The 144,179-nt window shown below is 40.5% G+C and overlaps 1 protein-coding gene across 1 annotated transcript; it reads left to right on the forward strand.

Moving 5' to 3' along the window:
- The first annotated feature begins 1,598 nt into the window (after nt 1-1,598).
- LOC126412423 (probable isocitrate dehydrogenase [NAD] subunit alpha, mitochondrial) lies at nt 1,599-62,547 on the forward strand. Its single transcript, XM_050082018.1, has 6 exons — nt 1,599-1,750; nt 2,028-2,159; nt 21,257-21,429; nt 31,269-31,532; nt 38,759-39,008; nt 62,023-62,547. Exons 1-6 carry the CDS (start codon nt 1,724-1,726, stop codon nt 62,257-62,259), a joined length of 1,083 nt encoding a protein of 360 aa, XP_049937975.1. The 5' UTR covers nt 1,599-1,723; the 3' UTR covers nt 62,260-62,547.
- The last annotated feature ends 81,632 nt before the right edge of the window (nt 62,548-144,179 follow it).

Below are 144,179 nucleotides of genomic sequence, written 5' to 3' on the forward strand. Positions count from 1 at the left end.
ATGCGATACATGGTAAAAAATAGTCAAGATTCGCAATTTATTACAGGAGAATTAAACTCAGAGATTGGCAAGATGATGTAGAGGTAGAGTACATTGTATTATTTTATTGATCCCCTGCATCATTTGTGTATATAGAAACAGATTAATTTGGGATAACTATTAAAGGCATTTCCCATTTACAGTCGCCCCCATCAGCCACAGCGCCGAGTGTCAACTTTGCGCGAGTAATATGCTTGAATTATTTTACTGGCATATAACCAACTTACGAAATCTGCTGAGAAGAATGATTCCTCGCAGAAGTGTGTTTCAATTCATTTTGAAAGAATCCATTCACTTACCGCAACTGAGGTTCAAATAATGGCTAAGAAACCTAAAGAGACTTCGCGGATCGTAAGATTATATGAGAAAAAATGTACATAGACAAAATATATACAGTACTTAGCCAGTGTGATATTGGACTTCAGGCACAATTTTTCTATTATAGTGTCGCTATGTCAAGCCCTCACTTCACTCAACGGAGACAACTATCGCCAGTCTTACAACAATGTGAGTGGATGTACCTTCAGTTTCACCATTTGCTTTACAGCAGACAGGGCTACTGACTATTTGAGAATTTAGTGTCAAGTGCTTTCACACGCCGAAGAAAGGAGTTCAGTGATTGTTACTTGGATGTAATTGTTACGTGAAGTGATTGTAAGTTGGTTCGTTCGGTTTGTCGTATAACTTCTGTTATTTTTATAATCTGTGTGTCTATCTGGTTTGCAAGTAAGAAATAGCACTACGTTCCACTCATCTTTACTAATGAGCCACGAGACAAGGTTCCTGTCGGCTGCTATTGTAGTGTATCGAGCATCTCTTTAAAGTCAACTTCCGTATTATTTAATAAGCGAACAAGGTATCAATCATGTAGACGGAAGTACTATTACTGATATATACATTGACCAATATGTATATAGGCGCGCTCCAAGTCTGTGTGTGCCCATTAATTGGTTTAAATGCAGCATATAAAGTACCAGGCTTGGTTCAGCTTATCGTTCCGACTAATTTGACTTTGGTTTCCCCAATTTACGGAAATCAGTTAAGGTGAATGAAAGGGTCATGCCATTGATAAGGCCAAATACATTTGTTTTCCGTCATTACCCAACTAAACTAGTTTTTGTAGAAGCATATATATTTCTCCTCTCTTCTGTCAATAGCATCTTGAAAATAGGAGCAAATCTTTTCCTCCAAGCAGTAACTGTTAAAACGAATAAAAATGTCAACGTCTCATAATGGCGCCGATGCTACAGTCCCTCTGCTTACCTTATCACTTCGTGCAAAAATTGTATTAGGTGTCTCTATTCAAACACTGACCTTCACGCGAGAGTTATTATGTATGTGAAATACCTTCTTCCAGACGTATCTCTTGCAGTAATTTCAATTAATCTGTTTACTGCGCGTCCGTTGTTTCCCTTTCTCCTTAGTCTTAGCAACAAACGATGGAGACATATTTTTGGTTCATCCAAATTCGAGCACAGCAATGGAAAATTTTAGTTGCTATGAATCCTCGCCCTGCTTTGTTTACAGTTGATAATGGTGTACACCGGACTTTCAAGTTGGCGCCTATTGCTTGCAGACGACGTCGCGCGGCCTCTTCCAAAGAACTTGGCATCTTGCGAGACCTATTAGATGTTGCAATCTATTTTCACCGAGGTTTCGGTGAAGATCTGCCTCCACAAGGAAAATGGCTGGCAGAGTACTAAGGCACTTGGTAAGGTCGTGAAGTTTTATGAATTACATTGTTTTTCAACGTTATTGCAATTTGTTTCGTTCATTCTATAGCATAAGAATTCGAGTTTACCTGTAAAATTCAGTTTTGGTACATATCTTGTGGCGTGTTAATTCACATCCTTAATAGGTATAGGGATTTGTGTTGGTAAAACGAGTTATCTTCATTATGACGTATGAAAACGCAGATACACTGTAGTTAGCAAGTACCGGCGAATCGGTGTCAATGTGCAAGTACTATGTAGCAATTTGATTTTCAGGTTAACGGAGTGGTGGCGGCTCCTTTGCGACGATACAGTAGCTCAGGGCCGAAAAAAGTGACCCTCATTCCTGGTGACGGTATTGGACCAGAAATTTCAGCGTCGGTACAGAAGATATTTGCTGCTGCTCAAGTAAGTTCAAGTACGGGAAAAAATTTCGCATAGTATGTGTAACGGCTCGACGAAAACTTAATCACTCTCTCCAAGTGGCCTTATGGTATAGTTTCGTTTTAATTAATTTACTAGCCGCTGGAAGCTAGGAGTTCTTTTTTTCCGGGAAGTACGTGAGAGTAAAGTTGTCGGACATATCATTTTTCTCCCACCCATAGTAGGTAGTGAGATAGCACAGTCACAATGTCAATTTAAAAAATACTGAATGGATATAGATTATGTGTATATAACAACCATAATAGAATTTTTCACAAGTGACTGCTTTGTGCAATTTACCACACATGATTGCTGTAATGTGTTTGGTAATTTTACTTTATAAGATTCCATGTTAATTGGTAAATAATTCATTTACAGAGTAGAAACTTTGGCCAGTGAGAAATGACTTAACCTGTTTTTTGAGCTAGCTTTCTTCCTTTAATAATTCGATGTTACGGATGTGATTGTGTAACTGTGTATGTTATGAACACTTTTCTGGTAGGTTGAGGTTCTCACATAGGAGACATGGATGTTATTGCCATTTCTTGTTCTGTGCTGTGCACTGAGATGTTTTTATGGTATACACAGGAGGTTCCTAAATATTCTCTTGTAAAGACTATTGTTTCAAATATTTACAGGCATGGAAAGTCCTTATCTTTAGTGTCAGGAAAAGGAGGGCAGCACAAATCTTGTCTGCTTATGTTGCTTACAATTCTGATAGTTTAACTTGTGGTATTGCATTCATTTGGGTTTTGGTTGTCATTGTGCTAAGGTGGTTTTAAGTTTAGGTAGTTGGTGCAGATGTGGGTTGTTTGTGTTTTCAGTGAGTTATTAAGGTTCTTTTTTGTTTGTATCTTTGGTATTTTTGCTAGGTCTGATGAGGCTGTCCTGTGGAAATAGTCAATTTTTTTTATTGCTATTTCATTAGCTGTGGATTTGACAGTGAAGTTCACAAGTGTATCATTACGTTCTGAGATGGGTGATGATTACAGTTTCTGCAGATGTTCGGTCTTATTGCTGAGTATGTTAGGTGTCACATTTGTGGCGTGGCATTGTTGGTGCACGTGTGTGTGTGTGTGTGTGTGTGTGTGTGTGTGTGTGTGTGTGTGTGTGTGTGTTTGTTGGTTTTATTGTATAATTATTGTGATGTTTTGTGTTGTATATTTGTGGTAGGTTGATTGTGTTTTAATTGATGTAGTGAATATGAGGTATTTGGGTTCTTGAGTTGTGATAGGAAGGGGGGGGGGGATTGGTTCCACTTTATGGAGTTGTAGGTGGTGTTTTTTTGGTATCAGTAGCTGTGGTTGAGCTCTGTAGGTCAAGGGAAATGTCCAGTTCTTGTGGTTTTGTTGGTGTAGCAGAATGCTGTAATTTAATTTTTTAACTGTTTGTTTTGGGTTGGTTTTTTTATTGTTGTAAGTCTAGCTTGTCCCCCATCTTAAACCTCCAGTTTTCTGCAATTATCCCGTTAGTTTCATTTTGTTTTTGAAGTGAGACGTGTCATTTTTAATGTAATGCACATTAGGAGTCTGAAAGTTGCTTTGGATAAGATCATTTGCTATTCTGTTAAAAATACTTCTTAATTGTGTTAGTTACTGAGATTATATAAGATACGTCTCCATTTTCCAGGTTTAGGCTTATGCTTTTTGCCACTGGCTTGGTGCCTGTTTCAGATCTGGTGTTACCTGTGCATCTTTTACTAATTTTGTGGTAGATTCTGCTGTAGGGCCTACTCCTTAAAATTTTGGATTTCTAATCACACGCTATTCTGTCTGTATTCTGGGCTCACTGGCCACTTTCTTCGCACAAATCGTCGCCCAGATGAGCTGCATTTATTTTATTCCCCCCCCCCCCCCCCCCCAGATCAAATTTCTTTTAATTGAATCTGCTATGTACTAAATTTTGGTTAATTTAATGCCATTTGATTTACAGTGCAGGATTCTAAAAAAGAGGTTTTTTGGAACAGTGTGAATTTTTCTTGCTTGAACTCTTGAAGCAAGAACTGTTGGTCATTTTAACAACCCAACCTTATTGGTGCTTAATGTGTTAATTTGAATTCATGCTATTTCATTACATTCGTTTAAGAAAAACTATCATGCACATGAAAGCCAAAAAAACCAGTTTTTCATTGTATGTTGATATAGTTAAATGGTGGGTTTGAGTAGACATTTCTGTGCTTTAAAAATTCGTATGTGTATGTTGTCTGTGGATTACCCATGTAGTAGTAATGTTGATCTTACCAGCAGACCTTCCATTATGTTATTTAAATACCTTGGTCCAGAACTTTGTTTTAGGGGATCAGCGGTTTGGTAGTTATGAACAGTTGAAGTATAGACTCAGTATTCTTTCTCATCAAAATCACTACTAGTAATAATAGTTGAGAAGGTGTGTCATTACCTTTATTGGTCGCAAATGTCATGGTAATAATCGTGAAGGATACATGCTAACACAAAAGAAATTAGCAAAGCTGGACTATGTATTCATTTAGGCATGGTTATAAAATGTAGTGGAAAAACAGGAAGGTTTAAATCATGGTAGGGAGAATAGAACATTAGGTCAGTGTATACATAAGATATCTGTAGCCCCTACTTTGCAAACAATTGTGAGGTGCATTTTTATAGTCCAGGATATTGCATAAACATCTCCATAATTCCTACGGGGGCCATACATAGGTGGTGTAGTTTATTCCTTGTTTACCACTGGTTCTTGAAACATAGTAAGTAGGCTTTCATGGGATGGTTTGCGTATGTATATCTTAGCGTCTGTCAGTTCTCTGTAAGACACACACACACACACACACACACACACACACACACACACAGTATGACACTATTCACTTTTGGATGTGCTTATCAGTGAAACACTATACCATATGCAACGTGATCAGTTATTGTTCACAATTTATTATTGTATGGTGTTAATATGCTAGAATTTGTCATGCAAATGTTGGAAAGATATATGAACTTGGGCAGAGTTTGTTCTGAACTTTGCATTACCTACAGTTCATAGACTTGGGGAATCTGTTGCCAAGCCACCTGTATCACTTTTAAAGAATATTGTTTTAACAAGAGAAAGTTCTCAACAGTTTGTATGGCTTAAGGTTCTCTGTCTATAGTAACTCAAATTAATATATGTGAAATTGGTGACACCATGAAAGAGCCCTGTTTGCATCAACAGTTGCTTAGTTGTCTACCTAATATTCACAAAAATATTCATTGGAGATTGTGTGTATTGTATAATGCAGGTTTCTTGAATTTACCTTGTGACTTGTTTTTATTGAAAACTCATATAAAGATTGAACATAGATCTTGGGCTATGCTCATATTAGTCTGTTACTACAACATTTATTTTGTACTCACATTCATTGGCTTCATGAACTTATAACCGAATTGTCACTTTGAACCTGTCCTATACTTCAGGTCATGCTAGAAATAAGTCTGACACCACAATCAGTATCTTGCTCGATAACACTATCTCGCTCTAACCCTATGTTTGCAGTTTCATACTCGTGTACTGAAAGTGCTTTAAAAACCTGACACATTTTCAGTCACCAAGACGGAAGCACATGTAATGCATGACACACAAATATCATATATAAAAATGATTCTGGATAAGATAATTATCTGTACTTAATAGGTATTGAGTATTTTAATGTTCTGAAAAGTGTACACTAGTATTAAAGTTGGATTTGTGTACACATACTTGAACCAGAAATATGTATGGCAAACTCTGCAGTTGCAATGCCATGTACATATCAGTTGGGGCCACTTACAAACTTTTGTCTGATAGTTATCCTGTATGTGCTCACAGGAACACGCACAGTGCTCAGTTTCACTGAGACTGCATGATGGTATTATTGGCGTAAGTATATAATTAACAATATACCATGGAAGCTTTCACAATAGAATTAATATCTGTCTTTTACTAATTTGAATAAGCTGTCAGTGCCCAAACTGGAGTTTTGAAACTTCACCACAGTGCTTAACATTTGAAGCGTATTTGCTTTACCTCAAGTGTTGGTGCACAAGATATTTGCGAAAATTAAAATCTAGGAACTAAGAAGAAAATTGAATGTAGGTATACAAGAGTGCTTATGCCGATAATAAATTGAGTAAATAAGTTTTCTCCTTATCCATCCATAAAACTTTTAATGTTTTTTGACAAAAGTTGCAGTTGGGGCACAATTTTTTTATGGAAATATTTAGTGCTAGATGGTTTGTTGATATTGTATTTGAGTACCTTAATGGCAATGCTTTGTTCTGGCCATGGTAACACTGGCCTTCATAAACCAGTCTGAGAATGCAAAATTAATTCTTCATGTGGAATACTTGCTTGGAAAGGCTCTGTGAGAAGCACCTATGTTAGATGGTTAATAGGTTTCTTTACTTCATTTTATACAGAGTCGATTAGTGCATGGGAAGAGGGACAAGCCATACTGGGACTGAAGCAATTTTCTCAGTTCATGGTTTGTACTAGAACAAATGGAGCTATGTTTGTGGTGACAAAACAGTTATTTTTTGAGGAACACACAGAAGACAAATATGGAGAAGTTGACTCATTGGGAAAAATTTTATGTGGTTCACTATTGATTAAAACCTCATGTGCTGCACATTCTCAAGCTATTCAGGCATTTGAATGACTGGGTTACATACCAGTGACTATTCTGTCAAGTAAAACTTTGAATATAGTGTAAAGAGTTATCTTTGACAGAGATGTTTAACTCCAGACAGAAAAGACGATATGAGCTGATCTTGAATGACAAGGCTTATGCAAGAAGACCCCAACAATAACTGAACAGGTACTTTAATCTTTTCCATTGAAGGACATTTTCTCCCAGAAAAAGTTGGAGTTATGGTATAGAAGTGTGATACGAAATGTGATCTCTGATGTGTACACTTTGGTCATGTCTCCAATGTGTAAATTGTGGTAATGTCACCCCACTGCACAGCAGAATCTGTGGACGATCGACTCCATGAAGGTCATCCTTATGGACAACCACCTTTTGTGTATCAGTTGTACTGAACAGCATTCACCACTTTCTCTGGTTTGCACAGTATTTGAAAAAAAAAAAAAGAAATACAAGAGGGTCGACAGAAGCGTCCGAAGCTTTGACCCGTGACGTAAGGGTGTTGTCGTGTGTGACGTCATGACGGCGCGGAGTTTGGTTTGAGTGTGGCTGTCTCCAGTTCTGTTTTATCTTATTTTATTTACTTTTCTGATCTATCTCGTGAGATTTTTTTTTTTTAATTTAAAAACACTTATTATTTATTTTAGTTATCTGTTTCCTCGAATTTCTGTTTTAGTTTATTATATTTATCTTTCTGATCTGTTCGTTCTATCCCGTGAGATTTTTTTTTTAAATACAAAAAACACTAATCAGCTACTGAAGCATCTTTATCTTCTATGGGTTGCAGGGGTTATGACCCCTGGGGAGGTGGGTGGGTATTCATGCATGGTTGTCTTCACTTACACGTTGTAGCTACGCAAGGTGTCTAAATTTGTTTATATTTATTTTGCCCCCCCGCGCAAAACATCCCATTTCCCACGCTTGTCCCGTTAGTGTCATTAGGCTTCTTGTGGAAAGTGTGTGTGTTTGTTTTTGTTTCCGCCATATTTGTGACGTCATGGGTCAAAGCAGACGGGTGGGATCAGACGGTTCCGTATTTCCATACCAGAATATAAATCATTTGATTGCCTTCTATATCTGCCATGTACTGAGGCAACAAAAAATATAAACACCTCCATCATGTTGGTGTGAGTTACCCAAGTCATTGCTGTCACACCCATATTTCAGTTTTTTCCAAACCATATCTACCACTGCTCTCCACACTCGTGGTTCCTGTAACTACATTTTTGGGAAACACTTCGCCCACCCAACTGGAGTAGTGGCTTCCTCTTCCAGCATCAATTGATATCAGGGCTCCCTTCTGGGACCCATCTTCCTGGAAACCCACATATCAAAGTCCTGACACCAGCCATGGCTGAAGGAGCTGTGGCCTGTGGGTCCCAGCACTACCCACCCTTCAGCCATCTGCTGGCCTACAGCAGATAAGTAGATATGAGAAAAAGTAGTTTATTTCATGGTTAAAATTGGTGTTAGTTTTGGCCAAAGTCTGTGCTTTTTTTCCAATTTCAGTGTTACTTTGCTAGTTTTGGTGTTATTTATTGCCAATGTTGGTACTATTTTTGCCAAATTCAGTTCTATTTTGTTGTCAAATTAGTTTGTTGTGAACTTCCCTGTTACTGTTTTTTGCCGATTTTGATGTTGTTTGTTTCCTTTTACATGTTTTAATCAATATTAGTGTAATGATTTTTTGCGATTGTGGCGTCTTTTTCTGCCAAGCTTGCAACTGTTTTTTAAAGATTCGGTGTTACCTTTTGTTCCATATGTGGTGCAATTTTTGCAACATTTGGTGTTTTTTGCCACTTTTGCTGGTAGTGTTTTTTTTTCTTATATCAGTATGTCTATTGCCAAATTTGCTATTATTTTGCAATTTTAGTGATTCATGGTTTTTGGTAATATTTTGGATGGCACCTACCACTGCTCTCCTCATTCATGGTTCCTCCAACACCGTCTTTGTGAAGCAGTTCCCCCACTCAGCTGGAGAAGCAGCTTCCTCTTCCAGCATCAGCTGGTGGTAGGGAACCTTTTCAGGACAAGTCTTCCTAGAAACTCACAAAAGGAAACAAACTTTCATTTTAAGATTATACACGAACCTCAGCCTTGTGGAAAAAGAAGGCAAAACGCAACTTCAGTTCCGAATATTTACAAAAATTGTCCTCAGATTTATAACATTTTCAATACAAAAAGATGATAAATTTTCATTGTATTTTGTGAAATTCGTAAAGTTCATGTTATTTTGTTAAAATCTACCAATTTTTCATTATTCATGTTGTTGCTTTTACAAAATTTACCTGTCCCTATATATATGCCCTTCCAAGAATCTTGGGCACTAAAAGATGTGAAAGAGGAGAATACTACTCTGGTGACCCTGGAAGCACTCGATACCCCCCACGCCGTCGGATTCCAAGCCATTGTTAATTGATGTTATCCCACCCGCACCCATGCCAGTGGTACTGGGACATGACTGGACCTCAGAATAGCTTGTGACTCACTTTGCAACAGCAATGGTGTCCGCATCTTACCTGGCTACCATTCTAATGTGAAAAGAAGTTGAAGGCATGCGTCTATGTTGCACCCCCACTCCTCCTACAAAGGATGATAGAATGAACCTTTCACTTACAGGGAACTGCTTTAGCATCTTGCCTTGTTGTAAGGTACGGCCCCAATCCATAGTCAGATAATGCAATATCAAAGTGTTATTCAGAAGTCTACATCTGCTCAGAATATTGAACTGTATTTGCCTCGAAGGTGTTTTCCCTTTGTAATGGCGAGATAGTGTCATTGACACAATCCTTAAGCCAGTCAAAACATCGTCTTTTGACATGTGCTGACTGATGAACCTCACCAACATGCTTTGCAACTGAATATGTTGTGACCCACTCCGCAACAGCGATTGTATCCTCATCTTACCTGCTTACTTTTCTGATGCAGAAACGAGGATGGTTGCTGGCAAATTATACTGGATTCTCGAATCTTGCGGCCTTTTGTCTCTCTATTAATGTGATTTCCAAGGAATAATACAAACTGACCATCTGATTAAGTTCGAAGTGGCAATCCAGTAGGCATTTTTCTAAATGTCAGCGCCTCATTTCTGCCTTTTTTTTTACCTACATAAGGCATAAAACTTCACTTGGTCTCGTCACATTTTATGTACCCTCCATGGCTGGTGTCTTCCGCATCTGCATCTATGTTCTGCAAACCATTGTGAGGTGCATAGCATAGGATACATCCCATTGTACCAGTTATTAGAGTTTCTTTCCATTCCGTTCACATATGGAGCTTGGGAAGAGTGATTTGTGTGTGTGTGTGTGTGTGTGTGTGTGTGTGTGTGTGTTAGTTAGTGGGGAGAGGGGTAGTGATCATTCTAATCTTATCCTCGTGATCCATATGTGAGTGAGTGATATGTAGAAGGTTGTAGTATATTCCTAGAGTCGTCATTTAAAACCAATCCTTGAACCTTTAACAGACTTCACATGATCGTTTGTTTGTCTTAAAGAGGTTACCAGTTCAGTTCCGTCAGTGTCTTTGTGACACTTTCTCATGGATCAAACGAACCTGTGACCAATTGTGCTGCCCTTCTCTGTATATATTCAGTATCCCTGTTAGTCCTGTTTGGTACGTGTCGCACACATTTGAGTTATCTTCTAGAAACATTCGCACGAGTGATTTGCAAGCAATCTCCTTTGTTGACTGATTACACTTCTCCAGTATTCTACCAGTAAACCGAAGTTTACCATGTGCTTTACCCACAACTGAGCCTAAGTGATCATTTCATATCCCTACAAAGTGTTACACCTAGATATTTGTATGAGTTTGCTGAGTCAGATAGTGACTCATTGATATTGTAGTAATAGGATACAACAGTTTTCGTTTTCTGAGGTTTACTATTTTACATTTCTGAACAGCTAAAGCAGGTTGCGAATCTTTGCAACAGCTATCAAGTCACACTAGTCAGGAACAACATTTGTTGCCAGGAACATGTAGCTAATGGCCATTAACATAGCTGTACATTTTATTAGAGCTTCCCTTGACTGCGTTTTAATTTGCAGTGAGTCAAAGAGCAGTCTCCCAGCCCTCTGATCGCTGTTACTCTTCTCGTCCTGTGATATATGCTATTCGTGACAACTTGCACAATTTCCTCTAGGTCCCAGGGCTTGTGGGTATCCCAGGAAATGAACTGGCCAACCGTTTGGCTAGAGGAGCAATTACTTATCCCACATTTGCTTTGACAATCCCAGGGTGTGGATTTGCTGGTGCAAATAATGCCTCTCCTCACTTTCAGATGGAACAACGTATGGTAAGCTCCTGCCCCTCTAAGAAAATCTGAACTATGGAGGAGATTACTGCTGCATGGCACTCCTCCTCCCGTTTAACCCAGAAGCAATCACCTGTCCATGTCATCTCTGTATCAGTGGTACCAGACTTACCCTAGTTTAATTCATTTTGTATACTGAGTCTCTTCCACATTGCGGTTACGGAGCCTTACAGACAGAAGCTCAGATCCTGGTGGTACGTCCCCTCTTCCGGTCCTCCATGTTAAGCATTTTCTTCCAAATCATTGCCTCTGGTGTTGATTGATGATTCATGAACAGTTGACGTGGTTCTTCACTTTCTCCGTGAAATTGGTTTTTATTCTCGGTTACAAGGCTTTAAAGTACATTCATGGTGGGGTGAATGGGTTTGGGACATCTACTTCATGCTGGGTTTGGGGATCCGCAGCCCTATATGCTTTTCCAGTTGCCTCTTTCCTACCAGTTTTGTATCTCTTTTACTCTGTTTTAAATTTTAATAGCTTTCAGAAGCATTTGCCTCTTTTTCTGCCACACCATATTTTCCATGGTAGGGATTGCTTAGTGGGTGCTCTTTAATGCCTTGACTATAATGGGTCAGGAGGATGGCTCTCATCGTATGCGGAGCCCCAAGATCACCCACCTGCTACCTCACGTATTTCTCTCATCTTGTTTTTATTGCTGACGGTCCAACTGATGGCCATTATGTTTTTAGACTTTTAACTTTGATTGTTCTGAATCTCCCAACTAGAAGGCTTATTTTGCTCCAAAATTGTCTTTGCACACAAGGCATTGTTGAGAGTCTGATGTCAGTCATGTTTTTCTCACCATGAATGAGCCATGGGAAACCCCTCAATGAGCCATGGGAAACCCCTCATCTGCTCTGACCTACCTATTTGGCTTGATCCAGTTACTTCTGCGTAAATTGTTTCTCAGCTCCGACATCTGGATTGCCTTAAATGCCTCGATTTTACTGCTGCTATGTACTTTCATCATCAGAACACGTTCCTGGTGACATTGTAAACTCCGGATAAGCTATCCCTGGACTGAGAGACTAATGATCTTCCTGTTAAGTCCCTTAACCACAAGCAACCAACCATCTTCAGATACTCAGTTTCAAGTAATTATGACTGTGGTGTCACCGCCAGACACCACACTTGCTAGGTGGTAGCTTTAAATCGGCCGCGGTCCATTAGTACATGTCGGACCCGCGTGTCGCCACTGTCAGGGATCGCAGACCGAGCGCCACCACAAGGCAGGTCTCGAGATACGGACTAGCACTCGCCCCAGTTGTACGGACGACGTAGCTAGCGATGCACACTGACGAAGCCTCGCTCATTTGCAGAGCAGATAGTTAGAATAGCCTTCAGCTAAGTCAATGGCTACGACCTAGCAAGGCGCCATTAGTAACATTGCATGTATCTAAAGAGTCTCACTTGTGTCACCACAATCTCCAGATGTACCAACAGGATGGATTAAAGTTAAGTATTCCAGAAGCTACGTACTTTTCTTTATAGCATTCATTACGTATCCTGTTTCAGACATCATGCCCATCTACGTGAGCGTAGCGCGTGCCTTTCGGCTTCCTCTCATTGTGTCTAGGCTGTCTTGTCTAGACACAACAGTCACCATTGAGGTTAAAGATTTGAAATGTCAAACACAATGAATTATTCAAAAGTTGTTCATAAATTTTTATTATTAGAGATGAAGATACACTTTTTCGAAGGGATATTGTTGTTGACCAATAGGTTTATGGGACTTACCTTTGCGATGTACAACATATGTTGAAACTGCCCTTTACAGATCTGAATTTTTATGTGGGACATCTATGCAGGCAAGATATTAGCGAGATATTCTTTTAGTTCTTCATTTACGTAATGAGTATTTCAAACAGCTTCAAAATATACTTTTTCAGCTGTATCATTGGTGTGGCACTGAGCGAGGTGGTGCAGTGGTTAGCACACTGGACTCGCATTCGGAAGCACGGCGGTTCAAACCCGCATCTGGCCATCCTGATTTAAGTTATCTTAATTTCCCTAAATCACACAAGGCGAGTGCTGGGATGGTCCCTTTGAAAGGGCCCCTCTGACTTCCTTCCCTAATCTGATGGGGCAGATGACCTCACCATTTGGTCCCCTCTAATGAATCAACCAAGTGGTGTGGCACCATTGCTGCCAGCACATTTTTATCACTATTGGTTGGTTTTATGTCCATGAGAAACAGATTGAAGAAGTCGAGGTATACTTGACACAGTGACCCTCTCTATAGCTTCTGGTATAGACCAGATGTTACCGCTTGTGGGCAGTGAAAAGTGCATTACATATTGAAACTTTTGATGGAAGTGTAAGCAACTTACAGTGCTGTTGTGTGTCGACAAAGTTTCTGTGTATGGGTGACAATTTCCAAGTAAAGAATGCAAAGGGCTGCCACTGACGAATTGCACATTGCTGGGAAGCCGTTCCAGTCAAAATAAATAGATCATTTGCCATAAGCTCTGTAGGTGTCAGCAGTGTGGAGTCAGATAAGTGTCATTTCCGCAACAGGCCCTTTTCATTAAGGCAATATCTTTCTGTGATCCACTTTAATGTCCTCCTTAGTGGGTACGCGCGCGCACACACACACACACACACACACACACACACACACACACACACACACACACACACACACTTGTACTAAGAGAGCATGATTTAATGAAGGTGTCATCAAAATTTCTAAGCCTAAATATTACCACAGTTTGTATGCTGGGATTTCAGTAGTGCAAAGGTCACTTCTGTGTTGTCTTATTGTGATAAATTTAACATATATGCGTAAATGCACATCTGTTGCTCCAAAGATTTAGTTGCAGGGATTGATCACCGATCCATGTTCTCGTAATTGTGTAAATATACTTCACAGGTGGTTAGAGTGCTTTGCTTCAATGCACTACATGCTGAAGTCATCAATACATGTTTTAATCAATAGGTTTGACTAACCCATAGTGTTGAAATTCTGTATTACATTGTGTAGGCTAAGTGGCTAGGGACTGAATTCAGAAAGGTCAAATGGGTCATCAGTAGTGTGTGTCAAAGACTCATCATCTGGGTCTTCTAATTCATAAGATGTATTTGGTGGAGGCCTGCAAAAGGCTATTTGACAAAGCCCGATCTGATGACTGGATGAACAACTGGGTCAAGACTATCTGTGCACGCCAAGAATCTTCCATGTGTCAACTGGTTTGCTTGACAGACCTAAGTTTTCCAGTATGTCATCAGTTACTGCAGCATTTGCAAGAGCATTAGGGCATTGTAGCAGTAAAACATTGTCAAACTCTTCCTTATGCATTATTTCTCAGTTATTTCATTCAGACTGTGACACTGCACAGCTATTTGTGATAAAATTCTATCAGTTATTCATTGTCTTGTGTTAATTTTGTGTGTGGCTTGCTGTGAGATAATATAATTATCGCATAGATGATCAGCAGTATTGTCAATTAATTTTACTGAAAACGCAACTCGTACATACCAACAGAAATTACATGTCAGTTTTGGATTCTTTGTTGCAAAATAACATCATTGTAAAATTGTTGAAAAAGAAAATTTTATGACAATGGAATGCAGGTCAACAGCTTTATTTGATTTTATGTCAACCTATATTCTTCTCAATTGGTACAATGTCCATGGTTTTCAGTGAAACTGGAACTGTCAGTAGAGAGATACTTGAAGGAGAGTTGTTTCTCAGACAAAACTGATGTTAAATAAATGTCCAATTTCTTTTGGACACACACATTTCAGCTTGAATCTAAGTTAACAGATTTTCAATTTCTTTACCTGTTTAAATGCACAGAATTTCCTACAAATAGTGGAAAATTAGAATTATTTGCCATTTGAACCTCTTTGCTCTATACATTTATTGAATGAACTGCAACATTTGCCTAAATAGTTCCAATCTGTTGATGCCGTTGTCAGTTTTTACACTATTGAGCAGCTACAGTTGTGCAGCAAAATATTCTATATTGATGCAAATACAGCAAGCACTTCCGTCCTCTTGTGTTTTCTGTGCTTTCAATAGATTGGGAAAATAAAATACAGGAAATATTGCTGGAAAAAACAAAACAGTTTTAAAGCATTGAACAAAGTTTTCCAAGGCTTGTTCCGTGTTTTAAAGCATGTTCTTTATTTACTATTGGTTTTCTTGGCCTATCATAGCTAGATTTAGCAGAATTTTCCCTCTGGACTTTTAGTCCACAGGGGGTATTTTATTTCACTCCTACCCTTAAACAGCCAGGAGCTGCTGGCGAGCATTTGCAAGTCCGGCACCTGGGGATGCACTCTATAGGGGTAAGGCTCCTCTGAGTAGGAATATTTTGAAAGAGTTATTAAAACTATGTTGGAGATAAGAAAGAGGATAATGAGAAGCCAGGGAATGTAGAGGATGTCGCATGAACGTAACCTGGACAGTAGAGGAAGGGATAATGACCATGAAATTGGGAAAAGCCGCTCACGTTGCTAGAATGCAGTGGCTCTATCAAGTCATGTGAATAGTACGGAAAGGAATGACACCTGAAGACTGGAAAAAGGGCATCATAGTACCAATTTTCAAGCAAGGTTGCAGGAAACTGTCATAATTATAAAGGAGTTACTTTGATGTGTCATGCTGCCAAGGTATTTGAGAAGATCGTGGAAAATAGCACAGAAGATAGTTGGAGGGGGACAAAGATGGGAGCAATATGGGTTTACACCAGAAAGGTAAACCATGGATCTAATTCTCTGTGTAAGATAGGTCCAAGAGACGTACTACATATATGGTAAAGATTTAGTAATGGTGTACCTGGACATTGAAAATGTATGTAGTAGTGAGAAAAAAAGCAAGATGTAGTAACCCTGCAGAAAAGGGGGATTGGAAGGTTGATTACTAGAAGAGTAAAGAAAATGTATCAAGGAAGTATGAGTTGTGTAAAAGTTGGAGGAGAAAACTGATTGAAGCAAGGGACTACATTATTTCCTCTACCTTTCATTGCCTTTAAGGATGAGATAATGACAGGCTGGCAGTGCAGATTAGGAGGTTAAAATATGAAAGCAATGGTGTTTGCAATGATTCAGTGGTGTGGAGAAAAGGAGGAGGAGGAGAGGGACAAGAAAGTCTAAATGTATGGGAGGAAATGATGGAACAGTATGGATAGAAAAAAGGTTAAAGTGATGGTTACAACAAGGAATAAAATAAAAGTTTAGAGGCAAAGTGCTAAAGAAAGTGAAAAGTTTCAAATGCCTGGGAAGCATAATGGAATACAAAGAGAGGAACAATGTGCCGATTAATGAAAGGGGAAAGCAAGCATATGGTTTCCTGCAGAGTGTAAGCAGCCGGGTGTGGAGCAAAGGTGTGCCACCAAAATGAAAGTAGTTTTATTCTGAGCATATTATGCTCCAGTGCTTGCTCCATGTTTCGAGGCATCTTTTTTTTTTTTATCTAGTAATGGCTTTCTCACAGATAATGAAGAAAAGGCAGGTGAACAGGATACAGACTGGTGAGATGAAATTTCAAAAAAGCAGAATAGGACTTCCTGCCGTGATAGAGCAGGGAATGAGACAGTGTAAGATGTAGTGAGAGAAGCTGATACTAGAGGCCATAGGAAAGGGGCAAGATTAAAATGGTATGAGCATTTCAAAGAAATGAGGGTTGGCAGGATACTGAGTCTGGGAGATGGGCTGACAATAGGAGTCAAGTGACCTAGAGGAAGATTGAGATAGTTGGATCATTGGAGTGAAAGAATGTGTGGTGAAAGAAGACTAGGATAGAATGGAGAGAGAAATATGATGGGAGTATAGGAAAACATGGAGAAGCCAGGGGCTGGATGTAGACGACAAAGATGATGAACTTGTTAACTTTACATACAGATGGTACAACTACTGAAATAAAATAAATTTAGGGCATTCATTTTACAGTGGAGAAAGTAACAGTTTCCATTAATTTCAGATAAAATATCTTTTATATGATACTGTAAAACATTGCTGTAGAACACTTTGGTGAAGACTTTAAAGGCCAGCAAATCTGCTGTTCCAGTATGGAAGTGTGCAGTTGTGACAGTAGGATTTGAAAAGGTCTCTCCCATTATTTCCTTCCCCCCCAAATTGTCTTCATTGTTCTGCTTATGTTGTCCATTTATCTCTCAAGGTAAGAAAACAGTGGTTTCAAAGCTTAAGTACACTATTTTTGATTGCTGCCACAAGCAGTTGGAACTTTTGATGTGGGCAATAACACACAAAAGACTACTATCTTCAGTAGAACAATTCCTGATTCCAAACATTTATCCATGTAGGAGCTTGGCAGTATCACCCCTGTATCTGATATAGTTAATGGAAGAGTCTGTTATTGGTGAATAGTAAAATGGTTGTTTATATTTTTATGGCTTTTAGCTATATGTGCAAAATGTTTTATAGATCTGATTTTTTTCTTTTTTATTGGGGGGTGTTGGTCTGGGACACCAGTTTGTAACCTAATTGGCCCTAATTGATACTGAGCTTCAAATAATCACCAAAATGTACTCCAGTTGACTATGATTGTTCTTCATGCTGTGTTTCTAGCATCAAGTTTAGTAAATTGAGTCACTCTCATGAATGATATTCTTGGGGCACTGGAAGCTAGATGGATACTTTAATGATAGCCTCCAGGTCTGTTTTTACTAAGTTTCGAATTCTGTCAGTCAGCTTATAGCCCAAAGATAAGTGTTTCCAGAGTGTTTTAGATGGACTACAACAGTAATGTTTACGTTGATAGACACATGTGCTAATGGTTGTTCAGTATCATGTCAGTACCCAGGATGAAACGAATTTCAAGAAAAAATAATTGAAAAGCAGTCACTCCAGTGTAGTGTTAACTTTTTGACAAACATACGCTGTGGCGTGCTGTAGCTGTGAGGTTACGATGGACATGTGCTGTGTCATGCCTTATTTTCATATTTACAATGAACAGATTTGAATGTGTTCAATTGGAAACATTATAAAACATATTATTTTAGGTAACTGATATAGTTGCCAAAATTATCACTTCGAACTTTAGTGGATCAATCTGCTATGCTGATTTAACAACAATAATTTTGTTTAACTGTTTATTCTTATAAGGACCAAAGTAACATGCAATGTGCAGATGTTTTACCACATTTTATTATTGCTCTTAGAAATTTATCTAACAGCAGAGCTATATGCTGTGTGCTTTATATACGGATGGCACGGGAGGAAAGGAGTATGACAGGAATGCTGACATGAATCAAAAACTTCATGTGGACATATGCCCTATTCCGAATGATTTCAGAGATGGAATACATTTAATGTACATTCTCTTCCATTAATACTAATTACTGATGAAGCCATGTTTATACAGAATGTAAAGAGCAACAAGTGTAACAAAGGTAACATGTTGATAGATCCGGTCATTTTAGAAGAGTAGTGATTTACAGAATTACTTATATTTTTTGCAAAATTCTGTTGTTGGGCACCTTGAGAATGTTCATTTGAACATGGAGTGCAGTGTACTTGTAGCATGCAGGAGCTGCTCCACATTTAGCCAGACATGTGAGGGAACATCTCTGCTGCCCTTATTTGTTGGATTGGTCTTGATAATACAATTAACTGACCATTAAGATTGGCAGACCTTACACCATTCGAATTCTGTTGGTGGGGTTGGATGATGTCTGAAGGGTACAAATGAAAAGTGAACAGATAGATGAATTGCTTTGGCCACATCGTGGACACTGCTGCACTCATTAGGAGAATGTTCAGAGGCAGACAAGCATTGAAACAGGTTGTCCTAAGAGTGCACAAATGCATTGAAGTTGATGATGGGATATTCGAACATTTACTGTGAACTATATAACATCCGTAATGTGACATGTATGACAATGACAATGCTTAGAGGTGAATGTGTTAAAAATATTTTTCAATTAATGCTTTGTAAAATGCATATTGTAATAGTTACCAACTGTTGTACCTGTGTAAACCTGACAATGCATATAATATAGAAAATAAATAACAATGTTCTATGTGGGACCTATAACTTGGCACATGGGCTCCCAGTTCCTGATTAGTGGTTCTAAGCAGCAGTTGGAAGATTTCATTCTGTAGCGATTTGCAGATTTATGTTGCCAACTGTGCAGCTTACTATTAGTTGGTGTTGACTCCATTGTTTTCTACCTTGTCACTTAGCAGAGCTGTTGCAGTCTGTGTTTTTTGTGTTGTTTTCATAGTGAATTTTTCAAAAATTATTGTAGATGGCCCATGCGGGAGTTACATTCTACTCCAGTTCGGAAAAGTCAGTTATCAGGAGTGAGTGGAATAAAGTGATCTTAGATGTGATGAAGTGCTGCAATGCGGACAAAACTAAAAAAAACTGTTGCATCCGAGTATGCAGTTTCCCCTCAGGATTGTGACATACACCGGAAAGAGATGGCATAGCATTGCTAGAATTAGTGTTTGCCAGGAATTACCCAGACGTCCCTCCAGGGGCAAGGGTTAAGCTTCAGGTCTAATTCTATTAGAGAGTAATTCAGAATACCTCTGCATTTGGCCCTATTTACTTTAAATTGTATGCTCTATTACTGGCGGAGCACTTCGTTTCTGCACATGCGTCATCAGGAACACAATAGTACAAAGTGAAAAGGTAGTGCCTGGTGTGTGACAACTTTTGCCAGTTCTTGAACAGGAGATTGGCTAGACACAGAGAAGTATCTTCCTGAGAAAAGTGTTAAAGTCCATTGGTTTGTGTGGAGAAAGTTTGGAAATGAGAAGGTATGTGGCAGGATTGTGGATTGGTACTGGTTTCTTACCGAGATGAAAAATATTGGGTAGGCTGTCACAGAAATATTTTATTTTGACAAATCTTGAAGGAACAGTAATTTAACATGCAGCAAATGCTGTAAGAAAAAGATGTGGGTGTTACTGTGTGTAAAAGTATCTTGAGAATACTAATAGTTGGAAGTTTGGATTCCAAAAATGGATTTGTTATGCAAGAACTGAAGTTCTGGGCCATATCAACCCAGGAAGCCTATCATTGGCAGATGAATTTCACTAATTTGAAAAATGGTTGAAAGTACTCCCAGATCATCCTCTTCACTCTGTAATAATCATGGACAATGCACCTTATCACAACAGGCAAGCCAAGAAACTGCCCCCGAAATGTGATAGGAAAGTATCTATGACTCACTGACTTGGGAGAACAGATCTGCGAAGTCATTTGTAGTTGACAGATTGGTGACAAGCAAGGGCCACAGAGTAATTTGTTTGCTGCTACAAAATTGTAATTAAAATAGACAAAAATAAAGACTTATTGGGGGATCACAACATTGCGGGTGATGTATCATCTGAAAATTTGTTGAATCTTGCAAGCACTTGTTTCTAGGCTGTTACTGAGGAAGACTGGAAAAGCTGTTGCAGAAAGGGGCTACTGCTTGAGCAGAAGTACTGGAGGCATGACAGTGTCATGGAAATAGCCATCGAAAATCTCACTGTCGACATCAGCATTTCAGATACCAGTGACAATTCTGAAAACACTTTGGTACAATAGTGAAACTGCTAGTGCAGCAGAAGCTTCAGAAAACTGGACTGTTTCATTCTTTTTTTATTTCTTCATCCATATTTAATATTATTGTATTTTTGTTAAATTGTGGGGCATCCAGTAAATTAGAAAAGCAGTAAGTAGTCTTTCATTGCTTGTGTCATAAGTTGTACTTTCTTCTACTTCTAATTTTGTATTTTGTAACTGACATGTAATTTTCAGAAGTTAATGCCTTTATTTAACTTGTCAGTACAGTGATCTCAATTTCTATACTGCAAAGTACGTAACTTATTAGTTCCATCGTACATACAGCTGCTTTTGTGGAAGCTCAAAACACAGGTTTGTGTTGCCTGCACTGTTTGTTGACAGTGTAGGGTTGCAGAGCCCATTCCTCTTCATACCCTGCTTCTCCCCTCAGCTAACTGCCCCCCCTTCCCCCTTCTGTATCCCCTCTCGAGATACCAAGTTATGGTTTGCAAGTAATACTTTAAATTTTTTTATCTTGAAAACCATTTGGATTAGGGCACATGTCCATATGAAGGGTGTTTGACCATCCCACCCAGGTCCCCATGTGTAGTGTAATAAGTAGGAAATAAGATTATGGTAATACAGTTTCTTACCTAATTTATATTGTTTTTGTGCAGGTTCCTATTGAATGGGAGTCAGTTGATGTGACACCTGTTAGAGGTCCTGATGGGAAATTTGGCATTCCACAAGCAGCTATTGATTCTGTCAATAGAAACAAAGTGGGCCTCAAAGGCCCACTCATGACACCTGTTGGCAAGGGCCATAGGTCTCTCAATCTAGCTCTTAGGAAGTAAGTATTAGTTTACTAACCTAATTGGTGATTTAAATTGAGACAGTGGGTGTATGATGATTAGTTGGAGTTGCAACTGTGTGTACTCGTGTGTTCGTGTGATGTGTGGGGGTGATAAGGTAATTCCTCCCTTATTTTCCTGCTCTGGCCCATTTGACTGTGACATAATCTGTCAAGCTGAGATGGCAGTGTTTTATCAGAGCAAGACTCAACCAGACTGTCTGATAAACCAGTAATGATTGTTCTTTAGTGTCACTCCAAATACTCATGCCATTTGACCCCAGAGCAGCAATGCAGAACTGTCTAATGGTAATCAGCACTGTTGTTTGCTGTCCTAGTGCTATCATTCCTGGAGTCAAACCTTGTAGGCACAGACTTTTTCATGACTACATGGCTTGAGGCTTTGGAAGTGCCTCAGAGCTATGTAAACTGAATTGAAATGTATAGCAACCATCCACTGCAGTGTTAATCTATATTGTGTCAACAAATGAATGTATCTAGGCCCAAAAGAAATTGGAACCAATCAAGACAAGCAAAATAGCATTCAGCAATTCAACTCTGTTCACCACTTCTGTATTTGTCTGTTAACCATATACATTCATCCTGTTACAGGATAGTGTGTGGTAGATATGTTTACTGCTTGGTATTTTTAAAGAAGAAAACTTGAAGATTGTGTGTCAGTTTCTGCCCACAGGCAATTTTCTTAATGCGGCTCTGTAGGCGGTCTGAGTTATCATCAACAGTGAAAACAGAATGTAGTTACATTTTACTGTCTAGCCTTTTGAAATGAATCCACATTATGATCATGCTGAAACAAGAAAAAATTGCTCATCTGTTGAAATGACGATAGCAAGTAATTGCTATAACAAACAATGTAGTGAGTGCCTGTTTGAAATACTATTCTATTGGTGTAGATGTGCCATTTCTCACAAATTTGGTTCAACCCTTCTTCACTGGTTATGATCTCCCTTTCTAATTTTCAATATTTTTCTGTAATGCCATTTTTCTAAAACTTTGTTCTCTGGTCTGTACAGTTTGTCCATGTGAGATGCTACAGTGATGTCCTCTCACTCACCCACTCATTTTAAAGCTTCTATGTTTTGGAATTACAGCAGTTAATTAAGATAAACAGTTTACAAATGTAAGCTGTTTGGGTACAGGTTTTTATTTAAGAGAGAGTTGTGCAAACTGCATTGTGATCTGAACTTGGGATCACAAGATTTTGAATTTTGATTGCGTCTTATCGGAATGGATAGTAGTGGGCAGTGCCCCCATGCAGTCATTGCCACATTGTGGGATGACAGAGTGTGTGAAAATAGTGTGTGAATATGGTGGTGTTGGAACATGATGTTGCAAGACTGACGTAAGAATACAAAAGAAACAAGAACTAAAATTTCGACACAGTTTGCAGGGGCAGACACCTCTTCACAATGAACAGGTGGACCCCTCCCAGGCTGTGCAGGTCAGGAAAGGAAAAAATAGTCCTCAGAAAATTAGTAATATAAATGGTAACTTGGATGAAATATTATTCCAAATATTATTGTCTCCACTGGAGGAACCAATACAGGTTCTATATTCACCAAAAGGGAAAATATCTGTAATCAGGGTGTATACGACCCAGGAGATCCGGGAAAAACCTGGGAATTTTTTCATCCGGGAGAAAACCGGGAAAAACATGGGATATTTTTAGAATTCCGGAAATTTTTCATTGTTTTAGTTTTCAGTTAAATTTTCGTAATTTTGACTGGTAAGAAACGATATGCTAAGAAAGGATATTACTGTATCCCGCTACTGCAGAGTAATACTTCAACTATAAAACATAAATGAGAGAAAAAACGAAAATAACTTAATTTGCAAAGGAAATACGCCATATACGACGACGACACACAGTGCTCATGCAAGCGTCTGCCAATTGAAAATGTGTCAAAGGCTTTAGGAAGACTGTGCAGTGCTTCATAATGACAAATTGTCTCCAATGAGCATGAAGTCGCAACTGTTCACATTAGATTTGTTTTAGCTGTTATGCGCGGGCTCATGTACATGCGCAGTTGAGTCACGTTTGAGGAGTAGATTCTCCCGTGTCTGGCTACAGGAATGTGGCTGTTGGCTGTGCAAGCAGTGGCAGCAAGCAGCTAGATGCTACCGACAAAAGGGGAGGGGGGGGGCCCTAATTCATATTCTTGAAGAAAAAAAACTTGTTTCGCAAAGCGCCTAGCATCCAGCGCACTTTTGTCTATCGATTATTCACATGATTTTTAAACGCTTCCCTGTTGGTTTTTGAACATTTTTGAACACATTTTAAGTTGATTTCTGAATGAATCATAAGTAACTTTCCGCAGACAAAAGGGGACGGGGCTATACGAGCTGAGGGAGTAAAGCCACAGAGGAACGCCAATTGCTGTCTATGTGGTTGATCGGGTTTATGAATGATCAGCATTGTTATAATTACTTGCGAAATCCATAGATTCAGACTACCCGAATTGGAAATAAACGACGACAGGAATAACAGGTGAGAAAGATTACGTATTATCTTCTCGGCGGGGGTTCGAGTCCTCCCTCGGGCATGGGTGTGTGTTTTTGTCCTTAGGATAATTTAGGTTAAAGTAGTGTGTAAGCTTAGGGACTGATGGCCTTAGCAGTTAAGTCTCATAAGATTTCACACACATATCTTCTCGGTGTATACAAGAAAATGAGATTTTGACAGAAAATTTTTGGCCAGATTGTTACACTAGTAAGGACCAAGCAGTACAGTCCCCGGCTAGCAGCCGCAGAATTTCTATTCTGGAAGTAACGCGGAAAACTTGTTGTTCGAACACATAATAACGCCTAACCGGAAAATAATTGCAGGATAACTAAACCTGTGATTCTGGCTGGGTTAGTGAAGTTAATCAGCGAGCAAATTTTGACAATGGCAGCAATAGCTACAGAATTGGTGATGGCAAGATTGTTTGTTAGAACGAGGAAGGAGAAGAAACGGGGACATCGCACAAATTATGGAAGAATAAGACAATTCCAAATTTATATAAAAATTTCGTAACACTACTTTTGGATCTCATGCTTGAGAAGCTGGTGTGTATGAATGAAATGTGAAACTATTTCCTAACATAATGCTTTTTGCTTGTAGTAGGCCTAATTGGCATTTGATACTGGTACTTCATGGATAATATTCTGTCGTGTTATAAAATGGCCATTTGTGCCAAAACAGTCTCGTTTATTTGGTGTGTAAGAAAATTGCTGCCATATTAGAAAGGCCTATTTTGTTTTGTCTAGCAGACAATGACAAAATAGACGTAATCAGATCGAGAAACCACACCAGTATTGGGTATTTATTTGTATTAACAGCTTTTTCAGTATTAGATAACGTCATTTAGATTTTTCATGTAGCAAAATGTTTGACGAACTTTGATGAGGTAATAGATTCTTTTGCAGAAAGGAAAGCACGCCATAAAGCTGTGGCAAGATTAGAGAGGAGAAATGCTAGGAGCTAATGTTTGAAGAAATGGTTAATTTCTTGCTTATCTCTTGTCAGTATTGTTTTTATATATCCTATATTTAATTTTATGTCACCCAAAACAGCAAGTTATTAACTAATAGGCAATAAAGAGCTCAGATTTTCTGAAGAGTTCGTGTTCTATCGGTTACAAATAATCCCATCCACTATTAATTGTGAGATTCTTTTAGAGAGAGAGAGAGAGAGAGAGAGAGAGAGAGAGAGAGAGAGAGAGAGGCAGGCAGGCAGGCTGTCAAACCGGCCGATTGGGAGCAGGAGAGGCTCTACAGGACATTTCAATTTCCACTCTCCTGAATATAGTTTGGACATGCGGTAGAAAAATGCTTTGTGAAGAGGCGTGGCACTGCACTTTGGCATACTTAAGACCAAATAATATGTCTTACATTTCCTCGAATACATATGTTTTATGTTTCACACTTTTCAGAAAGATGTGCCCTACAAGATGAACATATTTTGAAAATTTGATTTTTTTTAGTATTGACCCGGTTCGCAAATGTCATAGATCCGGGGCTGATGCGCAGAGCAGTTTGAGTTATAGAGGGTAGTCTCCACGTGACCCGTGTTTACATTTAGTGATTTTGCTGTTTCCCCTTCATTTACTCTCACATAAAATAAAATCAAAATTGATATCTGTGGTCGGGAGCTATCAAGTGAATTAAAACACATTCACATAATTACGGAAGGCTAAAATATGTCATTATTTTCAGATTTTATTTTATTTCCATGTTTCAAATTTGACTTCTGTTAACCTTTTCCGCAGAGGCAGTCAATGTATTTGAAACGAAATGTTTAATTCCACAGTACTGGCTAGTTTCAACTGTTCGCTGCATTTCAAGGGCACGTTTTCATTTTCTAGCACGTATGGCATTATGTCATAATAAAGAAACGAACATGATATAATGCAGTACTGGTGCTCCAAGAAAATTTACATCCCGGAACCCACACTGAAAAGCTTAATATCAGGTCAAGGTCTACTTCATTGGGAATCTGGACATGCGAGTGTGCACATTTTAATATGGTTCATGAAATTCCAATGCTCTTGCAGTATCCTCTGATGTCTTGTTTCTTTTATGACATAATGTATGATCTTTCAATGTTTAAAACGTACGTACAAACGGGCTTCCTACATCATGATAGCTACCCAAGCCTGGTGTCACCTGTTATCTGCGCTCGCTGGCAACTGCTGAAACGAACCTATTTCTAACAGGTCGCGGAAAAATATTGCGAATAGTAGTTTGAAAAGCGTTACTTTCAAAGTAAATATCCTTTTACTTAAGTTGAACTATGTGCAAGAATGTACCACGAATTTATTAAATCACAGAGTGTTAGACTCTCATTTAAAAATCACCTCTTTGATGAAGACCCATTTAGAATTTCGAACCCTGAAGATCAGACATTTATGTCATAATTAAAAATTTTACTTGCACATTTGTGAGATATATCTTAAAGTGTAACACGCGCAAAAAAGATCAACAGTATATGTGAAAGCTTATCTTCTCTTGCAGCTTGAGACCAATATTACATGTGAAAGCTTTGCTTTTCTTGTAGCAACACTATGAATATTAATTTAAACTATTAACTTCCCTGTTTGTGTGTTCGTGCAACTTAACAGTGATGTTGCTGTTGGCTGACTAAATCACGTGTCCTATGCTATGAATATCCGCTGTCATCGGCTGGCGAGATCACGTGATATGAGCTACGAACGGCTTACAAAAGCGCATCGAAATCTCGATTTCAATGACTCGGAAATTAGCATGCGGTGTTTGGTGGAATTCCAATGTATACTTTCGTAATACGAAAATATGCAGTGTACATGTTGCTGCACATCAAAGATATTTCCAATCCGTATCTTTTTCCCTGATTTTCGTTTTCTAAAGTGCCGGGAAATTGTACGCGTGTGGATTGAATACTGTCACCCCGGAGAAAGTGTATTTTTAACCGGGAAATCTGGGAAAAATCCGGGAATTTTTTTTTTCCTTGTCCATGTATACACCCTGGTAATGCATGTTGGCTGACATCTGGCAGTTCCACCTCACTTGCGTAACAAGCATTTTCTTTGCTCATTATAAATTGTCTGATAAAATGTATATAAGTAAGAAGTGCTTTTAATTGTTGTTGATGGAATTGTGTTTTGATAGTGAGAATATTTGGCAGACTTGAACAAAGATAGTGTGGTATACAAAGCTCATGTTGCATAATATGCCATTGCTCAGGCTACTGTCAGTAAGTTGCGCGAAGTTGCTTATTTAGTTCTAGACTACCTAAGTGTTGTCAATAATGTCACTGATGGCTTTCTGGTAGCGAATGTGGATTCAGATTATTTTGGTCGGAGAACGTGACTTATTGTGAGCAGATCCAAAACTATCCTGATGTCTCATTTCTAAGTCCAGTGTGCCACAGAGTAGAGCTTGTGAGGCAGGTAGCAGAAACTGTACGGCACACACTTGTGCAGCCATATTTTCTGTGTGTTTAACTACTACGTTGGAAGTGGAAGGGCTGACGCAATTGGGAGTAGTTTCTGGGTGCATAATCTTCAGAAATTCTGATTAATGCAGTGTTAACTTCCCGTAATGGCTTTAACCCATGTACACTAGTCAAATTGGAGGACACTAGGGCTCAACAAGATATCACTATTTTACCAGATTAGTTAGTCTCATATTTGATGGTGTACCGTCCTCTCCTGGAGTGTTGTTGTGTTAAAGTGGAATCAGATCTCACATATGGGAGCACAGTGCATGAACATCTGCATAACAGGTAACTACAGGTGAAGCTAACAGGCTGTGAATGTGCGATTGGACTTGAAGTACACAGCACCAGAACATACGTTTGTTTTGTAGCTGTATGATGCACCTCTTTTAATCCTCTGATTACTGTGTCTGTTAGTTTGTATAATATTACGTTGCAGGTTATGGATTCAGCTTTTATTTTCCATTGATGTCAACTGATGTATAAATAAGGTAGTTTTCATTATGATTGGCATAAAATATCATTGGAGGGAATTTAAAAATGTTCCATGGGTTTGGTTTCTATATAATGCAACATTTCAAATACTTTGAGAAAAGCTCCATGTTTATTGCATCTACAATTTATTTTCTCTGGATTTTGGCCACCTTCAGTTATTTTGCTGCCCAAAGCACAGGACTCACCTAGTTTTAGTGTGCCATTTTGTAATCTGCTGCCCCCACCACCTCATTTACTTAACTGCATTTCATTATCATTGTTTAACTTTTATGTTCATCTTACTACCTGTTATGAACACCTTAGTGTAGAAGTTATAGGTAACCTTTCACTCAGTTGTTTTGTATTTGATAACTTCAGAATGTTTCTCAGCATTATCAAAAGTTGTAATTTTATAAATGATATAAATAGCATGTTGCCGTGTGGGATACTGTTTCGTTGTATTTCACACACAGTCCCACAGATGCCAACAGTGTTATTGCATTAAATATGTGGAATTAGTTCAATCTGTGCAAATGTAAGAGTGTAAGTGTACTAATTCATTGAAATGAAAGATATAGACATTCTAACCAATGTAATGTATTGTATTTTTTGTGATTTTTAAGTATAAATGTAAACCACTAAACTGTTGATTTTTACATTACACAGTTTTTAATCTGTCATCATAAAGGTGAAAAACTATTATCACACATTTTTCTGAAAATTGTGTTACATTCCTTACATGGAAGCATTCCTGTTTAAATCATTACATAATCTGTAACAAAAATATCACATTTAGTAAGCTGTATAATTAGCAGTCAGTGCATATTTGCTGCACATGATGTAAACAGAGAAATTTCTTACAGTTGCAGAATGTTGACTTAATGTATTGGTTTTTTGAAGCACCACCATTTCTCTTTGACCACGGTGCTCTTATCTGGAATGCACTTGCGTCATCATTTGGAAGAAGACTGTATACCTTGTGTGAGATTTCTTGTCAATGATGAACACTGGGAACATTGATGCAAATAATCGTCTGTTAGATTACTTGCTAGGAGTTTCAGAAATTCGCTACACTTGTTGTTAGCATCAGTATTATGTGCATGATATATTATTTGTGCATTTATTGCTGCAGTGTTTATCATGCTATAAAAATCGCTGTAGGCCATCTGTAGGTCTTTCTGGATACATTATACATAGTGCACAGCTGATAGAATCTGCTCCTAATTTGGTTGCATTATAAAAGATTGTAATTTTTGTTTTCTTCTTACCACCAGACGTAGCATCATTTGCATTATCATGATGCGTTATGGAGGCTATAAAAACTGCCTTGGTTCTCTTAGTGACATTGGTATTAGAGTTGTTTTTCTGAAATCCACATGGTGTTGATGCCAAGTTCCTGAGGAAGTGAGGTATTTTACAACATTTGTTGGTTTGTTGATAATGACAAATGACCCTGCAGGCTATTTACCAGCATATATTTCCAGGTTGGCGATGAATATATCCTACCATCCACCAAAGCAAATATTTTTAGCCCATATTTATTTGGTTTGTTAGGGACGTACTGCCTGAAGAAAGACTTGCCTCTGAAAGCTCCTAGCTTTTCATCAATAGTGCAGTACTGAATAAGCATTTTTACCATTTTCCACAAAGTAAACAAACAGTTCATGCATAGGTGCTAAATTATCAACCTTCTTTCCTTCCTCTTGCGTATCCCTTTTGTTGAACCTCAATCAGAATGAGAGGTACCTAAATTGTCTTTGAGTCTTTTATCAGATGGTGTAACCCAGTTCGCATTTTATTGGTGACCCATATATCATGGGTGTGTGTACGGTTGTCTTTTATTGTCGCACACAAATACAGTATTTCTAATAAAGCCTTTATTTGAGTTACATCTGTCAGATGAGCATTCCTTTCTCTCAAATAATGACCCTGTATGCCAGATCTCTCATTATTTGTGTACTCAACAATGCTAGGAAGCAGCTAATTGTCGAAAAAGTGTTCCCAACATTCCATTGTTGTTCTGCAATTCTTCGTGGCAAGTTTCACTCCCAGTAAATGATAACGTTTTTTTGTTAAGTTTGAACATCTTTTGGTGGACACGTTTTGACCATATCGTATCAGTTTTCACCTGTAGCAAACATTCACCAACATAATTATCACTATCACTGGAGTACCCTTCTTGCTCAGTATCAGTATTTTCTTCTCTTGTTTACACGCTGCCTGTTTCCATATCACTGTAAATACAAAAGTCATTACCCGATTCGTCGTCATTGCCCTGCAGCCAGAGTACAGTTTGCTGTAAAGTGCATTTACTAGATTGCAGAACCCTTGTAAGGTCAAATAGGATCTGATAATGATTATTTGTCTTTTAGCAACACTGTTACTAACAGATATTTAAAACTGCTAGAGTAAATAAAAAATAAAATATTTATCTTCAGTAATGGCAAAGGCTGTGCGGTGTCTGGTAGAATCCTGTGATGCAGTGTTGGAAACTACCTCTTCCCTCCAACACTGTATTTAAACCAATGTGATGTCAATGAATAAGGTGTGTTTGCATCTAGTTAACTGGAAGGTACATACAGCGCAAGTCCACTGGTGTATTTGTCGAACAGTAGTTAGGAAATAGTGTGCCTGGCATCTGTGAGTGGTTTTGCAACCACTCCACGGAAAATTTCTCTGGAATCCAAGTCCTCATACAAGCTGGTTTCAACATGTTGCTCCATTCACCCATAGATAATTTGCCTTAGTGTGTTACAACCATTTCAGTTCTGTGTTTGCCAGTAACTATGAATAGTGTTTCATGAAAGAAAAATGATTGATAATAACCCATCCATTTTGAAAACTGGTGGTGGGGTGAATTAGTGGACTTTGTAGTTATTCTGAAAAGTGTCAATTTTTCATTGTGGAGTTGAATATGGGATACTGATTTCCGTAATGAAACAGTTCACCTGTCTGTATCTTGCTGGTCAACTTGGTACAGTAATTTCCATTGGAACAGTTTTCTTTTTTTGCGATCTGAGACTTTCTCAGCATGTGCGCTGCTTCCACAGTTCTCGAGTGTATTGCCAAATCGAGTTGTTAAAAGTTCACTTTTGGATATTTTGGTGATTGGATCTTGGCAGTACTCCCAAGAACCATGGAAGCAGTTTTCTTTTTCTGCATCACATCAGATTTCTTTTTAATGTGCAGTACTTGCAGTAAACTTCCTATTTATTTCATTGAGCAATATTATTATACCTATTTAATACAGTGGTGATGTGTAACAATGTAGCACATTAATTAAAGGTGTTTTTATTTTTTATGCATTTCATTTTATACTGTATTACTTTAAAAGTGTTATAATATTTTATTAATTAAATTTTGATTACTTGCACATTCTTATTTCCAGAGAATTTAACTTGTATGCAAATGTGCGGCCTTGTAGGTCGCTGGAAGGCTATCGGACACTTTATGATGATGTTAATGTTATTACCATTCGTGAAAATACAGAGGGTGAATACTCTGGTATTGAACATGAAATTGTGGATGGGGTTGTACAAAGTATAAAGCTTATTACAGAGGAAGCATCTCGACGAGTAGCGGAATTTGCCTTCCAGTACGCAAAAGAGAATGGCCGCAAGAAGGTTACTGCAGTACATAAAGCTAACATCATGTATGTACTTTAATGGTGTAATCATTTATTTGTCTCTCTTTACAATGTTGAGTTTGATTATGTCTAAGAGTCATTGCAGGTGAAATCAGCAATATAGAAAATAAATGAGCCTTGATGATTTTCAATTTTGTAATTTCTTGTCATTTTATTCTATCAAATAAAGATAAAATCAAAAAGTAAAGGTTCTTTGGTCATTTAATTTTAACATTCTGAAATAGTATGATTTTCACCAAGTTACGAAACCTTGATATGGCCATATCTCTAAAATATTTGATGTTCAGACTTGAAATTTATAGCATTTTATTCAATTTATTGTAGGATTTGAAAGTATGTACTGCTTGACTGAATTCGTTAAAATGTAAAAATTTTCCCGAACCAAAAGTTTTTTAAATTTTGAAAATTTCAATATCTGATCTTTTTAGAAAAAAGGTATGTTAGTCATGCATTGTTTATTAATGTGTGTGTCAAATTCCATGAAGGTATTCCAAAGGGTACAATAAATGTTGACTGCTATTCTTCTTGCCAACTGTATCTCAGCTGCATTTGGTTTGGAAGCTGGTTCATAAAACTATTGCTATAACAATAACAAAAACAATCAATTTTGACAAAATAATTTAATTGATAGATAAAAAATCTACTCACCCTGTGACAGCAGGACACACACACCTGCGACCCTACCTAAAACCTCTTTCCTCGTTACCTTAGCCAGCTTCATCCTGACCCACAACTTCACTTTCGAAGGCCAGACATACCAACAATTAAAGGGAACAGCCATGGGTACCAGGATGGCCCCCTCGTACGCCAACCTATTCATGGGTCCCTTAGAGGAAGCCTTCTTGGTTACCCAGGCCTGCCAACCCAAAGTTTGGTACAGATTTATTGATGACATCTTCATGATCTGGACTCACAGTGAAGAAGAACTCCAGAATTTCCTCTCCAACCTCAACTCCTTTGGTTCTATCAGATTCACCTGGTCCTACTCCAAATCCCATGCCACTTTCCTTGACGTTGACCTCCACCTGTCCAATGGCCAGATTCACACGTCCATCCACATCAAACCCACCAACAAGCAACAGTACCTCCATTATGACAGCTGCCACCCATTCCACATCAAACGGTCCCTTCCTTACAGCCTAGGTCTTCGTGGCAAACAAATCTGCTCCAGTCCGGAATCCCTGAACCATTACACCAACAACCTGAAAACAGCTTTTGCATCCTGCAACTACCCTCCGGACCTGGTACAGAAGCAAATAACCAGAGCCACTTCCTCATCCCCTCAAACCCAGAACCTTCCACAGAACAACCCCAAAAGTGCCCCACTTGTGACAGGATACTTTCCGGGACTGGATCAGACTCTGAATGTGGCTCTCCAGCAGGGATATGACTTCCTCAAATCCTGCCCTGAAATGAGATCCATCCTTCATGAAATCCTCCCCACTCCACCAAGAGTGTCTTTCTGCCGTCCACCTAACCTTCATAACCTCTTAGTTCGTCCCTATGAAATCCCCAAACCACCTTCCCTACCCTCTGGCTCCTACCCTTGTAACTGCCCCCAGTGTAAAACCTGTCCCATGCACCCTCCCACCACCACCACCACCACCTACTCCAGTCCTGTAACCCGGAAGGTGTACACAATCAAAGGCAGAGCCACGTGTGAAAGCACCCATGTGATTTACCAACTGACCTGCCTACACTGTGAAGCTTTCTATGTGGGAATGACCAGCAACAAACTGTCCATTCACTTGAATGGACACAGGCAGACAGTGTTTGTTGGTAATGAGGATCACCCTGTGGCTAAACATGCCTTGGTACAGGGCCAGCACATCTTGGCACAGTGTTCCACCGTCCGGGTTATCTGGATAGTTCCCACTAACACCAACCTGTCAGAACTCCGGAGATGGGAACTTGCCCTTCAGTATATCCTCTCTTCTCGTTATCCGCCAGGCCTCAATCTCCGCTAATTTCAATTCGCCGCCGCTCATACCTCACCTGTCATTCAACATCTTTTCCTCTGTACTTCCGCCTCGACTGACGTCTCTGCCCAAACTCTTTGCCTTTACAAATGTCTGCTTGTGTCTGTGTATGTGCGAATGGATGTGTGTGTGAGTGCGAGTGTATACCTGTCCTTTTTTCCCCCTAAGGTAAGTCTTTCCGCTCTCGGGATTGGAATGACTTCTTACGCTCTCCCTTAAAACCCACATCCTTTCATCTTTCCCTCTCCTTCCCTCTTTCTTGATGAAGCAACCGTTTGTTGCGAAAGCTTGAATTTTGTGTGTATGTTTGTGTTTGTTTGTGTGTCTATCGACCTGCCAGCGGGAAACATTCCACGTGGGAAAAATATATCTAAAAACAAAGATGATGTGACTTACCAAACGAAAGCACTGGCAGGTTGATTGTGACACAAACATACGCACAAAATTCAAGCTTTTGCAACCAATGGTTGCTTCATCAGGAAAGAGGGAAGGAGAGGGCAATACGAAAGGATGTGGGTTTTAAGGGAGAGGGTAAGGAGTCATTCCAATCCCGGGAGCGGAAAGACTTACCTTAGGGGGAAAAAAGGACAGGTATACACTCGCGCGCGCACACACACATATCCATCCGCACATAAGCAGACACAAGAAGACATTTGTAAAGGCAAAGAGTTTGGGCAGAGATGTCAGTGGAGGCGGAAGTACAGAGGCAAAGATATTGTGGAAAGACAGGTGAGGTAGGAGCGACGGCAACTTGAAATTAGCGGAGGTTGAGGCCTGGCAGATAACAAGAAGAGAGGATATACTGAAGGGCAAGTTCCCATCTCCAGAGTTCTGACAGGTTGGTGTTAGTGGGAAGTATCCAGATGACCCGGACGGTGTAACACTGTGCCAAGATGTGCTGGCCGTGCACCAAGGCATGTTTAGCCACAGGGTGATCCTCATTACCAACAAACACTGTCTGCCTGTGTCCATTCATGCGAATGGACAGTTTGTTGCTGGTCATTCCCACATAGAAAGCTCCACAGTGTAGGCAGGTCAGTTGGTAAATCACGTGGGTGCTTTCACATGTGGCTCTGCCTTTGATCGTGTACACCTTCTGAGGTACAGGACTGGAGAAGGTGGTAGTGGGAGGGTGCATGGTACAGGTTTTACACTGGGGGCAGTTACAAGGGTAGGAGCCAGAGGGTAGGGAATGTGGTTTGCTGATTTCATAGGGATGAACTAAGAGGTTACGAAGGTTAGATGGACGACGGAAAGACACTCTTGGTGGAGTGGGGAGGATTTCATGAAGGATGGATCTCATTTCAGGGCAGGATTTGAGGAAGTCGTATCCCTGCTGGAGAGCCACATTCAGAGTCTGATCCAGTCCCGGAAAGTATCCTGTCACAAGCGGGGCAGTTTTGTGGTTCTTCTGTGGGAGGTTCTGGGTTTGAGGGGATGAGGAAGTGGCTCTGGTTATTTGCTTCTGTACCAGGTCCGGAGGGTAGTTGCGGGATGCGAAAGCTGTTTTCAGGTTGTTGGTGTAATGGTTCAGGGGTTCCGGACTGGAGCAGATTTGTTTGCCACGAAGACCTAGGCTATAGGGAAGGTACCGTTTGATGTGGAATGGGTGGCAGCTGTCGTAATGGAGGTACTGTTGCTTGTTGGTGGGTTTGATGTGGACAGACGTGTGAAGCTGGCTATTGGACAGATGGAGGTCAACGTCAAGGAAAGTGGCATGGGATTTGGAGTAGGACCAGGTGAATCTGATGGAACCAAAGGAGTTGAGGTTGGAGAGGAAATTCTGGAGTTGTTCTTCACCGTGAGTCCAGATCATGAAGATGTCATCAATAAATCTGTACCAAACTTTGGGTTGGCAGGCCTGGGTAACCAAGAAGGCTTCCTCTAAAGGACCCATGAATCGGTTGGCGTACGAGGGGTCCATCCTGGAACCCATATATATATCTAAAAACAAAGATGATGTGACTTACCAAACGAATGTGCTGGCAGTGCAGGTTGATAGACACACAAACAAACACAAACATACACACAAAATTCAAGCTTTCGCAACCAATGGTTGCTTCATCGGGACAGAGGGACGGAGAGGGAAAGACAAAAGGATGTGGGTTTTAGGGAGAGGGTAAGGAGTCATTCCAATCCTGGGAGCGGAAAGACTTACCTTAGGGGGGGGAAAAAAGGACAGGTATACGCGCGCGCACACATCCATGCGCACATACACAGACACAAGCAGACATTTGTAAAGAATTTTTATATATATATATATATATATATATATATATATATATATATATATATATATATATATATATATATATATATATATAGTGTGTGTGTGTACCCGTCCCTTTTTTCCCTCTAAGGTAAGTCTTTCCGCTCCCGGGATTCGAATGACTCCTTACCCTCTCCCTTAAAACCCACTTTCTTTCGTCTTTCCCTCTCCTTCCCTCTTTCCTGATGAGGCAACAGTTTGTTGCGAAAGCTTAAATTTTGTGTGTATGTATGTGTCTGTCTGTTTTTCTATCGGCCTGCCAGCGCTTTCGTATGGTAAGTCACATCATCTTTGTTTTTAAATATATTTTTCCAGCGTGGATTGTTTCCCTCTATTTTATATATATTATATATAAAATAGAGGGAAACATTCCACGTGGGAAAAATATATCTAAAAACAAAGATGATGTGACTTACCAAACGAAAGCGCTGGCAGGTTGATAGACACAAAAACAAACAAACACAAACATACACACAAAATTCAAGCTTTCGCAACCAACCGTTGCTGAGATATATATAATTTTTTTTATTTTTTTTTTCACATTAAAAGGGAAATTCCCCATCGCACCTCCCTCAGATTTACTCGTAAGATATCCCAGTGGACAGTCCATCAAAAACTGAATACAGATTAAGCATGAAAATGGGAAGAAGGTGTACTGAACTACAAAAAAAGAAGCAAAATAGAAACAGTGAATGGTCCAAGCTGATGATGTGCAACATAGAGCGAATTCGAGTCATCTCTGTATCATGGTTGTGTGGTCATGGTGTTGAACTGTGAGGGGGAGATCCGTGCTCAGATTTCATTTGTGCCCCCCCCCCCCCCTTTTTTTCCCACAAAATTATGAACTGTCTATCCAGTCATTGACATGTCTGTTCATTGTATTTAAATTTGTGCTTGTGTTGGGGTGTACAATATGTTTGCAACAGCAAGGTGTAAAGAAGGAGCCTCCAGTTGTGTGTTCCTCCTACTTGTTCTACATAAGTACCACATGTTAAGACCCTTGCATTCAGTTTTGGAAGTTTTGACTCTTGAATTCCTCCATTGTAACAATGTACTTCACACCAGTTTGTTGTTTTCATTTCTGTAAGAGGTCTTTGCAGCCTCTCGCCTATTCTCACAATTCATCACATTTACTTGCAACGATAATATATTCGTACCAACACAACTCACATTCTGCAGCCAATGTGTAGTATGGCTATTGACAAGACTACAGGAGGAGAACAGACATGTCAATGACCAGATGAAAAGATCATAATTTTGTGGGGAGGGGGAAGGGGGCACGAGGGAGATGAACACGGATCTTCCACTCTGTATTCCAACACTGTTACCACATAATTACAAGGCCGTGGCTCATGCAGTTCGCGCTGTGTTGCACATCTTGAGTTTGGACTGTTAACTGTTTATATTTGGCTTCCTTTTTCACAGTTCAGTACAACTTCTTCCTGTTTCCGTGCTTGATCTGTGTTCAGTTTTTGACAGGCTATCACTAGGCCATTTTACTACTAAATCTGAGGAATTGCGATGGGGAGTTTCCCTTGTTAGTAACAAGTTCAGAGCCATAAAAACTATGCACAGGTACTGTGCTTACGAATTAAATAAAATTTAATAGATTCCCACTTCAAAACAATGATGAAATTTGCTGCACCCATTAACAAATAATGTGTATTGCATACACACAATGTCTTTTCTTTTTTAAACAAAAATCAGATTTTGAAATTTTCAAAATTAAAAAATAATTTAAATTTGGCATTTCTGTGAATATCAAAGGGACACTTTTTTTCAAAGCTTAGGAGGAACTGAATGAAATGGTACAAATTTTAGGTTTGTAAGTCAAATAGTTTCTAAGATGAGGGGGCTTTAGTGTTTAAGAACCTAAAAAATCACAGTTTTGGAGATCTTAAAAATAATTTTAAAATGAGAGGTCCAAAAAATTTAAATTGGAATTTTTCATGTAAACTGCTGCTGCTACTATTGCTACAAATGTGCAAAAAATTATCAAAAGTCTTTGGTGTCAAGAATCAGACCATTGGTTGATGTCACATGGACCGACCCCTAAATATTCTATGGTTTTAGTATTTGTATGTATTCCGTTATCAGATATCATAGCACAGTGTATATGCATGTGAATAAAAATTTGAAGCACATGTAGTTTAAGACCATGTATAAATTAGCTCCTTGGTGTATGAAATCTTATTGGCTGTATAACAAGGCATACAGAAAATGAAGAACGAATACCTTCTGTACATACCGTTACAAATTAATTTAATAGGCTGATGCTAACAAGCTGAGTAACAAAAATTGCTGACTTGGTGTATGTAACATATTATCAAGTATCAGAAAGTAAAGGCAATTTATTTTGTGTAGAAGGTGCAGAACCTGCTAATTATTACAGCTCCTCTATTTTGCACAACACACAAAGTTTTCAGGCCAACAAAATGTGATGTTCAAATAGCTTCCTAAAACACCATTCCATTTCATTTGTAAGTCTCAAATGACCTTCATATTTCTGTTGTATGGTTAGCCGGCAGTGTCAAAACTCCAGCTCCTCCTCCCTCCCATCCTGCCCCCCCCCCCCTCTCTCTCTCTCTCTCTCTCTCTCTCTCTCTCTCTCTCTCTCTCCTCTCTCCTCCCTCTCTCTCTCTCTCTCTCTCCTCTCTCCCTCTTGTGTGTGTGTGTGTGTGTGTGTGTGTGTGTGTGTGTGTGTGTGTGTGTCAGAAAATGCTTACTTTTCAAATGAGTAGTCCACCATTTACTTGCAAATATAAAATTTTATAATTCCTTAATGAAAAAATTCTTACTTTATAAATTCCCTTTGAATGCACCATAATCAGTCAAAACAAATTGCCGTTCAAGTGCTATGTCAAGAGTAGATTTTAGATTGTAATGTATTTGATAATTACTGTTCTTGCTAGCTGTTATACATTTTTATCTTGTAAGGTTTCTAATTAAAGTATTAAAGCTTAGCTGTTAGTATTGTGTTGCAGGCGGATGTCAGATGGTCTTTTCCTGCGTTGTTGCCGTGAAGCAGCTGAAAATCACCCTGACGTAAAATTTGAAGAGAAATATTTGGACACGGTATGCCTGACAATGGTTCAGGATCCCAATAAATATGATGTTCTGGTGATGCCCAATCTGTATGGTGATATCTTGTCAGATATGTGTGCAGGTTTGGTCGGTGGACTTGGCCTTACACCAAGTGGAAATATTGGCCTGAACGGTGCTCTTTTTGAATCGGTGAGTTTATATATCTGTAATATTCCTAATTCGACATAAAATGATTTGTCACCAGTTCAGATTGAACAAGTATAGTTTGCAGGAAAATTAAATTTGTAAAAATTCACATCATCATCTTCATCTTATATTCTGCAAGGCAGCTGATGGTGTGTGGTGGAGGGTATTTCTGGTACCACTTTTTGATCCCCCCTTCCCTGTTCTGTTCACTAATGGCATGTGAGAAGAATGATTATTGGTAAACCTATGTATCTAATTCCTCGTATTTTCTCGTGGTCATTTCCTGAGACATATATGGGAGAAATTAAGTTTTCTGAGTCCTCCCGAAATGTACTACCTCAAAATGTCAACAGTAAACCACTCCATGATGCACAACGCCTCTTTTGTTGCATCTACCACTGGAGCTCGTTGAGTATTTCTGTAATGCTCTCATGACGACTATAGCACTTTTAAAATTAGTTTGGTACAGTGTGAAGGAAAGCCTTGTTGTCAGCATGTGCTGAGCACACTATCAGGTGATGATAACACCATGCCTACTTGGTGTAGAACCTGTTGGGCTAGGTTGACTGCATGAAAAGCAAGTCACACAAGCCAGCCGATGTGCAGTCTTTCTCAAATGATTTTAAAGATTTTGGCTTGAACACCACAGTGTTTTGTGAGGCATGCCCCAGTTGGAAGTTGCATGTTGTTGCCTTCATCTTGTCTTTGAACAGACTTAATCCAGCCTGTTGTGGGGACCTACACTGTGACATCGGCTCTGAACCATGATTCTGCATTTCTAACATTAACAAATATTGCCAGAGTTGAAAGAATTGACAGATAAGCCTTCTAGGACTGTGGGGATTAAACCTGATACTACTCGATTAAAATCAATATCGCAAAAAAGAATTATTCTTTTGTATCCCATATTTCAAGACACAATGACTGTATCCTCCATATAATTTTGTGAAGCTCTCATCTGAGATTTACTGTAAAATATGTTCTTCACATTTAAAATTTTAGTAACAAAATACGACAGTGCTGTGAAGGAAAAAAAAAAAAAAAAAAAAGGAATAGGGACAGGCCAGGATAGTGTGTAGTTTGGATGGGTGGTGGAATACCACAATGGGAGGGGTGAAGAGAGTGGTGGGAGAATATTACTCGCTGCAGGGCACAACAAGTAGTAATAGAAACCCTGGCAGAGAATGTGATTGTCAGACATGAGGGGATGCTACTTTCTGGCTGGAGTGGTTTAGTGAGTGAGTGTAGGTGACTAGAAATCCGTTTCTGGACAATGTGGGAGAAGTAATTATGTAAAGTCCTCACTGACACTCTTGGCATATTTGGAGGATGACTACTGGTCACTACAGATGGGACCACAATATATTGCTAGGCTGTATGAAAGATACTTTGTGGTGTGGAATGAATGGCAGTGGGTTGATTGAAGGTATTGTTGTTGGTTAGTATGTTTGATATGAATGGAGGTACTGATACAGCCATCTTTGAGATGGAGCTTGACATCAAGGAAGGGGGCTTGTTGGGCTGAGGAGGGCCAGGTGAAGTGAGTAGGAAGCATGACACCATCCTGTGCCAATCTGTTCATGGGCTGTCAAAAGAAATCCATACTTAACCACCCAGAATTCCAAACCCCACACCTGGTTAAAATTTGTTGATGAAATCTTCATGATCTGGACTGAGTATGAGGATACCTTATCCACAAACCTCCAGACCTTGAACAGTATATCCACCATTCATTTCATTTTGTCATCATCAACCCAACAAGCCACCTTCTTTGATGTCAACCTCCTCTTCAAGAATGTCTGTATCAGTACTTTTGTCCACATCAAACTTACCACCAATAAAACCTCCACTTCGATAGCTGCTACACAATCTGCACCGTAGATTTCTTTCTGTACAGCCTAACCACTCATGGTTGTCACATTTATAGTGATGAGATGTCCTCCGAATATGGCTAAGAGGCTCGGTGGCCTTCACACCCAAGATTATGCTCTATACTTAGTCCAGAAACAGATATCTCACACCTGTCCTTCCCGGTCACCTACCAGCCCCCATATATCCACTGTCCCGCCAGAAAAGAATGCCCTTTGTGACTCAGTGCCATCCAGAACTATAGCAGCAACATATTCTCTGCCAGGGTGTAGACTCTCTCATTATGCCCTGGAATGAGAAATATCCCCCCCACCACCACCACCACCACCACATCCTTTTCACCTCTACCCTCATGCTTTCGATTGCCTTTCCAAATTGTGTATCTAAGAGTGAAACCAAACAAGGATAATGCATTAAGTTTTATCTATGACCGACGCGCTTGTGACCAACAGTGTTATCTCTGACATATGCATGTTTACTCAACAGTGTAAAGTACTTTTAAAATCTTGCAAGTGATTTGCCTTGAGAATGGCTGAAAAGTTGTCAGCTGAAATATCAGTATAAGAATTAATAATATAATGTTCACACTGCTGAAAAATGATTGAATATGGATTATCCTTGCCTTCCCCTACTCCATGCCTGCTCCTTGCCCATTGTCCCAACAGTAGACGTAGGTGCAAATTTGTCCCTTATATCCTCCCAACACCGCCTACTACAGTCTCGCCATAATCATCAAAAGGCCTGTGAAAGCAGCCAGCCATGTGACCTACCAACTATGCTGCAACCACTGAGCCACGTTCTTTATGGGCATGGCAACTGTCAGGCTATCTGTACAGAAGAATGACCACTGCCGAATAGTGACAGAGACAGCTGGATCACCCAGCTGCTCACTGTGCTGCCCATGTGCCCTCCATGGAGCTCACATCTCTTTTGTGAGTACATGCTTGGCCACTGTGGGACCCCAGCCCTTTCTCTGCTGCAAATCTATCTTTCTCCTATTTTTTCCCCTCTCTGCCTTTTCTTTGGATGGTCTTCTTGATGCCGATTGTGCTTGTATCTGGTTTGTGTTTTGGACACTTGTTTTTTGACCTTCTGGCCTTCTACAGCTTTTGTTGGGTTTGTCTTGCTACTTTTCTAAATTTTACAGAAGTGTAGATCATGCAGGGAAAGTCACTCAGCATGGTGTACATTCCACATTTTGTATGTTTCTTTCTTTGCACTCTTCTTCCTTGCAACGGTGCTATACCCAAAACTTAGCACAGTAGCCATTCTGTCATTGTGGGTGGGGTGGGGAAGTAAGTCCGGTTGTAGTACTGTGATTGCACTGTTCGTGCCTCAGGTGGAAACTCACCAGGCAAGCCAAGGAGCATGTACCCACATGGCTGGGGTGTGGGCCAGGTAACCATTGTTGTCACTGGGTGGCACCTATGGAGGGAGCCCCTGTTCAGACTGGGTGATACCATGTGGAAGATTTGCAGTGAAGCAAAATTAAATTTTCTTCTGCTGGTGGCCGCATAGCCCCAGTCTCTTCTAAAGCTGGTGTATTATGATGAGGAGATTACAATGTGGTGAGATACTACCCCAAAAGTCCCCTTCCCTGGCTAAGTAATGAGAGAAACTTAAGACTCTCAGGCAAGGCAAAAAAATACTCCTCACAGTACTTGGTTTGTTGTAGGACAGATGGAGATTGTTTTTACTACAAAACCATCATTCTTCGATGAATACCTCGAGGACAGGTTTGGAGAAGTGGCAGTGATTTAGAAAACGAAAAGTATCTCTGTTCTGCTTATAATGGCCTCACCTGTTCAGTCATGGGGGCTGCTCACCACTGACAAACTGGGTGACGTTTGTCAATATAAACCCTCCGGAAGTCATGAATATGGTACAGGATATCATTTGCCACAGAGACCTCCTTTTACAGACTGAGGACAAGTTGCATGCTAACGTGGAGCTATGAGATAAGCATTTTGTCTGTCGTGTCTAGATAGGTAACAGAATGGATACTGGAGGTTTCATCTTTGTCTTGGAGATGTCCTGTGCCCGAAGAGGCCAAGGTGATGGTACGTCACTGTGATGTCAAGCCGTATATTCCTCCTCCCATGCTTTGCCACAAACACATGTGATTTGGACACCTCTTCGTGTTGCAACGCCAACTCCATCTGTAGGGATTGTGGCAGTTGGTTGCATACCAACATTCCTTGTGCCCTCCCCCATCTATGTCAGCTGCAGGGAGCACCATTGCCCCTGTTCACCAGACTGCACCATTTTCAGATGAGAAAAGAAAATCCAGGAATACAAGACCCTTCAACACCTCATATATCAAGAGGCCAAGAAGGAATACAACCGCCTGCATCATACACTTGTGATGATTACATATGCTACTGCTATGATGACGTCGTCATCTTTAATTATTGTGCCATCGCCCACTGTCTCTTCTGTGTTGGGCTGTCAGGGCTGCTCTGTTCGAGCAGATCCCTTGGTGGTATATGTCCTCCTCCTGCTGTTTCCCCCACTCCTCTTTTTGGAAATGTTGATTCCCTATCCACTGGGGATGTCAGTCCCAAACACTCAGCCAGAGAAGCAGCTCCATCCTCCAGCACACCTTACCAGATCACTCTGTTGCCAGGACTCTGCTGGCATGCAATAGGATGCCAGCCAATGGCTGAAGGTGCAGCAGTTTGCAGGTCATAGGAATTAGTGTTCCACCTCTGTCCCAGAATCTCAGGCAGATAAGCCCTCACAGAAGTCTAAATTGTATGAAAACAAATAGTTGTACTCCAAAAAGAGGTAGATTCTGGTAGTCTCCATGCTGCCAGATGTTTGCTGTATCCAAGGCAGTGTTCCTGGCGGCCCCTATTGTCCTTGACCTCCCAATGCACCTTGATTTGGTGAAAAAGTTTGTTGATGGGTGTATCTCCAAAATTATTGACAGCAGGTAGCCCTGAGGCATGGCCTGCCTTCTTGGTCCCTTCATACCCCAGGAGGATACTAATAGCACAATCCTCCAGAGGAGCTGTAGTGGTTTTTTTCCCACTTGACTGAGCTGTGGCATCTTTTATGCATTTCCCTTGTTTCTTGCATTGCCCTCCGGGAAACTTATTTCCCAGCAGTGCAGACTCCTGTCCTCTGCAGCTGTCTGGGCTATTTTAAAAATTGCACTGACTATGAAAGAGCACTGGGCGGTGTTTGCACATATGTTCTGGACTCTACAGCAAACACATGCCACTGAATTGTTATTTGGAGGCTGTTCTTGTCAAGACATCTCTGAAGTGTCCCAGAATGCATTGTCTGCACTATTTTCTCAACTGCCCCCATCTTTCTAAGTACAGGGTGACTTGAGTGCCCACAACCCTTAGTGGGACCCCCTCAGGGGGCTCACCATTCTTTGGTGAGTTGGGGTTTGGCTACCATGGAGCTCCAGCCTTGCAGCACCTTTTCCTTTTCCATGCTGCAAATCTCCTCTTCCTCCTCTTCTCTCTTTCGCCTAACCTTCCTCCACTTCAGCATTTGAGGTTCCTCTTTCCCTTCTTCCTCCCAGTGCACTCCCGATGACCAGCCCACACCCCTGACATTGCAGTCTGCATTATCCTTCTTCATTTCACCTTTTCTCTTTGCAACACTTACCTCCCTTTGTCATTCAGTGTCACCAGAGCAGACTTTCCTCCATCTTATTGGGCAACTCCCTCACCCCCGCCCCCCTCTTTTTCTGGTTGCATGGTGACTTTAATGCACACCATCCCCTTTGGGCTTTTCTAGAACCTCTCCAATAGGTATCGTCTTGGCCGACCTCAGTCAGCTCAACCTCATCTGCCTTAACACTGGAGCACCATGTTCCTTTTAGACTCAGGATACACCTATTCCCATTTTGATCTCTTGTTCTGCACTGCCCAGCTTGCCCATCACTTACCGTATTTACTCGAATCTAAGCCGCACTTTTTTTCCGGTTTTTGTAATCCAAAAAACCACCTGCGGCTTAGAATCGAGTGCAAAGCCAGCGGAAATTCTGAAAAAAGTTGGTGGGTGCCGCCACAACTTACTTCTGCCATCGAATATATGTAGCGCTACACAGGCATGCTTTGTAGACACAAAGATAAATACTGGCGCCAAAACCTCTGCGTCAGTAAAAAAAAGGTGGAAGACGAGCTATTTCCAATGTACTACGAAAATCCGACTGGCAAGACTGTTAGGGATGTTTGTCAATATGGCCAGCTCTGCGTTCTGAATTTTTTCCTATTTGTGAGAAGAGATGGTAGTTGTAATAGGAACTTTTATAAATTGTGAATCACGTGCAGTATTCTCGTCACCATAAGAATAATACGCATATAAACATTTTGCCATGTATTGTTTCATGTTTGCTGCTATCTCATTTAAATCCGGTCTGCCTAATAAACTACGAAACTAGAGTGAGACAACAGCAAACACGGAAGAATATACATATCATGTCATGTTTATATTCATATTATTATTATGCTTAATAGTGATATAGTCAGAAACGAAGCACGACAATTGACTAGATTTTTAAATCTAAGATCTCACTAATTTCTGTGTAGAATGTAATGTACTAAAGAGGCGCCTGCAAAGATTTTCAAACGGAGAAAATTTTTCGCTAAACTCTCGTTCAGAACATCTTCTATCATACGCAGTCTATTATTTGGTTCTTGTTGATCATTATCAAAGAAAGCAGCAGTGTAAGTAACAACAAATAGCAGTTTCTTGCCATTGTTTCGCTAATGAGACGATTTTTTTTTTTTTTTTGTAAAAGGGGCGGCAGTAGCAAGCACAAAAGCAAGCCATGCCGCGAGCAGCGACAGGCCGTAAACACGCACTATCAGAAAGCGACAAACAATGCATGACACAGTACAGTAACGCATTTGCAGCTTAGAGTGACGTAAACACCTTTAACAAAGAAAACTGCGTGTATCAGATCAAAGAAAAATAGGCTATCAATTCAAACCAGACGAAGCACGTGGAAAAGGAAGGGTACCCGTATAAATACTGACGCATAGCAATGGCTACCTGGTAAAGCTTAACTGCTAACTTAAGACTCGAACCAAACTACTGTAGCTGTATAGTCATTCATTCGACCTAAATTGTGTCTCATATTACAATGGACCAACTTTGTTTTGATTTGGAGATGCGGCCTATAATTTTTCTCTCCCCTTGAATTTTGAGTCTCAAATTTCAGGTGCGGCTTAGATTCGGGAAAATATTTTTTCCTTGATTTCGAGTCTCATTTTTCAGGTGCGGCTTAGATTGGAGTGCGGCTTAGATTCGAGTAAATACGGTAGAATGTTCCGTCCTCTGTGGCACGTACTCAAGCGACCCTTTCCCATGTGCTGTCAGATTGCTGACTCCTACCTCATCTACACGTAAACCCAACTGGCAGTTTTTTCAGGCCAACTGGAGGCTTTACTCTTCCCTTGCAACCTTCGATGAACATTTCCCCAATTGTGATGACCAGGTAGAATGCCTTGCAAACATTATCATTACCACCGCAGTATGTTCCATACCTCGCACTTCATTTTAGTGCATCTTGTCACAGTCCCTTGGTGGACTGAAGCGTGCCAGCCACTACGCAGTTCGTGTGTGGAGAACTGCTCTCCACAGGTTTAACCGTCGTCCTACAATGACGAACTGGATTTGGTATAAACAATTGTGTGCACAGTGTTTTTGCATTCTTTAGGATAGCAAAGAAGCTAGCTGGATTTCATTTATTAGTTCTTTTGACAGTTCCACTCCTTCTGTTGTGTGGACCAACGTTCTATGGCTCTCTGGGACCGAGGTCCATTCTCCAGTTTCCAACCTTGACCATAGCAGATGATGTTATTGTGGACTCCATTGCTATCTCCAACAACTTAGGCCCCTATTTTGTGGAGGTTTCGAGCTCCACCCGCTATCACCCTACCTTCCTCCATAGGAAATGACTGGAGGCAGCTTGGGTAATACCCTTCTCCTTTCGGAATATTGAATGTTACAATGCTGCCTTTACTATGAGGGAGCTAGATCATGTGCTCACTTCATCCCTATCTTCCACCTCATTCAGATGTTGCAACATCTTTGTCTTGCAGGCAAGCACTTTCTCCAGAATGTATCTACATCTACATTTATACTCCGCAAGCCACCCAACGGTGTGTGGTGGAGGGCACTTTACGTGCCAATGTCAGTACCTCCCTTTTCTGTTCCAGTCGCGTATGGTTCGCGGGAAGAACGACTGTCGGAAAGCCTCCGTGCGCGCTCGAATCTCTAATTTTACATTCGTGATCTCCTCGGGAGGTATAAGTAGGGGGAAGCAATATATTCAATACCTCATCCAGAAACGCACCCTCTCGAGACCTGGACAGCAAGCTACACCGCGATGCAGAGCGCCTCTCTTGCAGAGTCTGCCACTTGAGTTTGCTAAACATCTCCGTAACGCTATCACGCTTACCAAATAACCCTGTGACGAAACGCGTCGCTCTCCTTTGGATCTTCTCCATCTGCTCCGTCAACCCGATCTGGTACGAATCCCACACTGATGAGCAATACTCAAGTATAGGTCGAACGAGTGTTTTGTAAGCCACCTCCTTTGTTGATGGACTAAATTTCCTAAGGACTCTCCCAATGAATCTCTCAACCTGGTACCCGCCCTACCAACAATTAATTTTATATGATCACTCCACTTCAAATCGTTCCGCACGCATACTCCCAGATATTTTACAGAAGTAACTGCTACCAGTGTTTGTTCCGCTATCATATAATCATACAATAAAGGATCCTTCTTTCTATGTATTCACAATACATCACATTTGTCTATGTTAAGGGTCAGTTGCCACTCCCTGCGCCTAGTGCCTATCTGCTGCAGATCTTCCTGCATTTCGCTACAATTTTCTAATGCTGCAACTTCTCTGTATACTACAGCATCATCTGCGAAAAGCCGATATATATATATATATATATATATATATATATATCTAAAAAGAAAGATGATGAAACTTACCAAACAAAAGCGCTGGCAGGTCGATAGACACACAAACAAACACAAACATACACACAAAATTCTAGCTTTCGCAACCAATGGTTGCCTCGTCAGGAAAGAGGGAAGGAGAAGGAAAGACAAAAGGATATGGGTTTTAAGGGAGAGGGTAAGGAGTCATTCCAATCCCGGGAGCGGAAAGACTTACCTTAGGGGGAAAAAAGGACAGGTATACACTCGCGCACACACACACATATCCATCCACACATACACAGACACAAGCAGACATATATATATATATATATATATATATATATATAAAATGGAAGGAAACATTCCACGTGGGAAAAATTATATATAAAAACAAAGATGAGATGACTTACCGAACAAAAGCGCTGGCAGGTCGATAGACACACAAACAACCTGTGTCTATCGACCTGCCAGCGCTTTTGTTCGGTAAGTCACCTCATCTTTGTATATATATATATATATATATATATATATATATATATATATACACAAAGATGTAGTGACTTACCAAATGAAAGTGCTGGCAGGTCGACAGACACACAAACATACACACAAAATTCAAGCTTTCGCAACAAACTGTTGCCTCATCAGGAAAGAGGGAAGGAGAGGGAAAGACGAAAGGATGTGGGTTTTAAGGGAGAGGGTAAGGAGTCATTCCAATCCCGGGAGCGGAAAGACTTACCTTAGGGGGAAATAAGGACAGGTATACACTCGCACACACGCACATATCCATCCAAACATACAGACACAAGCAGACATATTTAAAGACAAAGAGTTTGGGCAGAGATGTCAGTCGAGGCAGAAGTGTAGAGGCAAAGAAGTTGTTGAAAGACAGGTGAGGTATGAGTGGCGGCAACTTGAAATTAGCGGAGATTGAGGCCTGGCGGATGACGAGAAGAGAGGATATACTGAAGGGCAAGTTCCCATCTCCGGAGTTCGGATAGGTTGGTGTTGGTGGGAAGTATCCAGATAACCCGGACGGTGGAACACTGTGCCAAGATGTGCTGGCTGTGCACCAAGGCATGTTTAGCCACAGGGTGATCCTCATTACCAACAAACACTGTCTGCCTGTGTCCATTCATGCGAATGGACAGTTTGTTGCTGGTCATTCCCACATAGAATGCATCACAGTGTAGGCAGGTCAGTTGGTAAATCACGTGGGTGCTTTCACACGTGGCTCTGCCTTTGATCGTGTACACCTTCCGGGTTACAGGACTGGTGTAGGTTCCAGGGCCTCGCTGCGATGGAGCATTTCCTTTCACGCCGATCACCTGCCACCCTACCTAAAACCTCTTTCCTCATTACCTTAGCCAGCTTCATCCTGACCCACAACTTCACTTTCGAAGGCCAGACATACCAACAATTAAAGGGAACAGCCATGGGTACCAGGATGGCCCCCTCGTACGCCAACCGATTCATGGGTACCTTAGAGGAAGCCTTCTTGGTTACCCAGGCCTGCCAACCCAAAGTTTGGTACAGATTTATTGATGACATCTTCATGATCTGGACTCACAGTGAAGAAGAACTCCAGAATTTCCTCTCCAACCTCAACTCCTTTGGTTCCATCAGATTGACCTGGTCCTACTCCAAATCCCATCCCACTTTCCTTGACGTTGACCTCCACCTGTCCAATGGCCAACTTCACACGTCCGTCCACATCAAACCCACCAACAAGCAACAGTACCTCCATTATGACAGCTGCCACCCATTCCACATCAAACGGTCCCTTCCCTACAGCCTAGGTCTTCATGGCAAACGAATCTGCTCCAGTCCGGAATTCCTGAATCATTACACCAACAGCCTGAAAACAGCTTTCGCATCCCGCAACTACCCTCCCGACCTGGTACAGAAGCAAATAACCAGAGCCACTTCCTCGTCCCCTCAAACCCAGAATCCCCCACAGAAGAACCACAAAAGTGCTCCACTTGTGACAGGATACTTTCCGGGACTGGACCAGACTCTGAATGTGGCCCTCCAGCAGGGATACGACTTCCTCAAATCCTGCCCTGAAATGAGATCCATCCTTCATGAAATCCTCCCCACTCCGCCAAGAGTGTCTTTCCGCCGTCTACCTAACCTTCGTAACCTGTTAGTTCGTCCCTAGAAGTCCCCAAACCACCTTCCCTACCCTCTGGCTCCTATCCTTGTAACCGCCCCCGATGCAAAACCTGTCCCATGCACCCTCCCACCACCACCTACACCAGTCCTGTAACCCGGAAGGTGTACACGATCATAGGCGGAGCCACGTGTGAAAGCACCCTCGTGATTTACCAACTGACCTGCCTACACTGTGATGCATTCTATGTGGGAATGACCAGCAACAAACTGTCCATTCGCATGAATGGACACAGGCAGACAGTGTTTGTTGGTAATGAGGATCACCCTGTGGCTATACATGCCTTGGTGCACAGCCAGCGCATCTTGGCACAGTGTTACACCGTCCGGGTTATCTGGATACTTCCCACCAACACCAACCTATCCGAACTCCCTTCAGTATATCCACACCGTCCGGGTTATCTGGATACTTCCCACCAACACCAACCTATCCGAACTCCCTTCAGTATATCCTCTCTTCTCGTCATCCGCCAGGCCTCAATCTCCGCTAATTTCAAGTTGCCGCCACTCATACCTCACCTGTCTTTCAACAACTTCTTTGCCTCTACACTTCTGCCTCGACTGACATCTCTGCCCAAACTCTTTGTCTTTAAATATATCTGCTTGTGTCTGTATGTGTGGATGGATATGTGCGTGTGTGCGAGTGTATACCTGTCCTTTTTTCCCCGTAAGGTCTTTCCGCTCCCGGGATTGGAATGACTCCTTACCCTCTCCCTTAAAACCCACTTCCTTTCGTCTTTCCCTCCCCTTCCCTCTTTCCTGATGAGGCAACAGTTTGTTGCGAAAGCTTGAATTTTGTGTGTATGTTTGTGTTTGTTTGTGTGTCTATCGACCAGCCAGCGCTTTCGTTCGGTAAGTCACCTCATCTTTGTTTTTATATATATATATATATATATATATATAAAGACGGGAGGCCCTAGCCACACGACATTTCCATTTCCGTAGAGGGAAACATTCCACGTAGGAAATAAATATCTAAAAACAAAGATGATTTGACTTACCAAATGAAAGTGCTGGCAGGTCGACAGACACACAAACAACCACAAACATACACACAAAATTCAAGCTTTCGCAACAAACTGTTGCCTCATCAGGAAAGAGGGAAGGAGAGGGAAAGACGAAAGGAAGTGGGTTTTAAGGGAGAGGGTAAGGAGTCATTCCAATCCCGGGAGCGGAAAGACTTACCTTAGGGGGAAAAAAGGACGGGTATACACTCGCTCGCGCGCGCGCGCGCGCGCGCGCGCGCGCGCGCACACACACACACACATCCATCCACACATATACAGACACAAGCAGACATATTTAAAGACAAAGAGTTTGGGCAGAGATGTCAGTCGAGGCAGAAGTGCAGAGGCAAAGATGTTGAATGACAGGTGAGGTATGAGTGGCGGCAACTTGAAATTTTGAAATTTTGAAATTAGCGGAGATTGAGGCCTGGTGGATAACGGGAAGAGAGGATATATTGAAGAGCAAGTTCCCATCTCCGGAGTTCGGATAGGTTGGTGTTGGTGGGAAGTATCCAGATAACCCGGACGGTGTAACACTTTGCCAAGATGTGCTGGCCGTGCACCAAGGCATGTTTAGCCACAGGGTGATCCTCATTACCAACAAACACTGTTTGCCTGTGTCCATTCATGTGAATGGACAGTTTGTTGCTGGTCATTCCCACATAGAATGCGTCACAGTGTAGGCAGGTCAGTTGGTAGATCACATGGGTGCTTTCACACGTGGCTCTGCCTTTGATCGTGTACACCTTCCGGGTTACAGGACTGGAGTAGGTGGTGGTGGTGGGAGGGTGCATGGGACAGGTTTTACACCGGGGGCGGTTACAAGGGTAGGAGCCAGAGGGTAGGGAAGGTGGTTTGGGGATTTCATAGGGATGAACTAAGAGGTTACGAAGGTTAGGTGGACGGCGGAAAGACACTCTTGGTGGAGTGGGGAGGATTTCATGAAGGATGGATCTCTTTCAGGGCAGGATTTGAGGAAGTCGTATCCCTGCTGGAGAGCCACATTCAGAATCCGATCCAGTCCCGGAAAGTATCCTGTCACAAGTGGGGCACTTTTGGGGTTGTTCTGTGGAAGGTTCTGGGTTTGAGGGGATGAGGAAGTGGCTCTGGTTATTTGCTTCTGTACCAGGTCCGGAGGGTAGTTGCGAGATGCGAAAGCTGTTTTCAGGTTGTTGGTGTAATGCTTCAGGGATTCCGGACTGGAGCAGATTCGTTTGCCACGAAGACCTAGGCTGTAGGGAAGGGACCGTTTGATGTGGAATGGGTGGCAGCTGTCGTAATGGAGGTACTGTTGCTTGTTGGTGGGTTTGATGTGGACGGACGTGTGAAGCTGGCCATTGGACAGGTGGAGGTCAACATCAAGGAAAGTGGCATGGGATTTGGAGTACGACCAGGTGAATCTGATGGAACCAAAGGAGTTGAGGATGGAGGGGAAATTCTGGAGTTCTTCTTCACTGTGAGTCCAGATCATGAAGATGTCATCAATAAATCTGTAACAAACTTTGGGTTGGCAGGCCTGGGTAACCAAGAAGGCTTCCTCTAAGCGACCCATGAATAGGTTGGCGTACGAAGGGGCCATCCTGGTACCCATGGCTGTTCCCTTTAATTGTTGGTATGTCTGGCCTTCAAAAGTGAAGACGTTGTGGGTCAGGATGAAGCTGGCTAAGGTAATGAGGAAAGAGGTTTTAGGTAGGGTGGCAGGTGATTGGCGTGAAAGGAAGTGCTCCATCGCAGCGAGGCCCTGGATGTGCGGGATATTTGTGTATAAGGAAGTGGCATCAATGGTTACAAGGATGGTTTCTGGGGGTAACGGATTGGGTAAGGATTCCAGGCGTTCGAGAAAGTGGTTGGTGTCCTAATCCTACCCCTAATGATCCAACTCCCCAAGACACTATCCAAATTGAACCCTGCCTGGAACAGTTCCGTTCTCCGTCACAGCGGGACCCACCTCCTCTTCCTCAAAATCACCCTCTCCAAACCTTCCAGGAATTTCTGACTTCCAGCCTTGCCTCTCAGTCCTTCTTAAAAAACCTTAATCCTACTCCCAACATCACCACTGCTGAAGCCCAGGCTATCCGTGATCGAAAGGCTGACCGGTCCATCATCATTCTTCCGGCGGACAAGGGTTCCACGACCGTGGTACTTGATCGTCGGGAGTATGTGGCTGAGGGACTGCGTCAGCTTCCAGACAACACCACATACAAAGTTTGCCAAGGTAATCCCATTCCTGATGTCCAGGCGGAGCTTCAAGGAATCCTCAGAACCTTAGGCCCCCTACAAAACCTTTCACCTGACTCCATCAACCTCCTGACCCCACCGACACCCTGCACCCCTACCTTCTACCTTCTTCCTAAAATTCACAAACCCAATCATCCCGGCAACCCCATTGTAGCTGGTTACCAAGCCCCCACAGAACGTATCTCTGCCTACGTAGATCAACACCTTCAACCCATTACGTGCAGTCTCCCATCCTTCATCAAAGACACCAACCACTTTCTCGAACGCCTGGAATCCTTACCCAATCCGTTACCCCCAGAAACCATCCTTGTAACCATTGATGCCACTTCCTTATACACAAATATCCCGCACATCCAGGGTCTCGCTGCAATGGAGCACTTCCTTTCACGCCAATCACCTGCCACCCTACCTAAAACCTCTTTCCTCATTACCTTAGCCAGCTTCATCCTGACCCACAACGTCTTCACTTTTGAAGGCCAGACATACCAACAATTAAAGGGAACAGCCATGGGTACCAGGATGGCCCCTTCGTACGCCAACCTATTCATGGGTCGCTTAGAGGAAGCATTCTTGGTTACCCAGGCCAACTCCTTTGGTTCCATCAGATTCACCTGGTCGTACTCCAAATCCCATGCCACTTTCCTTGATGATGACCTCCACCTGTCCAATGGCCAGCTTCACACGTCCGTCCACATCAAACCCACCAACAAGCAACAGTACCTCCATTACGACAGCTGCCACCCATTCCACATCAAACGGTCCCTTTCCTACAGCCTAGGTCTTCGTGGGAAACGAATCTGCTCCAGTCCGGAATCCCTGAAGCATTACACCAACAACCTGACAACAGCTTTCGCAACCCGCTACTACCCTCCCGACCTGGTACAGAAGCAAATAACCAGAGCCACTTCCTCATCCTCTCAAACCCAGAACCTCCCACAGAAGAACCACAAAAGTGCCCCACTTGTGACAGGATACTTTCCGGGACTGGATCGGATTCTGAATGTGGCTCTCCAGCAGGGATACGACTTCCTCAAATCCTGCCCTGAAATGAGATCCATCCTTCATGAAATCCTCCCCACTCCACCAAGAGTGTCTTTCCGCCGTCCACCTAACCTTCGTAACCTCTTAGTTCATCCCTATGAAATCCCCAAACCACCTTCCCTACCCTCTGGCTCCTACCCTTGTAACCGACCCCGGTGTGAAACCTGTCCCATGCACCCTCCCACCACTCCAGTCCTGTAACCCGGAAGGTGTACACGATCAAAGGCAGAGCCACGTGTTAAAGCACCCATGTGATCTACCAACTGACCTGCCTACACTGTGACGCATTCTATGTGGGAATGACCGGCAACAAACTGTCCATTCACATGAATGGACACAGGCAAACAGTGTTTGTTGGTAATGAGGATCACCCTGTGGCTAAACATGCCTTGGTGCACGGCCAGCACATCTTGGCAAAGTGTTACACCGTCTGGGTTATCTGGATACTTCCCACTAACACCAACCTATTCGAACTCCGGAGTTGGGAACTTGCTCTTCAATATATCCTCTCTTCCCGTTATCCACCAGGCCTCAACCTCTACTAATTTCAAGTTGCCGCCGCTCATACCTCACCTGTCATTCAACAACATCTTTTCCTCTGTACTTCCGCCTTAACTGACATCTCTGCCCAAACTCTTTGCCTTTACACATGTCTGCTTGTGTCTGTGTATGTGTGGATGGATATGTGTGTGTATGCAAGTGTATACCTGTCCTTTTTTCCCCCTAAGGTAAGTCTTTCCGCTCCCGGGATTGGAATGACTCCTTACCCTCTCCCTTAAAACCCACTTCCTTTCGTCTTTCCCTCTCCTTCCCTCTTTCCTGATGAGGCAACAGTTTGTTGCGAAAGCTTGAATTTTGTGTGTATGTTTGTGTGTCTGTCGACCTGCCAGCACTTTCATTTGGTAAGTCACTACATCTTTGTTTTATATATATATATATATATATATATATATATATATATATATATATAATTATTATTTTTTTTTGTGAAAAGCAATGGTCCCATAACACTCCCCTGTGGTACGCCAGAGGTTACTTTAACGTCTGTAGTCGTCTCTCCATTGATAACAACATGCTGTGTTCTGTTTGCTAAAAACTCTTCAATCCAACCACACAGCTGGTCTGATATTCCGTAGGCTCTTACTTTGTTTATCAGGCGACAGTGCTGAACTGTATCGAACGCCTTCCGGAAGTCAAGGAAAATAGCATCTCCCTGGGAGCCTGTATCTAATATTTTCTGGGTCTCATGAACAAATAAAGCGAGTTGGGTCTCACATGATCGCTGTTTCCGGAATCCATGTTGACTCCTACAGAGTAGATTCTGGGCTTCCAAAAACGACATGACGCGCGAGCAAAAAACATGTTCTAAAATTCTACAACAGATTGACATCAGAGATATAGGTCTACAGTTTTGCGCATCTGCTCGATCACCCTTCTTGAAGACTGGGACTACCTGTGCTCTTTTCCAATCATTTGGAACCTTCCGTTCCTCTAGAGACTTGCGGTATGCGGCTATTAGAAGGGGGGCAAATTCTTTCGCGTACTCGTGTAGAATCAAATTGGTATCCCGTCAGGTCCAGTGGACTTTCCTCTGTTGAGTGATTCCAGTTGCTTTTCTATTCCTTGGACACTTATTTCGATGTCAGCCATTTTTTCGTTTGTGTGAGGATTTAGAGGATTGATGTATGATACGTGCCCGGCTGGTATGCTGGCTCCAGTCTCGCAATTTACCAACCACTGCACAATGTGGTTGACCGTCTCGTCAACCCATGTCATGAACTTTTTTTCTTAATACCGGACTGTGGACGTGTTTCTTGATTTGGGAAAAGTCTGCAACACATGCTGGAGGACTTGTATTCTCCATACCTTCTACATGTCTGATGTCACCTGCCCTGCTTCCTTCAGGAATTTTTAAGACAAAGTTTTTAAGGTAAGGTGGGTTCTTCCGTGTCGGACACCTTTATCCAGGAAAACGGGGTACCTCGGGGCTCCATCCTGAGTGTCGTCCTCTTTGCTATAGCCATGAACCCTATTATGGTCCGTCTCCTGCCGGGTATCTCCCACTCCCTTTTCATTGACAATTTTGCTGTCTATTGCAGTTCCCCACAGACTTGTCTCCTAGAGCAGTGTCTCCAGCGACTTTTCGATTGTCTTCACTTGTGGATCATCAACAGTGGCTTAATTTTCCACTGACAAAACCCCTTGTATGAATTTCTGGCAGCACATTTGGTTTCTTCCTCCATCTTTACATCTTGGGCTTGTTGCTCTTCTGTTCGCTGAAACTACAAAATTCCTGGGGCTCGTGCTTGATTGAGCACTTTCTTGATTCTCCCATGTGTCTTACCTGGCTTCCCAGTGCACCCAGTCCCTCAGTCTCCTGCGTATCCTCAATGGTACCTCCTGGGTAGCATATCGGACCACTCTCCTTCGTTTGTACCAACCTCTTGTCTGTTCGAAACTAGTTGAGGGGGGGTTTCATTTACGCATCAGCACGTCCGTCCATTTTATGCCGTCTAAATACAATCCACCATCGTAGAATCTGTTTGGTCACTGGCGCCTTTACGCTAGCCTGGTTGTGAGTCTGTATGCAGAAGCTGATGAATTACTGCTGTCATACTGGCTTGATGCTCTTCTCAGCAGATACACGTGCCTTGCCATCCATTCTGTGCCTCCTTTTCCGATGACTCCTTTGACTGCCAGTATTGGGCATGTCTCTCTTTTCTGCTGCCACCTGGAGTTAGCTTTCGACTATTGCCTTTAAAAAGCTCCATGCCTGGTCCCACAACATATAAAACAACAGAAACGAGAATGCTGGGAGTGATATGTTGCTGCTATTGCACCACATACCATTCCATTGCAGGTTTCGAGGCAGACTCAAAGCCTCTACAGACACCAGTACCCTGCACTTGTAACGGGTATCTGTAAATGCTTATGTTTACATTGATCTGGAAACGGTTGCCGAACATTTTGCTTTTCACTATGCTCCAGCTTCTGCATCAGAGGATTATCAGCATGCATTTTGTGTTATCAAACAGTGGGTAGAGGGACATCATTTACTGTTTACTATGCGTCACCTGCTACCTTATAATGCTCCATTCGGTGAGTGGGAATTCCTCAGAGCCCCAGCCCTTTGCACTGGCACAGCTCCAGGGCCAGACTGCATCCAGAGCCAAATATTCAAAACCCTTATCAGTGGATTGCCAACATCATATGGTTGCCAATAATTTTCCACCATATCAGGAGAGAGGGCGAGTTTCCATCTCAGTGGTGAGAAGGCTTGGTCATCCCAGTACTGAAACCAGATAAACACCCCCTGGAAATGACCGCTATCACCCTATTGGCCTCACTAATGTTCTCTGCAAATTGCTCGAATGCATGGGTGAGCTCATGGCTGTTTTAGTACATGTCCCAGGGTGGTTTTCACTAAGGCCATTCCGCTGCAGGTAATCTGATCTGCCTGGAGTCTCTATTCAGTCAGATTTTGCTCGATGTCAACATCTGATCACAATCTTCTTCAGTTTGCATATGGCTTATGACAGCACATGGTGTCTGATCCTCGTTACCTTCTGTGAGTGGGGTCTATGGGGACAATTCTTGATTTTTGTCTGCAACTTCTTGTCCTGCTGTACTTTCTGGGTTTGAGTTGGTGCTTCCCACAGTAATGCCCATAATATACAGCAGAATGGGTACCCACAGGGCTTTGTATTGAATGAATGTGCCTCTTGTTAAAGTGACTGTCAATGATCTAGCTGCAGCTGTACAGTCTCCCTGAATGCTGACTAGTTTTGCTTTTACTAGTGCTCTTCTAGTGTGTGTGTGTGTGTGTGTGTGTGTGTGTGTGTGTGTGTGTGTGTGTGTGTTGCTGAACACTGACCGCAGGATGCCATATAAAAGGGGCAGTCCCAGGCTCTCACTCATTGCTTCTGGTTTTCTGCCGCCTAGACATGTCATGCACCTCTGTCACTGTTGTACTGCCCATCCCTAACCAGAACTCTACCTAGACAACATATGCTCATTCTAGTGGGGCCTTATCGTTTCCTGGGGTTGGTGTTTGACACCCACGACATGGCGTCCCTATCTTCTCCAACTTAAACAAAAATGCTGGTCATTCTCTTTGCTGTCACAATAACACCAGCTGGGGTACAGTCCCCTCTACACTTGCGGAGGCTGGTGTCCCTCCCCTACAGATCAGGTGATAACTATTTTTCATCTGTGCATACACATTCACTGGTCTCCTGAGCATCCAAACTACCACATCCTTTTTTACTTGTAGGGAGATCTGCCTCCAACAACAGTGGACATGATCTGAAGGTATGATCGCAGTCTGCAGACAGATGACCCCTACGGTGTTTACCCCACCCCCAGATTGGCCTCGACTTCACCTGTAGACTGAAAGACTAGTAAACCTTACGGATTTTTGTGCAGCCTGTGCCTGAACGTCCATGATGCATTCCTGGGCTCAGAAGTGGTATGCACTGAAGGCTCTGTTGATGGACGAGCTGGTTTTCTCTACACACATGCAAGATGCAGTGAACTACACTCCCTGCCAGACAGATGCAGTATATTCACTGCAGAATTGGCTGGTGTTGCTCAATCCCTCAGCCACCTTCATTTTTGTACTGGTGAGTCATTCTTAATTGGCATTGACTCCTTAAGTACTCTTCAGACTGTCAACCAGTGCTATCTAAGACCCCCTAGACACCCATTGGTTTCAATGACCCACTATCTCTTGGATGACCTTCACCATTCCGGATGCTTGGTTGGTTGTCTCTGTATGGACTCTTTATCACATTGGGATCTTGGGGAAAAATACGCTGACCAGTTGGCAAAGTTCGCTACCAGGATGCCGACTTTGGAATTAGGGTACTGGAATTGGACCATTGGTTGACTCTACACAGACAATTGTTGGAGACCTGAAACATGGATTGTTGTGCCCTGGTTGCTCGAAATAAACTGCAAACCATAAAGGAGACTCTTGACTGTGTGGCATCTTGCAGTGAATCAGCTGTCCTCTGTTGGCTTCTCATTGGCCACTCTTGGCTGACCCAAGGCCACATCCTCCAATGCGAGGATCCAACCCACTGTCAGGTGTGGTGCCCATCTCTCCATGGGCCATTTCCTACTGGACTTCCCGATTTGGCCGCCTACAGTGAAATCTTAAACTTGCAGACATGCTAACTCTGGTGCTAGTGGATGACACCAAAGCGGATGCTTTGCTTTCCCATTTTCATCCGTGAGAGTCTCTGTAGTTGTCTTTTTATAAAATGGGATGTGAGAAAAAACACACACATTTTCTGAATGACACAGACAGAAAACTCGTAAACCTCACTTTTAAGGCTTCTTTTAGAGCGTAGCATATGAATTGAATTCTTCCTTTGAATCCTACTGTGCTCTCGTCCAGAGCCACATTTCATTTTGGTACATAAAGTTCTTTGCATTCACTGTAAATATATTAACCAATGTCCTTCACCTCGCTCTCTCTCGTACATTCACATCCCTGAGCTGTGACAAGTGGAACTGAATGCAGTATCCAGAATATTTGAGAAAAGAATAGAGATGAGAAAAACATGCTTGAAAAATGGAGTTTGTTCGTGCCAGTCTTCTGTAAAATTAACTAATTCTACCTTCAAATTAAAGGCCATGTTCCATTTTACACACAAAAAAAGCCTTCAGGTCTTCTAATTAAACATCCCTCCACAAGTGCCGCATTAAGTGTTTTGAAAGTGGAGTAACTATCTGTATCTGTTCCTTAGAATATTCGTAGCATTCACAGTTTCACTAATAAAAAAGTCAGTGAAGAGGAATTGTAAATATTCAAGTTTAGATTTTGGTCAGATACTATGAGAAATGGTGAAACCCTATTGTGTGACAGAACAAGAAAACCTAATGAGATCACCATCATTATTGCAATAAACTTTCCATGTATTTGCTACAGGTTCTCAGTTCATCACTGTCCACTCCATCAGTAGATTTTGATTCACTGCACACAGTGGAAGTATCTTCTAGGTCACTTTCATCAACAAATTCCCCTATGTCTTCGGTGTCTTCAAGAAGCCACATGGCAGTATCATGACAACGTAACACGTTTTTGTACCAGCCATTATCCTACTAGAAACACGTGAACGCAACATGCTTTGAGTTGTCAGGTCTACGTGCTAAGTGCTGCCCTGCACCTAGTGAATTGCAACAATGATGTGAATGGAAAGCACAGTAATGGAAATGTCATAGCAGAAGCGGGTAATATTGGACATAGTCCAAAAATGAATCGGGAAGATTAAAGGACCAAAGACCTCGTAATTTGGTTCCTTTAACTCCGTTAATCCATCCATCTATCCATCAAACATCATTGCTTGATGTAGACTGCTTCACAACCTGGATTCTCCCACCCCCACCCCCCTTCCCCTGAGCCTCATCCTTTGCTAGTCCCTTTAGTCCACCTATCCTGCTCCACTCTGTATCCTTTCCGTGTTACAATCCGACTCCACCCTTACACAAGCTGTTCGTCCCACCAGCAAATGTGCGTAGTCCTTTCCCCTTCTCTGTAGTCTCCTCTCGCCTTTGCTGCTCCTCACCTCCCCCAGCACAGCCTATTGATGTTGCATGAAGCCCAAAGCCCGTTCCCACCACACCCCTGCACGTTACCACAGGCATCATTAAAATCTTCCCCATTTCCAGCCCCACCCTTACCGCACTCTCTCTCTCTCTCTCTCTCTCTCTCTCTCTCTCTCTCCCCCCCCCCCCCCCCACCTCCACCCCCCCCCCCACCCCCCCCACCCCCCCCACCCACCCCCCACCCCCAATTCCTTGCCCCCACACCTCTTCTTTTCACTGTGCCCATCAGTCACTCAGTGCCTCCTCTGTGTGACGAGTGGCAGTCTATACTTTTCAGATTTTCCATAAGTGTAATTCTCAAATAGGGTCACCTGCCTGTGGTGATATGACCTTGGCAGTGAACAGTGAGAGTTTGGCTCTGTCATGTTCATATGTACTGCTAGAAGTACTGGGTACAAATTAACCCGTTAAGAAGCCTGAGGGAAATATCTTTCTTAAAAGAATAGACTTTATTAGGAAAAGAGGGAGTATATGAGAGGATCTTGGTAGTAATTTTCTTTAGAATCGAATATTTGCTTTTAGGTAACATGGCATTTCTGCAGCAGATAACCATGTCGAATTGAGGTCAGCCATACATCAGTATGTGGACATTATCCATTTAAGTGGGTATACAATCTTCATGGAGTTGTCTCTGTGGAGAAGAATATCTTAATGTATTTGGTACTAGAAGTCAAATCCAACGCTTACTGATTAATCTATGTTATTGAATTTTAAGTAGTAATTTATCTCCTTCTTATGATACGAAAATTACTGACCATAACCACTTCTTCTTCTTCTTCTTCTTCTTCTGCTGCTGCTGCTGCTGCTGCTGATGATGATGATATTCATAGGTGTGATTAAATTACATTGGTTGAACCTTTCCCTTCATACTAATCTCAGTGCTTGTGCTGCATGCCATTTTCTTCCAGTCACCTGTTCCATCTGTGAGCATTTACTGACAATTTCTGACCACCAAATTCGTATTTTTCTTAAATTTCACAAGGCTTTGTGGCCATGTCTTTCGAAAAGTGATATCAACTTTTTCCTGTATTTTTAATTGAATGGAGAGTGTTTGAAAGAGAACTTCACTCATAAATTTATTTGAAAATTATGTGCATTGTTTTCACAAGTTGTTTGTAAAATTCAGATATTTATGAAAATGTTTGTCTCGTAGGTGCACGGTACTGCTCCAGACATAGCAGGACAAGACAAAGCCAATCCTACTGCACTCCTGCTTTCTGCTGTTATGATGTTACGCTACATGGAACTCAATGACTATGCAGCACGAATAGAGCAAGCTTGCTTTGATACTATCAAAGAAGAAAAGTACCGCACAGGGGATTTGGGCGGTCCAGCAAAGTGCTCGGAATTTACTAATGAAATCTGTCGCAAAATTGAAGCTTCACACTAGAAAATGTTAACCAAGACAATAAAACCCACTTGTTAATCAACTATATTGTTGATAGTTTGTAAAGAGTTTGAATTGGAAATGAACAGTTTAGTAATATTTATTTATTGTTGTAGGAAACTGCAAATTCTCAAGTGTTATTTATTTAATTACTAGTCTGTCTTTTATAATTGTAAGACATTAATGCCAAAAACTGTTAGTCATGTCCTGTGCCACAGTGATGGCATTGAAGACAAACTATGTTGAATAAAGCCCAGAGTTGTGTGAATAAATATTATTATTTTTTAAATAGTTACCTTTTTTACTTTTCTGGTAGTAAACTCTGTACTAAAAATTAAGAGTTACTAATTGTCAGATGTGATGCTAAATGTGTCTGTCTAATCATTCTTTTGACGGTGTCTGTTTTTAGCATACACTAATCTTCAACGAGAAGGAGCAGCATAATTTTCAGATACCATTGTGTACTTTTAATGTACACAAAGGACAGTGTCTTTTGTTCCAGCAGCATTTGTGGTGGTGTGGTTTTTAGAGGTTATTTCACAGCTTTGAGAGTTAGGCATTGTTTGTGCCATACGGACTTTTTTGTCTTTCTCTGTTAAAAGTACTAAGCTTCATGGTGGTGCCAGTAGGTCTTCTTCTTCTTCTGTATTTCAAGGGAGTGTGTGTAGCCCACTTCTGAAACCAAAGGCATTTAACAGGACTGTTTCCTCCATCTCTTAATTGGTTATCCCATGTACTGCCATCCAGTTTGGTTAAAACGTAACATGCCTGCCATGGCAGGTGCTGTTTTCAAGTCTACTTGCTGTCTTGTCTTCACTTTGCAATCTGTTTCTTAATGTTAATCCAAAAAGGGACCTCAACTGCTGTACATGAGAGCAGGCCTAGCCATTATAATATCCAATCTGTGTTCTTTCCTTGTAGTTCTACCAAGGTATCTCCTTATACAATTATTTGTAATGCATGTTTATTTTTTGATCACATTGAATTAATTTTGTGTATTGCCATCTGTCCTGATTAAACAATGGAGAATCCAGGATGGAATTTAACAATATAATGAAAAGGATAGTTGCTACTCACCATATAGTGGAGTAGCTGAGTCACAGAAAGGCACAACAAAAAGACTGTCGGAAAGTTAGCTTGCAGCCAACAAGGCTTTTGCAAAACATAGGGGACACACACACACACACACACACACACACACACACACACACACACACACACACACACACACACCAGCACGCACATGTAAATGCAACTCTCACAAATACATGATTTCAGTCTGGCAGCTGGCTCCAGCAGCCAGAGAGAGAGAGAGAGAGAGAGAGAGAGAGAGTGTAATTTTGACAAAGGCCTTTTTGGCTGAGAGCTAACTTTCTGCAACTCAGCGTCTCTGCTATATGGTGAGTGACATCTGTTCTGAGCTGTTTTAACGACTTGACTTACCTATTATCTTATTGTTTAACACTGTTGTTGCTCATGTTAATATACTTCCATTACTTTCGTTTTACTTACAGATATAGCCAATCTACAAGAGAATTTTATCAATATATATCACTGTGAAGCTGGCAATGAAAGAACAGTTGTGTTGCAATTATGAACATCTAAGAAAATTGTACTGTGGTACTGAATGCAACTGCATGAAAGGGACTACAGTAAACATTTCAGGGGGAGACTTTTCAATAAATACATGATTTTGTGAGCATAATCTGTAACTTCTATTTTTCATAGCCACAGTCCTAACAGAACTGGGACACACTGTATAATGCAACTAAATGAGACACGCTCTTTTGAGCAATTGTCACATTACCAGCAGAAAAATGCTCCTATCAGAGTACAAAGAATGTATGTTCCTGTTTACATAAGACTCTGACTGAAATGTTTGGTACCAGCTGCCTCATTCTGCTTCCTCAGCACCTTTGAAAAAATTCCCAAAAATTTTGGCATTCACAAACGTTTGTGCTGTAAACTGCTCACACCCACTAGTGTGTCAATGGAAGTTGCTCATATGCATCCACTCCCACTTGTCAATTCTCATTCAGCCCAGTTCAAAGTCATTATCTCTTTGTCTGTCACTGTCTCCTCTCTCACAGCCACAGGCTCCTTTATTCTGTCCTACTACTATTACTACTGTCTTGTCTCACTGTCACTGTCTCCCTTTTTCTCTCTCTTACTGCAACTGTCAAATTTATTCCTTCCCACAGCTGCTGCTGCTGCTCTCTCTCTCTCTCTCTCTCTCTCTCTCTCTCTCTCCCTCTCTCCTGTCATTGTCATAGACTCTCATTATCACTGGCCCTCACTCACTTCCACTTTCTCCTTTTTATTCCTCTCCACACTCCACTTTCCCGTCACTGTCGGCTGTGTTCCACTGCCACTGTGTCCTCATTTTCTCACACTGTCATTGTTCTTCATTCTTTTTGTACCATAACCACTGTCTACTATCTTCCAGTATTTATTACTTTCGTGTCTCCTCTCCTCTCATAAAAAAGTCAAAGTATATTTACATGCCAAAATTTTTGGGAAAGTTTTTAAAGGAGCCAAGGACATTAGAATGAGGCAGCTGGTATCCCAATTTTCAGTGTCTTTTAAACTGGAGCATATTTGTCTTTTTTGTGCTCAGATAGCATTTTTCTGCTAGTTCCCTTATTTTCCCTGCTGCAGCAAGGCAAGTCACTTACATGAAAAGAACTTTATGGGTAAGTAAAGTTTTGATAGTTTACTTACGTGAAATTGAAAAAACACAGAACTAACTTACACCTGAAGCCAGTTCTTAGGTGCACTAACATTTTTTATGACCTTCAGTATTACATCAGGTTCCCAGAACCCATCTGATGATAATGCAGGCAGTGTACGAGTAGTGTAACTTTAACGTACATATCTTGGAAATAGATAAAGAAATTAGTAAAATTTTCAAGGTCGTTAGAGATCGGGATCTTCGGACTATATCGTGGAAACTAGGGTGCTCACCTGTCTTGGAATTGGCAGCTTGTAGGTTTTCTAAGGAAAGCCTCATAAACCAATGATGCCTCCACAAGTATCGTAAGGCCCACTGTAGACCACATCAGATGCAAAAAGAATCAAATTGCCTAAGCAGGAGGATGTGTGTATTATCCATACTTTGACTCTGTACTATAGGATAGTGACAATGGGACAGTCCCTCTGTCAGCTATACAAATGGGTTGTAGCCCAAGTGCTACTCAAAACACTTGACGCCACCTTACCATCTTCAATAGAACCCAAGGTATGTGCCTTGAAAGAATTCCATATTTTGGAATATGTTAAGCAGTATGTGCTGCCGCATGTCTACTGATACATTATAAGTTGCATATCAAATTGCAGACCATTGTGAATCTGGTATGGTATAATGCACCAAACTGCTATAAACAGAATGATCCTCTGTAATAACTTCCACTATCAGTGGTGAAATCAAACAATGGAAAGCCCATGATGCAATAACAACATTATGAAAAAGATAGAGTACTACTAACTATGTAGGGGTGGTGTTGAACCATGCAAACACAACAAAAAGACTGCAAAACGCTTAAGCTTTTGGGCAAATTCCTTCTTCAGAGATAGGAAACCTCACAAACACAACTTGCACACATGTGGTCACTGCCTCTGGCTGTTGTGGCCATGTAGACATAGTTTTCGCACAATGACCTGCTATATATTAGGTGTGCTTTGCAACCTAGCGGGCAACTAGCAAACGGGAACCAAAGATGCAAGGGTGGGATGGCTGCTGTTTTGGATGGGAAAAGAGTTGTAAAGATTGGTGAACCATGTTGAAAAACCTACTTCAGCAAAAAATTTCTGCTGTGGAGGCTAAGAGGTGGTGACTGGTTGCAGCAGAAAAGAAACTTGATCTGCTGAGCTGGATGTTTATTTCAAGACCAACTGTTTTTTTGTATGGGTCAGCTGTCATACCACAATTTCTGGCTCAAGAAAACAAGCTCCCAGCCAATTAATTGATGGTACCTAGTGTATCGTTCACATAAGCTTTGGCTGAGAGAGACTGCTGAACCTTTTTGAGAATTAAAAAATCAACTAGGGTGTTCAGTAATACATCAAATTGGACCAGTTTCTGACATGGGTGGAGGAGATGCCCAGTTCCACATCAAATGCATGAAGGTCCCACATGGCGGTCCAAAGCAGGTAGAAAAAAGAAACTAGGTCCTTCTGCCACTGAAACGGGTACTATGCAGCAAATTTTCAACTACCTCAAGGAAAATGTCAATTTTCACTTCAGTAGTTAATAGACCAGACAGTGAAAACCATCCTGATATCATGACTGCAGATTCTAAATTGTTGAAGAAACATGGAAGATACAGTGATTGCCTACCTATGAAGAAATCCACTGTTATTTACTTCAAAAACATTGCAAAAGATGCTTACAGATGGTTATTGTCAGTCAAAAAGGCCATCTCCAGAAGTGTGCCGACGTGTAGTTGAAACAGCTGCAGACATACTTCCTGAAGATCAACTGCAGGTTTACAGTGCAACATAGTAGTCCCCGTCAAAGCAGTTTCTTACAGGGAATGAGGTCCTCATTGTAGTAAAAGATTTATGAACTGATAAGATGTTGGTCCTGAGTGTGAGAAGTGACTACACCCTTTAATTAAATGTAGTTTTAGACACGCTACTGTGTAGACATAAGACTGTACGAGGTGCTACCCAAAACATCCGAGATTTTCATTGTAAAAATCAGAAAATTATACTTACATCCCAAAGTCCTCTGTCACCTTCAAAGTGTCACATCAGGCATGAATGTAATGATCCCAGCATGGCTTCCATTTTTGGAAGCACTGCTGAAAGTCCATAGGGTGATGAGTGTTCAAGAACTGTTGCAATCCCACGTGAATGTCTTTAATAGAGTCAAAACATCAATTTTCATCTTTGGGAACAGGTAGTAGTCTCATGAGCTAGGCCTGGTGAGTAGTTAGGATGGAGGACTGTTGCCATGTTGTTTTTGGCCAGGAACTCCTTTACAACGAGTGAGGCGTGTGCGGTTGCGTTGTCGTGGTGCACCAACCAGTCTTTCATTTTCCACAACTCTGGGAATTTGTGCCAACCATTTTCCCTCAGTCGCTTCAAAACCTCGCAGCAAAACTGCCCATTGACAGTCTGACCAGGTGTGAACTATTTCTTGGATGTTGCGAAAAATGAAATTGACTTCATGCTGCTGCAAACTTGTCAATCTTTTATAGGCCTTGGAGAAGATATTTTCCATTGTGATGATTGCTGCTTTGTTTCAAGGTCATATCTGTAGAGCCAAGATTCATCACCTATTATTACTCTGGTTAAGAATTTTGGACACTTTGCAACTCTTTGTTGCAGCTCAGTGCACACCTGAATCCTGAGGTTTCATTGGTCGATGTTGAGAAGGTGAGGAAAAAGCTTCACTGCAGTTTATCTCATGTTCAGTACATCAACTACAATTTGTTGACATGTACTATATGAAAGCCCAAGTCTCTTACAAACATCATGATTTGTCTGCCTTCAGTCTGTGTGAATAACGTCACACACTTAAGTGATAATTTCCAGTATTGTGTATGTTGATGGTCAACCAGAATGTTTGTCATCTTCCACACATTCTTGACCTTCCTTGAAATACTTGTCACTCAAATTTTCTTGCTTGACTCGGTGCACTCTCATCAAATGTCTGTGTCAGAATGTGGTGGGTTTTGACTGCAGTTTTCTTCATCTTTAAACAGAATTTGATGCAAATCTGTTGCTCCTTCATGTTATACATTTCACAGTTCCCAGCAGCACTGACAAGGGGAAGGCCTCAGACACGGCAAACCGATTTGGCTCAAATTGGGCAGGTCACTTGTGTACAACCTAAGATATTTTGGGTCAACACCCCCGCGACTTTGAGAAAATCACCCCTAAAGGTTACGACGAGCAATCGACTCAAAACTGGCGGGATTGATAGATAATTGTAAATAGAACATTTTTCATCGTCAGGTATGGGGTCCGGAAATGCATACTTTTCCAGAAATCGAGGAAAGATACTTTCAGAAGTGCCACTTCTGTACCCACATGGTAAACGCATATCGCCGATAGCACCGACAGCGCAACGGCTAAGGTAACTGGCTGGGAATTGTAGAACCCGGGTTCGAATCTCGAAGAAACCTAGCGGATGTTCTTCTTTTCCTTTGTATTTTTCGATATCTCAATTGAAAGGGATAGGAAAGTTAATAACGTAAGTAAATCAATAAGGAATGTTAATAATAAGACAGGCAATTAATTTCTGAAACCTCTTGGTATAGTAAACAACTAAAATGTGTCTCTAGCTCACTTTACAATGGCTCTTCCAGTCACTGTTACGTGTCCTCATTTTTCTTCGAACAACTAGATGGATGGCACTTTTCATATAACCATTCGAAACAAATATACTCACGGCACCAAGAACATCTAATGAATGCAATCTTTCGACAGCTACACTGTTCCTTCCGAAGAGTCGGCGGAAAACAAACTTGGTTTACATTTAAAAATACGTCTTTTTCGGGAATTAATTTTGATGTGTACAACGCATATGGTATCATTGCCCGAAAAATCGGTGCTGAAAGTTGGTTATGAATTATGCTGTGAATAGTTATTGCATCTGTGCGGTTGTGCAATTCCCGCTGGGTTTCCAGAAGCACACTGCAATTCTGAAGCCTGGAAATAGTTTTTAACTTGGCGATAGAAATAAACATTACACGGCTGGCACACAGGTGTGCAGTTTGGCGGTATTACTTTTACTGTGCACGTCGGCTGACCCTCGCCATCTATGAACAGTGTGTCATACATTGTAGTATTAATTTGTCCACTCCAGGAATCCAGCCAGCCAGAGTGACCGAGCGGTTCTAGGCACTACAGTCTGTAACCGTGCGACCGCTATGGTCGCAGGTTCAAATCCTGGCTTGGGCATGGATGTGTGTGATGTCCTTAGGTTAGTTAGGTTTAAGTAGTTCTAAATTCTAGGGGACTGATGACCTCAGAAGTTAGTCTCATAGTGCTCAGAGCCATTTTGAACCAGGAATCCAGTATTAGACAAAACTTGTTATCAGAAACGTATGGTTTTAAAACATTCTCAAGAAATGTTCTGTAAATCGCATTCGTCAGTGTCCCGAATTTGGAGCAGGTAACGTAAACATTTTTCAACGAGTTGGTTAAATGATTGACCTCTTCTATAACCCGATGATCAAATGTAACATTTGTTTCTTGTAAACAGGAAAACCTTAGGCAACACTTTTCCAGAGACCGTGATGGCAATATTGCGCCGTGTAAGAATGTGTTACTTTGTTTTTACTACCAACTGGGGCAAGAGTTCGTTTTTCTCCCTTATGCGATAAAGTGCGTCGAATGTTCACCCGATACTCGCATCCTGTTTGATCGGTGTCGATCACGTAATCACGATTTAAACTGGTCATAAGTGACACCGTTTGCATGCTGAAAAGAGCTGCCACTTTCTGTATATCTTCTATATTTTATACCTCCTTATGAGAGACATATTTAGTGACGTGCCGTTGACGAATTTTATACTCCGATTTAAAATTAATTTCCGAAGATAATGATGCAGCAAACGTAAAATCCTTGTTGGCCGTATATTGAAGCGCTGCACCTGCAGCCCACTCCTGAAGTATTCTTGATGTTACATTCTCGTTACGAGATTCGACAAATTGGTCATATGTCCACTTATTTATCACCTGGTATTTGCCGTAGCTTGTCCCTCCTTTGATATCACTTCCCCACAATTTAAAGTCCTCCTTCCTTTTCGAGGATGTTGTTGCTCCATTCTTTTGCAGTGTTTGTAAGTTCCAATTTAGATGATTCCTGGCTAGCACTACCGCCTTTACTTTTACTTCAAGGGGTACAGCGCCGTAGTTCAATCATTCAGTAACCAGTTCGTAATACTCATCGGGAACAGATGAAGCATATATTCCCAGTGACGTGGAGGTTTCCAAAGTGTTATGACCAGTCTGCGAGTCACTAGTTGGGATATCTTCCACTGAATCACCTTCTGCTTTGTCTTCGTGGTATAGTACTTCAGTATCAACAAAAGTCAGCTCCAAAAATCGCTCGACGATAGCCGTTCCTATCAATCTGGAACGCCGAGAAACAGAACTGCCTGCTTCCGGTAGTGTATTGATAATGCATCTGTCTTGCAACACTTTTACAAACCAAAACACAGCGTCACTAACTTCCCGCTTGTCTGTGACAGGCTCCCAACTATACATTACAGTGCTAGTCGAAGGGTGTACATCCTCCATTATTCAGATTATGCACCTGAAAGATATGACACAACAAACAGTAAGTAGTTAACACGGCATAAACAGATGAGCTAATTACTACAAACTACATACAGTACTCGTCATACGTTACTTATGGAAGTACACTGTATTCATTCACAAAACATACTTAATTCGGCGCATTAACGATGCAAAAATCACTACATGTATCGGCGATGTTCACGGCAGCCTAATGACAGAAAACAATTTCCGATTGACTTCTGTAAGGCTCGTGGTGGACACCATTCTTCCAGGTTCCCAACTATGATATGACGAAGAGGCAACCGGGACAACATAACTTTCCCCGCGTGCATTCTGTCCCGTGCCTCGCTGTAAACAAGCATTGCGTGGTTGGCTATCTGTGCTCCCTCGTGAGGAATTCGCAATACTCTTATTCGGAGTTGTTTTCATGTGACAAGGCTTAAAAGTTTAATACTTTACTAACTCACTGCGTTTGGGAAATAAGTTTGCCTACCTTATTATTATCATTCCTTATTGATTTACTTACCTTATTAACCCTCCTATCCTTGTCAATTGAGATATGGAAAAACACAAACGAAAAGAATAACATCCGCTATGTTTCTTCCAGATTCGAACACGGGTTTTCTGAATCCCAACCAGTTACCGTGGCTGTTGCACTATCGGCGCTAAGCGTTTACCATGTGGGTGCAGGAGAGGCAGATATAAAAGTTTCTTTCCTCGATTTCTGGAAAAGTATGCATTTGCGGATCCCATACCTTATGATGAAAAATGTTCTATTTACAATTATCTATCGACCCCTCCAATTTTGAGTCTATTGCTCGTCGTAACCTTTAGGGATGATTTTCTCAAAAACGCGGGGGTGTTGACCCAAAATATCTTAGTCCTTCGTTTTAGGTTGTACACAAGCGACCTGCCCAATTTGAGCCGAATCAGTTGGCCGTGTCTGAGGCCTTCCCCTTGTGAGACACATCCTGACATGCACCACTAAACCTAACAACTGCAGGCGCCAAGGACAGTGCACACTTTGCACTGCAGTAGCCAAGACACGAACCTTGAACTATCTGTCAGCAGAATGTCACACTGCTACTGGTTTGACCACTACTGTGAAATGCTCAAATATCTTGGGTAGTGCCTCATATGTTACTACAAGTAGCTTTGATATGCGCTATGCATTTACTCCTTGTCTATTGTGATTTATTAACTCTGTAGAGAAGTATCACTCTGAGTGTATTTTAGTAAAGTCATTATATAGTAGAGTATCCAGTACCAATAGATGATTAATAAGTTGTTAATTATTGAGAAAAATCATTATGTCTTTATTGTATGCCGTGACAAGCAATACTTGGTGTACTGGGAAGTTTAGAATAAAAAGCCAGACCCACGAAACTCATGGTGAGGCAACATGAATTCTCTTGCTTTTTATTCCCTTAGTCATCTGTAATGGATTGCAGTACATAGGGACGGAGTGGTAAGGAGCTTGAACACCATGTTAGTCTTTTCTATGGAGTCTCTGCATGATTATAGCCTCTGCAACAAGTTATAGCTTTCACAACAAGGTAAGAGCTCAGATACCTGGTCCATATAGCACTACGCAGAGCCTGCTGACTGATTCACAATCTCTCTTTTTCAAGCGAATGTGAATATCTGCAATTAATTCTTTAATATTTTGTCTTACCATACAATTACAGACTTTGCTTAAAATAATTGCAAGTACAGTTAGGAAGACAGTAAATCATCCCTGATACTTTCCCAAATTTAATTAATTGATTAATGATAAATACACGAGGAAACTTGAATAAATGGAAAACCAAAAGTATGGCTATAGCACACAGCTTGTTGGCAGCTGTCACACACACTGCTTTGTTACCATTGCAAGTTGGTGGCCTGGCCTCACCCGTCCACAAGAATGATGACTCTCTGAAGCTAGTTGATGTGATGTCTGGTGGAGGATGCAGTGCCTCTTATACAGAACCTGTATGTTTTGATGTTTCGGCAATGTTGTCAAAGGAAGTGGAATGCGATCATTCATTCATTTCAGTTTCTCCAACGAAGCTGACTAAAACACCTGAACTTTTAATGAAAAAAAGATTTTCCATATAATTAGGGAATCCAATGTACCACACCAGTGTGTCCCATTTCCGCAGGACCCTATTCCACATTTAGTAAAAATACTTTCAGCAGAGGTGACTGGCCGCTTCAGCTCCGTAAAATTGAAACATTTTGAGAAAAAATAATGCTACAGGTTTGGGAGCCATGAAAATTAACATTATTCAAGACTGCTTGCAGTCATCATCGATGTCAGTGGATATTGTTATTCCTTCCTTAGCAGACATGCTATGGTAGTATGCCACAGTCAGTCAGCTGCCAGGTACTCCTGGGTGGAATGGGTTCGTGGAGGAAGCAACTAAAGATATCCCTAAACAACAAACCCTAATTTCCTGCCAGCCCATCATCTCACCTCCGCCCAGCAATTGTGGCAACAAAGACAACCTTGTTTTATGCTTTCGAGAAGTGTCAGGTTTTGAGAGTACGAACTTCTGTAGTAGCCTTCAACCACCACTCTACCTATATGCTCATGAAATTTTTGCCAGTTGTCACAGGTAATTATCGAATTTTGTCAGATCGGGCAGATTTTATTTGATCTCGCATGTTATTAGTAATTAGTAGTTACATTATTTATTAGCATTTAAAAATAAAAAGTTACTTAATTGAGACCTTTGGAGATAAGAGAACGACTTGTATGAACATCAAGAGCTCAGATGGAAACCCAGTTCTAAGCAAAGAAGGAAAAGCAGAATGGTGGAAGGAGTATATAGAGGGTCTATACAAGGGCGATGTACTTGAGGACAATATTATGGAAATGGAAGAGGATGAAGATGAAATGTGAGATATGATACTGCGTGAAGAGTTTGACAGAGCACTGAAAGACCTGAGTCGAAACAAGGCCCCCGGAGTAGACAATATTCCATTGGAACTACTGACGGCCGTGGGAGAGGCAGTCCTGACAAAACTCTACCATCTGGTGAGCAAGATGTATGAAACAGGCGAAATACCCTCAGACTTCAAGAAGAATATAATAATTCCAATCCCAAAGAAAGCAGGTGTTGACAGATGTGAAAATTACCGAACTATCAGTTTAATAAGTCACAGCTGCAAAATACTAACACGAATTCTTCACAGACGAATAGAAAAACTAGTAGAAGCCAACCTCGGGGAAGATCAGTTTGGATTCCGTAGAAACACTGGAACACGTGAGGCAATACTGACCTTACGACTTACCTTAGAAGAAAGATTAAGGAAAGGCAAACCTACGTTTCTAGCATTTGTAGACTTAGAGAAAGCTTTTGACAATGTTGACTGGAATACTCTCTTTCAAATTCTAAAGGTGGCAGGGGTAAAATACAGGGAGCGAAAGGCTATTTACAATTTGTACAGAAACCAGATGGCAGTTATAAGAGTCGACGGACATGAAAGGGAAGCAGTGGTTGGGAAGGGAGTAAGACAGGGTTGTAGCCTCTCCCCGATGTTGTTCAATCTGTATATTGAGCAAGCAGTAAAGGAAACAAAAGAAAAATTCGGAGTAGGTATTAAAATTCATGGAGAAGAAATAAAAACTTTGAGGTTCGCCGATGACATTGTAATTCTGTCAGAGACAGCAAAGGACTTGGAAGAGCAGTTGAATGGAATGGACAGTGTCTTGAAAGGAGGATATAAGATGAACATCAACAAAAGCAAAACAAGGATAATGGAATGTAGTCTAATTAAGTTGGGTGATGCTGAGGGAATTAGATTAGGAAATGAGGCACTTAAAGTAGTAAAGGAGTTTTGCTATTTGGGGAGCAAAATAACTGATGATGGTCGAAGTAGAGAGGATATAAAATGTAGGCTGGCAATGGCAAGGAAAGCGTTTCTGAAGAAGAGAAATTTGTTAACATCCAGTATTGATTTAAGTGTCAGGAAGTCATTTCTGAAAATATTTGTATGGAGTGTAGCCATGTATGGAAGTGAAACATGGACGATAAATAGTTTGGACAAGAAGAGAATAGAAGCTTTCGAAATGTGGTGCTACAGAAGAATGCTGAAGATTAGGTGGGTAGATTACATAACTAATGAGGAAGTATTGAATAGGATTGGGGAGAAGAGAAGTTTGTGGCACAACTTGACCAGAAGAAGGGATCGGTTGGTAGGACATGTTCTGAGGCATCAAGGGATCACCAATTTAGTATTGGAGGGCAGCGTGGAGGGTAAAAATCGTAGAGGGAGACCAAGAGATGAATACACTAAGCAGATTCAGAAGGATGTAGGCTGCAGTAGGTCCTGGGAGATGAAAAAGCTTGCACAGGATAGAGTAGCATGGAGAGCTGCATCAAACCAGTCTCAGGACTGAAGACCACAACAACAACAACAACAACAACAACAATTGAGATTCTGTATTTGTTAATTAACAAATTTTGTTTTATATAATCGAAATTAAGGTAAAAAAAAGTACACCAGTAAGAGTCAAACGAGCAACTTTACAAGTATAAGAATTACGCACTGTAAGAATAGTGCACTACACACTTAACTACTTGTGGCTCTCACAAAATACTCAAAATATTTCTGCTCTGAAGCACTCAGAAATATTCAAAGGAAATTCATTCAGTTTTTATGAGAAATGTATTGCACTGCTTTAGAAAACTGTTCTTCTGGCTCTGACCTGATGCTGTAAATACGGAGACTATTGAAAAAGACCAGTCTTTATGGTCCCTGTGGCTGTGAGAATTATGGCCACCAGTCAGAACACAATATCTGATTCAGACATTTATCCCATTTAGCTGTTAGTCACCAGACAACACCATAATGTTTTAGTTACACTGAGTGGCCAAAAATTGTGGTGAGAAGGAATGTGATAACAAGTTGCTCCTTCTCAAGCCCTCAAAGTTCAAAGTTGCAGTAACACATTGAGACATCAACTCTATGATGTGTTGGAAATGTTATGGAGTGAGATTAGTCCACAAATCGTAGAATGTTGCCTACAGTTGTTTTTGTGAACTTTGTTCTGTGTTCATTGAGCGTATGCTGATATTGACAGATTTCCATAGATGTTTGGTCAAATTAAGATTTTTGGGGGGGAGTGGTTCAAGCAATGCTCATGAATTTACTGGAAGGTTCGTCACCCTCATGTAACCATTGTGTGATGACATATTGCATTGTCCTGTTGAAACATATGTTTATCAGGATACACTCTTCTGCTAGAAAGGGAAGCACATGATCTGCAAGAACGCCTCACATTATCTGCACCTTTATTTATTACACTACTGTAAATTTCTGGATGGAACAAAATGTAAAATAAAGAAAAGCCAACCATTCAACCTATGGCTGATCAAGATTGGAGGAGGTGCTGCAAGAAAGGCAGATCTGCCACTAAAGTGCCCAGTGGGTGGACAGCAAGACGAAAAGAGAGGAGGGAGTGCATGCATGCTCACATAGGGGGAAGAAGGCAGTACGTAATATGGATGGGGAAAGGTGGATTGTGACAGTGTATGATATTCTGGAGAGAGAATTCTCACCTGTGTAGTTCAGAGAAACTGGTGCTGGAAGGGAGTATCGAAATGGTCCATGTAGTGAAGCAGCTGGTGAAGTCATTTGTGGTGTGCAGAATATTCAGCAACTGGATGGTCAAGTTTGCAGTTTGCCACAGTTTCGTGGTAGCCATTCATTTGAGAAGGTAGTTAATTATTTGTTATGCCCACTGAGAAAGCTGTACAGTAATTGCAGCATAGCTGTTATCTAACATGTTTGCTTTCACACATGGACCCGTCTTTTATTGAGTAGGGAACTTCTCTGATGGGACTGTGATGGGATGTGGTCGGTGAGTATATGGGTGAGGTCTTTCAGCTGTTCGAATCACAAGGGAATGGCCCATGGTGTGCAGGATTGTTGGGTGAGCAGTGGAACGCTACATTGGGTCATAAGTGTAAGATTTTGGGAAGGATATCCCTCATTTTGGATAATGACAAGTGGGAGTTGAAGCCCTGGTGATAGATGTGGCTGAGCTTTTCTAGGTCAGGGTGATACTAGGTGATCAGAGGCGTGCTGGTCATTGGCTGGTTAACAGATTTACTGGTGTCAGAGGAGATTGCATGGTAGATCTGTTCACGGATGGATAAAGTCTCTGGTAAGGTTACCTGTATTATCGACAACTCCTGCTTTCCACTCAGATGCGGCATGAAGAGGTGGTGAAGCTATAAGGAAGGGACTTTTTCACATGGCACAGGTGACAGCTATCAGTGTGGAGGTACTGTTGGCGGTTAGTGCACTTGATATGAACAGATGTATTTAGGGAGCCATCTGAGAGGTGGAGAATGGTGGCTTGCTGAGTTCAGAAGGGCCAGGTGAAACATATGTGGGTCAGTGAATCTGAACTAGACAAGGGATTTAGTCTTCCCTAGATGAGGAGGATTATTCCAGAAGGCCCATAAATAAGTTGGCATAGAACTGTGCCATGTGAGTACCCACAGCAGTACTATAGGTTTGGCCTTCAAAAGTGCAATAATTGTGGATTAGAATGTGATTGGCTTGGAGGACTAGGTAAGTGGTGGGAGGGGGGTTTGGTATCAGTAAGATGTTGGGAAAGGTAATGTTTCATGGTGCCAAGGTCTTGGGCATGAGGGATGTTGCAGTACGAGGCCTTCACATTCACATTGTTTTTTATGTATATGGACCGAAGTAGTGGGTGAAAATTTGTACCAAGGTCGAGAATCGAGTCTCCTGCTTACTAGGCAGGTATGTTAGCCACTTTGGCACAGCAGTTCACACAACTGCCAAGGTAGCTTAGTGGCTAACTCACCTGCCTGGTATACAGGAGACCCAACTTTGATTCCCGGCTTTAGTACAAATTTTCACTCTCCATTTCAGTCGATATAAATAACAATTATACCTGTGTGAGACCAGTAAAGTCTCTAAAATTGAGTCGTTACATTCACATTCGTTAGTAAGCAATCTGGTGGTAATGCGACAGGAACTGTAGAGGGGCGGGGAAGAAAGTGAAAAGTGTATTGAATGTAGGATGGTTTGGGCAATAATTAGAAGTTGTTGCTTAGCAGAGGCAGGTGTTTGCACTCTGGAAGCATCGTAGCTAATGACAAGGGAGACCTTCGGGTTTAGGGAGTAGGCTTGTTGCTACTGTGAGGAGGGAAATAGGATGGACCTAAGGCATTGTGGACCTGCTGCAGGGCATGTTTGGCTTCTGGGATAGTATCCTGGTCATAATGCTTGTATGCAGAGCTGTTGGAATGCTGGTGAAGTCAGTACTATAAATATGACTGCTTTTGCAAATGTCAAATACATAATAGGTCTGAATATTGCTGGTAGTAATTACAACAATCAACAATGCTTACCAAAATACATTACGATCTGTATGGATATTAGCAGTATACATTAGTCACTGCTTCCAGGCAGTGGACCCTAATTACAACACTGTGAAGACAGCCCAGACCGTAACTGAGCGGCCACCTGCCTGGACAGAACCTCGTTAATAGGCGGGACCCGTAGCTTCATGGGGCATAGGCCTCTTTCACACACCCATCAGCTCGATACAACTTAAACTGGGAGTCATCAGACTGCGCTGCATTCTGTCACTGTTCCATGGTCCACTGTCAGCGTTTGCTGGTCTGTGTGTCATTGAGCTCTGTGTCTTGTCAACAGAGGGACTCAAGTTGGTTGCTGGAACCTACGCAGTGCATTTGTCTTCATGCAGTGGTTGAAATGGATTGAGTGCCCCATATCCAAATTGGTGGGTCTCTGAATCACAGATTGATGTTGACGCATATGGCTTTGTGGAGATATCATTCTGACCAGTCCTGTGCAGCAGTTTACACATGTGGAAAAGTCTCTGGGATATTGAAAATCCATTGCAGGCACTTTTGACATCACAAACTCAAATTCTTATATAAATCTGATATGTCCTGTGTGTCTTGTGTCAGTTATCATACCATGAACAAAGCCTGTTAATGGGTGACACGCTGCCATGTTCAACACACACCTGTCTCCAATACCAGTTAGATACAGTGTCTACCACCATATCCTGTTAGTCCAAAAAGTTTAGAGACTGGAATAATAGAGAAAAATTAACATGATGGTTTTAATGCTTTAGAAGTTCTACATAGTGTCCACTTGAGTGCAACATATAGAATGCTCATGCAACTGTGCGAAGCTGTAAGAAAAACCCTGCTTTGGTATGTTGTTACTTACACTTCACATTCGCGTCTTGGCGGACCATCATAGATCCATTCTGAACTTTGTTGATTTGCAGTAGATTTGTATAGATAACATATAGTCTTGTCACCCATGATGATTTTTTCCAGAAAAGAATTACCCCTTATTTATTTTTCTCTGGAGTCGTGACAACCACTCGCACATTGTCATTTTTGTTTGGGAGTAAATTTGTGTGGGACAGACTTTAAAGCACTTTCCTTTTCTTCAAAACTTCCTGGAGAATGTCTCAAACACTTGATTTAGAAAAGTTCAGTTTGTTGCTGGATTGTGTTTTGTGACTCGACGATGTCGATGCACTTGAGTCACACTTACACTGCTGGACGCTGCCTACTCGTTAACTGACTGGTTGAATGCATATACTGTGTGTTGCTTACAGTTGTTAGTCCAAACTGCCACTGTAGTTGCAGCACTGATGCTACTTACACTCCAGGAATAAAATGTCTCAGGACTTTTGGATGGACGAAGAATGCAGCATCTAGGAGTAACATTGAGTGTTTTGTGCAGCTCACCTTTGGACCAGACGGCCCCTGCTGTGACATTTATAAGTGAACATTGGTATATAAATGAGATAGCGTGGATACACTACTCCCCAAGATCTATACTTTTACCTTAAGAAATAAAGAGAAAATAGTAGCGGGTAGAAATTTTTGTTTAAAGGGTAACAACTACATGATAGAAGAAGTAAGTAATTGTTGTTTTTGAGGGTATTATAGAAATTACAGCTATAAACTAATCACAGGTAGAAAAAAGAGAATAAAATAATTATAGATTACCTTGCACAGGCCTAGACATTTCCTTCAAAAATTGTAATGATGTGTTTGTTGTAAATTGTAAAACAAAAATGGCTGTATAAACAGTATATCAATTAGACCCATCACGAATGATAAAAAAACAAAAAATAAAAAAAAGTGACAGTAATAGTAAGTAAATGTACGTTTTGATTTATCAATAAGAGCCTACAAGAGAGACTAATACGAAAATCAGAACACTATGTTTCATTGAATTTTCATCTGAAGTTTACTGTTGCTTCAGTATCTTGCAACTTAAGAAAGCTGCTATCTCCTCAGTTCTGATATCTATAAAAAATCTATTTTCCTTGTTGTTGTTGTGGTCTTCAGTCCTGAGACAGGTTTGATGCAGCTCTCCATGCTACTCTATCCTGTGCAAGCTTCTTCATCTCCCAGTGCCTACTGCAACCTACACCCTTCTGAATCTGTTTAGTGTATTCATCTCTTGGTCTCCCTCTATGATTTTTATCCTCCACACTGCCCTCCAACACTAAATTGGTGATCCCTTGATGCCTCAGAACATGTCCTACCAATTGATCCCTTCTTCTAGTCAAGTTGTGCCACAAACTTCTCTTCTCCCCAATCCTATTCAATACCACCTCATTAGTTATATGATCTACCCATATAACCTTCACATTCTTCTGTAGCACCACATTTCAAAAGCTTCTATTCTCTTCTTCTCCCAACTAGTTATCGTCCATGTTTCACTTCCATACATGGCTACACTCCATACAAATACTTTCAGAAATGACTTCCTGACACTTAAATCTATACTCGATGTTATCAAATTTCTCTTCAGAAACGCTTTCCTTGCCATTGCCAGTCTACATTTTATATCGTCTCTACTTCGACCATCATCAGTTATTTTGCTCCCCAAATAGCAAAACTCCTTTACTCATTTAAGTGTGTCATTCCCTAATCTAATTCCCTCAGCCTCACCTGACTTAATTCGACTACATTCCATTATCCTCATTTTGCCTTTGTTGATGTTCATCTTATATCCTCCTTTCAAGACACTATCCATTTCGTTCAACTGCTCTTCTAAGTCCTTTGCTGTCTCTGACAGAATTACAATGTCATCGGCGAACCTCAAAGTTTTAATTTCTTCTCCATGGATTTTAATATCTACTCCGAATTTTTCTTTTGTTTCCTTCACTGCTTGCTCAATATACAGATTGAATAACATCGGGGATAGGCTACAACCCTGCCTCACGCCCTTCCCAACCGCTGCTTCCCTATCATGCCCCTCGACTCTTATAACTGCCATCTGGTTTCTGTACAAATTGTAAATAGCCTTTCGCTCCCTGTATTTTACCCCTGCCACCTTCAGAATTTGGAAGAGAGTATTCCAGTCAACATTATAAAAAGCCTTCTCCAAGTCCACAAATGCTAGAAACATAGGTCTGCCTTTCCTTAATCTAGCTTCTAAGATAAGTCGTAGAGTCAGTATTGCCTCACGTGTTCCAATATTTCTACGGAATCCAAACTTACCTTCCCCGAGGACGGCTTCTACCAGTTTTCCCATTTGTCTGTAAAGAATTCGTGTTAATATTTTGTATCCGTGACTTATTAAACTGATAGTTTGGTAATTTTCATACCTGTCAACACCTGCTTTCTTTGAGATTGGAATTATTATATACTTCTTGAAGTCTGAGGGTATTTCACCTGTCTCATGCATCTTGCTCACCAGATGGTAGAGTTTTGTCAGGACTGGCTCTCCCAAGGCCGTCAGTAATTCTAATGGAATGTTGTCTAGTCTCGGGGCCTTGTTTCGACTCAGGTCTTTCAGTGCTCTATGAAACTCTTCACGCAGTATCGTATCTCCCATTTCATCTTCATCTACATCCTCTTCCACTTCCATAATATTGTCCTCAAGTACATCGCCCTTGTATAGACCCTCTATATACTCCTTCCACCTTTCTGCTTTTCCTTCTTTGCTTAGAACTGGGTTTCCCTCAAAGCTCTTGATATTCATGCAAGTGGTTCTCCTTTCTCCAAAGGTCTCTTTAATTTTCCTGTAGGCAGTGTCTATCTTACCCCTAGTGAGATAAGCCTCTATATCGTTACATTTATCCTCTAGCGATCCCTGCTTAGCCTTTTGCACTTCCTGTCGATCTCATTTTTGAGACGTTTGTATTCCTTTTTGTCTGCTTCATTTACTGCATTTTTATATTTTCTCCTTTCATCAATTAAATTCAATATTTCTTCTGTTACCCAATGATTTCTACTAGCCCTCGTCTTTTTACCTACTAGATCCTCTGCTGCCTTCACTACTTCATCTCTCAAAGCTACCCATTCTTCTTCTACTGTATTTCTTTCCCCCATTCCTGGCAATTGTTCCCTTATGCTCTCCCTGAAACTCTTACAACCTCTGGTTTAGTCAGTTTATCCAGGTCCCAGCTCCTTAAATTCCCACCTTTTTGCAGTTTCTTCAGTTTTAATCTACATCTACATCTACATCTATACTCCGCGAGCCACCTTACGGTGTGTGGCGGAGGGTACTTATTGTACCACTATCTGATCCCCCCTTTCCTGTTCCATTCATGAATTGTGCGTGGAAAGAACGACTGCTTGTAAGTCTCCGTATTTGCTCTAATTTCTCGGATCTTTTCGTTGTGATCATTACGCGAGATATATGTGGGCGGTAGTAATATGTTGCCCATCTCTTCCCGGAATGTGCTCTCTCGTAATTTCGATAATAAACCTCTCCGTATTGCGTAACGCCTTTCTTGAAGTGTCCGCCACTGGAGCTTGTTCAGCATCTCCGTAACGCTCTCGCGCTGACTAAATGTCACCATGACGAATCGCGCTGCTTTTCGCTGGATCATGTCTATCTCTTCTATTAATCCAACCTGGTAAGGGTCCCATACTGATGAGCAATACTCAAGAATCGGACGAACAAGCGTTTTGTAAGCTACTTCTTTCGTCGATGAGTCACATTTTCTTAGAATTCTTCCTATGAATCTCAACCTGGCGCCTGCTTTTCCCACTATTTGTTTTATGTGATCATTCCACTTCAGATCGCTCCGGATAGTAACTCCTAAGTATTTTACGGTCGTTACCGCTTCCAATGATTTACCACCTATGGCATAATCGTACTGGAATGGATTTCTGCCCCTATGTATGCGCATTATATTACATTTATCTACGTTTAGGGAAAGCTGCCAGCTGTCGCACCATGCATTAATCCTCTGCAGGTCCTCCTGGAGTACGTACGAGTCTTCTGATGTTGCTACTTTCTTGTAGACAACCGTGTCATCTGCAAATAGCCTCACGGAGCTACCGATGTTGTCAACTAAGTCATTTATGTATATTGTAAACAGTTCATAACCAGTAGATTGTGGTCAGAGTCCACATCTGCCCCTGGAAATGTCTTACAATTTATAACCTGGTTCCTAAATCTCTGTCTTACCATTATATAATCTATCTGAAACCTGTCAGTATCTTCCTTATAATATGTTATTACTTGCCATACAGCTTTATAACAAACATTTAGTGGCAGCTCATGCTATTTTCAATGGTTCAGTGAAGACCTGGCAAAAATGTGACTGGGCAAATTATAAATGTATACATTTAACCAGTTACTCTTTGTTTCTTTCTCGCACTAGATTATTTTCTCTTCATTTACAAAATACTTTTATGATACGAAGAACTTTCAAGTTGTTCAGATAGCACACACATGTGCTGAAGTGTTGCCTAGGCATTGCCATGGTTCAATCTCTCTTCATAATCTCCATGAGCAAGATTATGGGTGTTCCTTCAGCAGGGAGGGGCAAGAGGAAGCATTGCTAGTAATATGTGCATTTCCACTAGTGGAAGAACCAGCTTGAATGAAAGTCAAACTCTGATGGAACTGCACAAGTTGACCCAAACAGAAAGGCTGCAGCACACAACCGAAGCAGTTAGCAAGCGTGTCTTCATTTTAATGGAATGATTTTCTTACAATTGTTTTAATGGTGTAGTCGGTTATTTATTGTGCTTAATGTTCATATGCATATTCATCTGTCATTGGAGTTGCTTTCGAAGAATAAAAAACAGTATTCAATGTCTTTCAGAATTGCTCAGCTTCAAAATTGGACAAGTAGTGCAAAATAAAGCAGTTTGGAAGGTCAATGCATCAACTCAAAGTAAAATAAGGGCAAAAAAGCTGAGTTAAGACATTTTGCAGGGCTTTCAATGCAAATATATATAAAAGAAATTGCTGGCTTCTGCACCTGCATTTCTACTAATGCACTACATCATTTTTCATGCTTGCTGCTTGCTCAGAAAGATATGAGCTAAACAAACACTGGTGTGTCAGATCTACGTCATCTAACACAGACCTTTAAGAAGCATGAAGAATCTATTGCATGTAAGAAAGCTTATTTAGATTTATCAGTCCTTGGTAAAAAAGAAATTAGGCAGCAGCTTAGCTCAGCCTTCAGACAGAATATAGAGACAATGACAATGTAAGGAAAAATCACAATGTTTGCTCCAGAATAGTTGACTGTAATAAGATCTGTTGTGAGTTTGAACTTGACTCACATGTATGAGGAAAAAGAGCAGTATCTAACAAGGCTGGAATATTCACATTGATAATAAATTTCTCTTAAGCTTTAGATGCAGTTGTAAAAGAGCAGAGGAACAGTGCTAGAGTCTTTAAGGGTACATTCAAGGATATACAGAATGATTTACTAGAGCGTCTGTTACATGTGTGTTGTGGAAAATTAATGTAGAAATAGCTAAGGCATATTTTGCATCTGTTAGCTGATAAAACTTCTGAGTATCTTGTAAATTTCAGTTGTCTGTTATCTACTAGAGAGCTCATTGAAAGATTTTGGACATTTTTAAATCCCTCTGGTAACGAGGCCTCCTCCTTAACAGCTTTCATTAAAAAGTCCTCATGAATGTTGTCCAACAACAGAAAGAAAATGTAACGTTTCAAAGTTATTATGGTGGTTGCATCATGTGCAGGCAATATGCAGGGGTCCAAACAATTGTAAGAGAATGTGTATTATTATGCATGCCAACTGAACTTAATTTCTGCCCAAGCTATAAGTCAAAATAAACAAGCAATACTGTTTTTTCAGTACTATTGCAGAGGTTCCAATATTCTTCTCTCATTCAGCTCAAAGAGAGGCTGTTATAGGTGCATTTGTGAAATGAAAAGTCCCTCATGCATCATCCACAACTTAAAAATAAGAACAGCCCTTACAGTTGATGAGAATAGAGATCATTCTAGAATGTTATCAACACACTGAAGATACCATCAACCAGACAGCAACTACAAATCAAGCATATGGTCTAAGGTTGAAACTGCAAAATTTTCGTTTTAGTTAGAGGTATTTTATAAAATAATTCCCCATGTGGATATCTTGTACAGCCAATTACAAAATGGCACCACTGTCCCCATCCCGAACTGGGTAATAGCATCATTCGAAATGAAATTTTGTAAATGAGAGACAAAGTAATTCATTTTGTAATTGAGGAAGAATAAAACATAGCAATGAGATGATGTGAGAGCATATATACAACAAGGAATGTAGCAGCAAAGAAAGTATGCAACATAAAAATTCAGCAGAGTAAACAGAAGTTTGAATTCTTCAGCCACTTATTAGCCTCTTATTTAGTTGACTAGCACAACTTCCTATCACAGAAAAATAAAATTCCTGAAAATTTTTTGTACAGTCATGCTCATTTTTAAATAAAGCTAAGCTAAAAACAGAACAACAGATCATTTATTCTCATTATGATTTTTGAGAAATGTAATGTGGAATAGCTCTTCTGAAGTTTTTACTTGAAAATATCCTGCAAGAACCTTTTGGTGACATGAAATTGTTGACATTAGAAGCTACTATCTCAATGACAACATGTGAAGAACAAGATGTTTCTCCACTGTGTCATGGATCAAAACATTTCTTAGAAGCACTATGGATGAAGACAGCATGGGAAGGCCACTGATCCACAGGTTTCCAGATTTCAACAAGAGTGTCACAGACAGATCTGTCATGAAAAAGGAAAGGAGGATGGACTTTCTCCATAAATATGCCTCTACAAGAGATTAAACCCCATAAATGTCATCAGGCTTTATTTTAAGGTAATTTTGGAGCTACAGAAATATTTTAAGCAATTTAAAAAATTAAATTTATATGGAAAGGTAAATTGCACAATGCAGTAAAAGTAGTGAACCCCTTGTCATTTTAGGCACCAGCTACCACTGCAAACACTGCTACTTGCAATGTAGTTAAAAAATTTCAGTCCCTGAATCTAGATATTCATTTTATTTGTAGAAAGTCGTGAATGAGTACGGTTTTAATTTTCTTTTTAATTGGTAGGAATGTCAATTTCTTGCTTTTTTAGATGATAGCTTATTGAATATCTTCCCACCAAAGTACATGACTCCACTCTGAACCCTGAACAAGGAAGCAAAGGCCACATGAAAATGGTTTTTGTGTTGTGTATTGTGACTGTGCCTACCACAGTTCAATTGAAACTGATTCATATCATCAGCACCAAAAGCCATTAAGTAGTAAATGTATTGGAAAGTGAGTGTAAGAATTCAAAGTGTCATAAAAAGGCTTCTGCAAGATATATGATTATCTATTTTAAACAATTGTCTTATTGCTCACTTCTGCTGAAGAAACACTTTATTTACTTCACATGTACTGACCCATAAGGCAACAGAGAGTGAAAATATGCAACACACTTGTCTTTGTGTCAGCAGAATGGGAAATGCTTCTCAAGCTGAACTGACTTCTTGGTTAGTTTATCCATGTGTTAAGTCCATTGTAACTTGCAATTCAGCTGGATCCCAAGGAGTTTTACACACTATGCTTAATTCAGTATATTATGGTTAATGTCTGCCTCTGGTGCTAAAAGGTCATTCATTACTGATTGTTTGAAATTTCTTATTATGAGTGACTGTGAGATTAAAATTTAAATTGTTAGCTTGGAACCACTTGTACGCCTGTTCCACAATCCTCTTATGTGTATCTCTTGTTGTTGAGTCTGGACTCTCGATTAGTATGCATGTATCATCAGCAAACATAGTTTTTGGTCTGCCCTTTAAAATCACTGAAGGTTCATTCATGTGGGTTAGAAATAGGAGTGCATCCAGTACTAATCCATGTAGTGCTCTATATATTTTGTTCCCCCATTCTTGGGTTGTTTTCATGCCTGAGGAACAGTTTGTTAATTTGACCATCTGCTTTCTGTTAAGTAGGTAACTTTCCAGCAGTGCCATTAATGCCATAATATTTCAGTTGCTAAGTAGAACTTTGTGACCAACACAATCAAAGGCTTTGGCAAAGTCACAGAATACACCAAGAGGTTAATTTTTCTTGTTTAGACCTGCTAGTATTTCATTTGTAAGGTCTTGTAGTGCTTTCTGTGGGGAGAATCCTTTATGAAAGCCAAACTGAGAGTTGATTATCAGGTTCTGCTCAGTTAAATGCTATCATAGGCCACTTCCTTGAATACTTTTGGAAAGAGTTGAAGTGATATAGGTCTATAATTACACTTCATTAGCTCATCTCCAGTTTTGTAAATGGGAGCTACTACAGAATATTTAAGCTTGTTAGGAAATGTTCCTCAAGTCATTGATTCATTATGAAGATCACTTAATGGTAATCCTTCAGGTTAGTTCAGTATTTTAATATTTTACTAGAAACACCACCATAACCAGCAAAAAACTATTATTTGGTGACCGTACAAATTCTTTAATCTCATTAGGGGTTGTGTTTTTCAAACTAATGTCTTTTGGTGGTACATGCAGTGCATATACAAGTAAATATGACATAGCTGTACTTTGTTGTTTATTACTGCTTGCAGTGTTTCTGTAAAATTGTCATTATTTCTGCTATAATTGTTTTCTGGAGGCCCAGTTTAGTGTGGAATACTAGTTTTATTATTTTATTCTTGTTTAATAATTTTCCGAATAGTTTCTTTCTTATTCTTCGAGTATTGTTTTTTTTTTTTTTTTTTTTTTTTTTTTTTTTTTTTTTTTTTTGAGCACAGTGCATAGTGCATTATTTCAGTTTTTTTAATAACAGAATGAAGGACTCAACTATACTTGTGATTATGGAATTCAAAACTTAACTACTGCTTGGTTGCTTTTCTGAAGTACTTGTAGCTCTCTCAACCTAGCACAAGTTCCTTTAATCCCAGGCCTACCCACATCTTATCCTTGCTTCTGTTCAACTCTGTCCATCTTCAAAGTGGTGTATGAATATGATTAAGAAGAGCTAAATTTTCCACCAACAGTGTCTCCTTTCTAAATTGCTCCTCAGTGCTCTCGTAATATCTCTCTATACACAGTGACTGAGTCATTGTTTATGATTTATTGATACTATACTAATTGGGCAGTAAATTTTATTCTTAACATTTATATGTCATGATCAGATAAATCAATGACTGTTGACTTTACAGCTAAATCACTGCATGTTGTTGGATCAAAAAACAAGCTGTCAACATGCTTTTGCAGTATGTGCTTAAATCCTCATAGGGAATTTTACTATAGAAAATAATCCAGAGCTGCATATTAACAACTCTTGGTTCTGTTGGTCAGTACTAACTGACAGAAATTCAACATTAAAATCTCCACAAACAATGATTTCCTTTCCCTTTAAGCCTACCAAACCTTATTAAAGCTGTTTCTTGTGGAAGAATGGCAATAGCCACAGACTAAAGGTAGAACTTAAGACTCAAAATTAATATTACAAAGACTTATTATTAAAAACTAGGTGTAAATATATAGATACAGTGTCAAGGGATCCAGTTAACACTGGTATTCATGAACAGAAAGTAACAAATAGCTTAAAAGATGATAAGCATAAATCATCTAGTAACCATATCATCAATCACAACAGTCATATGATTAAGTTTTTCTGTTGAAAAATCTATCAGTGACCAAATTAGCTATCTCCTATGAATAAGGGCATTAGAATTAAATGCAGAGTATGAGTAGCATCAAATTAGCTATATCCAATGAATAAGGGTATTAGAATTAAATGCTGAGTATGATTAGCACTAAGTAACATCAAGAAGATAAAACACACAGAATATATGTCTAATGCTGTAGTTACAGCAGTAGTTCCAGTAACCCAAATTTAAAAGGAAGGTGAAAAACATAGACTTTAAAACTATTTGCCAATTTCATTTTACCTTTGTTTTCTAAGATGGATGAGAAAGTTAATGGCATTTTTAAGTAAACACAGTTAGATATTTCAGACTCAGAATGGCACAGCAGTAAACATAATCATATTGCTTCATAATCTATGGATCTGGAGATTGTAGGAACTGGTTACATGTTTATAAAATTTTATATGAACAAAACGAAACAATTTTTGTTGCTCAAAACTGACAGTAACTATTTCCAATATAAAATTATTGATATCATTTATTTTTCATTGATTCATTCAGTTACACAGTGTTCCATAAAGCCCATCATTAAATAGATATCTCAGGGAAGTGCAAGGCACCAAGTCATACATTAATGGGTAGAAACAGTTACTGCAGGCTATGTCTGGCAAGTTAAGTCAAGCATTGCTAGTGCTTTTTTACTCACATTGATAATTATGGTACTTCTTGTTTACTGTATAAAGGATGTTTCTCCTAGGAGTTGTCCAACACAGTGGGTATTTGCACTCTCGTAATGGCAATGTTTGGTTGTAAGGAGCCTGTAGATCCACAGGGTCTAGGAGACGATTACAATGAATAATCACTCAATCCGTGTATGCTTTTATAGATGATACAAGCATACACTGTACAAGCAACCAAATGCGACAAAGCCATCAGACCAACTGCCAGTCAAAGAGTTTCCTGTGCGGGGCCCCCGTTGACCACCAGTGATATTACTTTGTGGGGCATCCCCTCACTATACCCCCCTCGTTCCCCACCCATCACCCCATGCAGAGCACAGTGAGGGATGCTCCACAAAGTGTAAATGTAGAGAGATTGCATGGGGCTGGGTAGGCCTTGATGCATTTTCATCTGCTTGATGAGGATGTCAGACGATGAAGTACACTTGATGACGCACAGGTAATAATTGTGGAGGCAGGCCAGTAGGCAGTGGGACCAGTTATAACATGAGTTTATTGTGATATCAGGAGGTAGATAGAGCAGAGTGTGTGTTGCCAGTGTTGGGTGGTGCCGGTGATGGTACAGGGTTCATCAGAAGTAAGTATGGCACTGTGATTGTGATGATAGCTTCACTGGAAATGTGGGATGTGAAGGAAGTGGTGTCAATGTTGTTTGATGGTCTTTCGGAAGTGCACTGTGATGGATCCATCTGCAGTCTGGTGGTTGGCATCCAGACCTTTAATAAGGAGGTTGACGTGGAGGTCCTTGGGAAGGAAGTCACAGATGTCCAGTCATAATATGAATGTTGATGGTACATTGTCAACAGGGGGAGAGTCAGCTAGTGACTGAGAGGTGAGTGCTTGGTACGGGTTGTGGTCTGGTGAGGCATCTTGAAGTGTCCTTGTGGGTTGGAGTTAGTTGACATTGACTGGCGTAGGTTTTTAGGTAACATGATGTCACAGTCTGTGAGTGCTTTGTGAACAATGACAGTAGGCACTGAGTGTGGGAGCGATAGTGATATCTGGAGGTGTTCTGTGTGACTCTTAAAATACATAACTAAATCTGGTAGGTCTGGAAGTGTAGGTGACAATTCTTTGAGCATGAAGTCTGGTGGAAGACACAGCGTCTCACTGTGTTATGCAAACTCCCAGCAGAACCTAAGGTAGCACCTCAGTGCATGTTCCTCTGTGAAACAAGGCCACTTTTAATGTGCAGTGCCACCACTTGAACAAACCACTGCTTTGAAAATGATATGTTGTAGTTATGAAGTGCTGAGTGCCTGCCATATTGAACAGTTTGAGGAAGACAGCAGATCTGAACTGCTTGGCCAGGCCTATTGTGATGGACATGGGACAGCTGAAACATGAGTAAATGCTTTGGCAGTAGATTTGGCCATTATCTCTTTTAGTGGTGTTGCTTCAACCCATAATGTGATGCAGTCGATCAGTGAGAGAATGTAGCAGTAGCTGTCAGAGGGAGGTAGTGGGCTGACAATATTAGTATGTACATGTTGAAAGTGCCCGTTCAGGATTTGGAAACGGCCAATGGGAGGTTGCACGTGATGTGATTTTGTTCCTTTGACACATGATGCAGGCATGAGCCCAAAGTGTAAAGCCCTTCTTTACATTAGGTCACAAGAACCTGCCCATCCACAGTCAAGTGGTCGGTCAAATGCACATGTGTACCAAATTGTGGGGCTGGTTGAATATGATGTGGCAGACTTGTTGAAGTACGATGGGGCATGTCCAGTTTTGTGAGACATAATAGAACCATAGAGTGCACTACCACAGGATAGGATGGGATTCAGTCTGCAGGTTCATGGGTGGTTCATGAATGACGACTTGTAACTGTTCATCATGTTATTGTGCCTCAGCGAACTGATCGTAGTTGAGGATAGATGACAATGCGCTGGTGCATGAAAAATAAGCTGCCACAATGTTCTCCATGCCTTTGAGGTGGCCTGCAGTAAACTGAGCAACATAATCTAATTATCAAAACCATCAGAACAGGTGTCCTTGGTTAGATTTTGAATAGAGTCAGCAAGTGAGTGATGATCATGTAGATAATGAACACTAAATTCTGTCTGAAATAGTGTACTGATTCATAGAGCGCCATAACTCCCTGTCATATGCAGACCATGTGTTGACATGAGCTTGCATGAAAAGAAATGGAACAGCTGCTGCCCATCCCCCACCTTTTGGTGCAGCACAGCTCCATTGATGGTTACTCTCACATCTACTGTTATGTTGAGCTGTGCACGAGAGAGTGAATTTGCCAAGATGATGGCCTCGGTAAGGCAGTCCTTAATGCTTTCAAAAGCAGACTTCATCTTGTTTGTCCATGTGAGTTTGTGTTGCTGGCGGTATTATTGCTGGTGAGGGTTTGCATTAGGGGTGTTTGCAGGGAGGCTGCCCATACAAGGTGTCCTATGTAGAAGTTTATCATGCCTAAGAACCAATGTAGTTCTTGATAGTATTGAGGTTGAGGCAGTTGTTGGATAGTTTCAATACCCTGAGGTGTAGGACAGATATCCAATGCATTGACACTGTTTCTGAGAATGACAACTACTTTGAGTTGAAGTGGACATTTGGCTTCATTGATTACAATGCCAGCATGAGAGAGGGCAACAAAAACTTGTCTGAAGTGGCCATTGTGAGATTTCTCATCTGAGAATAAAATTAAAATGTCATGGAGATATGTGTAACAGTAGAGAAAACCATCAATAAAGCATTGCTATGTTTGTGCCATGCTCTTAAGTCTGTACAGCATGAACATAAATTCAAACAGACCAAAAGGCATCATAACAGCCATTGTTTTAGTGTCACCTGGACACGAGGTTATTTATATGTACACGATATTACAGGCAGTGACACTAAAAACAGTGGTGTTTGCTAAATAATTTGTGAAGTCCTGTATGTTTGATACAAGGTGGCTGTTGATAATGGTATGCATGTTGTGGATTCTTTATTAACTGCACAACCTGACAGACCAATTTTATGGGGGAAGCCCAGGAACTGTCAGAGGAGCAAACCAGCCATGCTTGTGACAGCTCCATAGTATATAAGAATCCAAACTAGTACTCATTCAGCAGTTAGCAATACACCCTGAGGAAGGCACCTTGCAATAGTCACCAAAATGTCAGAACACAGATGACAATGTGGCCTCAAACCCAGAAAATTTTATTGATTGTGACAATGGCCACAGAAGCCAACATTCACATTTAATGAACCTGCATGGGCAGGAGATCTACACAAACATCAGGCAGCTCGAATCACTGAGACTGAAAAGAGGTACACTGCTGAATGATCTTGCATTCCTGAAGAGATGTAGGGATGCCAATGTAGTACCAACATTATGCGGCTAATGTCCCACATAAAATTGTACAAGGCCAGGAATATCTGTGCACAGGCTAGCAAAGCTTTGTTGCGGGACAGGGATCTGCCACATTCTTGGTAGTCTCGATGCAAACAACATAAAACTGTGTGAACTGCACATCTTTCTGAATGGGAAACTGGATAAGGATGACTGGCAGAAGGTGAACAGGTTAACCTTCCAAAAAGCCACAAGGTCAAGTGAAAGTACCGCTAGTCACCAGGTGATGAAGTTCAACAAATTGAAATGGGAAACAACAGATGAAGGACCAATTCTGGACATGCGACGAACAGTAGTGAACCTCTATAGCCACACCTTGAGTGATGCAGCCACAAAAATTTTGGCCAAAGGGATGAACTACGCAATCGCACCAAAACTAGTACCAAAAGAAGACATTATTGAATCAGTGGAGGCATCGGTTTGCCATCTACCACAACCAGAAGCAGAGAAGATCCGACAAGAAACAGTATGAGTCTTGGCTCATGCAAAGCCTCCGAAGCAAAACATCAGTAAGGAGGAACGTCATGCCATCAAGGAGCTGAAGAACAACTCTCAGATAGTGGTAATACAGGCGGACAAGGGAAATGAAACCATAGTGCTGGACACAGTAGATTATGACAAGTGGATGGAGGATCTTTTGAATGAACCCATTTACCATAAACTTAAGGGAGATCCGACAGCCAAGATAATGAAATCGACGCAAGCACTGCTGAAGCAAACCAGGGTGAATTTTGACACAGCCTGAAGACTCATTCCACAAGTGCCACAGGCACCAAGAATATATGGTGTATCAAAGATCCACAAAGAAGCCTTTTCTTTATGGCTGACAGTGAGTAGTATTAACTCACCAACCTACAAATTAGTGAAAGAATTGGCTCCAAAGCTTAGATGTTTAGTGAGCCATACAGATTCATATGTCAAGGACTCCACCCATTTTATAGCACTTTTGAAAGAAAAGCGTGTATCAGAGATGGATCTGATGGTCAGTTTTGACATGAAGTCTTTGTTCATGAATGTACCCGTGACGGTCACCTTGAACGTCTTAGAGGAACACATGGCACCAGATATCTGCGATCTAGTGCACCACTGTTTGATGAGCACCTATATCAGGTGGAAAGGGGATTTTTATGAACAGACAGATGGTGTAGCTATGGGTTCCCCTCTTTTGCCGGCCACAGCAGACATTTTTAAGCAAGCATTCGAGGAAACAGCTCTCCAGTTCGCACCATTATGCCCAGAATGCTGGCTACGATATGTTGATGGCACCTTTGTTACCTGGCCACACGAAGAAGAAGAGCTTCAGAACTTTCACGAACATCTCAACCAGCAGCGCAGCAAAATTCACTTTACCATGGAGATAGAAAAGAATGGGGTATTGCCTTTTCTCGACACGGAAGTTTACCGTAAGCCAGAGGGGAAGCTCGGATACAGAGTTTATAGGAAGCCCACCAACACAGACAGGAACCTGCATGCATCTTCCCACCACTATCCTACGCAAAAGGATTTGTCCCTGCAAACTTTAACTAAGAGAGCCTACAGGATCAGTGATGAACACAACCTGCAAGCTGAACTAGAGAACCTCAGGTCCATTTTTGGAGCTAATGGCTATGACATGAGGATGATACACAAAACCATGGCACCAAAGGAGGAGGGCAACAGGGAAATGCAGAACAAAGCACAAAACACCATCATGCTACCATATGTACAAGGGGTTACTGAAGGTCTGGGCAAAATTCTCTGTCAGGCAGGCATTAAGCCAATTTTTTGTAGCAACAACAAAATAAATGACATTCTGGGCTCGACGAAAGATGCAATTGACAAGTTTCGTGCCGCCGGAATTTATGAAATCGGTTGCGAATGTGGACTGCTGCATGTAGGTGAGACTGGGCATCCAATAAGCACAAAATTAACTTAACATGAAAGATATATCTGCCTCAAACAATACAACAAATCAGCGGTGGTAGAACATCAGGAACAGTGCAGGATGACCATCGTATTTTGAGAGGCCCATGTACTGGCAAAACAGCTGTTTAGTTTGAGGAGAAATAGCCATAGAAATAGCTATAGCAATAGCCAAGTGACCCGACAATATGAATAGAGAAGACAGGTACGGACTTCCAGTGTCTTGACTGTCAACTGTGACAGCTTTGCGGAAGGATAGCTCTCGCAGAGCAACAGGCGCGCGGTGGGCCACAGCGGCGTAGGGTACACAGAGCGCCGACGCAGCCTAGTCGGTACTAGGCAGTTAGTAAACAACGCTATGCTGTAGTCGCTGCTCAGTCTTCTATTCACCGATTTCCACCAATGGCAAGCAGTAAAGGAAACTCCAATGGAAAATGCCCATTTCCGCCAATTACAATACGCAATGCGAAGAAAAATAAAATGAACTCTTAATACCCTTCCTCCTTACCCTCACATCCAATGACATCCTCCATAGTACATCTACATCTACATGTACATACATACTCCACAATCCACCATACGGTGCGTGGCGGAGGGTACCTCATACCACAACTAGCATCTTCTCTCCCTGTTCCACTCCCAAACAGAATGAGGGAAAAATGACTGCCTATATGCCTCTGTATGAGCCCTAATCTCTCTTATCTTATCTTTGTGGTCTTTCCACAAAATATAAGTTGGCGGCAGTAAAATTATACTGCAGTCAGCCTCAAATGCTGGTTCTCTAAATTGCCTCAGTAGTGATTCATGAAAAGAATGCCTCCTTTCCTCCAGAGACTCCCACCCGAGTTCCTGAAGCATTTCCGTAACACTCACATAATGATCAAACCCACCAGTAACAAATATAGCAGCCTGCTTCTGAATTGCTTCTATGTCCTCCCTCAGTCTGACCTGATAGGGATCCCAAACGCTCGAGCAGTACTCAAGAATAGGTTGTATTAGTGTTTTATAAGCAGTCTCCTTTACAGATGAACCACACCTTTCCAAAATTCTACCAATGAACCAAAGACGACTGTCTGTCTTCCCCACAACTGCCATTACATGCTTGTCCCACTTCATATCACTCTGCAATGTTACGCCCAAATATTTAATCGACATGACTGTATCAACCGCTACACTACTAATGGAGTATTCAAACATTATGGGATTCTTTTTCCGATTCATCTGCATTAATTTACATTTATCTATATTTAGAGTTCGCTGCCATTATTTACACCAATCACAAATCCTGTCCAAGTCATCTTGTATCCTCCTACAGTCACTCAACGATGACACCTTCCCGTGCACCACAGCGTCATCAGCAAACAGCCACACTTTGCTATCCACCCTATCCAAAAGATCATTTATGTAGATAGAAAACAACAGTGGACCTACCACACTTCTCTGGGGCACTCCAGATTATACCCTCACCTCCGATGAACACTCACCCACCGAGGACAACGTACTGGGTTCTATTACTTAAGAAGTCTTTGAGCCACTCACATGTTTGGGAACCAATCCCATATGCTCATACCTTAGTTAAGAGTCTGCAGTGGGGCACCGAGTCAAACACTTTCCGGAAGTCAAGGAATATGGCATCCGTCTGATACCCTTCATCTATGGTTCGCAAGGTATCATGTGAAAAAAGGGCGAGTTGCATTTCGCAGGAGCAATGCTTTCTAATGCCGTGCTGATGCATGGACAGCAACTTCTCTGTCTCAAGGAAATTCATTATATTCAAACTGAGAATATGTTCAAGAATACTGCAACAAACCAATGTTAAGGATATTGGTCTGTAAATTTGAGGATCCTTCCTTCTACCCTTCTTATATAGAGGCGTCACCTGCGCTTTTTTCCAGTCACTCGGGACGTTACGTTGGGCAAGAGATTCACGATAAATGCAAGCTAAGTAAGGAGCCAATGCAGTAGAGTACTCTCTGTAAAACTGAATTGGAATCCCATCGGGACCTGGTGATTTCAACCCATTCAGCTGCTTCACAAACCCAGGGATGTCTATCAATATGTCCTCCATACGGGAATCTGTACAAGACTCAAACGGCGGTATGTTTGTACGATCCTCCTGTGTGAAAGATTTATCAAATGCTAAATGTAAAATTTCAGCTTTCGTTTTGCTGTCTTCCGTTGCCAGGCCAGACTGATCAGTGAGTGACTGGATGGAAGCCTTCGACCAGCTTACCGATTTTATGTAAGACCAGAATTTCCTTGGGTTTTCAGCAAGATCTTTTGCTAAGGTATGACGGTGGTAGTGGTTGAATGCTTCGTGCATCGCTCTTTTTACAGCAGCACGAATCTCTACTAACTTTTTCCTGTCTCATTGTCCCGATTTTTCTTGTATCGCGAGTACAACTTTCTTTGCTTCCTGAGCATTTTCCAAATTGTGCTGTTAAACCACTGTGGGTCTTTTCCATCCGTAACCCACTTTTTCAGCACATACTTCTCCAGTGGGTGATTTACAATGCGTTTAAAATTTGCCCATAATTCTTCCACGTCCATCGTACCGGAAGTAAATGAGGTCGATTCATTTACTAAGTAGGATGCTAACAACTGCTTATCTGCTCTTTTAGTAAGAATACTCTCCTAGCCTTCTTGACCAACATTTTAACTTTTGTAACCATAGTCGTAATGACAACATCATGATCACTAATCCCTGTCTCAACACTGACACCATCGATGAGGTCTGGTCTGTTCGTGGCTACCAGTTCCAAAATACACTCCTGGAAATTGAAATAAGAACACCGTGAATTCATTGTCCCAGGAAGGGGAAACTTTATTGACACATTCCTGGGGTCAGATACATCACATGATCACACTGACAGAACCGCAGGCACATAGACACAGGCAACAGAGCATGCACAATGTTGGCACTAGTACAGTGTATATCCACCTTTCGCAGCAATGCAGGCTGCTATTCTCCCATGGAGACGATCGTAGAGATGCTGGATGTAGTCCTGTGGAATGGCTTGCCATGCCATTTCCACCTGGCGCCTCAGTTGGACCAGCGTTCGTGCTGGACGTGCAGACCGCGTGAGACGACGCTTCATCCAGTCCCAAACATGCTCAATGGGGGACAGATCCGGAGATCTTGCTGGCCAGGGTAGTTGACTTACACCTTCTAGATCACGTTGGGTTGCACGTGATACATGCGGACGTGCATTGTCCTGTTGGAACAGCAAATTCCCTTGCCGGTCTAGGAATGGTAGAACGATGGGTTCGATGACGGTTTGGATGTACCGTGCACTATTCAGTGTCCCCTCGACGATCACCAGTGGTGTACGGCCAGTGTAGGAGATCGCTCCCCACACCATGATGCCGGGTGTTGGCCCTGTGTGCCTCGGTCATATGCAGTCCTGATTGTGGTGCTCACCTGCACGGCGCCAAACACGCATACGACCATCATTGGCACCAAGGCAGAAGCGACTCTTATCGCTGAAGACGACACGTCTCCATTCGTCCCTCCATTCACGCCTGTCGCGACACCACTGGAGGCGGGCTGCACGATGTTGGGGCGTGAGCGGAAGACGGCCTAACGGTGTGCGGGACTGTAGCCCAGCTTCATGGAGACGGTTGCGAATGGTCCTCGCTGATATCCCAGGAGCAACAGTGTCCCTAATTTGCTGGGAAGTGGCGGTGCGGTCCCCTACGGCACTGCGTAGGATCCTACGGTCTTGGCGTGCATCCGTGCGTCGCTGCGGTCCGGTCCCAGGTCGACGGGCACGTGCACCTTCCGCCGACCACTGGCGACAACATCGATGTACTGTGGAGACCTCACGCCCCACGTGTTGAGCAATTCGGCGGTTCGTCCACCCGGCCTCCCGCATGCCCACTATACGTCCTCGCTCAAAGTCCGTCAACTGCACATACGGTTCACGTCCACACTGTCGCTGCATGCTACCAGTGTTAAAGACTGCGATGGAGCTCCGTATGCCACGGCAAACTGGCTGACACTGATGGCGGCGGTGCACAAATGCTGCGCAGCTAGCGCCATTCGACGCCCAACACCGCGGTTCCTGGTGTGTCCGCTGTGCCGTGCGTGTGATCATTGCTTGTACAGCCCTCTCGCAGTGTCCGGAGTAAGTATGGTGGGTCTGGCACACCAGTGTCAATGTGTTCTTTTTTCCATTTCCAGGAGTGTATTTCCATTACGCATTGGCTGTTGATTTAGATGCTCAAGACAGTTTTCAGATAATGTGTTCAAAAGTGAAAGTTTGTTTAATGCTTGTTAGGGTAGAGTTGTTGAATGTGTTGAATATAGTGGATGATGTTGAACTGTTTCTTAAGGAACCATTGTCCATAAGATGTGTCAACAAGGAGCAGGTGTTGGCACAAGGAGTAGGCCATGCTGTTATGTTAGGCCACTGAAGGGGTGTGGCTGACAGAATCTGCAGTAATGCAGGTGCTGGCAGTATGAGTTAACCATTTTTCACGTCTGGAACCAAGTGGAAGTGCTCGCACTGGTAACTGGTTCTGCTACAGCCTCGATGATCAATGGCTGAGAGGATTCTGCATTGAGGCCGAGGTCTAGTGTGCAGACTTGTGAGCCATAGACTTGGATTTTAGCATTATTGGCTGCACAGAGTTGAACTAATGCATGGGATGGTGCTTGATCTGTCGAGGTGGGAGGCAAGGTCCTGACCTCTGAACCTGTGTCAGCAAGGTATAATCCACTACTGAAGTGGTCAAGTACAAAAAGTCTTACATGAATGTGTCATATCCATTCTTTTGAATGTTACTGAAAGAAGATACCGTGTGAAATCCGCATCTGGTGGTATATTATATGTAAATTGAAGGTGGAAGGGAGGAGAAAGTAAAGGGAAGGGATTACTGGTATCAGCTGCATCAGCACATTACACAGAATCAACAGCAACAACTGAAAATATGTACTGGACTTGGATTTGAACCCAGGATCTCCTGCTTACTAGGCAGGAGCATTAACCATTGTGCCATCTGGGACACATTGTTATCGCAATTGCACAGCCTATCTCAGCATGCCTCCAGCCAACCCACAGTCCCATGGTTAGTGCATCTACCTAATAAGCTGGAGATCCCAGTTTTGAATCCTGGTCTGGTACACATTTTCACTCGTTGTCACTGATTCTGCATAATGTCCCAATGCAGCTGACATCAGTAATCCCTTCCCTTCCCTTTCATTGAGCAAGGTGTGCAGTGGTTAGCACACTGGACTCACACTCAGGAAGATGATGATTCAAACCCATGTCTGGCCATCCTGATTTAGCTTTTCCATGATTTCCCTAAATCACTTCAGGCAAATGCCAAGATAGTTCCTCTGAAAGGGCATGGCTGACTTCCTTCCCTAACCTGAAGACTTCCCTAACCTGAAGGGACCAATGGCCTTGCTGTTTGGTCCCTTCCCCCAAATCAATCATTCATCAACCAATCAACCTTTCCTTTTCTTTCCTTTCTCCCCTCCTCCAGCTTCAATTTACATATAACAAAAAGTCTTATGGAGGAGGTGGTGGGGCAGATGTTATCCATCTTTGTCATCATGAGGATCAAGGTGACTTAAAAATCCTACATGGTCCAATGCCCCTCTGGTGAACAGTGCACATAGTTCGGGAAATTGCATAGAGGATGGCAGCTGTGGAGAAAAAAGTCAATCATACACAGGTGCAGCATGATCAGCAGTATGTTGTGGAGTCATGGACTGAACACAGTTGACTGTGTTATCATTGCTCTAACAGGGCCAGTGATGTTAGCATTGACAGAAGTCAGACAGGGTCTTCTCAGCATATAGCTGGTTGCCCATTGCTTGTACTGTTGTTGCTGTCACAACTGAGGTACTGTCTGTGTTGTATGATTGAATATATACAATCAGCGAGCTTAAGGGATGTTTCCTGTTCACAGGCAACTATTGCCAGTTGAACATGCATGGAGAATTTCACAAATTACAGAGTGTGTAACATATGTTTGGGCATAAGATGGTTGTCATTCTGTGGGTGGTATAGTTATGATGGGGTCTTGTCACTTAAAACTTCACAATAAATGAAGTGATGTATTTATTCATCCAGTCAGTTACATGATTATTTCACTAAAGTAAAGTTGTGTTGTTAGTGAATTCTTATACGCTATCCATTTGTTTCTCTAGTAGGTAGTCGAAGTGAAAAATACCAAAATAATTGGAAACTTTATACAGTGTAGGCTTAGTTCTTGGTTTACTTTTCGTTTTGTCATGTAAACAATACAGGTTATATCGTTTTTGTTTCTCCATAAGTTTTGAATTAGTTTCCAAACTTTAGACCTAAACTTTCTAAGACATTTAATATATTAATTGAGTAGTCTATGAAATTATTCTTGTTTTAACTCAGACTAAAGCTAATATTTGTTTGCCATGAGTGAGAAGTGTATGACTTGCTGTAGGATTGTTAGTTCTGGGGTGTGGTGTGAGGGTTGTTGTAGTTTCTTTCATATGGGTGACTGTAGCGGCATGGGAATTGGGGAAATAAACAAGGCTCATTGGTTGTGCAGGATTTGCTGTAGAGATAGGAAGATAGTGGAACAGGAGGAGAAGATTGCTGCCCTTCAGGCAGAACTAGATAAAGCAAAACTAGATCTGGAAAGGTTAAGAGGGGAGAAGGGAAAAGAGAGGTGGGAAGTGACAACAGGTTATAGAAGAAATAGGAATAGGATGTTTTCAGACAGTGTGGTTGTGAATGTGGAAAACAGGTTTGATCTGTTCTCACAGTTGGAAACTGATGAGCCACAAATAGATGTAGGAGTAGACAGGACACAACGAAAGTGTTTGAAAAGTAAGAAGTCAGAAAAAGCTGCAAAGAAGAAGAAAGTTTTGTTGTTAGGTAGTTCACCTGGTAGAGGTGTTGGCCAACTGTTGCAGGATGAACTAGGGCCAGATTACCAGGTCACAAGCTTTTTTAAACCCAATGCAAGTCTAGGTCAGGTGATAGAAGATGTAGGTTCACTTTGTAAACACTTCACAGAGGAAGACACTGTGGTAATAGTGGGTGGGGCAGGCAACAGCATAGATAGGAACCGAAATTATTCAATTGAGAGTGACCTGGTAAAGATAGGTTCAGCAACGAGACACACTGGTGTTGGGCTTGTGTCTGTTCTAAGTCACCATGACCGGCCTCATTTAAACTCTTCTGTTAGGAGAGTTAATTTAGAGGTGGAACGGCTGCTTGGATTGGGCATGGGGTCTCATATCGTTGTGGTTCCTGTTGACTCTATCTAGGCATGGCCTTCACCTCAACAGGAAAGGGAAGGGAAAACCGTCTGGGCTAATAGCAAATAAGGGGGAGGGTGGGGGGGGGGGGGGGGGGGTAGCACTGTCACAAGTGGTAAAGTACCAGTGGTTACATGTGACAGATCAGCAGTTTTTTCAGGGTAGGAAGGGCAGAAACAAATGTTGTTCAGAGACAGGCTGAAAATGACATTCACATTTATAAAACAGGCAGCCAGAAAGCAAATGTTAATGTACACAATTCACGCAGACAGCCTCCGATTGAAACTAAAGATACTCAAAAATTGGCAGGAAAATTAGGTTCATCCAGTTGTAATGCAGCCAGTGCACAAAATCAGTTATTAATATTGCATCAGAATATCCGAGGGCTAAGGGGTAAGCTTTATGAGTTGCTTATTTGTGTTGAAGAATTAGAGTTGAGCAAACCAGTTGATATAATCTGCCTCTCTGAACATCATGTGACCACTGGTATAGATATGTTAAATGTTATAGGATTCAAGTTAGCTTCTTATTTCTGTAGAGGAAATATGGAAAAAGGAGGAGTTGCCATATTTGTCAGAAACTATTTTGATTTCAAGAATATTGATATTAATAAATTTTGCTCAGAACAGCACCTAGAAGCTTGTGTAACAGAAGTAGTATTTCATAATAAGTCCTTTATAATAGTAGATATATACAGATCTCCTTCAGGAAATTTTAACCTCTTCAAAAAAATCTGGAAGCTCTGCTGTCCCACCTCATAGCAAAAAACAAGGAAATAGTGTTTGCTGGAGATTTTAATGTGGATTTATTGAAAAGCTCTGTCAGTGAACAATTATTTCACTCAGTAACACTGTCATTCAATTTAGTTCCTACTGTGAACTTTGATACTGGGATATGTAAATGCTCTGAGACTGCTGTAGATAATATCTTTGCAGACAAATCTAGGGAAAAAAGTCATATCACAAAATAAATAGTAAATGGACTATCTGATCATGACATGCAGCATCTCATGTTAAATGTTTAAACTTGTCAGGATAAAAAAATCTATTAAATCTGAGTACAAGAGGGTAATAAATAAGTCAAAATTGAGAAATTCAGGAAATTGCTCAAAGACATGGACTGAATATTTGTTTACAATACATCTGACTCAAATGTAAAATACAAAGCATTCATTAATAAAGTTGCCTCCACTTTTGAGAATTGTTTTCTCCTAAAGGTTACTCAAATCACATACAAAACAAAAAATAAACTGTGGATTACACAAGGAATAAAGATATCATGTGGACAAAAAGGAGACTCTATCTACTATCTAGGAACAGCTCTGAGATTAGAATTGTAATCTTTCTATATTAAGTTATTTGTGTAATCAATATCTTATCAGGAGAACATTTCCAGAATGGCTAAAATATGCTGAAGTTAAGCCTCTTTACAAGAAGGGGGATAAAGTGATACCATAAAACTATTGACCAATTTCACTTTTGCTGGCTTTCTCAAAAATATTTGAAAAGGTTGTGTTCAAGGCGTCTACTTAAGCATCTGACTGTAAATGATATATTGTCCAAGTCACAGTTTATATTTCTGAAGGGTCCTGCTATAGAGAAAGCTATTTACACTTACAGTGAGAATCTACTTAATTTATTAGATAATAAATTACAGGCTGCTGGCATTTTCTGTGACCTGTCAAAAGACTTTGACTGTGTGAACCACAGCATTCTCCTAAGTAAATTAGAGTATTATGGTGTCACCAGCAGCTGCGAAATGATTTGACTCTTGTCTATCTAACAGGAAACAAAGGGTGTCATTGTGAAATACCTCTGCAGTAAGCAGTCAGTCTTCATCTGACTAGGAATTAATTACATGTGGTGTTCCTCAAGGTTCCATTTTGGGTCCATTGCTTTTTCTTGTATATATTAATGACCTCTCATCAGTTACATTTCCAGATGCTAAGTTTGTTTTGTTTGCAGATGATACAAACATTGCAATAAGTAGCAAGTCAAGTACAGATTTAGAAATAGCTGCTAATCAAATTTTCACTGACATTAATAAATGGTTTAAAGCTAATTCTTTGTCATTAAACTTTGAGAAGACCCACTATATGCAGTTCAGAACCTGTAAGAGATTTCCCTCCAGCATGAGTATAACGCATGAAGACATGCAGATCGAAGAGGTTGACAGTGTTTTTCTGGGATTACAACTCGATAATAAATTCAGTTGGAAAGTGCATACCACAGAATTGCTTAAGCGCCTAAACAAGTTTGTATTTGCTGTGGGAATGATGACAGATGTAGGAGATATAAATATAAATAAACTTGCATATTTTGCTTACTTTCGTCCTATTATGTCATATGGGATCATATTCTGGGGCAACTCACCAAACCGAGCAAAAGTTTTTAGGGGGCAAAACCATGTGATAAGAATCATTTGTGGTGTAAATTCAAGAACATCTTGTAGAAATCTGTTCAAGGACCTTTGGATTCTAACCACTGCTTCTCAGTATATTTATTCCTTAATGAAATTTGTTGCAAGTAATACATCTCTACTTCCAACCAATAGCTCAGTACACAGTATCAATACTAGGAATTAGAAGAATCTACATAAAGGCCTAAAATCACTTACTGTGGTCCAAAGAGGGGTCAAATATTCAGGAACACACATTTTTAATAAATTGCCAGCAACCATTAAAAATTTGGTTTCAGATAAAGCATGGTTTAAACAGAGTTTGAAAGACTTTTTGATAGGCCACTCCTTCTACTCCATAGATGAATATCTTAACAGAGACTGTTAAGTCAGCTTAAGTAAAAATGTCTGTTAGATTTCAGTTTTGAGAGCACTTGGTCACAACAATCAAGATTAGGTATTTTGCATATGATAAATTTATTAATAGTGGATAACAGTGTTTCATTCTGACAGTTTGTTAATTCTGTAAATATTAGCTGTCCCAGTTTACTGCATTGTATTAACTTATTTTCAAATACCTCCTGACAAATGATCAGCATAGTAAGTATTAAATTCAAATGTTTTATGTTTTCATGTCATACTTTCTGACATGTTCCGCACCCACAAGAATCATCTCATTTTTTGGATCTATGGAACGAAAACTGAATCTAATCTAATCTAAAGTCAGCTGGTGAGGCAGTGGAGTAAAGTAGCTTTCACCATATCAAATTTGTTGTGTGCTGGAGGTCGGAAGGGGGGGGGGGGAGGGGTTGAGGGGCATGAGGATGATAAAGTAGGTTGGTCTGCCCAGAAGGCAATAGTTTGAGGTATGTAATGTGGCTGGAAGATTGAAAGGGCAGTGTTTGCAGTGGAAGAACAGCTCAGCAAGTATTGTCCACAAACACCACGATGTGATGTGCAGGGACGATGCAGCCAGCTGCATGCATTCCGCAGTGATCCTGTCCATGTGTTGCACAGTTGTTTCTTCAAAATTAATTAAGCATGAATCCAGCCACCTGGATTGTTGTGGCTCAAGAGTAGCCTCATTTGGTAAGAGAACGGGACCTTCATGAGACTGCAAAGTATGCTGCTTTTTGTTGTCCGTCATTGTTTGGCAGTGCTACATATTAACTTAGCACTGTCAAGGAGACTGTTACTGTCACTTCTCACCATATGACCTGCACGTGGAGTGTTACCTGTAAAGGCTGATGTTGTGGCTTGGGAAAATTACACCACACAAAGTGGGCACACTGGCAGTATTGTTGTTGCACTGCTGTCCAGAATGTTGACTTTTTAAGCAACCATAACCATCAGGAGTTACCAATGTAAATCTACAGGGTACAGGACACAATTGCAATAGATAATCACTTGAACCATATACTCTGTATGACACTTTTACAGATTATATAAACATGCACTGTATGAAAAACTAAATGTGACAAATTCATCAGACTGACTACAGGTCACTGATTTTCATGCACAGGACTCAGGTCGACTGCCAGTGATGTTATTTTGCAGGGCACTATTCCCACAGGCACAAAGAAATACTGCTAATCACATGTTTCATATGATGCCCATGTTGGTGAAAAATCGCAGCTTGTGGGGAAGGCTAACCAAAGGCTGTGTTTTATTGGCAGGACACTTAGAAAATGTAACAGACCTACTAAGGAGACTGCCTACACTACACTTGTCCGTCCTCTTTTAGAACACTGCTACGCGGTGTGGGATTCTTACCAGGTAGTACATTGAAAAAGTTCAAAGAAAGGCAGCGTGTTTTGTATTATCACGAAATTTGGGAGAGAGTGTCACAGAAATGATACAGGATTTGGGCTGGAAATCATTAAAAGAAAAGCATTTTTCATTGCGACGGAATCTTCTCACGAAATTCCAATCACCAGCTTTCTCTTCTGAATGCGAAAATATTTTGTTGACACCAACCTACATAGGGTGGAATGATCACCACGATAAAATAAGGGAAATCATAGTTCAAACGGAAAGATATAGGTGTTCATTCTTTCCGCGTGCTGTACGAGATTGGAATAATAGAGATTTGTGAAGGTGGTTCGATGAACCCTCTGCCAGGCACTTAAATGTGATTTGCAGAGTATCTATGTAGATGTAGATGTAGATTACAAAATGAATGCTTCTAAAAGGTGAATTTTATGTGAGCATTTGATGGAATGGTCCCAAATTAGTCTGGTAGGTTATGTGGTGTAACATCAACAGGGACAAAAAATAAAAAGAATATCCAGTACTTTAACAGCAATCTGCATGATGGTAACAGGCAGACAGATTGTATGCCATAGCAAGTTGGAACCATCTTACTTCTTATTGTATCACTCCTAACAGTGATATAACGTTTTTCTTTATTTTATCTAGTTCTATGAATGGCCCAAATTAGTCACTTTCTTACTCAATCAGAAATTCATGAAGTTTTGTACTCACTGTGTGCTTTTTCAGTTACTAATGACAATAATACTTTATTTTTAGAAAGAGATGTCGGTAACTTAAGATTCATAAGGAATGCATGGAGTTGAAATTCTAGATGATCAAATACTTGTTTGGCGATATACTGCATCCAAAAATCCTCATTTTCCTCTTCTCCATAAACTTTTTTTTTTCCAAAAAATTTTCTGTTTCATAAATTATACATAATCAAAGTTATCATGTTCTACAACAGTCAACTTGCCAATTATTTGGTGCAGAAATTTCATTTTCTAGCCAATTTTTGGCAGTTCCCATGAATACCGAGAAAATCATCAGAAATTGTCATGTGTAATGTCATCAGAAATCGTCATGTGTAATGTCATGTGTCTATATTAAAGAACAGTCAGAGAATATCTTCCATTATGTGAACAGCATCATGTAGTCGGTTACAGCAAATCTCTTACTGATGTGGTTGAAATATTTTCAGTCTTGACTGTTAAAAAGCTGGTCATTGTTGGAACAATACTGTGCTGCAACAAATATAAATAAAAAGAAAAGTGTTTACTATAGTATAGTGTATGTTGGTTAACAAATATCAGTCAAACCCAGCAGGTGAGTAATTCAAGACTACAGATTGAGACAACTGAAGATCAGTAAGCATATCAGGTACTGTAAGTTGCAAATTGGGCAACTTTGCTGAGCACAAGTTTCCCATCTGGCACTTTGAAAAGAACTCATGATCATAAAATTGGTTAAGTTTTCAAGCGGCAGTCAAATATAGAGGGACAATGTCATTAGACTTTTATGTAGACCTAACTGCAGGTGTCAAAGTGAATAACTATTATTTAGAGACTCAGCATACTGACAGTGAAAACAACTTAAGATTATTTCAGTGTTTGATGACACGTAGTAACTTTACATAGTGATAAGATTTAACAGTGCACCAACAAATATAATAAAGGAAACAAAGGCCGGCCAGAGTGGCTGAGCAGTTCTGGGTGCTACAATCTGGAACCGCGCGACCGCTACGGTCGCAGGTTCGAATCCTGCCTCGGGCATGGATGTGTGTGATGTCCTTAGGTTAGTTAGGTTTAATTAGTTCTAAGTTCTAGGGGACTGATGACATCAGAAGTTAAGTCCCATAGTGCTCAGAGCCATTTGAACCATTTGAAAGGAAACAAGGGTAAATTCAATGCATTGCAGATGACCTACACAAGTACAGTGTCATGTTGAAAACCAGCCAATGGAAAATGAGGAGATGGCTGCCATATTGGTAGCAATTAGCCTATGGAAAGTTGGGCATGTTGTCACCATATTGAAATGGCTATCAGACAATAAGTAGCCAGATTGAGATCAACAAATCAATTTTGTGATAGGAAATGAAATAATTTGTGGTAGCAAACCATACAGAAAATATGATATTGTGAAAGTGTTTGATTTATTAATTGTTCAGTACATATTGCCAAATTGATTAACAAAGTTCAGAATCACATTGTGAGTAAAAAGGAATTTCACTCATGTTGGTGGGGTATGTTTAACCAACAGTTGACCCGTGAGGATAAATCTGAAGTAATGAAAAAGTGTGTGAAGTAGATATTTAGTAACATCAGAAATGGTGTCAATAGTTTAAATTTAAAACTTGGACAACAATAGTTGTGGTCTTGAAAGTGACACTGACAGTTTTAGAGTGGAAATCGAAACCTTTTGTATTTGAAATGAAGAATTAGATCAAAATAGTAGTGATTGCAGAAGTTAATTTTGTAGTTTAAAGTCAGATTTGAGCAGTGATATTGCTCGACTTAAAACTGAATTGGTTTAGTAAATGGATTCATTAAATTTCAAAGTAAATAACAACTTAGATTCAGTGCAATTTTGTTAGGAGGGGAAAACAGAAGATGTACAAGACAATTTTTTTGGTATGGATAGGTTATCTAGTAAAAATGAAATTGGGAACTGTTGCAATTAGCAAATGGAAGTTGCTATTAATTCTCATCAGTTTAATTCAGAAATAGTCATGTTCTGTAATAACAGTAATGAAATTATTTTCTAGACAGAGCCAATACATACTGTTGACGTAAAGAATGTGGAGGGAGCTGATGAATTAGTTAACAAAAAGATTAATACATTTGATAATCTTGTGACAGAATGCCAGGTTGAAGAGATGTATACAACACTTGAAATTTTCAATAAGTTAAATAAGCTGCAAGTTACTGAAGATAATGTACGTAAAGTTCTAATGAAATGTATGTATATAGGAAATGAGAATGTTGATAAAGTCAATGAAAATGTCACAAAATTACCATCAGTAAATATTTTTGAAAGTAACAGCAAAGTAATCAGTGTGGGTTATGTAGCTTTCACTGTGAGGACAGTGTTTTTAATGGAATTGTATTTGCAGAGTTTGAGACTGATTTTTTGCTGACACGACTGTACTTCACAGCGTGTGCTCACCCGGGGGGTTGATGGTGGGGGCTGTTTGGCCAAAAATGCATGGCATGCCAGGCACCTGTGGGTTATTGTCTTGGCAGCATTGTCTGGGCACATCACAAAGTCGTCGGTTGTGGCACAACATGCAATAAACGATAGAGCAACATTACGCAATCAAGTTTTGTGTGAAACTAGGAAAATCTGGTACGGATACATTAGATATGTGTCAGCAAGCCTACAGCAATGATTACCTGTCAAAAAACCAGGTTTTCAGGTAGGTGAAGAGCTTTAAAGAGGGCCAGGACAGCGCTGAGAACGAAGACCAATCTGGACGCCCGTCAACCGTCAAAACTAATGAAAACATCGACCGTGTCAGGATGATAGCAGATGACCTGGAACATGATAAAATGACAACAGAGGACAACATCATCACCAAGGAATTGTCAATGAGGAAGATCTGCACCAAGATGGTCCCAAAGATTTTGTCAGACATTCAAAAGCAAGCACGTGTGGGTGCCTGTCAAGACAATCTCCAGAGCCTTGAATTTGGTCTGGAATGTTTAGATAACATTACCACCGGAGATAAAACCTGGGTGTGTCAGTACGACCCGGAGACAAAGTGCATGAGTGCTGAATGGCACACCACAGCGTCCTCACATCCCAAAAAGGCTCGCATGAGCAAATCAAAGGTGAAAGCCATGCCAATTAAGCTTTTCCACATCAGGGGCACAGGGGCATGGTTCATCATGAGTTTGTGCCCCAAGGACAAACTGTCAAGGGTGATTTTATTTCAAAGTGCTCAAAAGACTGAAAGCCAGGGTAAAGCCAGGGTCCATCACATGAGGCCAGCCATCACTGATGATTGGAAGCTGCATCATGACAATCCCTTTCTTGGTCAGGTAGCTGGCCAAGAAAGGCATTTCAATGATTCCCCAGTCCCCCTAGAATCCTGATGTGACCCCAGCAGACATCTGTTTTGTTTCCCAAACTAAAAATTTCCATGAAAGGACACCGTCATGGGACCCTGGTGGAGTTCCAAGCTGCCATGATGAGGGCTTTGAAGGCCATCCCAGACTCAGCATTTGTGGCAGCATTTGAAGTGTGGAAATCTCACACGCAGTTGGTTGTTGACTCTCGTTGTTGTTGCTGTGGTCCTCAGTCCAGAGACTGGTTTGACGCAACTCTCCATGCTACTCTATCCTGTGCAAGCTTCTTCATCTCCTAGTACCTACTGCAGCCTACATCCTTCTGAATCTGCTTAGTGTATTCATCTCTTGGTCTCCCTCTACGATTTTTACCCTCTGTGGTGCCCTCCAATACTAAATTGGTGATCCCTTTATGCCTCAGAATATGTCCTACCAACCCATCCATTCTTGTAGTCAAGTTGTGCCACAAATTTCTCTTCTCCCCAATTCTGTTCAATACCTCCTCATTAGTTATGTGATCTACTCATCTAATCTTCAGCATCCTTCTGTAGCACCACATTTTGAAAGCTTCTATTCTCTTTTTTTCTAAACTATTTATCACTTCCATACATGGCTACACTCCATACAAATACTTTCAATAAACGACTTCCCGACACTTAAATCTATACTCGATGTTAACAAATTTTTCTTCTTCAGAAACGCTTTCCATGCCATTGCCAGTCTACAATTTATATCCTCTCTACTTCGACCATCATCAGTAATTTTGCTCCCCAAACATCAAAACTCGTTTACTACTTTAAGCATTTCATTTCCTAATCAAATTCCTGCAGCATCACCCAACTTATTTTGACTACATTCCATGATCCTCATTTTGATTTTGTTGATGTTCATCTTATGTCCTTCTTTCAAGACATTGTCCATTCCGTTCAGCTGCTCTTCCAGGTCCTTTGCTGTCTCTGACAGAATTACAATGTCATTGGCAAACCTCAAAGTTTTAATTTCTTCTCCGTGGATTTTAATTCCTACTCCAAATTTTTCTTTTGTTTCCTTTACTGCTTGCTCAATATACAGATTGACTCTCAAGGGTCATATATTGAAGAGTATTAAGTGGTTGTAGTAACATCTACAATAAATTTTTATTCACAAGTTCAGTCACATTACTTTTGATACAAACCCTGTATAAATTGTAATAGGTTCAAAGAGTTTGATTTGGATATGGTTAGATTTGCAATTGATTTGGCTGGAAAATGTTAGATTTCATCCAATGCTGTAAGACAAGCCTGGGTAGGTGGAGGTCAGATGAACTATGAATAAATGAATCGACACACTGTTCCTTAGTGATCAATGCTACTTGGTGAGCATTTCATTTAATTTCCATTTTATTATCTACCTGTAAATCATCAGTGATGTAGGAATTGTCACAACAAGGTTATCATACAAGTACTACAAACATAATAATGGAATATCACTTTTAAGGCATTTTTTAAAAGTACAAATTTAAACATATAAATTAAAATTTTTGGCAATAAATTTAGACACAATCAAAATACTCATCTATGTCATAGAAAGTTTTTCCTAAAAGGTAATTTTTAAGCTCATTTTTAAATTTTACTTCATCTGTTATTTCCTTCATGTACACTGGCAGAGCATTGTAAAGTTTTATTCCAAAATAACTTACATGCTTTTGGGTTTGTGTTGTCCTTACCCTTTCTACATACAAATTCTTATGACTTCTTGTATTATAATTGTGGCAGTCCTCATTTGTACATGTTGTTGTTGTGGTCTTCAGTCCAGAGACTGGTTTGATGCAGCTCTCCATGCTACTCTATCCTGTGCAAGCTTCTTCATCTCCCAGTACCTACTGCAATCTACATCCTTCTGAATACACTTAGTGTATTCATCTCTTGGTCTCCCTCTATGATTTTTACCTTCCACACTGCCCTCCAATACTAACCTGGTGATCCCTTGATGCCTCAGAATATGCCCTACCAACCGATCCGTTCTTGTAGTCAAGTTGTGCCACAAATTTCTCTTCTCTCCAATTCTATTCAATACTTCCTCATTTGTTATGTGATCTACCCATCTAATCTTCAGCATTCTTCTGTAGCACCACATTTTGAAAGTTTCTATTCTCTTCTTGTCTAAACTATTTATCGTCCACATTTCACTTCCATACATGGCTACACTCCGTACAAATACTTTCAGAAAGAATTTCCTGACACTTAAATCTATACTTATATGTTAACAAATTTCTCTTCTTCAGAAACGCTTTCCTTGCCATTGCCAGTCTACATTTTATATCCTCTTTACTTCAACCATCATCAGTTATTTTGCTCCTCAAATAGCAAAACTCATTTACTACTTTAAGGGTGTCATTTCCTAATCTAATTCCCACAGCATCATCCAATTTAATTGGACTACATTCCATTATCTTCATTTTGTTTTTGTTTATTTATTTATTTGTCCATATAAATCTCTTTCTCAGTACATATATTGTACGCAGGATATTGGACAGAAAACCTTTTTAGCTATTGGCTTTTCAAATGTCAAACATACATTATTTGAAAATTTTATGACAGATTTGATCTACACAGTTAATAATTACAAATTTTTGAAATACTGTATATTTATAACATATTTCTACAATTAAACATACAAATTACATTTTTTTGTGGATAAGGTACTGTGAGATTGAATAGTAGCAGTTTTCCAGAAGGTAGGCTGTCACAGACTTTTTAAAGCTTTATAGTTCAGGAAGAGATTTTATATGTCTTGGTAATCTGTTGTAAAGTTTTGTTCCTGCATGATATACACCTTTTTGACATAATGTGGTGTCACAATGATTAAAATGTATGTCACTGTCTGACCTGGTGCTGTAAACATGGACACTTTTGTTTTGAGGAAACAGATTTTCTTTTCTCAATATGCTTTTTTTGACATGCATGATGACTTCCAGTATATAAATGCAGGGAAGGGGTAGGATCTTTAGATCGTTATAGAAAGGTTTGCATGGTTTTCTGCACTCATTCATTTCATTATTCTTATAATTGCCTTTTGTTTCCTGAAAACTGTTATGGCCTGGTGTACATTTCCCCAGAAAATGATACCGTACTTTAGTATTAAATGTACACAAGCAAAGTATACAGCCCTAACTGTTTCTGCACTAGTATTGTTGCAGATAATTCTTACTACATAACTCATTTTTGCTAGTTTTGAATTTAGGGATGTGATATGAATGCTGCATTTAAGATTTTCCTGGATATGAATCCCAAGAAATTTAGTTTCATTGACAGCACTAATGGTTTCGTTATCTATACATATTACAGGTTGTGCTGGATTTTTATTTGGATCAGTGTGGAAATACACGAGTACGGTTTTTTGGGGATTAACTGTTAGCCTGTTTCTGGTAAACCATTCAGACACGCTTTTTGTTATATCTTTTGCAGATGCAGTAAGATTTTCTTCTTTATTCCCTTCAATCAATAGACTGATCTCATCTGCAAACAGTACTGGTTCAGAATCCCTAACGTGTGATGGGAAATCATTAATGTAGACCAGAAAAAGAAAGGGACCTAAAATGGAGCCCTGTGGAACACCACCACTTAGTCCACATGGTTCTGAAAGGTGTACCTGGAGTTCATTTCCTTCCATGTACTTAATTTCAGTTACCTGAGAGCGATATTCCAAATATGATTTAATCCACTGATTTGGCACACCACTTACACCATACCATTCAAGCTTCCTCAGGAGTATAGAATTATCAATCACATCAAAGGCTTGTGTTAAGACCAAGAATAAACCTGAAATATTTCTGTGGTTGTCCACTGCATTTAAGACATGGTTTATCAGATTGAAAGTGACTGTTTCAATTGATTGCTGTGGTCTGAAGCCATGTTCACATCCAGAAATTGTATTTTTCTTGTCGAAGAATGTTATTAGTTTTGAAAGGAACACTTTGTCAATAATTTTCGAAAACCCTGACAACAGAGACTCAGGCCTATGGTTACCCATACATTGGTGATCACCTTTTTTATATAGGGGTATTACTTTTGCCATTTTGAGTTGCTGAGGGAAGACACCACATGATAAAGATGAATTGCATATGTCCAATAAAGGTGAAAGTATTTGTCTTGCTGTTATTTTTATACTATAATCTGGAATATCATCAATACCAGTTGAATACTTACTCTTCAGTGAATTAATGGTATTTAGGAGCTCTGTTGGGCTTACTGGACTGAGGAACATGGATATAGTATTTATTTCGATAGATGAAAGTTCTTTCCATGTTGTATTAGGTGGATTTCCAAATTGTTCCTTCACTATTTTCCAGCAACAGTTGCATAATAAGAACTGAAACTGTTTGCAACTGCCCTAGGGTCAGAGACATTCTTGCCATCAAGTGATATCACAATATTTTTGTGAGTTGTCTTCTTCCCCATAAGATCCTGCACAGCTTTCCACATGGACTTAGTTTTATTGGATGACTTCATAATATATTTGTCATTTTCCTTAATTTTTGCCTCTTTTATGACCCATTTCAAAACTAACTTGTATTTTTGAAATAATTAATAAATTCTGGACTGCTGTGAGTTTTTGAGTGCAGAAAAAGTTCCCACTTCCTTTTACAAGATACTCTAATGCCTTATGTAATCCAGTTTTTGAATCTATCTCTGCTTTTGGAAATCACTTTCCTTTGTCAAAGTTATGCTTGAAAATGTTCAAAAAATTTTCCACCTTTTCATTGGTAATAGAGGTATCATATACTTCTCTCCAAGGTTGTTAACTGATTAGGTACTGGAAGTATTCAATATTTTTCCCACTGTAAATTGTTTTATGGATGACTTTTCTATACTGGTCGAAATGTGATTTACAGGTATGGTCAGTAATTGTGAAAGGTGGTCACTATAGCCGATATCAAAGTTTTCTGATGTACACTTGTCCATGTTTACACATACCTGATCAATGAAAGTGACACCGGTTTTTGTTACATGTGTTGGGGAGCTAACAGTCAGACAAAGATTGTAAGCTTTTATAATATATAAAAACGTTTGCCTGTGAGGGCTATGGCTCAGAAAGTCAATATTAAAGTCACTACATAGTACCACTGTTTTCCCAGTTATCTTAAGTTTGCCTGAAGCAAGGTTCAATTTTTTGAAAAAAAAACACTTATGTTGCTAATAGGAGATCTATACATACATAAAATAATAGTTTTTACAGACATTAACTCAGCAGCTTAGATTTCAAAGTCTCTTTCACAATCAAATTTGCAAACAGATGATATACTCTTATAATCTACATTATCTTTGATGTTCATCTTATATACTCCTTTCAAGACACTGTCCATTCCGTTCAGCTGCTCTTCCAAGTCCTTTGCTGTGTCTGACAGAATTATAATGTCATCAGCAGACCTCAAAGATTTTATTTCTTCTCCATGGATTTTAATTCCTACTCTGAATTTTTCTTTTGTTTCCTTTACTGCTTGCTCAATATACAGATTGAATAACATCAGGGATAGGCTACAACCCTGTTTCACTCCCTTCTCAACCACTGCTTCCCTTTCATGCCCCTCTAGTCTTATAACTGCCTTCTGGTTTCTGTACAAATTGTAAATAGCCTTTTGTTCCCTAAATTTTACCCATGTCACCTTCAGAATTTGAAAGAGAGTATTCCATTCAACATTGTCAAAAACTTTCTCTAAGTCTACAAATGCTAGAAATGTGGGTTTGCTTGTCCTTAATCTATTTTCTCAGATAAGTCGTAGGGTCAGTATTGCCTCACGTGTTCCAACATTTCTATGGAATCCAAACTGATCTTCCCCGAGGTCGGCTTCTACCAGTTTTTCCATTCGTTTGTAAAGAATTCATGTTAATATTTTGCAGCCATGGCTTATTAAACTGATGCTTCAGTAATTTTCACACCTGTCAACACCTGCTTTCTTTGGGACTGGAATTATTATAGCCCTATTCTTCTTGAAGTCTGAGGGTATTTTGACTGTCTCATACATCTTGCTCACTAGATGATAGAGTTTTGTTAGGCCTGGCTCTCCCAAGGCTGTTAATAGTTCTAATGGAATGTTGTCTACTCCCGGGGCCTTGTTTCGACTTAGGTCTTTCAGTGCTCTGTCAAACTCTTCACGCAGTATCATATCTCCTATTTCATTTTCATCTACATTCTCTTCCATTTCCATTATATTGTCCTCAAGAACATCGCCCTTGTATAGACCCTCTATATACTCCTTCCACCTTTCTGCTTTCCCTTCTTTGCTTAGAACTGGGTTTCCATCTGAGCTCTTGATATTCATGCAAGTTGTTCTCTATTCTCCAAAGGTGTCTTTAAATTTCCTGTAGGCAGTATCTATCTTACCCCTAGTGATATGCGCCTCTACATCCTTACATTTGTCCTCTAGCCATCCCTGTTTAGCCAATTTGCACTTCCTGTCGATCTCATTTTTGAGACGCTTGTATTCCTTTTTGCCTGCTTCATTTATTGCATTTTTGTATTTTCTCCTTTCTTCAATTATATTGAATATTTCTTCTGTTACCCCAGGATCTTTATTAGCCCTCGTCTTTTTACCTACATGATCTTCTGCTGCCTTCACTATTTCATGTCTCAAAGCTACCCATTCTTCTTCTACTGTATTTCTTTCCCCTGTGGCAGTTATTGACTGCAAGAGCCGACTGCCTCATTTTTGAGAACGAACTTCTTTGAAAACTGTTGATCTCTGTGTGTTCTGAACTCTGTATTTGAGCAGATGTGTTTGTACCGACATGATCACAATAAAGTTAATTCATTATAAACGAGAGGACACTTAATGTTGGGTTCGATATTACCATACGTAACATCTCGATCGCCACACTGGTGACCCTGATGCTCATGAACGCTGCTTACGATGCCAGAAATGTGTACGGAACATCACCATGGGCAAACAATGCAGCAACCCTTTGTCGGATTTCTATGTCCATCGACTTCGCATCACGCCGCAGTGTTCCTTCGCTGATTAATTTGGACAATTTTGACTTGCTTTTGTGTAATGAATTAACTTTGTGCAGTGCTTCAACATTGGACAATCATGCCAAACAATGGACTGCAACAAACGAGGACTACGTTGCAAATCCCAGTTTGCACGAGCTCCGAACTACGGCTAAATTGCATGCCTGGTCGAATTCACAAACACTCGTCACGGCTAGCACGTCTTCTACACCGCGTGCAAATTCATTTGATCCCGTCTTCCATAGTTCGAATGTTCACACCAACTTTTCCACTGCTTCTCCGTGCTTGTCCCTCATTTGCAGCATTCAACTACCAACATTTCTCTCGGACCAACTTCCAATGTGGTTCATGGCCGCAGAGTACATATTCTCCTCTTATGGCATCACCGACGAAAGTGAAAAATGCCTCATACTCTTCAGGCACCTAAAGGACTATCATTATATAATTATGGACATTATCTATGACAATTTGAGTGACAAGTACACCAGACCAAAACCTGCTTTAATTCAGTGCCTGTCACCAACATCACAGGAAAAATTTCATCAAAGACATCCTATCAATCAGTGACAATGCACCGATTACACTGATGACTATGCCTCCTGTTTCTCAGTGCAACACTGCACATGCCACGCCTCCCTCTACGCAGCACCCAAACCACACTGACTCTGCTTGACCGCTACCGACAGCGACATCACAGCCGCCGCCTGCTGGCTCACTGACCTTGACCCAGTCAAAACAAACAGCTGTGCGACATATGATCCTGCCACGGCTACTGCACCCGCATCTTGTCAACAACTTGCCGACACTACACGCGCTTACCGCCCGGCTGTTCACTACTCGATCGCGCTCGCAACTTGTTCACCCACCCTAGAAGATGATTTCAGCTGTATCAATGCTTCATACAGCAGTGAATGTGTTCTCCCTCTGCCGCTGAGTACTGAGCTTCACATTCGTGATCGCACACATGATCTCTTCTACTTGAACTGTTACGTCAATACTGTGCCGCTGACCTTGTCTTGTACGCCAGGTTACCCTTTGATAGAGACAGATTCTGATTTCAACCCCATCTTACTCAGTGACACACAGCAGACTGCTCCACGACATACATTTTAGCCTGAACAACTGCAACAGCTACATGAGCAAATTGCGACGTACAACTTGTTGGTACAAGATCAGTTACACATGTGCAGCTGACACCGACCGAACACGACATGCAACGAAATGCTCCTGTCATTGTTCCACCTACAACTGCTGATGATCCTTCGCTGTTACTACCAGCTACAACTAATACCTTGACGATCACGCTACATGGAGCCATGTCCCAAATGTCACAACTGTCATCATCACGCCGCCTCAAGTGGAAATTCTACGTTGCTGATGTGATACAAGCGACTTATTTACGCCACTGCCACCTTTCCTTGGTAGTTCCAGACTCTTCATTTCTGTACCGTGGCATAACCAGTGGCATTACAGTGCCGCTTGCTTTGCCACCCTCTTCACTACCTCTGCAATGTACGACTGACACATCTGCCGTTTCTGCTTCGATGAGTGAGCATCTTTCAGCTCCGACACATGACCGTGCAGCAGTTTCATGTGAGCAGCTTGCAGCCTTACGACTCGACTGCAGCACCAACAGTGACAGCACACACGCAGCTCCAGTTCCATCGAACTGTGTTGCCTCTCTGCTATGGACCAATAGTTCATCCGCCGATTCGACTTCTTCACGTTCACATTACATCTCACTGCCTTCCTGCTCCGACCATGGTTTTGCCGACCATGTCTGCCTTCCACCACCTCTTGCCATCACCATGCCTCATGCACAGGGCTCACGGCCATGCCCACCAACCTTCAATCATGGCTGTTTCACACATCAAAACAACGACACTGTCAACTCCACTTGGAACATCCTACCATCTACCGCTGTAACACACCCACCGTCCACGGACTCTGAGGTGACGCTTCTGTCTACACCGAAGTCATCCGCCGTGAAGGTCAGTCATGTGCAGCTTGCTGTTCCCTCCCCTGCTGCGACATCAAGCGCCTCTATAACTCCATCATTACCGCAAGTGTTGCTCATCCAGCATCTCTTACACAACCTGTTAAGCCACAGCATGCTTGCTCCTTTATGTCATACAGCCAGTAACAAACTGTTATCGGACACGTTGCACTTACCACGGTGCTCGCTGGCAAATACTTTGACAATATATCGTATCACATCTTCGACGCACTCTGCGCATGGCACGGTCAACCTGTGGACGCCTTCCATGCCTCCTTCCCTCCACTGGTTGTGCCTACCAAGACATCGAGAAACGGTCCAATCGCGCCTCGCACTAATGCCTGCCACGACACGATCGGTCATGCGCACCTGCACCAGCAGCTGGCCGGGTACACACATGCCTCTCATCATCCTTACTCCTTGCTCCACACTACCGGCAGGGGCTCTGTGGTGGTTATCAACTGCAAGAGTCGACCGCCTCATCTTTGAGAATGAACTTATTTGAAAACTGTTGATCTCTGTGTGTTCCGAACTCTGTATTCGAACGGATGTGTTTGTACTGACATGATCAAAATAAAGTTAATTCATTATAAATGAGCAAATACTTAATGTTGGGTCTGATATTACCGTACGTAACATCTCGATCCCCACACACCCATTCTTGTCAATCGTTCCCTAATGCTCTCCCTGAAACTCTGTACAACCTCTAGTTCTTTCAGTTTATTCAGGTTCCTTCTCTTCAAATCCCCACCTTTTTGCAGTTTATTCAGTTTTAATCTACAGTTCATAACCAATAGATTGTGGTCAGAGTCCACACCTATCCCTGGAAATGTCTTACAATTTAAAACCTGGTTCCTGAATCTCTGCCTTACCATTATATAATCTATGTGAAACCTTCTAGTATCTCCAGGCTTCATCCATGTATAAAGCCTTCTTTCATGATTCTTGAGTCAAGTGTTAGCTATGATTAAGTTATGCTCTGTGCAAAATTCTACCAGACGGCTTCCTCTTTCATTCCTTCCTCCCATTCCATATTCACCTACTACTACTTCTCTTCCTTTTCCTGCTATTGAGTTCCAGTCACCCATGACTATTAAATTTTCATCTCCCTTCACTTCCTGAATAATTTCTTTTATCTCATCATACATTTCATCATCTGCGGAGCTAGTTGGCATATAAACTTGTACTACTGTGGTAGGCATGGGCTTTGTATCTATCATTTTTAAATAGATTTTTCATATGTGCTTTTAAATATATACAACTATGGTATTGTGAGTATTTGTAGTTGTTTTAAAAGGGGCCTAAAATGAGTTCTTGGAGAATTGTGTGTTATGTTTACTGTATTGAAAGCTTTAGATAGATCTAAGTTAATTCCCACTACACATTTTTTAGTGTTGAGATTCCTGACAGTCTCTTCAGCTGATTCTGTGCTCTGGCCTGAGCGAAAGCCATGTTGATTGCAGTTCAGAAGTTTGTAAGCATCTAAGTAATTTGTGAGGCTGGTTTTCATTAACTCAGTAAAGCCTCCCAAGCTGGGTAAATGCATTCTTCATGTTCAAGTTAACTCCCTTCTTCTATCCTGTCTTTAAAGTGCAAAAGAAATGTAATAATCTTCTAAGATGCTCAATTCAAATGAAAATAAAATTTTCTGTCAGTGATTATGAACTATGTTTAAGAAAATGGAAGCAAAGGAATATTTCAGTGAAGTCAGCTAAATTATGTGAAAAATGCTTTGTTTTTTCTTTGGTCTAATAATAGTAATAATAATAATAATGAAATATATAACAAATCTCTTTCATCTGAAAATAATGCAAATAATGCAATAATTTGAGGTAAGCCAAAAATATGAAAGAATACAAAAATGTCAAAAGTAGTAGTGAAAAAAATAAAGAGAACTGCAATTATAAGGAAACAATAGAAATAAATTCACTGCCATTTGTTGCAAGTATTTAGGAATACTGCATAAGTAGTATTCAAATTGAAGTGAAATTAAGTTCAGTTGTCTAAATGAAAGTGTGTTTCCAGTAAAATGCCTGACAGTTTAACATTTGGGGCTCAGGTAAACGGAAACAGATAGTTTAAAGTGAAATATTACTTGAATTAACTTGCGTATTCCTGTTAGGTAAAGAGAAGTTATTGGTTGCCAGTGTGAGTTATTCTTGTTTGTTGCTGTGAAGTGTCATTCTTTAGACTCAATTTGTAAGTAAGACAAAGCAGAGATTTAAACTTTAATTATGAAGTAAATGAATTAATGAAGAAGTTGATGAAACATCAAGGTATAGGAAGTGATGAGATATAATAAAGTATATGAAATCATGCTGTTTTAAAAAATAATATGAAGTACATATAATAATGAAATTATGAGGAAGTTATTAATGGAAATTATGGGAGGTATTACATGATGCAGCAATGGTTAGAACACTTTTGCTAATAAATGTGAGATTTATGGCAATATGATTAAAACAGTTTAGTAATTTCTGAAAAGTAGAGATAGGTCTGCTATTGAAAGAGTCCAGGTAAGTTATCTGAAAATGCAAAAGTGATAAAGTAATTATTTAACAGTTAAATAGGACATGATAGTTATCATCATCCTAAATAGTTTTCAGGACCAGGCTGGATATTTTTGGAACATAAGCCTTGCTATCAAGTCCTGCTTTCCTACCATCTTTCTGTCTTGTCCCTGCCCAATATTTGCTTCTTGTTTCAACAAACACCTCCACACCTTTCAGTCACCTATCCCCCTCTTGGTAATTTCCTTTGCATCTCCACTTAATGCATCCTATTGGGAATCCTATTATTTTCCATTCTCTTTAAGTGTCCATGCCACCTTAGCCTTGGTGGTTCCATCACATTCTGCAAGGTTTCTCTTTAACTATTTCCCTTACCCTCTCATTCCTCACCCCATCTCTACTTGATGCTTCTCACATTCATTTACATGAAATTTCATTCCATACTATCTCACAGTTTCTTCCCAAGCATCCAGCTATTTCTGAATCATCCCCTATTCCTTTTTTCCCCAGATCATTAAGTTATCTGCGACCACCACTGCTTTTGTCTTGCTTTCTCGAGTTTTTTCTGTCACATTAGTCATTATCTCATCCAAGACCACAATGAAGAACAGAGGTGACAACACACTGCCCTGTTTCACATAATTTGTTTTCTGAAACCTGTCATTTCATTTCCCACTTTCATGGAACTCAGACTTCCACTGTACATCTCCTCCACTCTGCTTGTTGTTTACACCGCAAATATAAGATCAAGAATTGACTTCACAGGACTGAAGCTGTGCTGTTCCTTGTTCAGATTCTGCAACACAGGATCTTTCCATATGTCTTTGCACAGTGTGGTATCAGTGTGGCCCCTGTAGTTTCTACGATCCTTTCTACTACTTTTCTTGAATATAGGTACAGTTAGTGATCTCTTCCAATCTTATGGGGTCTTCTTATTCCACAACATCTTCACCACCTGATACAGCCACCATTTCCTAACCTCCCCTGCTGCCTTAACCATTTTGATGCTTACTTCATCCATACCTGGTATCTTCCCTCCTACCATCCTCATCTTCATATCTGTTCAAATATAACAAGTGCACAAAGTACTCCTTCCCCACTATTTTCACTCTCACATTGTTAATAACCTCTTTCCCATTTTTATCCTTCATCACTGCATCCTCTCACAGACCTCTCCTGTTACTTTTGGACATTCAATATAGCACTTTCTTACATCCTCCTCTACCTTAATTCATTATCTTTGTCCATTCTTCCATCCACTTTCTTCTCTTCTCAGCCATTTTCTTATTTGCCTCTTTCTTCTTTTTCTTATATGCCTTTCTTGCTAATCTCATGCTTTCTTGGAACTATGGTGTGAAGGCCTTGTTCTTTCTTCTCACTATCTCCTTGACTCTTTCATTCCACCATGGTGTCTCCTTCCACCATTTTCTGTCACTTGTACTTCTACATACAGCTACTGCAGCTTCTACCATAGCACTTTTAAATTGCCCCCATTACTTTTCTCCTGTTATTGGTTCATCCTTTGCTAACCTTTCCCTTATTATCTCCTGGTACTCTCCTTGACTTCCTCTTCCCTCAGTTTCCATATTCTAATTCTTCTTTCCTGGTTCTCTGCCTTTTTCCATTTTTTCAGGATTCTCATGCTCATCACCAGTAGCCAGTGGACACTATCCAATGCCTCAGATGGTAGTACCTGTTTATCAGTTATAGTCCTCTTCATTTCCCAGCCATAGAGCATGCAATCCACCAAATACTTTTTTGATTGATTATTGCTGTTCCCCATTATTTTGTGGATCACTTTCTTCCGAAACCAGCTGTCACTAAACCATCTCTCTTTCAGAATTCTGGCACACTCTTTCCTTCTTCATTTCAGCTTTCCCATACCCATGCTCCCAGTACATTTTCATACCCTTGTCTGTGATTTCCTACATGTGTATTCAGCTCTCCCGTGACTATTATCCTGTCCATTCAACTGTTTTTGTAGTTCTCTCTTGAAATCCCTCTCCTCTTGAAATGTACAGCCAACTTGAGGGGCGTACACCTGAACCACCTCCATACTTTTTCCCTTTGTGATTATTCTGATCTTCATTAATTATTTTTTGTACCTCTTCGTTTAGACCATCCCTCGCAACTACTTCCATTCCCTTTCGTCTTCCTTCATCGTTTCCACTCCATTATGACCTGTCACCTTTCCTTGGTTCCCTACTGCCTTCTCCATTCCATTTTGTCTCTCCCATATCTAATATATCTATCTTCCTCAATTGTATCATATCCCGTATCTTCTTTACCTTTCCTGACAGTAGCCGGCCGAAGTGGCCGTGCGGTTAAAGGCGCTGCAGTCTGGAACCGCAAGACCGCTACGGTCGCAGGTTCGAATCCTGCCTCGGGCATGGATGTTTGTGGTGTCCTTAGGTTAGTTAGGTTTAACTAGTTCTAAGTTCTAGGGGACTAATGACCTCAGCAGTTGAGTCCCATAGTACTCAGAGCCATTTGAACCATTTTTTTCCTGACAGTGTTACAGTGTTCAAAGTTATAATGTGCAGCCCATTTGCCTCGCCAGGTTGTTGGCTTTTATATCCATCCTTTCTGAGGTTAGTTCCCTTGTTGAAAGCTGGTTTGTACTGATGCATCCCATTCCTTAAATGAGAGGCACCATGGCCTTAAATACATATACCAGAGAAAAGCTGTTTGTGACTGAGAGTATTCGATAAGTGGTGAGCACCCGACTGTTGGGATGCATTTAAATTGTAGGTGCTGACATCAGTATTTAAGTGTTTGGTGCATGAGGTGAGGTATAACAAACCACCACGCAGCCCAAGCCAACCTGAAACACTTCAGATTGTTGATCCACTGTTGGTCGGCTAGGCCTATCACAGCTTCACCAGAGCCCCATTTTCTGCCACTTTTTGGAGTAACAAAAATTACAACAATGACTACAACAACAATAGTGGTGCTGCAGATCTTTCCTCAAGAAAATGATGTTCTTACCTCCCTTATGATGTGAAACTGCCATTAATGTTTTTTTTTTGCACTAATGATTGCAGGGATTGCAGGTTGTGATGTTCTATGAAAAAGTGTTTATTGATAATTAATTTGATTAAATAGGAAAGAAACTTGACAGAATTTAGCAACAGGTTTCAGTAACAATAAAAGATAATTTGAGAAATTAAGTATTATACTTTGGTCCTGAGACTATCTGGGTTTTTTAATTTATTTTCTTTGTGTCTGCAAATATGGACTCTGTGTAGTGTGATGAAAGTGCATAGTGGACTACAAAGAAGTCTCCTCAATAGCTATCGAATGCTGTAGGTCAAGTTAAGAAAAAACTCCTAGGAAAAGGAGAAAGTGCAAATAATTAAAATGTGAGAAACAACTGTAAGAAATTTTTAATTTGTTCTTGAACTTTTTTTACATGATAATCATGTGGATCAACAATCTGAAGTGTTTCAGATTGGCTTGGGCTGCGTGGTGGTTTGTTATACCTCGCCTCATGCACCAAACACTTAAATACTGATGTCAGCACCTACAATTTAAAACACATGTTCACAGTTCACCTTTCGCATTGTCTGTTTTGTAAAAACACATTTTACATACCGTGTATCATAATTTCTGCTGTTATTATTATGGGGGAGGGGTGTGTGTAATGTAACAGAGAATAGTGGTACTATCCTACTTCTTCTTGTACCACTCCTGACAGTAATATAGTTTTTTTCCTTATTTGGTCTTATTTTGTGAAAGGCATTTATACAACAGTTACAGAAATTAGCTACTTCCTCATTCAAGCAGGGATTTATAAAGGTTTATTATTTAGTGTCTAATTCCTTAATTACTTATAATAGTAGTCTAGTTAGCTTAACTGAAAGTAATTTTTACAGAGAGATATCCATAATTTAAAATTCATAAGAAACACATGGAATTGAAATTTTTCATAAGCAAACAGTTGTTTGTTTATGAATTGATATACCTCATTTGGAAACCCTCATTCTGCTCTTTCTGTAAACATTATGCTCAAGCTTTTTTTCTCTTATGTAACTAATATACTATGTGATCAAAAGTACCCAGAAGCCTGGCTGAAAATGAGATACAAGTTCGTGGCACCCTCCATCGGTAATGCTGGAATTCAATATGGTGTTGGGCCACCCTTAGCCTTGATGACAGCTCCCACTCTCAGAGGCATATGTTCAATCAGGTGCTAGAAGGTTTCTTGGGGAATGGCAGCCTATTCTTCATGGGGTGCTGCACTGAGGAGAAGTATCGGTGGTGATCGGTGAGGCCTGGCACGGAGACGGTGTTAAAAAACATCCCAAAGGTGTTCTATAGGATTCAAGTCAGGACACTGTTCAGGCCAGTCGATCACAGGGATGTTATTGTTGTGCAACCACTCCACCACAGGCCATGCATTATGAACAGGTGCTCCATCATGTTGAAAGATGTAGTTGCCATCCCAAAATCGCTCTTCAACAGCGGGAAGCAAAAAGGTGCTTAGAAGATCAATGTAGGCCTGTGCTGTGATAGTGCCATGCAAAACAACAAGGGGTGCAAGCCCCCTCCATGAAATACATGACCACACTATAACACCACCGCCACCAAATATTACTGTTGGCACTACACACGCTGGTAGATAATGTTCACCGGGTATTCGCCATACCCAAACCCTGTCATTGGATTGCCACATTGTGTACCGTAATTCGTTGCTCCACACAATGTTTTTCCTCTGTCCAGTTGTCCAATGTTTATGAGCCTTACACCAAGCGAGGCGTCATTTGCGTTTTACCAGTGTGATGGTGGCGCATGAGCAGCTGCTTGACCACGAAATCCTAGTTTTCTCACCTACTGCCCTACTGTCATAGCACTTGCAGTGGATCCTGATGCAGTTTGGGATTCCTGTGTGATGGTCTAGATAAATGTCTGCCTATTACACATTACAATCCTCTTCAACTGTCAGCAGCCTCTGGTCAGTCAACAGATGAGGTCAGCCTGTAGGATTTTGTTCTGCATGTCTCCCTTCACGTTTCCTCTTCACTATCACATCGGAAACAGTGAACATAGGGATGCTTAGGAGTGTGAAAATCTCACATACAGACATATGACGCAAGTGACACCCAATCACCTGACCACGTTCAAAGTCTGTGAGTTCTTCCTAGCGCCCAATTATGCTCTCTCACGATGTCTAATGACTACTGAGGTCGCTGATGTGGAGTGCCTGGCAGTGGGTGGCAGCACAATGCACCTAATATGAAAAATGTAAGTTTGTGGGGGTGTCCAGATGCTTTTGATTACATAGTGTATGTATCCAGTTGAGAGGATTATACATTTTCATTAGTTATCTTTGCTTTCAGTGTTGAAATATTTTATGTTTTATTAGTGATTTTTATTAATGCCAAATGCAAATGGACTATATTTGAATATTTATTTGCAAATGTATTCTGTTGTTGTGCTTTTATGTAATATTAATTTAGATAGTTGTGATTTATGTAAATGAAGTACAATGACTGTTAGGACAAAATGAACATCTATGCCAGTAATGGAAAATAAGACAGTTGAGAGTGGGAAGATGGTGAGGGAAATTAAAAGTACATTAAGGGAGGAATTGTTCATATGGTGAGGATAAAAAGCACTATTTTGAGACAAAGTTTTGCCTGAAATGTGTGGAGAAGAGGGAGAACAAGGCACTATTATGAGAAAAAATCAAAGTGAAGCAGTTCTGGAGAAACTGCAGACGTAACAAAGAGTAATGTCAGAGACTGAGTAATGTGTGTTGGTGGAATGTGTTGGCAAGCTTTCAATGAGTAATGACAGAGACTGAGTAACGTGTGTCGGTGGAATGTGTTGGCAAGCTTTTAATTCGAGACATAGGAAGAAGAAAAGAGGTCAAGAACAGTTCAAGAGCAGATGACAGATGTGGTGTGTTTGAAGAGCTCAGTAGCTAACTGGACCCTGACTCAAACCTGACTAGCAGAAAGTGAGTGACTGTGTTTTATGTAGTTTCTAGTTACATGAACTTTATTTTTCAGAGTGAAGTGTGCAATGAAGAAGAATTGCAACAAAATTACAGACTGTGCTTTGGTAAAAGTTGAACTTTATGTGGCCTTTTGTATTCACAAGGTAAACTGGATCAGCTTAATTTGCTAAGAGTGCAAAGTACATTGTGTGGAATTTTAAATAAAAGTGGACTACACTCATCAAATGGGTCTATTGCGCAAGTACATTGTTGCTAAAGACAGACTGTGTTTTACTCATATTCCACATCTAACTCCCATTCAGACATTTTCCCTGGAGAGATTACATTCATTGTCACTGAGTGGAGTACTAGTGCCTCAATTTCAAAGGAAGTATTTATTTGCGAATTTAGTCTGAAGCAGGAGCAGATGCTATCTTGTCACCATCTCGGTCCAGTAGCACTGATGTGGTCAGTGAATCACATCATCCAGATTCCACTCCCAGCAACTCCATGCGAATCAATGACAAAGAGATTATTATACATCAATGCCCTATGATGCAAACACTGATATGTCAGTGCAATTTAGTTACTTAATGAATTATCAGAAACAATTCTTTAAAACAGGAAATGGGCAACAAAAGTTAAATTAGACTCACATTTCAAAACTATAGAAAATGAATCACGTCATCAGTATTCAGCCTGCCTTAGAGTGCATGGTAATAGTAATCCCTTGCACAGATATTTGACACACAACTTCTTTGTATGTACAGTTAGATAAGTTCAGGTTATTTATGACAATTTTGGAAGATTAAAAACAGATTAAGCTTGGTAAATTCATGTTATGGAATTCTGTGCTGTAATGTCAATGTTTTGTGGTTCTGCTTGAACTTAAACAGAGACAACATCTACCAATTAGCACATACTATATCATTTACTTAAGCAATTATCATTATTGTAATTTATATTTTTGTTTTATGGTATGAGTTGGTGTATGTGAGTGTGTATGCCTGTTGTCAATGGAGAGATGTGAGACATCACAGTAATGGAAAAGTTTTGCTCATCAGTGCATGTGGTTACCAACTGAACAGATATAAGAAGGGTAATTACAAGTGTTGTGTGTGTATCAGATACGGAAGCAAAGAGCACTTGGTATCTGATTCAGTAAGACATTGGTTAGAGAGTGTAGAGTGGACAGCTGTTTTCTGTTTTTTTTTTTTTTTTTTTTTCATAAGACAGCAGCAAGTAAGAGAGAGAAATGTTCAAGTTAGTTACAGAAACCATTAGCATCATTCTAACATCTTAATTTTTCCATAAACATTTTATTTCAAAAATGATTCTTAATCGAAGTTCAAGAACAGACTCATAACTATTGTTTATTTCCAGAATCCACTACAATAGCTTTGCAGTGCAGATTTTTTTGGATTTCATAAATGTCTGTTTTTCACTACAAAGTCTTCTTAGTTTGCCAATTGCTCTGTCAGGAAAATTTCATTTTTAAGCCGTTTTTGGTGCACTCTGAATTACAGTGAAAGTTGAAATTATTTTTGATGGGTAGTTCCTGTAATTTTGGTAATTTTCTTGTTATCCAGATCATAGCTAAACAGACTTGTTTTTTGCTTATCATAAATTTATATCCTACAATTTTGCTCTCTTTCCTGTTGTAAATAAAAATATAATAACAAATTTTGATTATTATTCTTATGTACATCTGTAAGTAGCTGTGTAGCACAATGTTTCAGTCAATCATTAGTAGTCATCCATCAGCTCTGTGTTGATGTATATGTTTAGTTATAGGATTACATGAAAAACTAAACCAGACCACTAGGCTACACTCATTACCAAAGTTTCACAGTTCATAGGAGGCAGATTAGGTTGAGGATACATGAAAATATTTTTTTCAAAATAGCTACTTTTCCTCTAGTATCTCTATGATTATGTAAAGTTTTTTTTGTAGATTTTATGGAAGTAACCCACAGTTATTACTCCTGCCTTTTATTTTACAACTTGATGCTATGTACATCACTGAAGGTTCCATTGAATTATGGGAAATATGGAACATGGTGTGAAAGGATGGAACGAAGGAAGGGAGGAAGGAAGGAATAGAATAAGTCTTCAGTAATGCGATACAGAGTAGTAACTATCTTGGAACATCATTCAGTTTCTGTGATTTCCAGATAATGCTTTGTTAGTCTTACCACATTTCAATTTCCTGTAGTGACATGAAAAGCTGGACATTCTTATTTAGCAAGCTTATTAGGTATTGATAAAAAATCCAAATATTCTTTTGATTGTTACCATTTATGCTATCCAAGCTGCACTTATTCTCACTAATGGCTCTGTCTTTCAAAAATATTTCCTCTGAAACAAAAATGGCCTAATGAAAACACATGTAATGACAGCTACTGGACAGAGTGTGTTCTGGCTGCAATTAATGCTTCTGAAATTAGTCATAAAGTAAACTCTTTCCAAGAAAAAAAAAAAAACCCTCTAAGGCGTACATCACATCAATTTTGATATGACTGTGTGAGTGGTGTATGATCGCCCCATCCTCTTAATGCTTTGCATTTACACGTCCAATAGAACACTTCATCCAACACTTGATGTATCACTCAAAGATTAGTATTGCCTTCATATTATTGGTAAGAGCATTATCTACATTGTGTCTTACATGATTAAAATAAATTTCCTCTCATAAACTGCTCCCTAGGAGAAACACCTTCTTGGCCTTTTGACCGTCTTCCTACTGTTAAACTTTATATTTCTATTTTGACAGACTTTTGTTGAACTCTATAAGCTGTCTCCAAAACATTGCCTAGTCCCCATACCACTGAAGTTATCATAGATGCCTGCACTAAAACTAGCAGGCTCATAGCATCTCTTCACCAGTATTTGGTTTGAGAATGGTCCTGGAATTTACTCAATCATAACCTTACTGATACCATCTGCAATGTTCTAGATCAGCTGTTGGTCATCCATAATCATGGAGTTATGCACATTTATTACAGCACAAAAGGTCAGCCAAATCTTCTTTCATGCAGATTGCTTTGCAGCATCCTACATTTTAAATTAAAAAAAACCTTAAATAATTGTTACATTGTTAATCATTTCTCACTATTCTGCATTAGTATGGAAACTTGCCCATTGTGACAATATTCATTTTGTCTTGACATATTATTTAATGCTAACTGTTCGATTAAAAGTTGTGGCCTTTTCTATATTCTACTTACCCAAAAATGACTAGTTTATGATATTTTATGAAAAATACAGATATATAATTTATTAACATCATTTATTTAACTAAACATCAGGTTAAATATTTATTGATGAAAAATATATATACTGGATGTGACAAGGTAACTAACTCTGCAGGAAGGAATGATATTGTATTAAGCTACAATATTATGGGAAGAGGGGGAGGTGTGTCCTCTAAATTGATGAAAAATTTGTAACTGGTCTTCATAAAATATTGATATTTTTACCTTAATACAGCACTTGTCTTTGTTGTCCTCAGGAATTATTTGTATTAATTGCTAACTGATGCTTAATAATTGCAAACACACTCTTCAAATATGGAATGCCTGAAGGTTCTGCCTTAGGACCTCTTCTCTTGCTGATTTATGTTAATGATATGAATATAATAGAGGGAAACATTCCACGTGGGAAATATATATCTAAAAACAAAGATGATGTGACTTACCAAATGAAAGTGCTGGCACGTCGATAGACACACAAACAAACACAAATACACACACAAAATTCTAGCTTTCGCAACCAACGGTTGCTTCGTCAGGAAAGACGTGCCAGCGCTTTCGTTTGGTAAGGCACATCATCTTTGTTTTTAGATATGATTTATGTTAATGGTATGATATGATACACTATTGTCCCAGCTCTAAGGAAGTATTGTATGCAGATGATACGTCCATTGTGTGCAAACACAAAATGTTTGGTGTACTGAGAATTTTACTGTACAGTGTTATAATGAAATAGTGTAGTATTTCAATGAAATCTATTTGAATGTAAATGCTAAAAAGTTTACAGTAAAGGACTTCATCACTAAGATAGAAAAAAAAATGGATTGGAATACGTAATTATGCATAGAAATGAGACTGTTAAAAATGAAAATTGGGTGAACTTGTTAAGTATCACATCAGGACAATCTGAGGTGAGATATGAATATAAATATTGTAGCCTCTAAGTTATTTAGAAACATTTGTCTGTGATATGATTAATAAACACTGGAAGGATAGGTATGTATCAAGAACTGTGTATCTTGCATTGTTGTCATCAGAGTTTATCTGTTCTGTAGAAATGTAGAATGCAAAAACACAAGAGTATTTACACAGGTCAGAAAAAAATTGCTAGATTTCTTTTTGGTGCCAAACAAAGAAAGTTACTAAGTAATTTGTTTCATAAATTGGATGCTTATAAACATGTACATCCAAAAAGTAATATTGTTTGCTAAAGGAGTGAAACAAAATTTAAACTGTAACCTACACCAATCCAATACTTGCAAAAGATCAAAATACAACCTAAGCAGTAATAGAATGGCATTATATTGAAAATATTACACGTTGGCCTGAGGTCAGCCAATCAACTACCTATAACCATCACAATGCCTCTGTCTACCAAATTAAAATGCAACATTAAGCAAATTTTGACACAAAATCCATTATTGAAAGGTGAAACAGATATTTCTGCAGAACTTTTACATAAGTGTTGAGTCTATAACTGCTCTCTTTTCTTGGTAATAATATCAATTCCATAAAGCTATAAACTTCACAAAAAATTTAAAATTATTAAAAACCATAGATTTTAGTGTGTCCTTACACCTAAATTTAGAGCTATGCTCTATAAGCTTCCTTTTGGTCTCTCCTTCGATAGCTATTGCCCAGCAATAATATCAGCTTGCGCACAAATAAGAGATCACTGAACATTGCCTAATCTTTCACACTCAGGATTATGTTCTTTATTATCACTGCAGATGGATTTAACACAGACTGTGTGCACTGTAAATCAGTGTACACACTGTTGTATGCATCATGCTAAGAGACCAAAACACTGCTGTGTTTGAGTATGCTGTTTATTACAACAGGCCTATTTTGGCATGATTACCATCTTCAGGTTACATCAGGACCACCTGATATAACCTGAAGATGGCAGTAATGCTGAAACAGGCCACTTGCACTAAACAATACAATTGAACACAGCCGTGTCTTGGTCTCTTAGCATAATATATAATATTCTTAGATGACATGTACAACACTGTGGGCCCAGATGAGTGAAAATTGTTGACCACAGTGTTGGCTATTGAAAATTTTACAGTTGTGTGTACCATCCAGTTCTACAATCGCTTGATGGGCTGTGTAACTACCTGTTGCTGATGCAGAGTTGGGAGGAATGAATAAAAGGAACAAAATACAGCAAAATTCTTCATTAATTAAGGGGTACTTACTTGGTCTCTTAGCCCTATGCTCTAATTTCTGTTGTAAAGGTGGTAACCTTTAGGAACTTCATTTATAAAAGCCTGCCAAAGAACTAGTCCAAGTCAATATAATAAATAGCCAAGCAAAAGGTGAATCACATCTAGTGGGAAAACTGCCCCGAAAGCTACATTGGTGGAGATATCTAATAGTATTATTTCTTTGCATGCCACCTGAGTGTTGGAAAGGTAACCTATGATGTACCAGTTGTATAACTGCTTCCAGCATGGTTGGATTATAATAGTAAATTCATGAATCCAGACAAAGCAGCAGTTACCCTTTTGCTTCTAGAATTTCCTAATCAGCCAGTGTTGGCAACTCTAGATGGGCATATAAAACCCTTCTAGGTTTCAAAAAAGGTATTAAGATTCATACCTAGAGTCATGGCTAGGGTTATGAGTGCTCTTGGCAACATTGGAATTCGTGTCTCCTAAGGCTTATTTTCTAGGAAAAGAAACAACCCACCTAATTTGAAAGTGTGCTCTTCTCAGGGTTGCATCCCTTGCAGCTGCTTGCTTAGTCAGCAACTAGCTACAACACTGTCTGTACCTTCTGTGGATCAGGAATGTTTCCAGTCTCCAAAGTTTGTTTGAATAGGATGAAGACAATTGTTGTAGCTTTCCCTGTGAGGTGCTTCATTATGATATAGCTGTTCTTTTTTTAGACCAGATAACAGTGACTGCCATTTGCCTCTTTTGGTGGCCTCTCCGTGATGGTAAATAGCCAAATCAAAGAATTCACTCTACGATCTCTTTTTGCTTCCCTTAACAATTCATTGTCATTTTGCTACTATTAGACGAAAGGCTATGAAATTATCAACATTTGAACATTTTCAGAGTTACGTTATTTTCTATGACAGCAGAGTCCTTGTTTATAAGTGAAGTGAGGGGTTCAAGTCTTTGTAGATACCACAAAATCTGTTGAGTGAAGGCACTAGCAGCATTGTGGATTACATTTGTCATCAACCCATACTGGATGCTGTCACTATGTTAGAATTCAACCAGTTGGTTGTACAGCATTTGCTTCTATTTACTGAGCACTCATTTTGATAGCTTCCTTTCAAATACTGCTCAGATTCATAGGTGTATATAGATCAGGATGTGGTCTCTGCAAATTGGTAGCTTCTTGACTCTGAATAGTGTCACCAATGGAAGATGAGAATAACAAGAGACCAATGGGAGATGATGTATTAAGTATGTATTCCCAAAGAAAGCTTTTGTACCATCCCATGGAGTGCCATGAATATGTGTTGTTTAATCTTTACCATATGTAAGCCATTCAAATTTTGGAAAAAAGAGTGCATTTCAGGTACTCTACCTCAGTAATCAAAACAAATTATATTTTTTGCCCTACCACGATCAGTTAGTTGTCTGTATGCCTTGTATACTATTTTAACTTTGTTCAAAATGTTCAAATGTGTGTGAAATCTTATGGGACTTAACTGCTAAGGTCATCAGTCCCTAAGCTTACACACTACTTAACCTAAATTGTCCTAAGGACAAACACACACACCCATGCCTGAGGGAGGACTCAAAACTCCGCCAGGACCAGCCTATTTTAACTTTGTTATCAGATGTGCCACCTGTGTAATAAGAAACCAGCAAAACTTATGTGCATCAAATATGCTGCAGACTTCTGAAACAAATCATTCTGTGGTCCTGTTGTGACACGTGTTTGATTTTCATTTGAATGTACCTTGTAGTTTTACCCATGGTATCAACATTCACAGCACAATATTGCGTCCCTAAACCAGTATCTATTAATTATACTTTTGCAAGTGAAGAGAGGTGTAGAAAAACCATGAAAAAAACTAATATCTATGAAACACATAAAGAGTGTGTTTTATATGAACAATTACAAAAATATTAGCTTAAAAAAGACAATAATGATGCATTTGAAAAATAAACAATATCATTGTACTGTTAAGGGTTCATCTGCAGCCTTCAACTGATTTATAAATGTAAAGGTATCCCAGTTTTCAGAATTATAGCATTGTCTGCAGCGGAGAGAAAAGAACATCACTGGAGCACTGCAGTCTGCCACCATTATGCGGTACATTTAAGATTTACATTATTGTTTTACAGCACAGATTATTTAATAATTTTTCTTTCATCATAACTGGAGATCTTGACCAGGCAGTTTAATGGTGAACTCGCCAGTCAGTTTAAAGTATTGTGTGGAATTATGACTCACATCTAAAGGATGATAACTTTTATTACAAAAAGTGACATTATATTTGACCTAGCAGGTTGAAAAGTAAAGTGACAGCTAAAAACAACTTTATTTTCATGAACAATTGTCATGGTATGTTTGGCTGTGTTTTAATATGTTCATATGATCATATGTGGCTTAGAATCTGTACAGCATTACTAAATTGTTTTTACTGTTTTATCAATTGTAACAATATTATGACACATACAGACAATTTCACTGAAATAATAACAACAATAGTTAATTGACATAATAATAACAAACTGAAATATTAACATATTTTCAAAGAAATATAAAACATAATTTAATCAGAGTCTGGGCATATTAAAATGACTGACAGAGTGGATACCTACAACATACACTTTATGAGAAATACTGTTATCATGTACATGTATTGACATGTGTAATTCATAGTTAAATATTTACTGTGTTTACAAGTACATCTGAAAATGGGACATGAAGTCTCAAAGTTGACAGTGGAATAAAAAAGTTATAAAACCATCCGTGCGTCCTGACACTATTTCATGGCTCATTATTACAATAAATGACTACATTCCTACAAATCAACCGTTATGGATAGTCAAGAAAGTATATAAGCATAGTCAAACAGTGATTCATTCTAACAATACTATGGGCTGCAAATGGGAAAATCCATTGACATAAGTGACTCTGACGAAGGGTTGGGTGTTATGGATCAGCACAGAGGAATAAGCAATTCAGAATGGGCAAAGATAGTGAATGCTTTGGTGCTACTGTCATGAAGGTAGTGGTTGAATGACAGTGAAACCACAAGCAGGCAACAAGGTGTCGAGTGTCAATGCCTCATCACAGATTGTGGAGATTGGAGGCGTAATAGGTAGCATTCTAGGGCATCTGATGACAGAGTGCACTGTTGTTGCAGGTAGAAGTGTTTTGGAGAACACTGTTCAGTACACAGTGTTGAACATGAGGCTCCATGGCAGATGACCCCTGCATTTTGCCACACTGACCACATGGCATTGTCAGCTATGGCTGCCATGGGCACAGGATCATTGTGATTGTATATGAGATAAAAAATATCTTGTCCGATCAGATGACTTGTGTTTTTGTTATGCCATGTTGATGACCATGTTTGGGTATGTCGTGATCCAGGCAAATGGCTGCTCAGAACACCCACCATGTCATGGGCATGGGCCAATGGGAGCAATATTACACTATGGGGAATATTCACCTGGTCTTTCACAGGACCTGTGCTAGGTTACTGCAGACTTATTGCATACCTTCACACTTGATATCTTCCCCAACAGCATTGGCATATTTCAGCAGAACAGCTATCTTCGTCACACAACCAGAGCCTTGCTACAATGGCTTGAGGAGCTTGACAGTGAAATCATGTGATGCCTTGACCACCAGATTCACTTGACCTGTACCTGATAGAACACATTTGGGAAACTACTGCATGTCAGCTTCTTGCCCACAAACCAGTGGATCCTTAATTTATGGGAATTTCATGGTCTCTCCATAAACTTTTGGTGTCATGTACCCCCAGAAGCCTACCAAAGATGTGCAAATTCATGTCATGCAGAAACACTGATGTATTGCATTCCAAAGATGAACCAACATGATAATAAGGCAGTTGTCACAGGTTCTTCCGATATGTTTGTATTTATTGTGTAGAAAATTAAATACTCTACATACAGAGGCTCTCTGTTGGCCTTCTACAGGCAAACATCCAGTTCTTCCAGTCAAGAAACATCTCAGGGATATTTAATTTATACTTCCTATTGAACAAGTGAATGCTGTCACAGGATGGTCTGTTATGATGTGCACAATGATTTTCACTTCAGCACTGCAGCTACAAGGACAACACCATAACCAAACCCATTGACACAGAGCAGAAGCAAATTTGAAACTGCAGCATATCCTGTTATGATTGGTCCAGGTGGAGCAAAGAACATTTGAGGCCAGCCAGTTTTGCACAGCTATCACAGATGTTGATAAGACCATGAGAATGTGACTGAGCTCATTCTTTTCTCCTCACTTCATCAAGAATAACAGACATGTCATCTCATTCTCTGCACATCTTCCAGGCATTTTTATGAGGTTTCAGTATTGTTGTAGCTGTTTCTTTTGTTTCATAATAGATGAGAAAAGGCCAGTTGTTCTATATCCTGGATCATAATCTGGAAAAAACATTTTGAGGTCTGATGTGACTGCTGAAAGATACATAGAGTGTGTAGTCATTGGTCACAGTAGAGAACAACATACTCTAGAGCAGATCATCATCCAGTCAAATGAGGAAGCTAACCTGCCCTACAGAGACCAATACTCAGCAGGTGAATAATGCTAAAGCAGTAGTTTGAAGCATTAAAGCTTCTAATACCTGTGAAGTTCCAGCTTCCCAGTAAGTTGTTGCACTCTTTATGTTTAGGAGATAATTTCTGAAAATAGTGGCACTGAATGTGTAGTGGTGGGGTCAGGTGTAGCTAAATATGTAATTTAGAAACATGATTACTTCACCTTGGTCCTGTCTGCAGAAATGTTACTGAGAAGAATAGGAGCCTCCAGCTGCTTGAAATGTTTCTCCTACCATCAAAAGCACACACATACATACAATCTTGTTCTGTAGACTCCATAAATTAAAGAACAGAAGTGACCTTCCTTGTGCCAGGAATTTTACTTTCTCCGCATGAATCCTGATCCCATTAAGGCTCTGCTTGAGGTTCTCATTTGTCTTATCTCCTTTGCTTACTGTGTTTTTGCTAGGAAGGAAGATTATGAGTCAACATTCTGTTGAAGATACAGCATTAGAAATTAAGATTAACCCTCTGTTGGGTAAGGATGGAGAAGGAAACTGACCATGTTCTTTCTGAAGAAACCATGCATGCTTAAGCAATTTAGGAAAACCACCAGAAAACTACATCTTAATGAGGATTTGAACTGCAATCCTCATGAATCATTCAACCACCACACTCAGTTGTGCTTGTAAGGGATGCGATGATGATACCTTTTGGTTCCCTCAGGGAGGTTTCATGTTCCATAGGTTAAGTTGAAGGTAATTAGTTCATCTCTTAAATAGGACCAGTGTGGTAAGGTCAGACTGTTTTGGCTTGTGGTATTGACATTGTCTATGTAGACTGTAAATGGTGTGTTGTGTGCTGTCTACATCTCCACAGAAGGCATAACATTTAAATAAATTTTGTAAATAAAAGTACTGATGTTGTACTCATTTACTAAACATTTGGAGTGTTCAATTTAGCCATGTCACCCCCTACCAATTACGAACACAACAGACATTTCTGACGTTGAGAATGGGATAGCTGAGATTGAACTGGATTCTTCTACAAACATCATCTGTTATCAAATTAATCAGAAGTCTTTTATTTCATGCAGTGGTCAGCAAAGTAACTGAAATTTCTTTTTTTGCACTTATTTTGTATTGAAGTGTTCTTAATTTTTGACTCAAATGGTTTTATTCAGTTTCAGAGCCAACAAATTCAGGAATTACTGTTATGCGCTACCCAACTGACAGTAGCACAATAATACCAGTGGCCAGCTACAACTGAGTCACAGGATTCTAGCAACAGGTGCTGCCCCATCCCTTCCATTCTTTTGATGCAAAACAAGGAGATTGGACAGAGTTAAAACTTCAACTTGAGCAGCAAATCTCACTTGTCTCATGAAGTTCTCCCCCCCCCCCCCCCCCCCCTTGGGCAGGTTTTTACTTTTTTGTATGTGGCACAAGTTATACCCCCCCCCCCTTGGGCAGGTTTGGACTTTTTTGTATGTGGCACAAATTATACCCCCCCCCCCCCCCCCCCAAGTAGAATCCCCAAACATTTTATTAGAAGGAAGTCATTTTTTTTTAAACACAGTTCCATGTAGCTGCTGCTCATTTCAAATTCTTTTGTGCATACCCTCACAGTACACAGTCTCACAAATGGATTGCTGAACTCAAGGGCATGACGAGGAACTCTAAGTTTAACTGCACTAATAGAGCTTCACTTCATGACAAAATGCTTCATGATGTGATTATTCAGAACATTTCTGACAACAGAACAGGGTCTGAAATTTAAAAAAAAATTGCTGTCCTTGTCTCAGTGACATGCTCAAAGTGACCAAAACTCAGAAACTAGACTTCCACATGCCCATTGTTGCAATGCTGATTGCAGGTAGTTCTAAGTTGTCTGAGCAGCACGTGGTACACTTTGACATTAGCTGCAAGCAGTGGCATAAGTGGTGCTCAAGGTGTCCAGCTAAGTTTTCCTGCTAGTTCACGTACTCCAAAGTCTTGTTTTAAGTGCTATGTGACACATGATCACAAACACTGCTGTTTCCACCAAGCTGAATGCTGATACTGCAATAAGACAGGACATGCACAACAAGTGGGTCTGTGAAAGAATCATAAAGTAAATTATGTTTCACATAAATGTAGATATGAGAAAAATGTAAATCAATATGATCTCTCATTTTGAATCCACATGCACTCTTCCAGGCAATATTCTTGGGAATTATAAACACAAGTGCAAGAATCACAAAGTTATACACACAACACAAAACTTTGCTCATTCAGATCAGCTCTCCTCAAACAGACTCACAAATCAGACAAAGGCAGTCTTCTGAAAGTCAGAACTGATAATCACATTCAGAGAACTAACTGCAACTGTCGATGTCTTTACAGATTTGTAATCAAACTGTTGTACCATTTACAAACTGGTACTAAAGTCATATTAATTAATCAAAATACATATAAGCAATTAGGTCTCCCCATGCTTCATGATGTAAAGTGCCCTCCGCCACACAGCGTTGGGTGGCTTGTGGAGTATAAATGTAGATGTAGATGTAGATCACATCTGCACCTTAGGTCCTAAATTGGCAAAAGTATTTCAATTTATGAGACTTGCACTTTCCAACAAAATTTTAAAAATTGACTTCATGATTGCCATTCACAGTAGCTCAGCCATGCTCTAGTCTCAATTTGGGACCTGTTTGATTTTTTTTAAGTCAATGGGCATGCTATTAGTACTCGAATATGGACATTATTTTGATGCCATATTTGGACATGCAATGAATTTTCAAGTGCATGTTATACTCAACAACAACGCTCAACTGAAGTTTTACCACACTCATCCAGATATCTCACACTATTCATGATGAAGTTGGTTCTGAACTTGACAAATTGGAACAAATCACCACTTTAAAACATATTTCACCAATCCAGTGGACATTTCCTCTAACTATCACCCACAAGTCAAACAGAAAAAATCCAACTTTGTGGAGACTCTAAAACAAGAGTTAACACTTGCACAGTTACTGATCCTTTCCCACTATCCTGTAAAGAGGAGCTTATCACTCACCTAGCATGAGGATGATTCTTTTCCTAAACTGATTTATCAATTGCTGAACTTCAAATTTCCCTGGATGAGGGTATGAAGAAATTGACAGTGATCAATACACAAGTCAGCTATTATCAATACCAGTGTCTTCCCTTTGGAAGAGCATCAGCTCCTGCATTGTTTCAATGCTTACTGAAACAAGTAACATTGAGAGTTCCATCCTGTTCAAATTATTTTGATGAAATCACTGTGTCTGGAAAAATACAGGAACAGTATCTCAATAAACTGAGATCTCTTTTTCAAGTTTTAATGCATGCAATCCACAGAAAAGTTTATTCTTCAATTCCAAAAATTAAATATTTGGTCCTCCCCATTGACACCTATAGTGTTCATTCCCCAACTAAACATTCAGAGGCCTAAAAAATGTATTGGAACTACAGGCAGTTCTTTGTAGACATACCCATTACATTAAATTTATTTTTAACACAGTGCAAACAGCTGCTCATTTGCATCATCCACAGTGTAAAAGTGTTCCTTTGCAAAAGACTGGAGAATGTGAATGGTCATTTCAAAGGTCAAAAAATGAATTGGGTAGTCACCCATATCTTACTGATTACGGTCTATGGAAACTAGTAGTGCTTGCAGTTGATGTACCTTCATATGAAATAGGGGCAGTTCTTCACAGGCTCAGCAACACTGAAAACCCCCCATAGAATTCACTTCTAAGGTGCTGAACAAGGCCCAAGTCAAGTACAGCCAGCTGGAGGACCAGGAGAAGCAAATGGGGGAGAAGCTGTTGAAGTTCTGAAGGAATGTAGGTAGGATATCCTCACTCTTGATCCAGATCACAAAGATGTCATCAATAATCTGAATCAGGGAATGGGTTTGGGATTCTGAATGATTAGGAAGGGTTCTTATAAATGGCCCATCAATAGGTTGGCATATACTGATGCCACACATTTGCCCATCCCCACCCCATCCGTAGCTGTTGCATCTCTGGTGACAAGCAGTCCCTCTTGAAATATATCAAAAGTCTCACTGACAACTTCGCAGACCATAATTATCCTTCCAAATTTATACAGAAACAGTTCCCTGATATCATATCTCTCAAGTCTCCCACCACCTTCCAAAGTCCCACCATCCGGCAAAATAGCAGCATTTCCCTCATGACTCAGTACCACCCAGGAATGGAACAACTGAATCACATCCTCCGCCAGGGTTTCAACAACCTCTCATTGTGTCCTGGAATGAGGAATGTCCTACGCACTACCATGTATTTCCCACAGTGGTATTCTGCCACTCACCAAACCTCCCCCCTCCCCCCCCCTCCCCCTCCCAAGGGGCTTTTAGAGACTACCTTATGATTCTCAAGCACAACAACTGCTTGCAGCTTTGCTCCTCCATGGCTATCCTGTTCATGTTGAGACCCATCGAACACTGAATTCTTTCCATGGTGTTATTTACAAAAGGCTGCTCAATGGTCTGACCAAGGCAGAAATCCTAATGTATCTCTCTGATCAGGGTGTCATTGCAGTCCATCAGGTGATGAAAAAAAAGTAGGTGCCTCCTTAGTGCCCACATGCACTCTCTTTCTCATTTTTGATAGAGCAGTTCTTCCAACAAAGATCAAAGCAGGTTATGAAGTTATCACAGTCAGACCATATATACCGAACTTGACGTGCTGCTACCACTGCCATCATTACAACCATACTTGAGAGTCATGTTGACACTCAGCCAAATGTGTAACCTGTAGTATGGATGCTCACACAGGCAATTGTCTGTCTCCTTCTCCCCACTCAATCAACTGCAATGGTGATCATGCCGCCTCCTCTCACAATTATCCCATGTATCTTGATGAGCAGACTGTTCAGGAGATCTGGGTGAAGGAAAAAGTGCCTTACCTAGTCGCTAGCAAATTGTTGGCTAGTCGTAAACCCTGCATTCTACCATCTGGAACCTACTGTTCTGTTCTTGCTACATCTCGCTACATGAAAGGCATGACCACTCAGACATGTGACCTCAAATTTAGCACCATAGTTGAGAAATTGCCCAGCGTTATGGTAGCATACCCGTATTCTCCTCCAGCTGTGCAACATGCCCCAAACTTTCACCTCACAAGGCGAAGTCACCAGCTACACAACTGGCAGGCTGGAAAGGACAGAAGGAATACTCCCATGAAGACTTCCTCCATCCCTCCAGCCAAACAACATCTGAATCCTCCTCTGCCAACCAGAAAGACTCTATGAAGTCAAACAAAGGCAAATGGTCTTCTACTTCACTGACTCCAAGAACCTCTTCAACAGTGTCGCCACATGATACCCTCACCCTGTCGACCTCCATGTTGTCGGTGCACACCACCAGCCATTTTTCTGCCCTAGACTCTGCAGGCCAACAGAAGAATGCTGATGTTTCTGTAGAGATCAAGGCGCAGGATCATCCTGTCTCTGTGCCCTATAGCAGCAAGGCTTCAAAGGCTGGCACTCAGCAGCCACCGAGGTGACACCCCTCCATTTTTCCTTGTCATGACTCTCCTCCAATGAAATGTTCATGGTCTTCAGTCCAACAAAGAAGATTTATAGCTGCTCATAGAAGTGCAGGTTCTTCTTGTTCTCTGCCTTCAAGAAACAAAATTGCATCCTCACAACCACTTTGAGCTCTCTCATTCCTGCCCAGTCCATTTTGGCCATATCCATGAGGACAACATTCCATCTCATGGGGCAGTCATGCTCCTCATATGGGATGAAGTTCACAGTCAATCCATCTACCTGACTACCACCTTCAAGCTGTTGCAGTTTGCCTTTTCCTCCCGCACTTGACCTTTTCCCTCTGTACCATTTGCATCCCTCTGTCATTTGATGTCACCAGGGGAGACTTTCTCCAGCTTATTGGGCAGCTACCTCCCTGCTTTTTGCTGCTCAGTGACTTTAATATGCACCATACCCTTGGGGGTTCTCGCAGAACCTCTCGGAAAGGTGCCTTCTTGTCTGCTCTTCTCAATCAACTTAACCTCCTCTGCCTTAACACAGGAGCACCCACATTCCTTTCACACTCCACTCTCACCCATTCCCATTTGGACCTCTATTTCTGCACTGTCCAACTTGCCTATTGTCTCGAGTGGTCCATTCTCTCTGACACATACTCAAGTGACAATTTCCTGTGTGCTATCCACTTGCTGACACCTACCCTGCCTACGTGCAGACCCAGATGACAGCTTAATAAGGCCAACTGGAGGCTTTACTCCTCCCTGGTGACTTTTGATGAACAACATTTCCCCAGTTGTTATGACCAGGTAGAATGCCTTACAAATGTTATTCTTACCACTGTAGAACATTCCATTCCTTGCATTTCCTCTTTACCCTGCTGTGTTCTGATCCCTTGGTGGACTGAGGTGTGCCATTAGGCAATTCATGCATGAAGACATGCTCTCCCCATATTTAAACGTCAGCCTATGATGTCAAACTGCATTCATTATAAACAGTTGCATGCTCAGTGTCATCCCATTATTTGAGATAGCAAAAAATCTAGATGAATTTCATTCCCTAGTTCTTTTAACAGTTCCAGCCCCTCTTCCATTGTGTGGGCCAATATCCGACAGCTCTCTGGGACTGAGATCCATTCCCCAATTTCTGGCCTGACAGTAGCATACGATGTCATTGTGGACCCTATTGCTATCTCCGACACCTCGGGCTGCCATTTTGGGGACATTTCGAGCTCCTCCCATCATCACCCTGCCTTCCTCATCAGAAATGAGTGGAGGAGGCTTAGGCGATACCGTTTTCTTCTCAGAATTGTGAGTACTAAAATGCCACCTTTACTGTGAGGGAGCTACACCATGCTCTCACTTCATCTTGATCCTCCATCCCAGGGCCAGAAAATGTTCA

Source organism: Schistocerca serialis, chromosome 7 (genome assembly GCF_023864345.2).
Source record: "Schistocerca serialis cubense isolate TAMUIC-IGC-003099 chromosome 7, iqSchSeri2.2, whole genome shotgun sequence".
Classification (NCBI taxonomy): domain Eukaryota; kingdom Metazoa; phylum Arthropoda; class Insecta; order Orthoptera; family Acrididae; genus Schistocerca; species Schistocerca serialis.

What these genes read in the sequence shown, in the direction of transcription:
- LOC126412423 (XM_050082018.1), top strand. Translation starts at nt 1,724, where the DNA reads ATGGCTGGCAGAGTACTAAGGCACTTG. An exon ending in CTCAATCTAGCTCTTAGGAA is followed by an intron (nt 21,430 to 31,268) that starts GTAAGTATTAGT and finishes TCTTATTTCCAG; the next exon opens with AGAATTTAACTTGTATGCAA. An exon ending in GTACATAAAGCTAACATCAT is followed by an intron (nt 31,533 to 38,758) that starts GTATGTACTTTA and finishes ATTGTGTTGCAG; the next exon opens with GCGGATGTCAGATGGTCTTT.